Source organism: Lissotriton vulgaris, chromosome 3_1 (genome assembly GCF_964263255.1).
Source record: "Lissotriton vulgaris chromosome 3_1, aLisVul1.2, whole genome shotgun sequence".
In the NCBI taxonomy this organism is placed as follows: Eukaryota; Metazoa; Chordata; class Amphibia; order Caudata; family Salamandridae; genus Lissotriton; species Lissotriton vulgaris.
The window spans coordinates 1527251780-1527395958 of NC_141689.1; positions in this window are offsets into that span (position 1 = coordinate 1527251780).

Sequence of the window (144179 nt, forward strand, 5' to 3'; positions counted from 1 at the left end):
GGAACAGACGCAAGGTGAGAGTCTGCCACAATTAGACAGAAAGAGAAGTACCAGCGAAGGTAGAAGTAATGTGGCGGACGAGTGGAACCAATGGTCCAGACCTGTAGAAAGGAGCACCCCTTTGGCAGCATCGGCAGACTCATCCAGAGAACAGGGAGGTTTGAGAGGACCGATGCATCTGAGAGGACCACGGCCAAGGTCGATTAGGGAATTGAGGCCAGATTTGAGAACCTGGGAGACGATCGTGGGTACCCAGAGCGACAGGTCAAGGGATGGTTATGGCCATAGAGACCAGGACAGTAGGGGGGTGTCTCACTGTACGTCTAATGGAAGCGGACATGAATGGGACCGTGGGGGGGGGGGAAATAGGGGAGCGTCCCCCCCTGCATCTACAGATAGAAGACAAGACTGGGACCGTGAAAGATGGGAGCAAGGAAGTGTTCCCCATAACACACCCGAGGAAGACAGACGAGTGAGTCAGGAATGTAAGGGGAGAGACTCGAGCGAAACCTCTAGTCAAGGCACATTGAGGGCAGCAATAAAAGCAAGGAGAATAGATGTGCTGAGACTTAAATCAGAGGTGGAGGAGATAGTGGAAGGTACAATACCTCTGGAAAGAATAGAACGATGTTACTCGCAGAGCTAGGACAGCTCACGAGAAGCTAACTGAACTAGCGAACAAATACTCAGTGGATCTGACCAGGACAAAGGCATTGCAGGGTGGCCATAGGCTGCAGTACTCAGATCAAGATCTAGACGAGAAGAGAGTGATCGGATTAAAAACCCACATCAGAGAATTAATAGTGGGAATCCGAACATGGGTCCAACTGGACAAATGGGAGGAAAGGTGGTCAAAAAAGAAGAGTGTTAGGCGGAGCACTATAGAGACATCTCCAGGAGCGGGGCTGATGCATGCAGAAGCATACCCCTTGAGGGATGTAGCTCACGGAGGATATGTGCATGTACCCTGGAGCAGGGGAGATTTGGCTGCCTTTACGAACACATTTCCTAAATTAAGAGAGAGCCCAGTAGAATGGTACAAGCAGGTAGAGAGGTTTGTCAAGATCTCGAAGGTACTGTGGGTTGATTTGAACACGTTGTTTGACATTGTGGTTCTGGGAGACCTGCGAGTAGCATGTAAAGTCAGCGTTGAATGGCCCACAGAGGAGCCAGAACGAGATGCACTCACGAATGGACCCTCACCTAGGGTGATGATAAAGTACGAACAGGCGATTACGTGGTTAAAGACTAAGGTACCACCACAGGATATAGATTGGGTGAAAATAGATCGAACTAGACAAGAACCGAAAGAGTTCATGAGTACTATGAGAGATTATTGCAGATATTCAAGCAGTGCAGCGGATTGGATGTGATGGATCCAAAGGACATGGGACAGTTTGTGTCCAAGTTTGTTCTGGGACTGAGACCCGATATCTGTCTCATAATACAACAACATTTGATTTGTTGGCAGAACAAGCCCCTGGACGAGATCCTGAGGTATGCCAGGTACTGCAGTGATGAGATAGACTCTAAGACTAAGAAGCTCAAGGATAAGCTGATGCTAGTCCAGATGCAACCGGGAGGACAGGGTCAGTCTGGAAATGGAACATTAGGGAGGAAATTGGGCGGTAAGAAAAGGGACAGTGAGGATGGTCCAAGGCCAAGGGTAGACCTGGCGACTCTGAAAAAGACAAATAAGTGTCATCAATGTCATGAGATCGGGCATTGCAGACGCGAGTGTCCCCATAACCCGGAAAATCAGGTACAGGAGGAGGAAGAGGAGAGTCAGGCCCCTCAAGTACCGAGGACAACAGTAGTTAAGTTCAAGGCGGCGAAAGGGGGGACTTCTGCTCCTAGAGCTCCAGTTCCCCAGCCACCGAAGATTGCGGCAGGGAACAGGGTTTACCAGCAGATGCCTCTCCTGGTAGACGGAGACGAGTACTCTCATTTTGACCCAGTGACAGGACGGTGCTGAGTGAAGAGGAAAATTGTTCCTTAGGAGCAGTACTAGAGATGGACCAGAGGGGACCCTTTGTAGAAGCTGATGTAGCCGGACACCCCACTACCTTTCTGGTGGATACGGGTGCTACTCGTTCTACTGTACGGTCTGCAGTGGTTCCTAACTTGCCCCTTTCCGGACAGACTATCCAAGTTGTAGGGGTCACAAATAGGAGGATGACAAACCCACTGACTGAGCCAGTCCCGGTAAAAATAGGGAATTTCAGAGACTACCAATTGGTGGTATGCGATTCTAGTCCTGTGTGTCTGCTAGGAAGGGATCTATTATGTAAACTTAATTGCACCATCTATTGTACACCTAAGGGAGTAGAGTTAGAGACAAATGATGATGATGCTGCCTTTAAGGTTGCAAACACCCATGTGTGCATAGAACTGTATCCTGCACTAACGGTGGAAGAACTCCCCTGGGATTTGAGAGAGGCAGTCAGACAGGAAGTTTGGGACTTTACAGGAGAAGAGATTGGATTGATCAAAGGAGTGGAGCCAGTTAAGATCCAAGTGAGACCTAATGCAGAGTTTCCAAGAACACCCCAATATAAGTTGACTCCAGAAACAATTGCGGGAATAAAACCTGTGATTGAATCCATGATTAGACAGGGAATTCTGAAGGAAGTAATGGGCAGTCCTTGTAACTCTCCGATCATGGGCTTGCAGAAGCCTAGCGGGAAGTTCAGGATTTACGAAAAGTGAATGACATAGTTGTTCCATGGTGTCCAGTGGTACCGAATCCATCAGTGATATTGTTTCAGATTCCAGCACAGGCTGAGTGGTCCACAGTGATTGACTTGTGTCAAGCATTCTACTCAATACCATTACATGAGGAGAGCCAATTTCTTTTCGCTTTTAAGCTGGAAGATCGTGTGTTAACATGGTGTCGTATCCCTCAAGGGTATACAGAGAGCCCATCGATCTTTAACCAATTGTTGAAAAGGAATCTTGAGAGTCTAGTACTGCCCCAGAACTCGGTTCTCGTGCAGTACATAGACGACCTCCTTGTTGCGTCAGAGACAGAAGATGCCTGTAGAATAGACACCATCGCTTTGTTGAACCATCTGGCAGAAAATGGTCACAAGGTATCTCCCAGCAAGCTACAGTACTGTCTGTCTGAAGTCCAGTATCTGGGACACAGAATAGAAAAGGGTAAACGGAAGGTATCTCCAGATAGGATAGAGGCCATAATGAAAATGATGGTGCCCTCGACACAGAGAGAGGTTAGAATGTTCTTGGGAATGGTTGGCTACTGTCGCCAGTGGATTGCTAACTTTTCCCTGAAGGCGAAGCCCTTGCAGAAACTGACTCTCAAGGACGTAAGTGATCCGGTACCATGGGACACAGACTGCATGATGGCTTTCCTTGAGTTGCGAGAGGACTTATGTCATGCTCCGGCTCTGGGAATGCCTGATTACAACAAGTTGTTTTCATTGTTCTGCTGCGAGCGAGAGGGTTGCGCGTTGGCAGTTTTAACCCAAGATCATGGAGGTGTCCATAGACCAGTTGCTTATTTCTCGGCTACCTTAGACCCAGTAGCCGCAGCGTTGCCCGGATGTCTCAAATCCGTTGCTGCAACAGGTGTCAGCATTGAGAGATGTGAAAGCATTGTGATGGGACATCCATTGGTGGTACATGTTCCACATTCAGTAGAACTGTTAATGACCAGGACCAAAACGCAGCACTTGACCAACAATAGGCTCACACGCTACAAGCAGGTTATACTTACCGCGGAGAATGTGACCCTTAAGAGGTGCTCGGTTTTGAACCCTGCTACGTTAATGCCATTGCCAAATGTCTTAGATGATGATTGTGAAGACCATGATTGCCTTGAGGTGACTGAACTGTGCACCAAACCTAGACCAGACATTGTTGATGAACCATTGGAAGACCCTGATGAAATTTTCTTTGTTGATGCTCATGCATAAGAGACAGTGCTGGACAGTTAAGAGCGGCTTTTGCCGTTTGCACGATTCATGGGATAATCGAAGCTGCCTGCCAAGAAGGAGTACACTCCGCCCAGGTGGCTGAGATAATTGCGTTGACGCGTGCCTGTTTGGCAGCCAACAAAATTTGAGTCACCATATACACCGACAGCCGATATGGGTTTGGTGTGGTTCATGACTTCGGTCAGTTGTGGTCTCAAAGGGGTTACATGACATTGTCAGGTTCCCCTATCAGGAATGGAGAATTTGTCAGGTTACTGCTGAGGCTCTGCAGGGCCCAGCAGAAATCGCTGTGGTGAAATGTACAGCTCACAGCAAAGGTGCTGATTTTGTGTCCTTGGGTAATCATTATGCTGATGAAGTTGCACGCTACTGTGCAGAACAGGGTTACTCATTCACTGACCAAGTTATCGAAGGGACGCAGGGAGGGACCGAGCTAAACATGATACTTGAAGTGGCTGATACCTGGGACGAATTGAGAAAGATGCAGGAACAAGCGTCAGACTTTGAGAAAAGAGTGTGGGTGACCTCTGGTTGTATCAAAGGGGAACTGGACTTGTGGATTTCAGCTGATGGGAGAGCTGTGTTGCCGAATGAACTAGTGAGCCCGATGGCTCGACAGATACATGGTCCTGTGCACTTGGGAAGGGATGAAATGATGCGAGTGTTCAGGCAGACTTGGTACAATCCCAAGTTTCGAACGGCTGCGGAAGCAGTATGTCAGAGGTGTGTTACATGTCAACAAATGAATGTTGGGAAAAGGACGCCTGTCACACTGAGCCACGTTGGAAGGTCTGGTGGGCCTTTCAATACGATGCAACTGGATTTCATTGAGATGCCGAGGTGTAATCGCCTTAGATATGTCTTGGTCATTGTATGTGTGTTTTCCAGGTGGGTTGAGGCATACCCAACTCGTAGGTGCGATACACTCACAGTAGCAAAATTATTGTTGAGGGAGTTAGTGCCTAGGTTCGGGGTCCCGACCTCTTTGGAATCGGACAGGGGGACGCATTTTAACAGTGAAGTTGTGAAAATGCTCTGCTCTGCACTGAACATTGACCAGAGACTGCATTGTAGCTATCGACCAGAGGCGTCTGGCATAGTAGAGCAAATAAATGGAACACTCAAGGCTCGAATGGCGAAAGTATGCTCATCCACGTCCCTGAAATGGCCAGATGCTTTACAGTTGGTACTCATGAGCTTACGTAGTACACCAGACAGAAGGACAGGACTCTCACCCCATGAGGTGTTGATGGGAAGAGCTATGAGATTGCCGTCCGTCCCTTCGGCAGCCTTGTTAAATATCACAGATGATCTGATTCTTGACTACTGCAAGGGACTATCTGATGTCATCCATTCTGCGTCTCTTCAGGTGCAGACTGCTGAAATCCCGGCTTCTAGAGACCTTTGTCACGACCTGTGTCCAGGTGACTGGGTCCTGGTGCGGAAGCACGTGAGGAAGAGCTGCTTGGATGTGCGCTGGCGAGGCCCATTTCAAGTTATCCTGGTGACGAACACTGCCGTGAAGTGTGGTGGATTGGCGAACTGGATACATGCTTCTCACACCCGAAGAGTTCCAGCACCCCTGGAAGAAACAGCTCCTCTCGTTGATGAAAATCCAGCTGTGGAGGAAGATCCACTAGAGGGGACAAGTCAAGCTGTGGGGTTGTCTGAAGAGGCTGGTAATTCATCCGACCGAGCCGAAGGAGATCACAGTGACAGTGACACGGAATCCGCCTCGAATGGGGAAGCTGCTGTGAAGGCGATCTCAACCCTGAAAAAGCTGAAGGCAGTGATGAGCAGGTTGTGCCAACGAGAAGCAGAGGAGAGAACAGCACAGAGGCAAGTTGGCCTGAGAGGCGAAGAAGGCTGAATGCAAGGCTGACCTCTGAAAGAGATCTTGCACCTGTATCCGAAGAATCAGACCCGGAAGGGGAAAACAAGGAGTCAGAGGAAAAAGGTCCGAGGAGATCAAGGAGGGTGAGAGTACCTTGTCGAAGATACGCCACTCCGGAGTGGACCTACCCTTTGACAAATGCCAGGTGTACTGAGGTCCCGGAGGGTGAGGTCAGTGCTTGTGACCAGTACGACCCCCAACATTAAGCTGGAAGTGATACCATTGGTACCTGGACTGGAAATTGAAGATATACTGATGATCACGATTCCTAATCCCCCTTTCCTAAGCAAGATAAATGATTTAATCCTGAATAGACTGATCTTTCCTACATTTGGTCCTGAAATACCTGCTTATGAATCAATAGTCCTTCGAATTGAACTCTTGGATTATGTGCTATGTGCAGTTGGAGAAAATGTCATCATTGATCAGTGGAGACTTTGTAAATAGCTGCTGAATTTTCTTAGTGCCGAGTGGAAGAAGACGAAATTTAGGGACATCCTTTAGAGGACGGAGAAGGGTCAGGGTTACCTGAATGCGGATGGAAATGAAGAAATGAAAGGGGACTTCTGCTTCTAGGTGTGGTTTGATTCGCAAGGTCAAGATAAAGACTTTGTGTTGCTGCTAGAAACGAATCACACTGTTTGAGACCATGGAGGCTGGGAACCCGACCCGTAGAGCAAAATGCATTATAGGCACACTCATAGGATTAGTGATATTCTTTATATTTCTAGTAGTTTTAGTTTCTTATTTAGCACCACAAAGGCAGGAAGCGGAGGTCGAGGGAACTCCTACACCTAACACTCCTAGCCAAAAAGAGGTCAACATAGGAGCCGAGAAAGCTTTGCTAGCAGAAGAAAGCCGTAGATTACATGCAGATTTGTCTAAAGGAAACTTTGGAAAGAATGCATATGCCAAGTTGTTGTATGAGTACATTGATGCGATGGATGCGAAAGATTGTTATGTGTGTATGCAGTTGCCTGCTTCAGTAGACGAGGGTATTTGATACCATCACCTGCCATTGACATATGGTATTTCATGTAGTTTGCTGCTTAGCATATTTTATGGGCGTAATCATTTTGAATATTTCTTTTCGAATTATGATGCTGTGCTTCCAGAAGTCCCCAATTATAAATACTTGAACAAGTGGGATTATTATAAGTCAGAGGATAGACTTAGATACTTTTTCATTCCAACACGAGAAATAGATACCTCATATGCTCATCGACACCACTTGACTTGCTCATTGGCAGAGGAGAGAAGAAGTTCATAGAACAAGTAGAAGATAGGTATCAAAAACAGAAGCAGTTGCAGGCATCAGGGCAAGGTAAAGTAGATTGGATGGATGAAGAGAAGTTGCATAAGACAAGGGGAAGCTATGGTCCGATAGCATTGAACGAGGTACAGAAAGGGAAGTTGTGCCTGCACAGACCAAAGACGTATTATGAAAATGTGTATGTGGGCCAGACAACTTGTGAACACACTTTCACATTAGAATATTACACCAAGGATTTCCTGAAGAGTGTGGTTCAAGTGATCCCTACGGTGTACTTTGTGGGAAAAATGCGTACGTGAGGTTGCCGGATAAGTGGTACGGGACATGTTACCCGGCGATTATTTTTCCTAAAATATACCACACTGAAGACTTTGCTCTGGTGGAAGGTGGACACTTGACGAGGGTAAAGCGAGGAGAGAGTGCTGGTGCAATAGTGGGGGATGTGTTTGGAGCTGCAATACCAATGTTGGGAGTGATCTTGAATGACGTAAAGATACAGCGGTTGGCAACTGTGGTGGATGAGTTGTCAATGAGTACAGCTAAGTCATTGGTGTTGATTGAGGGTGAGATGCTGTCGATAAGGACAATGGTTTTGCAGAACCGTCTTGCTCTAGACGTCCTTCTGGCGAAAGAGGGCGGAGTCTGTAAACTTTTCAAGGTCCAGGAATGTTGCACGTATATTCCAGATAATTCCAAAGATCTGAAGAAATATATACGTAACATTACTGCAATTCATTATGAAATTGAGGATTTTACACAAGAGAACGCATGGGAAACAGTCGGCAAGGGATTTGGAAATGTTGGAAACTGGTTTGCAAGCCTAGGAAGAAGTTTTCTTGGATACATACTGAAACCCCTTATCATCATAGTGGCCTGTGTGATCGGATTGTGGTGTTTGCTGAGACTGTATAAATGGTATAATTCAAATAGGCTGACAAGGTCGATGAGAGTACAAGAGCAGAGAATGGAGAACTTGCAAGACAATCAATATCGAAGTCTAAGGGCGTTGGAGATGCTCAAGCGAGGGAAACTTGCAACAAGTGCTGTGTAGCTCGGTCCCTACCCTAAGGAATGTTGGGTTGGTGGTGATGACACAGGTCATCAAAGGGGGGACTGAGAGAGCGCAAAACTGAGTTAGAAATTGTAGGGGTGCACCATATTCATGAGTAATCAGCACCCGCATATATAAAGGATTATAATCATGTTTAAATGTGATGTAGGGCTATGAAAATAATGTGCCAGTAGTTTCATAGAGTAACGTAGAGTGTTTTGAAAGTACTAATGCCATGTCAATCTAGAAATATTGTTTGTAGTGAAGTATTAATCCAATTAAAGATGGTCAATAAGTCACTAGTGTATTAAGATGTTTTACTAGAAGTTCATTATTGTATTCATATAACGAGATAGAAGTGTTTAAGTTAGAAATGTGTTTAGCAAATGTATTTTTCTATAATAATGAAGGCCTAATGAACGGAAATGTTTTGTTCATGTTAAGATGTGATACCCCGAAAACGTGCAGAGGCCCAGGTGGAGAGAAAGATTGTGTAGGCCGGACTGGGAATGTTGCACTAGACATTAAATCATGTAAATGTCTTTCCTAGAAGGTTGCTTTAGAAAATTAATTGCAAGTAGCATGGAACTGTGAACCGATTTATGTGCGTTCTTTTGCAGGTGCAAGGTTAACTAGAGATTGTAGAAAGAGGGCCCATTGTGTATGAAAGTTAGGATGGTAGTCCCAGACATGGAGGAGTGGCTGTGGAATTTAGGGAAGCAACTTCAAGAGAAGAAGACTCTGGGACCCAAGGACGTTTTTCAACGAACAAGGATGAAGATGTCGTAATGGAATTTTCTGAAAGTTAATACCTTTGAGATGGGCGTACCTTAGGGCGTGTCGTCCATATTGTGGGGTTTTGTATTAGGGACAGCTCCCCGAAGGAGAGCAGAGTAGATGCGCATGAGGGCCAAGAAAGAGGTTGGTCAGGCAGAGAGCTTTGCTATGCAAGATGGGTTCTTAGGCTAAGTCCGAACAAGTGGTGTGCTTCCTTGGAAGTCACCACGGCTGACACCTTTGAGAAAAGGGAACTTTGTTAAGTAGGGATGTCACTTAGTATAGTGTAGGGACAGACTAATCTGGATTTATTCTTTCCTTTCCCGATGCCTATCAAAACACAGGTTATAGCAATTCTTGTTAGCCTGATGATTTTGGAACTAATGTTGGTATTGTTTCTTAGTCAATTAAGACTTTTTCGTAGGATTATGTTTGCATTAGTGCCTGTCTATCTTTTGAATCTCTTACTGAGGTGTTTATATACACAACTGTTTTTGGCTTTATAATAAATCTTCAAACTCGACTTTATGTCAGTGGTTCTTTGGGGTAAGCAATGGGGATTGTTCGAATTGATGCTACTCTGTTAAAATAGATTGCCTTCTACACTCTATGACAGGTAAGAAGGTCTAGTCGACCTGTGACGGCATTATAGAAAATGCTGTTCTGATTCTAGAACAAATCCCGACTTTTCCAGGTCAGTTTGGTGCTCCTGGTCATTTCTCTCCTGCCCTCTCTTCTCCGAGTCTGTGTCCCTACCCTATTCCTCCTGCTGTCCGTGATCCAATGCACCAAACATGCCAACATTTTGCACTTGGTTAGAGGGAGATTTTGAAGAAGAACTGGGGAATTGATTTTCCCCATTGACTTACATTGAAAAAGAGGATAATTAGGGCAGGAGACAAATAAAATAAAGACTGATTGGGCATAAAAGTACTGGGAGTCTCCTGCCTGAATCGGGTCTGTAGTCATGTATGGTTGTACTGCTTGCTACTGGCTCTTCTTCTGCCCTCAATGGTCTTTTATATTGCCACAGTCTCCCTTGCCTGTACTGCATGGTTGGTTTTTTGCCCCTGCCCCCCTTTTTCCTGCCCTCCATGGTCCATTGTGCTGCCACTGCCTCTCCTGCCTGCACAGCGTGGTCAACTTGTGGCCTCTGCACCCTCCTCCATGACAGAGTCTAATTCCCATAGGAAATGTCTTTAGTACTCAACATCTAAAATGAGGACACATTTTCTGAGTTCTCAAATAGCAACAAAGCACTTTTAAATAATGTGTTATCTTTATTTTTTATATTCAGTTCATCACTTAAGGGAGATGATATAGCATTACAGCCAGAGCTGCAGGCTTTTCAACTGGGGAACCAGGTTAGAGATTCGGCGTCAACTAGACATCCTGTAATTCTGGACAAATCACTTAATCTCCCCCATGACTAAAACCAAAATAAATGTGTCCTTATGTAATGTAACGGATGCTCATGTAAAGCACTCCTATATATTTGGTTCAAGTGTGTGCTATTTAAAACTGCAAAAAATAATTAAAAATTAAGTGTTTTGCCTACTTCTGTCTTTGAGCTACACTTTGGCTACATTTTGGTGATATTTGTGCTATATTTGGGCTCTTTTTTCTCCAGTGGCCATCTGGGGAGACTTATTTGTTATGCAGCTTCCTAATTTCATAATTTACTGCAGTATCTTCAGTAAAAAATGCTTTCAGTTTTCAACTTTGATTTCATCAAGATGGCATTCATATGTGCCACACCTTTGGCATAAATTCAGAAAGTTAGCACTCAAGTTGCTCATTAGAACACTAGTAAAATTACTGATCACCAGGGAGTTAACTGCCAGTCTGCTACTGGTGCTGAAAGTGCATGTTTCAGTCTCCATGTTTTGAAGGTGCATGTTTTAGTCTGCATGTCAGAATGTTTTCATAAATTAGAAGAGGAAGATATTTGAGAACTCACAGGCAGAAATCAGCAAGTCAGACTCCCGCCCTACCTCTCAGAACCAACCAAGACCAAATGTGGAGTACCCCAGGGATCTTCCCCTGCCCCACCTCTTCAACATCTACATGGCCCCCGCACACTACCTTTGTCTGAAACCACGGGGTCAACATCAACGCCTATGCCGACGACACCCAGCTCATCTTCTCCCTCACCAATGAACACATCACTAGGCACAACTTCCAAGAACGGATGAAAGCCTTCATCACCTGGAGGAAGGACAGCTGCCCAAAACAGCTCAGAGAAAACAGAAGTCCACATCCTTGGCTCCACCCCCCTCTGCATGGAATGACTCCTGGTGGCCCTTCCCCTCTGGAAAAGCCCTATACTGCTCCAATTCAGGAGAGACCGCAAGACCTGGCTCTTCAGATGACCCCAGCACCCTATGGAGCTGCCACCCAGCACCTTGAGACTCTCTCGTGTGAGTAGCTGCACTTTACAAGCCCCAGATTGATTGATTGATTGATTGGTTTAAAATGTGTCCAAATATTTTTTTTCTACAGCACTAACTATCATTTCTGTACTGAAGCTCCTCATTTTGTTCCTTTCTTAATTAAATGTTTAAAGTTTTACTAGTTTGATTTAATCAAAATGGCTTCAGGTGTGCCATACTTTTGCCATGAGTAATACCGTTAGCGCTCTAGTTGTTCTTTAGACCACTCTGGGAGGCTGCAGTAGAACACAAGGGAATTAGGCGTGGGCGGAGAGCTCCGCTCCACCCGTGGAGTGTGCGGAGATTTGCCTACTCCGTGTTCCGCGGAGAACGTGGAGTAGGCAAATCGCTGCACACTCCGCAGCGGAGCGGAGTTGAACAGCCCCTGCCTCCATCTCCCCTATTAAGAATAATTAGAAATACATTTAAAAGGTAAAAGAAAAAAAACTTACCCAGACTGCAGCGTCCCTGGGCTGCCGTCCTCTTTGTCACGTCTCAGGGTGAGCTGCGCATGCGCTGGCTTAATTCTTAATAGGGGTGGTGGAAGCGGGTGGCGGAACGGAGTTCCACAGAGTTTGTTCCCAACTCTGTGGACCTCAGCATAGTCCCACTCTGCTAGCTCAACCCAGGGTTAAAGGGAATCAACTGTCAGACTTCATTTTCATATGGCTGAGAAACATAGTTTGATTTTATAGAAAATATGCTCTAATTTTAGCTTCTGGAGCAACTTCCATAACTTCTATGGGAAAATCATGAGAAAACAGTTTTCTCCCAAGCATGATACTTGAAATCAGAGCAGAAGGCTTTTCCACAGGGTAAAATCATCTTAGAGCACAACACAATTCCTAAAATTGGTATGGTACCATCAACAAATGATTTATATTGTAACTAAAATCTGTTAGCAACCTTACTACATTCTTTTTGTGACCCCCAAAACCTGCTATTCACCACAATGCATTTCAATTGGGTGCTATTATGCATATTGCTCCCAAGATGGCTGCCAACACTTCCTGGTCAAATTTCAGTATGGTTTCAATAGGCTGTTGGGGTCCTAGATATCTATATTTTTAAAACTTAAATAACCTGAAACTACTGAATGGATTTACACAAAATTACAAAAAGAACACTTTCTGGAACAACACCTACCTTTCTGGCAAATTTGGTGTAATTCAGTTCAGTGGTTCGGGCAGTAGTCATGTTAAATAAATAAACAATCTCAATAGACTTAACATGGGTAACTTTTAGCACAGCAGCTGAACTGAAAAGGGGAAGTTATGTGAAAATGTTGTGAAGATTCGTCAAGCGGCGCCAAAGTTATTGGCAAAACAAAAAACACTATTCCTACCCACAAGCAACCGCTTTTCCTATGGGAACTTTGGTTCTAACTATAATTACCTACTGGCAACCACCAGTAGATAATATATATTGCAAACACAAGGAGTTGATAGACAGAGCGCTGAAACTTTTCACACACTCACCCCCAGTTACACATCTGGATTTAATCCATCATCCTTCTTTAGCTCACTTGGCCACCCCAGTTAAGACCCAGCCATATGCAAATCAGTCTTGACCCTGTTCCTCTTGGGAACAATCAGCCTGAACTGCCAAACCAGGTCTTCCCTGGACCGGAAACAAGCATCCCAGGACTGGTTTTGGGGTTTCACCCTCATCAGCCAGGCTAGCTTGAATCCAGTGGCAAAGTGAGCAAGGGACCCACGTCTAGGCATACCCTGCCAACTTAGAGAAAACTAAGCAAACACAAGGAGATGATGGACAGAGCCCTGAAACTTTGCAGACACTCACCCTCAGAAACTCAGTTAGGGAGCTAATAAATTAATCCATAATCCACTTGAACACATAGTAACTACAGACAGCGACTTTAAGGTTAGTTTGATTTAATACAAAGTCAAAAACAACTGAACATAGAGACACCTCAATACGAGGGAACACAAATACATTGGAAACAGCATTAAGCCAAATCTGCGTATCCAATTTAGATGATGCAACATGAACACTACAATTAGTTCAAGAAGTAGAATGCAGACGATCATAAAGCATGAATCCAGTTTTCCCTGCATCGAGGGTTGGTGAATAAAAGCATTAATCTAGTCCTATACTGACTCTAAAGTGACATCCCTACTTAAGCATTGTCAGGAAGAAGGATAAAAGGTGACAGCATGTGGAGTCTTCCTTAGAAGACTATCCACCATCAATGAATGAGTCATGTAGCATAAGACCATCGAGACATAACTCGCTCTAAGTTGCTCTCTTTCCAAAGGCCAATGAAAAAGTGGGCGCTTTCCCTAATCCCAACACATTGTTCATAGTTGACATTTTCAAGATCCATTGCGCGTCACACCATCTATTTGGATACGATCCTGAAGGTATTTTTACCTGGGAGGACAGCATTCTTTTCTTGCTACATTTGGTCCTTGGTACCCAGTCCTTCTCTTAGGTGAAGCACAAATAAATTCCTTTATCAATTCAAGCCACACGATTGTAACTTCTACTCTCCTTGCCTGACCACTAAAACAAAGACATTATTCTAGCTACCAACAGCACTTCCTTCACCTGCAACACAAAACGTGAGACAGAACAAATTCCAAAGCACACATGAAATTCAACCTGTTAATTCTAAAGCAAGAGTTTCCAGGGAACTGTATTTCAGGCCTATGAAATTCAGCCAACAAAAGAAAGCATAATATGAGCTTTACTAAATTGCATAGGAATTGAGTCACTTAAGATGAATACATCTACCAACATATAGAACGTCACAATTAATAAACACATTTAGTACATGAATACTTGTCAGTTGCACAACACGAGATCCTCACTTTAATGGTTTCTGCTAGATACACTCACTTTCTACATTGATTCTCTGTGTTACCTTTCAATGGCCTAGAATACATCATGTTTCAGGTTAATACATTACAAATTCTAACGCATCATATTACTGCAACAAAGGATTATATGAGGCTACACTCAACACGTGATTATAATTCACCTCTACAAATAAAATATGATTTCCGTGACAGTACAGGGGAACCTCGTTGCTCCCCCACTGCCCCGGGGACCGCCACTTCCCCAGGGACTGATGTATACAAATACGGGGGCCCATCCCGCCCCCGCTGTCCCAGGACCTGCCACCTCCCCGGGGCACATACATTAAATATAATTTTTGTTAAATAATGTGGGTGAGACGCTACGGCCTCCCCTACAGCCCCGGGGACTGCCACCTTCACTGGGCTAAGATTAAAAATAATGTGTGGAGGCTTCCATCCCCCATGCAGCCCCGTGGACCACCACATCCCCGGGGCACAAATACAATAATGAATGGGGTCCATTGCCGGACCCCCAGCCCCGGGGACCACCATCTCCCTGGGGCTTACTTAACAAAGGAGGGGGGCCAAGAGGCCCCCCTCATGGAGCCCTTCATGGCCCTGGTGACCGTCACAACCCAGGGCTGGCTGCAGCAATGTCCCAGGGTGCAAACCTCCAGGACATTGCAGTTTGCTATGGCTTGGCAGGAGCACCACCCCTGCCAAGGAAACACAAACTTGCTCTGCTTTCAGCAAGCTAGAGCATAAAATGCTCTCACTTGCTAAAAGCAGAGCATGTCTGTTTCCCTTCCTGCTGTGAAGTGACCATTGACACAGACATCGCTCCTGTCCCTCAGGCTTAGTGGTCGCTCCCCAGTGTCCCCTCGTGACACTCAGTATCGTTGTGCTGCTTTTGCTCTTTAAAACTGCCTACTTTCAATTGCCTGCTGTGTGCCTGCTTGCAGAGTTGATCTATTTGCACTTTAATTAATTATATCAGCCGCTTTCACTGTTTGTGCGCGTTTTGACTAGCGCGACGCTGTGCTCCCCCCTCCGCCTCCATTTTGTTGTTATTGTGATCCCTGGAGCCCGCCCCGCCTCCCAGCTGAGCCGCCCTCCCACTGACCATATCAGCGCTCCAGTACCTGAGAGCGCCGTGACTCGCTCCTGTCCCTCAGACTGAGTGGTCGCTCCCCAGTGTCCCCTCGTGACACTCGGTATCGTTGTGCTGCTTTTGCTCTTTAAAACTGCCTACTTTCAATTGCCTGCTGTGTGCCTGCTTGCCGAGTTGATCTATTTGCACTTTAATTAATTATATCAGCCGCTTTCACTGTTTGTGCGCGTTATGACTAGCGCGACGCTGTGCTCCCCCCTCCGCCTCCATTTTGTTGTTATTGTGATCCCTGGAGCCCGCCCCGCCTCCCAGCTGAGCCGCCCTCCCACTGACCATATCAGCGCTCCAGTACCTGAGAGCGCCGTGACTCGCTCCTGTCCCTCAGGCTGAGTGGTCGCTCCCCAGTGTCCCCTCGTGACACTCGGTATCGTTGTGCTGCTTTAGCTCTTTAAAACTGCCTACTTTCAATTGCCTGCTGTGTGCCTGCTTGCCGAGTTGATCTATTTGCACTTTAATTAATTATATCAGCCGCTTTCACTGTTTGTGCGCGTTTTGACTAGCGCGACGCTGTGCTCCCCCCTCCGCCTCCATTTTGTTGTTATTGTGATCCCTGGAGCCCGCTCCGCCTCCCAGCTGAGCCGCCCTCCCACTGACCATATCAGCGCTCCAGTACCTGAGAGCGCCGTGACTCGCTCCTGTCCCTCAGGCTGAGTGGTCGCTCCCCAGTGTCCCCTCGTGACACTCGGTATCGTTGTGCTGCTTTAGCTCTTTAAAACTGCCTACTTTCAATTGCCTGCTGTGTGCCTGCTTGCCGAGTTGATCTATTTGCACTTTAATTAATTATATCAGCCGCTTTCACTGTTTGTGCGCGTTTTGACTAGCGCGACGCTGTGCTCCCCCCTCCGCCTCCATTTTGTTGTTATTGTGATCCCTGGAGCCCGCCCCGCCTCCCAGCTGAGCCGCCCTCGCCCCTCCCCCTCCACTATCCATATATGACAGGAGTTCCCGCGCGCAGCGTTTACGCGCAGCGACCGTGCCCAATCCGCGCCGAAGGTGCGCCAAAGGTAAGCCCGTCTACGCCCGTCCGCGCCTGGACCACGCCCAGCGCCAGACCCCCTGGCCCCCGTCCCTCCCAGCCCTCCCGCATTACCTACGATGCCGCCACCCTCCTAGCTCTTAACCCCGGTCGCGCCCCCAACTGCGTCCAAGCCGCTCCTAGACACACCCATGGACCTTCCTCCTGCTACTCCTGCAAATTCATCGGCACCGACAACATCTTCGCTACAACCACACCACAGATTCCCGACCCCAACCACCTACAGTGCATCCTTCTCAACACCCGCTAGGTCCACAGACACGCCATTGACCTATGGAATCTACTAGACACCATCTCGCCGGACGTCGCCTTCCTAACAGAAACATGGATGAACGCTTCCTCCGCCCCAGACATCACCATTGCCATCCCTGAAGACTATAAGATCACACGCAAGGACCGTACCGGCCACACAGGAGGAGGAATCGCTATCGTCCATAAGAAATCCATCCGCATCTCAACCAGCTCAGACGCCAACCTCGCCAACTCTGAACACCTTCACTTCCAGATCCACATCGACCCCAAGACCACACTCAGAGGCACCCTCCTCTACAGACCACCAGGACCCCGCGCAAAATTTAGTGAAGACATCACGGACTTCATCACTCCTCACGCGCTCCCCTCCAAAGACTACATCCTTCTGGGAGACCTCAACTTTCACCTTGAAAAGATCAACGACCGCAACACCACCACCCTCTTGGACAACCTCGCCAACCTTGGACTTAAACAACTGGTCACTTCCCCCACCCACATCGCAGGTCACACACTCGACCCCATCTTCACCTCCAGCAATCATGTCTCCTTCAGCCACACTACAGATCTCCTCTGGACTGACCACAGCTGCGTTCACTTCACCTACAACAAGCCAAAACCCATCAACCACCTCCAACCAACTCTGCAAAGAAACTGGAACAAAATCACCACCGACCAGATCTCCTCATCGCTCCTTCTAAACACCCCAGCCCACTCTTCTAACCCAGACCAAGCCGCCGCCAACTTCACCCTATGGTTATCCAACACCGCCGACACCTTAGCACCATTGAAAAAACGTCAAAGCAAACCTGGCAACAAGAAGGCCTCATGGTTCAACGATGATCTTAAGAAGTCCAAGAAACACTGCCGCTCCCTTGAAAAGGCCTGGAAAAAAGACCCAACCACTAGCACCAAGGACGCCTTCAAAAACGCCACCCGCACTCACCACCAACTTATCCGAAAGGCCAAGAAAACAGCATTCAAGAATCGACTTGACAACAACGCCAACAACAGCAAGGAACTTTTCAACATCGTCAAGGAATTTTCCAATCCCTCGGCCAACTCCAACGACATCACCCCCTCTCAAGCCCTCTGCGACTCCCTAGCCTCATTCTTCCACAACAAGATTGCAGACATCCACAACAGCTTCGACAACCAACCCGGAGACCAACCCACCCAACCATTTGCTGAACACTCTCCCCCCGAGAACACCCTTAATGACTGGAACCCAATCTCCACTGAAGACACCATCCGCCTGATGAACTCCATCCACTCAGGATCCCCCACAGACCCATGTCCTCACCACATCTTCAACAAAGCAGACTCCGTCATAGCACCGCACCTCCGAGACGTCATCAACTGCTCCTTCAACTCCGCCACCTTCCCGGAAAACTGGAAACACGCGGAACTCACCGCCCTTCTGAAAAAACCCACAGCGGACCCCACCGAACTCAAAAATTACCGCCCCATTTCGCTCCTTCCATTCCCGGACAAAGTCATCGAGAAAGCTGTCAACAACCAACTCGCCGCTTTCCTCGAAGCCAACAAATCCCTCGACTCCTCACAATCTGGCTTCCGAGCAAAACACAGCACTGAGACCGCCCTCATCGCAGCAACAGACGACATTCGAACTCCACTGGACAATGGAGACACAGTCGCCCTCATCCTCCTCGACCTCTCTGCAGCTTTCGACACAGTCTGCCACAGCACCCTTTTACAGCGCCTCAGTAACATCGGAATACAAGGAAAAGCACTTGAATGGATCACCTCGTTCCTCACCGGAAGAACCCAGAGAGTCCGCCTTCCACCATTCATGTCCGAGGCCACTGAAGTCATCTGTGGCGTACCCCAAGGGTCCTCACTCAGCCCCACCCTCTTCAACGTATACATGAGCCCCCTCGCGGCCATCGCCCGCCAACACAACCTCAACATCATCTCTTACGCGGATGACACTCAACTAATCCTTTCTCTCACCAATGACCCCAGCACCGCCAAAACTAACCTACACGAAGGAATGAAAGAAGTTGCCGAATGGATGAAACACAGCCGTCTGAAACTGAACTCAGATAAAACAGAAGTCCTCATCTTAGGTACATCCCCCTCTGCATGGGATGACTCTTGGTGGCCGGAAGCCCTTGGAAAAGCACCCATCCCGACAGACCACGCACGGAACCTAGGCGTCATCCTGGATTCCTCACTCTCAATGAACAGACAAGTCAGCGCCGTATCCTCATCCTGCTTCAACATTCTTCGCATGCTCAAAAAAACATTTCGCTGGATCCCCACCGAAACCAGGAAAACTGTCACCCATGCTCTGGTCACGAGCCGACTGGACTACGGAAACACACTCTACGCAGGTACCACCGCTAAACTCCAGAAGAAACTCCAACAAATCCAAAACGCCTCAGCCAGGATCATATTAGACATCCCACGCAACGAACACATCTCTGGTCACCTGAAAGACCTCCACTGGCTACCCGTCAATAAGAGAATCACTTTCCGACTACTAACCCACGCACACAAATCACTCTACGACATCGGACCAGAATGCCTCAACTCTCGACTGTCCTTCTACACCCCCTCCCGCCAACTACGTTCTTCCAGCCAAGCCCTCGCCACTGTACCTCGCATCAACAAGACCACCATGGGAGGCAGATCCTTCTCATACCTGGCTGCCAGAACATGGAACTCACTCCCCACTTACCTTCGCCTTACCCAGAACCACCTAGCATTCAGAAAGCAACTTAAAACATGGATATTTGACAAGTAATCCTCCTCCCCTTCTTAAGCGCCTTGAGACCCTCTGGGTATGTAGTGCGCTATATAAATTATTTGACTTGACTTGACTTGACTTGCTTTGGGATCCACTGAGTTGCATGATAGCAGCTCCCTGGGTCTCAAAGCAATGCCAGCTCCCACAGGAGGTAGGGAGCTGGCAAGGATCACGGGGGCATCAGGTTCCCCCACTGTCCCCAAAGTCGAAAATGTGGGTGCCTTGGGTGGGACCTGGGCATCCACACTACAGGCCAGGCCACGGGGATGGGGTACCAGTAGCTGAAATCAGCCCAGGAGGGGGGGGGGCGCTTGGTCCCCCCTCTCATGTTTTATTGATAATTATTTTACAAAATGGGCCCCCTCTTCCTTAAAAAAAAAGAAATTCAAATAATGCAAAAAGGAAGGACCGGGCCCCCGGGGAATCGGGGCCCTCAGGGCCAAAATCAGTCTGGGATGGGACCACGATTCCCCCCTCCCTTTTTTAAAGAAAAATAATTAATAAAAGGGGCAGGCTCTGGGCATGGGGTACCCGGGGTGCAAAACAGCCTAGGGAAGGGGGGCCATGAGACCCCCCCTTTCCTAAAAAATTTAAACAAAAAGCTGGCAACTCTTGGTTGGCCCCACCCCCTTTCTCCATCACTGCAAACGCGCCTTCTGACGCGCTGCTGGTTAGGGGATGAAGTCCCCTTCGCTGCTGAGGGTCCTTAGGGGCCAACAAGGCCTCCTGTGACCTCCGGTAAGCCCCACACAGTGGGATTAGTGAGAGGTGGTCAGAGGCCACGCCCCTTTCTCCACCACTCTGGAAACGTGCCTCTTGGTGCACTGCTGGTAGAGGATGAGCCCATTTGCCCCCTGAGGGCCGCAGGACTAAAGTGGACTTCTTCCCATCACCAGAAGTGCACCAGGAGGTGTATTTGCTGAGTTGTGGAGAAAGGGGGCGTGGCCTCTGTTGACCTTTCAGCTATCCAGCTGTGTGGGCCTTACTGGAGCTAACAGGAGGGTTAGTTGGCCCCCAAGGACCTTTAAAGAGCCATGGGGGCTTCATCCACCAACTAGTAGTGCCCCAGGGGGCATGTTTGCAGAGGGGTGGAAAAAGGGGGGATGGCCCTCACAAACCTCTCAGCAAACCCACCTTGTGGGATTTTCTGGAGGTAAAAGGAAGGGTAGTTGCCCCCCAGGACCATCAATAGCCACGGGGACTTCATCCCCTTCTAGCAGTGCACCAGAAGGTGTGTTTGCTCCTATCAGGTCTCAACAATCCTGATGTATGGGACTTACTGGTGGTAATAGGAGGGGTAGTTGACCCCCAAGGTCGTCCTTGGGGGCCAACTACCTTTGCTGTTATCTCCAATAAGTCCCACACAGTGGGATTGCTAAGAGATCTTCAGAGGCCACACCCCCTGTGTTCACCACTCTGCTAATGTGGCTCGTGGTGCACTACAGGTTGGGGTATGAAGTCCAATTTATTCTTGAGGGACCTTGGGGGCCAAGAAGCCTGTCTGGTACCTCCTGTAAGTCCTACTCAGCGGGATTCCTGGGAGCTGGTCTGATGCCCGGCCCCCTTTCTACGTCACTTTGCAAATGCACCAACTAGTTAAAAAACATAGAAATTCACAGAAAAAGCAAAGGTTACAGGGACTATAGTTATGAATTAGCATTTAAAAACCTAAGAATGTCGCGTTCTAATCTAGGACCCTGATCGATACTGTGACCGTATGCCCCAATACGGCTATAAATCCATTTATTCCCTATATTGGCATAACCGATCAGATGCAATATTCAGAAACTCATCTCTGGCCTCACACGAACAGAGCCACATTTCAGAATTGCTTCCTCTGCCACTTCCTTTGTAGCTAATTAGTGCAATGACATAGCAGAAGTTACTATCTAAGATTCCTAGATTAACACTCTGAGTTCTTCAACAAGATAAAAACTCAGCAACCTGGGAAAGCCCCGCTTGCTATGTTTTGATTAGTAATAGAACTCTAATGTGCACTGATAGACGGTCACTTCCTAGTGACATCTTTATTGATGTCTTATGTCCAAAAACTTACGTCAAACAAGGCACCTTTCAGGTATAAATATTACCAACGTAACGCTGAAGCTGCTGAAGTTGCTGCTGTTATGCTGATGATACCATCACTGCTATCACTACTGCTATCACTGCTAACGAGCGAACGATGGTGTGGTGAACTTAGGAGCTGAACAGCCGTCCCCCTGCAAGAGCCCAGCAGATGCAAGCTGCCCGCGGACGCTGCCCCTCCACCTCCTCGACGCGCTGAGAGAGACGCTGTCTTTTCTCCTGCAGAGAAATCCAGCTCCAGCGTTTCCAGCCTACTCTTGCGAGTGACTGGGATATCGAGTTCCCTGAAGGAGATACCAGACCTCCAGCATTCTATCCCAGAGGTATGGTGTTGACTAAACCCTTAGAGAGAATTCTTGAAGCAAACCTTGGCAAAACCAACTTAACTAAAGCTACTTACTTACTCCCCTCCCAAGTATTAGGCTTAGGTCAGGTACACTGGGGTAGGCGTAGTTAGAAGCACCAGTTGAGTATTTTAGCCTAATGTATATATGAATGTATATATGTTTTATTCATTTTAAACCATTGTATGGCTAAGAAACCATATCAATGCTTTTACAGTATTATTTTGCAATACTCATCTTACTGTACGTACTTTTTATAATAACAAGTCTTGCAATTGTGGCAATTCATTTCTCTTGTACGAGAAGAAAGACTGTTCAATAAATGTTACCCTTTATTGAAAACGCCCGTCTCTCTATTCTCTACATATTGTGAAAGTAATCTGCACAACTACTGACTGAGTAAAATAACTGTCTATTGTTCACACGACTCTAGAGATTGACTCTTATCTGAGGAGCAAAGTTGTCATGTTGCACGGTTGTTGGAAAACTGAATCCCTTCTTGTCTGTACCAGGGAAGCTGATCACTTCCTATTCAGTCACGAAAGTTTCCAGTGACCTCTGAGCTAGTTGGTAACAAACCCAATTAAGTTTAGCATAGTCAGTAGAGGCCTGGAAGATCCGCACTTCTACGTTGATACTACTGTTTATGTTATTCCAATGTGAAGGGCCTATTGGGAAAATAGGAACTACACTCCATGGCGCCCAAACGTTTGGTAAGGCGATAAACTAACCCAAGACGTTAGAGTAACTCAGTCGTGCATTTTTCACACAGACCCCTTTCTCCCGTAAATACTCCAATAGACGTATGGAGTGGGTGAAAGGTTAAAATCCGCCCGAACTTAGTAGGAAGAGATTCCTATGTAAAGCTCTGGTTTATTCAACGTTGAAGGATACAGTGTTCCAAAATATTGTGCACCTAATCTTTGTCTCCTTGGAGACCTGCTCTGCAAACCTTGCATTTATACAATGCCAGGAGAAAACGGAACCACTGGGGGTGCAGTAAATGCGACTCAGCAGGGTCCCGACAGGACTACTGAACCGGGTGCAATAATCATCCCGGCACATTTAAGAAAATCTATAACGTTAAAACTTATAGAAAATGGACTGACCACACAAGGTGGCACAGTCGTCTTCGTGATAGAGGCACACGAATATCGGCAGACAGAGGTATTCTATTCATGGATAAAATTTCCAGCGGCAAACGCCGCAACACACGAGTTCCACTACTATACAGTAGAGGATCCACCGGAAGAGTACGCTCCTTTCGAGGAGACTGAAATCCCATTTAAATACCAAGAACACTTACTTTGGTTTAATGGCGCCCTAAAACACAATGATCATATTACCAGGCTCGGTCCACTAGGTAGACCAGGAGCAACCTGGCCGGTTCTAGCCAGCCACATACCACATCCGGACATTAATAAAATGTCAAGTGAAGAACTCTTAGTTAACATAAGAGAATTAACAAAAGCAGATAGAGAGTTTGTAAAATTATTTATGAAAAATAATTCAAACACTCCTAAAAAGAGCTGGGATGGAAATAAACAATCCACTCCCAAGGAAAAAGTTTTCCAGTCCAGAGGAAGGTCTCCTCGACGGAGGGAAGGAACTCCGACTCGAGAACACCAGTCTGCCCAGAGGGAGCCCTCTGAGAAAAGATATAACCTTAGAAATAGGGATAATTTGAAGAAGCCTGATAGATATCAAAGTATTGATACACGTCCCTCTCGATCTTTTTCGCAGAAATCGGAAAGAAGAGGACGGTCAGACCCAGGAGAGCACACCAAGTCCAAAGACAAGGAACCTGCTCAGAGTAAAAAATCTCAATTTCCGAAAAAGAAGGTAGCCAGTATTAGAGTAATCAACCATGCCGAGAATACCGAGGACACAGTTGAAAAACGGGGAGTGGGCACAGACAATGTTAGACAGTGCAGCAGAAATCAGTATAGCCGGCAAGATCTTGATGAGTCATCTGGAGACAGTGGACACGAATGAATACATTCAGGTTGAAACTGCCGAAACCAGACTTAGCGAGCCCCATAAGATATACGAAATAGCATTGCGTATAGAGGGTGATAAGACTAGGAAAATAAGGGGTCTATTTTGGGATAAACTCTCAAAAGGCTATGATATTCTGTTAGCTGAAAAAGATTGGCCCCCAGAGTTTGTCAGGGAGTGCCCTCGTGGCGAAGAAATGATTATGCCTGCCTTCTCGAATCACATTCCGATTCACAAAAAATATACTTATGCTAGGAAATGGGCAGTAGCCCAGGCACCGGCATTATATAGAAATCATGTAGGATGGGATGAGGACTCTCCTCCCCACAAAATCCAGTTAAAAGGTGAACCAACTGCACAAAGGCAGTATCCCATTAAAGCAAGAAGCTAAAAAACAAGTCAGGGAGATTTTAGATCAACTTGAATACCAGGGGGTGATTGAAACATGCACCTCTCAAATGAACAATCCTTTGTTTCCTGTCTCCAAACCAGACAATTCATATCGTCTAGTTTTGGACTACAGACACCTTAATGCATGTTGCAAAACATTTGCAGTACAAAATTCGCATAGTGCTGCACTAATGAACAACATAGTTAGGAAAAAATATAAAACGACATAGGACATATCTAATGGTTTCTTTTGTCAAAACATAGCACCAGAAAGCAGATATTTGACCGCTTTCTCCGTAATGGGGTCCTAGAAAAATTTCTGTAGGCTCCCACAGGGGTTCAAGAACAGCCCAGGACTATTCTCAGCTAGAGTAACAGAGTTACTACAAATATATGATGATGAGGCATTGTCTTACGTAGATGATATCTATCTCACAGACGACGATTTGGAGACTCACTAGAAAAGAGTGAACACCATTATACTTGGGTTCGCAGCAGAGGGTTACAAATTCAACTTTGAAAAGTCCTGAATTGCCCATCTGACAGTATTATTTTTAGGATACGAATTATCAAGTGAAGGAAAAAGCCTAGCGGACAACTTCTTAGAGAAGTGCGCTGTACTCCAAGCTCCAAAAACGCTGAAGAATTTACAATCGATTCTAGGTTTTCTGAATTTCGGTAGAAATTACATTCTAAATTACGCAGAGAGGGTTAAACCTCTCTACGAACTAATCAAACCTGATTTTAAACAAATCAATTGGACTCAAAAGCACACAGAAATTTTGAGATCATTGCAAACAGACATGTTAGCAAAAACAAAATTTGATACACGTGACAACACACTCAATCTTGTAATCCGAGTCATCCCAGGAAGATGCGGATTCACGTATCTGACCTCTAATGAGGGAGAAAAGGTACCAATTTCAATTAAATCTCATTTGTACACACAAGCAGAAAAAACATTCAGTCACACAGAAAATACTGTGAAAGCAGTGCAAATTGCATTAGCAAATGAACGAGAACTAGCACATGGTAAAAGGATTAATATCCTCACAGCGGAATCCGCCTTCGAGGCGCTATTCAGCCCAGTAAACCTGCCTACAGTGTCACTGGATCCGAAATGGATACAGTATGTAGATTCTCTAGGAGCGGAAGATGTGAAATACTATTTTGCCCCGCAATTCGAAGAGCTGAATGATTTAGAATATGAAGAAGAATATCCTCTGCCAATCGAACTTCTGACTCTCCCACAGTACGCCTGTATAATCTATACAGATAGATTTGTACAGCATTTCAACGTAGAGAACAAATCCTACGATGCAGCCTGTGCGATCGTTAAAGGTTGTTGGCTGTGCGGTAAATTCAGACAGAAAATAACAAAAACTGAATCAGTAAGAAACTGTTCGGCTCAGCGAGCTGAAATCAGATCTTTAAAGATGGCGCTTGAAAATGCAGAACATGAATTCCGGACACTAATCGTGTGCGATTCTCATTTTTGCGTCAACTCTTACAATAATAAGTTGCAGAGCTGGATTGAAAACGATTACAAAGATGACACAGGTGCCACAATAAAGCATAAATTGCTCTGGAAACAAGTAGCTCTTTTTCAGAAAGAACTACAAAAGACTCATGTGATACACGCACAGAGTCTTCAACGTGATGACGTTCGCGTTGCAGGGAATTCATTGGCTAATACAGCCACAGCGGAAGCAACTAAACCGGCTTCCGTAGCCACAAAAAAGCGTGCAGAAAAATACATAGACGAGGAAACCATGCTGGCAGTCAAAACGTCCGTAAAAGGCGACTGTGCAGCACTACCCGTGAACTATCCACTCAATTATGCATACGTAATCGATGCAAACTCCGTTCCTTTTGCTCGAATCCCTGGAGTGGGGGATAGGGTCATTCCAAACAGGGACCGGAGGGGCTTCCTCACACAGGAAGCACATATGGGGTTGGGTCTGAGACACCAAAGAATCAGGGACTCTCTGAGAGAATTAGAATCAGAGTACTGGTGGCCGGAAATGAGTGAAGGTATTCATGAGTTTGCAAAAAACTGTGAAGACTGCAACAGAGATCGCAGTGAAGAACCGGCCAGTGTAGTGTCAGAAGCCCTAATACAAAGCATTAGGCAATCTATCCGCGCTATCAAAAAAGAGAAACGCGTCCCATTGTACATCATTAAGGCTAAACACACTTAAAAAATGTGGCCCTCAGCGCTCGGCTGACGCCAGAACGGTTATAAAAGATCTGCGAGTCTTTATCGGCACATACGCAATTGCCATGTTCCATTCTGACCAGGGTCCTGCTTTTAGCTCTCGAGCTTATAAGGAGGCCATGGCCAGCATGGGAGTTGGGTTGCGGTATTCTTGTCCGTCACACCCCGAAGGGAACAGTGTGGTAGAAAGAAAAAACCGGGACATAAAGCGATCTATAACAGCGAAGGTATTAGGTTCGGGTGCTGGGTGGGTCAAACATTTAATAAGTTTCCAAATCAGTCTTAATAATTTGCCAAGAAATTCTCTACAAGGTTTCAGCCCATACGAACTATTGTTCGGAACTAGAATGCGAGTTCAGGACCTAGATAGTCAGGTATCAGTGGTACAAGATAGGAAAACAGACTTTGACATCAAAGATCGTTTGGCTGTTTTACAGGACTTGAATGAAACAAGAAAATCCTTAAGCAACATAAAGTTAAAGCAACAGCCAGCTACCACTGACGAGCCACCACAAGCAACAGCCCCAGCAAGGCCTGTCTGGATTCCACAGATTGGGGATCTAGTCAGAGAAAAAATAGCGGTGAAGAAGGAATTTGGGCCTTCTTACAGAAAAGCAGTACCTGTCTTAGCTATCAACGGAACAAGATCAGTAGTACTACCGCCCCTTGCTGGTAAAAAGGAGAACAGAGTTGTATCAATCGACCTGGTAAAACCACAAGCATGTGGCCTTTAATCAACAGTAGGCCCAGTGGACTCCCAAGAAACAACAGAATACCCAAACTTGCAACAATCCAAGAGGTTCAAACTGAAAGACTAATCACATTCGATCAGCCTGCAGTGCACAGAGAGGGACTATGCAATAATGCCATGGAACTCGTGCCTCTTGAGACACAGATTGAAGCAGTTCGTCAAGAAACACCAGTCTACAATGATGTGGCATCTGAATGTGCTACCGAAAGACAGATTGAAAGAACAATCCCAACAATTGACAGAACTGCCTCTGGTTATTTCATCAACTTCGACAACTTTTCCGAGGATCAAAGCAACCCCGAAGTGATGCCAGAAATAAAAAAGACTTTTTAAAGAAAAAACAACAGAACTCTTTCATCAACTAAAGGAAATTTACCTAATTTCTCCATGGTTAGAGTTCTGGTTTGGTCTAGGTATATTTTTCCTCCTGCTTTGGCTCATCATGATACTTTGTTTGGGAAAATTCATTGAGGGAAAATATAGTACAATGGACACAGCAAGTCAGAACATCAACGTAGTCCTCAAACCACACAGATCGTCCCACGTGAAGAAAAGAGAACTCTCACAGCCATTCCAATACCCGGTGGGGTAGTATGGGAGAAAACTGACTATGAGATCTATGGTCCGGTCGAGATCCTGAAGTATCCTCATCAACTGAAGGTTTCCTTAAGTGACTTTGTAAAACCTAGTACATTCTCTGATGATTGGGACTTTGACAGTATTAATAATATGATGTCTGATTTAGTAATGTCAGCTAGATTCACAGAACATGATTATTTACAAGGTTCGTCTAGTTATGAACAGATGTTCTGTTTTACACATTATGGCAATCATTATTTGCATAAATCTGCACAGCCTAGAAATGTTTTTAAGTATAATCAATGGGAACATTGTGCTACACCACCTAAAAGCAGTTCTAAAACATTCTTTGAGAAATTCAAGTACTTCTCAGGGTTTAACACCAGTGATGCAGAAACGTTTTATTACAAATTGTTAGATAAAACAGGATTGAAAACAATGCTGAAAACACTAAATTGATATATTCAGAAGCATTTTATGAAAAAATGATGACATTTGGTTTTGATTATTGGAAAAATAACATTGAAACAAAAATCATCTGGGGTACGAAAGATTGGCAGGTACAAGGCCTAGAAGCATTATTCAGAACCTGCATGATACCAGAACAAATGATGTTTTTAAATGACACAATTCATCAAACATCCTGTCTTGGCCTAGCTAAGATCAAAGACCTAAACAAACCGTCTATTCCAAAGCCAATACCTGAAAATGCAACAACAGATATTGAGATAGACGTAACTAAAATTTTACATTTAAACAGAACACATCCTGATTGGAAAAAGTGGTTAATCTGGCCTACTGACACAAACAACTGTCAAGATAGATTCCTGAATAAAACACAGGGGTTAAAAATGACCAGACAAGACCCTAGATACTCCCAGAGACAACATCCAGGGATAGTAACAACATACAGTGTAGGGAAACTCTGCCTCGAATGGCTAGGATCATCCACACTGGCTGAAATTAAGCAACACTTGTCTTTACTTAAAGATGGTGCTGATTTGCGCGATTTTATTATGGGACCACGCAAACAGCGTCAAAAGCGTTTCATAGCGACCAGTATCTATGCGGTATACAACGAGGCTTGGAAAGTCACACAAATTGAAACAGCAGAAAAAATACGAGAAATTGATCGTATTCATTTGGAAAAATCACTTTCTGTAGTGGACAATGGGTTAATGACTCTGTCCTCCAGAATATATTCGTTGGACAACATTGTATCATCTGCCTTTGACATAATAGACAGAGACTTGCTAATGTTACAGCATGGCCAGTCGCAATTACGTTCTATTGTACAATTAGGCTGGACGCTGCAAAATCTTCGTTCAGGCTATGTGCCTTGGCGTTTAATCAACACAACGTCATTATTTTCCATGTTTAACCTTACTGATAAACAAATCAGCTTGGCACAGAAAAGAGCAGACTATACAATCCTGAGCATCGAAAAACTTGAGAGATTACCTTTGACAATGTCAGAAAGTCCTGTCATTGAATGGATAATACACGGGATTATCACAATTCCGATAACAACTTTCCGATTTAAAAAGTGCCTTGAATACATACCTACTGGCCAGTATGAACGATTGGGTAAAGGATACGTTAAGTCAACATGGAAATTACCATACACACATACATGCTATAGTGACAGCGACAAAAATGTATTTCTTAGTGGTGAAAACTGTAAACGTTCACTAAGCGGTATACTTTTGTGCCAGGGTATTAATTTACACGGAGCCTGTGAAGGTAATTCTAACAACCTTTCATGCCACCAGCTTGTCACACCTGCAACGCAGATAGAGCCTTTCTTTATGCAACTCGCGAATGGGAGTTACATTCTAAGAACGGATCACAGATGTTGTGGCCTTTTGCCAGGGAAAGCCTATCTCGTAAGCGTAACTTCCATGGTCAAATGCTGTATGCAAGCATTGTTTCCGAGCGGCCCTGGAGACATAGAGACTCCCATCTGGCCTCGTCTGCATTTCTCTTCTATACAAATTGATACTTTAAGCAAAATGAAGTCTGTGCTTTTGCAGACAACAGTGCCCATCACGTCATCAAAAGAGACGTATGATCTCCTAGTTGCAAGGACAGCTACGGAGGTTCATGACCTTTTATCAACAAATTGCCCCGTGCATTTCGTAGAAATGCTTAGCCAACTCCTTAACATGTCTAGTGCCACAGGCATCCCAGGCATATTTAAGACGATTTTTACGGGACTGCTAACACCATTCAAAGCAATATTGGGAATCATTCCTAATTTTGTCCATTCAGTCTTTGGCGGCATACCCCTATTTTTGGGACTTGTAGCAGGCATTTTGTTTTTAACCCTCCTGCTCCGATATGGCAAGCCAAAGCTCAGACATGACTCCTACATGGATGGAAGAAACAATCCTAGCAATTCGCTACCGGGACAGAATAACTAGAGTCCTTGGATTGGCCAGGCTGAGAGATCTAAACATGACCTGGTTCCTTTCATTCAGACCGATATGGCAAAACTGCATCTTACCTGTACTACGATGTATGCTATGCGGAGATGAGTGCGTGTTGGACATCTGTCTTGCACTTCCATCAGCAGTACCAATGGATATCGATACTTTGCTCAGTCCGATAACGGCTCACGCATTGTGTTGTCCCCAGCGGCTACCAATCCTGATGACAGCATTCGTTGAGACTCCTGTACTACGACTAGGTGGTAACAGTGGAGTGAGTGACAAAAGCAACATCACCCAGGTACGACCTTCTGTGAGCATTGCTGATCCAGACTTTGATGACAGCAATCATTCTCACACCTACCAAGTTACAGCACTATCGAAGTTGGTCGAACTGTCACCTGATTTTGTAGACCAATTCTTTGAGAGCCTGTCTGATATGATGTTCTCACCCGAACAGAAACAATAACTTTAGAGAAACATTCCAACACACAGCGTTCCCATGAACTCTGAATTCGGCCTTCAGTTTTGAACAACAAAAACTGCTAAAAGCGTTGGAACTCCCCCGTTCTGCAAGAATTCTTTTGAATTGAACACATTTTAATATTCACCTTTTTTGGCACGAAAATTCTTTGCTTAAAGTAGACCTATTCATAAAGAACAGAAGCTTCTACTTCTATTTTTTAAATCTAGAGACATAATAACTTTACACCAGCCTCTAGCACATTTTACTGCAATGCATTTATATGTGATGAAATTATCTTGTCTTTTCTTTTCTGTATTCAGAGATATTTCATGTGTAATTCTTTTTGCATAATCATTCATTGATTACATATGCTATGATTTTTTAATGATTTCTATGCTTCAAAAACGTACAGTACCTATATTTTCACGTATTACAAATACGCCTATTTCAAATGCATATATGTATTTTGGGGTGGGCAATGTTACACATGCATCTTATTGCTCTAGTTTTAGTAATTTGATGGACATGAATTCGTGGAGTGGGTGTCGCGTTTAATCTAGGACCCTGATCGATACTGTGACCTTATGCCCCTATACAGCTATAAATCCATTTATTCCCTATATTGGCATAACCAATCAAATGCAATATTCAGAAACTCGTCTCTGGCCTCACACGAACAGAGCCACATTTCACAATCGCTTCCTCTGCCACTTCCTTTGCAGCTAATTAGTGCAATGACATAGCAGAAGTTACTATCTAAGATTCCTAGATTAACACTCTGAGTTCTTCAACAAGATAAAAACTCAGCAACCTGGGAAAGCCCCGCATGCTATGTTTTGATTAGTAATAGAACTCTAATGAGCACTGATAGACGATCACTTCCTAGTGACATCTTTATTGACATCTTATGTCCAAAAACTTACGTCAAACAAGGCACCTTTCAGGTATAAATATTACCAACGTTGCCTTAAGCAAACGCTGAAGCTGCTGAAGTTGCTGCTGTTATGCTGATGATACCATCGCTGCTATCACTACTGCTATCACTGCTAACGAGCGAACGATGGTGTGGTGAACTTATGAGTTGAACAGCTGTCCCCCTGCAAGAGCCCAGCAGATGCAAGCTGCCCGCGGACGCTGCCCCTCCTCCTCCTCGACGCGCTGAGAGAGACGCTGTCTTTTCTCCTGCAGAGAAATCCAGCTCCAGCGTTTCCAGCCTACTCTTGCGAGTGACTGGGATATCGAGTTCCCTGAAGGAGATACCAGACCTCCAGCATTCTATCCCAGAGGTATGGTGTTGACTAAACCCTTAGAGAGAATTCTTGAAGCAAACCTTGGCAAAACCAACTTAACTAAAGCTACTTACTTAATCCCCTCCCAAGTATTAGGCTTAGGTCAGGTACACTGGGGTAGGCGTAGTTAGAAGCACCAGTTGAGTATTTTAGCCTAATGTATATATGAATGTATATATGTTTTATTAATTTTAAACCATTGTATGGCTAAGAAACCATATCAACGATTTAACAGTATTATTTCGCAATACTCATCTTACTGTACGTACTTTTTATAATAACAAGTCTTGCAATTGTGGCAATTCATTTCTCTTGTACGAGAAGAAAGACTGTTCAAAAAATGTTACCCTTTATTGAAAACGCCCATCTCTCTATTCTCTACATATTGTGAAAGTAATCTGCACAACAACTGACTGAGTAAAATAACTGTCTATTGTTCACAAGACTCTAGAGATTGACTCTTATCTGAGGAGCAAAGTTGTCATGTTGCACGGTTGTTGGAAAACTGAATCCCTTCTTGTCTGGATCAGGGAAGCTGATCACTTCCTATTCAGTCAAGAAAGTTTCCAGTGACCTCTGAGCTAGTTGGTAACAAACCCAATTAAGTTTAGCATAGTCAGTAGAGGCCTGGAAGATCCGCACTTCTACGTCGATACTACTGTTTATGTTATTCCAATGCGCAGGGCCTATTGGGAAAATAGGAACTACACTACAAGAAATTCACTGAAAAAAACCAAAGGTTACAGGAATGTTATAGTTAGGAAATGAAAATTTAAAAAACCTTGGAAATTCACTGAAAAAAAACAAAGGTTACGGAGGTGTTATAGTTAGGCTCTGGTTTCACTCGTACAAAACCAGAGAAATTCAGCAGTTATAGTTAGCTGAGCTAATTATAACTTGTGGCCCCGCAATGCATTTCTTATAACCTCACATGTTACATAACTCATGACATGGTCAGTGACATCACTGATGGCATCTCAAATGGCATCATTGATGACATCATCCACAGAATCTTTGACACACCCACTCACACCCCAATATACACTTTCATACACCCACTCCAGTTTCTACAATACCATTCTCAAAAGCATTGACAAACCCATACCAGTACTTACACATCCAATCACTGATTCATAGGTCTACACACACATCCACTCAGTCACCCATACAGCCACTCAAACACCGACTCACTCACTGATACAGCCACTAATATAGCCACTCAAACACCCATACAGCCACTTATACACTGTCAGTCAACCACACCTACTCACTCACCCATAGAGTTAATTGCACAGCCACTTCCTAACCTTTTCCTTTTAACACACACCCACTCACTTATTCATACAGATACCAACACATACTCACTCACCTATACAGTCACTGACACAACCACACACTCACTCTTATAGTCACTCTCGCAATCACTTACACATACAGCCACTCATATACTCCAACACTCACCTATACTTCCTTTCAGATATGCAGTTAAGCACCCATATACCACTGACACATTCACTTACCACACAGCCATACACACACTCACTCACCCATATAGCCCTTCACAGATGCACTCACTAACCCATAGAGCCACTGACTCGCACACTAACTCTTCCATGCAGGCAGTCACACACACCCTCACCCATCCACACAGACACTCATACGGCCATACAGGTACTTGGACAACCAATCAATCACCCATTGAGCCACTCACCTACCCACTCACCAACCCATACGCCACTTAGACTCCCACTGACAGACTGATACAGACATTCGCACAACCTAGTTAATCACCCATACATTCATTGAGATACCTAATCACTCACTTATACAGACAGCCAGGCACCCACTGAATTATTCATTCAGGCACTCATACACCCACTGATTCACCAATATGCCTTGGTATATATATTTAACACTCAGAAACTTTTTTTAAACACACAGTCAATGGATGATGTCATCCGTGATGTCATTTGGCATGTCATCAGTGATTTCATCAGTGATGTCACTGACTATGTCATGAGTGGTGTAATATGTCAGGTCAGGATCTTAACTATAACTGCTGAATTTCTCTGGTTTTGTATGAGAGAAACCTAAGCCTATTTATAACATCCCAGTGACCTTTGTTTTTTTTCAGTGAATTATATATATGTATATATAATTATCCCCCCATAGTCACCCCTGATCCCTAAATCAATGTTTATCCCTGCTGAGTTGTAAAAGCGACTTGCTACCACTATCCTTTATCTATTCCTGGGCCCTAAAAACTCCTTACTTTCACTATTCTCTACCCATTCATGAGCCCTAAAATGTATTTACTGCTACTAATCAATATCATCCCTTCACCCTACAAACTAATTTTTGAAATGGTCCAACACCAATCCCTATTCCCTAAAAATAAATCAGTAACTCAACGCAATACTCATCCCTGAGCTCTACAATCTAATTCATAAACAATCTGTGTGCCCTAAACATTAATTAGTAACCTGGGGCAATAGCCATACCAAATTCCTGAAAACTAATCAGTACACCATTGCAATGACCATCCTGGTAGCCTAAAAACTCATTAGTAACCAAATGCAATACCCATAATGGTGATTTAAAACTTAATCATTAACCCTAAAAACAAATCAGTAACCTGGTGCAACATCCATTCCTGAATTCTAAAAGCTAATCAATAACCTGGTACAAAACCCATCCCTGTGCCATAAACACTAATCATTAAATTGGCGAAATACTCATCCTGGTGCCCTAACAACTAATCACTAACCCGGGGCAAAACCCATCCCTGCACCCTAAAAAGTAATTAGCAACCTGATTCAACAACTACACACTTGCTCTAAAAACCAATTGTTAACCCGGTTGAAACTCCATTCCTACACCCTAAAATAATACTTAATAACCTGTTGCAAAATGCATCATTGCACCCGATAAACTAATCAGTAACCTGGAGCAACACTCATCTGTACCCGCAAAAAAAACCAGTAACCTGATGTAAAACCTATCTCTGCAATACCCGCACCGCCATCCTAAAAACAAATCCGGTGCAATACCCACCCCTGAACCCTTAAAATGAAAGATTAAAACACTTCAAACACCTATCAATCAGCCAATAGAATTCCATCCCTGATGAGGAGATAGGGAATTGAGATTACAAAAATTGCAATCATATTACATTATTGAATTGGATACAAATGTGCCTAATGGTTTAAATATTGATGACACAATGGATATACATCTGCAGCCTTATTATATTTAAGAGATACTATATTGCAGTTGATAATTTTCTGACATATCTGTGACACATTGTCTTTATGTACATGGATCTTAAAGAGATATTTTCTGAAATGTCTTATTCTGTGAGGAATCTGATGAAGCAATTGTTTTTAGATTTCTATTGATGTACACATATTTATTTTATTTCAGATCTTGATTGATGTAAATCAATATTTTATGAAGATGATTGAGGTTACAACATTGTGCAATATTTTGTAGAGAATATGTGATACTAGTAATAAAGATATTTTATTCTTCAGTAAGAGAATTGAGCCCTCTTGGGCATAACCTGATGATTTGAAGATTCATATATTGTTAAAAATGTGATTGAAATGCACTCTAGTGCCAGAAAAGCATACAATGATGACTTGTACATGATTTGCATGAGACCAAATGAAATATGTGACACGTGTTTTTCAACTTTTTTAATTGAAGATAAGAAAATATATACAATTATATTTTGCCCACAATGTATAGTGTAGTTCCTATATCCCTGATAAGCTCTTCGCATTGGAATAATATACACTATAGTTTTGACATAGGACTGAGGTCAGTATGTCTCACAAGTAATTAAACTTAATTACTTGTGTGTGTCAGCTAACTCAGAGGTCACTGGAAACTTCTTGAATTAACAAGAAGGGATTAGTTTCTGACAACTGCATAAACATGACAACTTTGTTTCCCTTAGAATCGGAACAATCTCTTCAGAGTCGTGGAAACAATAGATAACCGTTTCACTCAGTCAATTGTGCATGCTTCGTTTCTACAGAGTTGCACAGAAATAGATAGACGGGCGTTTCAATAAAAAGGGTTTATTGAACAGTCTTATTTCTCATGCAAGAGATATGAACCTCTACAATCGTAAGACAGAATGAGAAGTATAATACGTACAGTGTTAGCAGTAGGATTAAATAATATTGCAATAGCATGGTCTGTAGCTATGACATATATCCATAAAAATAGTGAGTAGTGTGATAGTGTTATCACATAGGGCGCACTCCTTTAACATGAAACACAATGGTTTCTTAGGCCTTCTTGAAGAAATATGTTCATTGATCACAATCAAACATTTGATGTTGATGACATTCTTTCTTTATTCAATCATTTGATGTTCATCAATTCAAAGATTTCGAAGATTCATTATAATCATGAATTCATAAATTACTTTTCGATGTACCCAATGCATTTCGGGTTATCCAACTAACCCTTCATCAGGGGTCTGGGAAAGAAACATACAGGGCCTTAGTATTCAGAACATAACATAAGAATAATATATTCCTTCTATTTGCCAACAATCAATCTTGTTGAAAACAATACAGTCTTTATGTTTTGCGTTCTTAGTTAATTTGGTCATATAATGCAAGGCCATACAATTGCTATTGATGAAATGCATACCCAAAATGTTTGTCTGATTAACTTATCACGTATTGCCTCTGTTACAAAAATAGGACAAGTTTGAAAATGTGCGGGACAAACATATGCAGAAAAAACGAACTTAAGGAGGGATCTATATGTTCACAATTTTATCCTAGCAGGAATTGTTGTATTGAACCCAATACATGCTAATATCAATACGATGATATCCTCATGTGAGCGTCTAGCACTTGAATCAGAATCTGCCTATTAGCAATGTTATCACTGCAAGAATTGTTGTATTGAGCCCAGAAAATACTAAAATTAATGTGGAGAAAACTCCAAGTGAGCATCTAGTTGGTTATGCCAGTAAAGTGAAAAGTGCTAACTTTAAAAACGCTATGAAAGGTAAAGCCCACGCGGGGAAAGCTTACTTTTTGAAACGTGTAGAAGATTTCCAGGATCAGTTTCGGCTGGTTTATCAAGAAGCCAATCACAGTGCTTCTTCTAGGTAGCATTGCGTGTCACGTGTTATAGTGACGTATAGAGTGTATCGAAGCCCTGTACATCTTTAAACCATATGTACTGGTAGTGTTGCGCTTTTCATTTTAAACACATAATGGGCTGTATAAAACTAAATATAAAAAATAAAATAAATTGAAAATAGAACGCGCTCACTCGATGTAGATGTGTTGCCGCGTAACTCACAAAACTAACGGACGCGTTCTGATTGGTTAATGCTGTTTGTGCTCCGGTCACGTGGTGTCATGTGTTACCGGTCGGTGGAATAATAAAGATTGCTATCATTTGTAAACAATGTCCCTTGTATCTGGGGATCATGAGACTAAATGTAATGTGATATGTTATAATGTAAATACATTCTCTACATAAATGTAATCCTATATGTGAAGCATAAAAAATGCAAAAGGAGAAACAATATTGAAGAGAATTGTGAATGCAATGTAAAATCAATATGGCATCAATAAGCAAACTAATTAAAGGAGCATCAATAATAATACCAAGATAATGGCGTATCATAAGTATTGTTCATCGTTACATTTAAGAAGTCCGACAGTTTATGAAGAATGGTATCAATTAATATATATTCATAAAAATACATACATAAATAACACAGGCTAAAATACTCATTGGGTGCTTCTAAAACAATCCTACTCTAATGTACCAAACCTAAGTGTAGTACGAAGGAAGAAGTAGGTGCTGTTCAGCTATAGTTTAGTTTAGCTATGGTTTAGTTTAACTATAGTTGCCAAGAGTCCCTCTAGGTTCTAGTCTGCTCCTTACCTTAAAATGAGAGAGGTTGGAATCTCTTTTCCGGGTCTCGATCTCTAACACCCTGCAAGGGGAGTCAGAAACACTGGAGCTGGATTCTCGGCGAGGAGGATGGTAGCATCTGGTCAGTGCATCAGTTGGGGACTGGACTTCCTTTCGAACTTGCCTTGGCGAACCACGTCGTGCAAGTAGGCAGTCGAAATGTGGACCGAACCGTGATTTGCCATGGCAAGTGAAGCCATATTTATACCTTGAAGGTATTTAGGAATGCCAGTATTGCCGTAAAAGCTGGGCATAAGAACGTCATGAATGAACCCCTAAGGAATAGATGTTCATGCATAATATATGAGTTCTTGGAGAAATCAATATCCAAGCAAGGGGAAGTCCTAAAGGCTTAAGAGTCTGGTTTTCCAAGAACTCATTGTGACGTAGATGAACGGATGCAAGTAGCCATGCCTGTATTTGGTTAGCATGAACAATGCCTAAATAAGGGCTGGATTTCTATGCCTAAATAAGGGCAATGTGAATTGTACCTATATAAGAGCTTGAATCGGGTAATTCATACGGAATCTAAATCGACTTTCGTATGTACGACGTTTCTAAATCCTAAACATGTTAAACATATCTAAAACATAGCTTTGCATGATTTGCTAAAACATGTCAAAAAAATATTTTTTAAAAATGCATTAAAAGTGTTGCTCCAACCATTAGAGCAATGCTTCATTCTAAGCATATGTAGACGTTTTGAATGCTACATGAATGAATCATAAACATATATACATGATGAAATGGCTCATAAATACAGAAGAAAAAGGGCAGAAACCATTTAATTTCAGATTACATAATCATGTTGGTGTGGATGTCATATATTGCCTCTGGAAGTATTCAAAGAATTCTTGTTCTCTATGAATAGTTCTACAATAAGCAGATTACTTTTGGCAAAAAATAAAAAAATACAAATTTGAAAAAAAAAATTGATCATAGGAAAAAGTTCCAAAGTTAGTCCCTTGTTTTTTTTAAATGAAGGTCAAATTCAAAGTCTCTCAGAACACTGTGTGCTAAAATCAAAAGTCAGTGTTAGGGCTTAGAGAAAACATGAAATCTTCTATGTCTGTAGACAAAAAGTCATCTACCATTGTAGGTGAAAGTTGGATTACCTCGTTTAGAAGACTAACTGCATATAGATGAGAAGCATTGCCTTCAGCATTGGTCGCATCAGCAATGTTCGTATCGGATGTTACCTGCGTGCCTGTTGTTTCCTCTCATACCTCAGCAGTAGCAATTTGCATCTGTGAGATCTCAATGAATGCCGTCATCAGGATTGGTAGCCGCTGGGGACAACACAGAGCATGGGCCGATACCGGGTCCAGCAGAGTATCGATATCTGTAGGCATGACTGATGGGCTTGTTAGACAGATGTCTAGCACACATTCTTCACCACAATGCAGGCTGCGTGGAACAGGTAAGATGCAATATTGCCAGATTGGTCTGAATGACAGAAACCATGTGGTATTTAATTCTCGTAGATGAGGTAAACCTAGAATTTGGACGATGCGCTCACAACACTTCATCTCCAATAGAGCTCTCTCTATGGTGCTTGGAGTGGCGCTGGTTATTTGGCTTGCCATATCGTAGCAGTAGGAGCAAAAATAGGATCCCTGCAACGAGTCCAAAAAGTAGCGGCAGTCCGTCAAACACAGAGTGCACGAAGTTTGGAAATATTCCGAGGACTGCTTGAAAAGGTGCTAACAGTCCTGAAAACAAGTTCTTAAATAGATGTACAATACCGCTCGTATCAGACATGTTTAAGATATGTTCCAACATTTCTGAGAAAAGTATAGGGCAGTTTGTATTCAAAAGAGCATGTATCTCAGCTGAAGTCTTTGCGACTTGTAGATCATAGGTTTCTTTGGCCGAGGTCAGTGGTACAGTTTTTTTTTAAAGAATGGCTTTCAATCTGCTTAGAGTATCAATTGGTATAGAAGAGATGTTCAGTGAAGGCCATAAAGGCGACTCCCTGACTGTCTTGGTTTGTGGAAACAATAGTTGCATATAGCAAGTGACCCTGGATGAAACAGTCACTAGACATGGAATACCTGGCAACCTGCCACAGCAGCTGTGATCATTCAACATTAGGTAACTCCAATTAGAAAGTAGTCCAAAAATTGGAGTAATCACTGCAGCTGGTGACCCTTTGCAGGTGACAGGATAAGTTTGTAGTGGAACCATTGCAGGCCTCGTGTAAATTAATACCCTCACAAAGAAGAGAACCGCTTAGTGCTTTTTCACAGTTAGAACCGCTAAGAAACACTTCACATCCCCCACTCCAACATCTGTGTGTGTATGGTAAATCCCAGGATGTCTTGATGTATTCTTTACGCAACCTTTCATATTTGCCTGTTGTGATGTGTTTTAGGCAATACTGAAAATGGAAAATTGTAACAGGCAGAGTAATTTTACCATATATGATCCACTCAGTTGCTGGTTTTTCTGCCACTATGAAAGGTAATTTTACCAGTTTTTCAATGCTCAGCACCATATAATCGGCTCCTCTTCGTACCAGTTTGATCTGTTTATCATTGAGATCGAATTCTGAAAACAGTAACGTAGTGTTGATTAAACGCCAAGCCACATAGCCGCACGCAAGTTTTGTAGCATCCAGCCTAATAGCATGATAGAACGTAATTGAGACTGACCACGTTGCAACATGACCAAGTCTTGTTCCATGATGTCTATGGCAGAAGATACAATGCTGTCCAATGAGTATATCCTGGACGACAAAGGGGCATATCACCAACAACCGGCGATAATTATCGCTAAGCACACTTAACGCTAGGATAATTATCGCCGCTATTGCTTGTTTTTATTGCAGAGATATCGCGGTATCAGCGATGCTTATCTCCAGGGAGATAAAAACAACTGAGTTAGCTGCCAAATGTGCAATTTTCGCTGGGATTCCAGCGATAATCTCATAACGTTTGGCGCTACGTTGGTGATAGGACAGGGCATACTTAGCCATGATATCCACCTTCCATTGGATGCCATGGCTAAGCCAGATGAAAAGCAGGCATAAGGAAAGTAGCGATAACCGAGGTTAGTGCTACTTTTCTTATCGCTCTGCAGGTTAGAGTGAGGCTTTATAATAGGAGAAATGTCGTTTAGCGACATTTCTCCCGTTATTCTCGGGAGGAATGCCCACTTCGCATCTTATTAGAGATGCAGAGCTGGACATTAAGGGAAAGGGCGCTGAGGAAAGGATTCACGCGATAGAGTGACCTTGCTAATAGGGAGATACAATTATCGCTGCTTTCCGTCCAAAAACGGCAGCTAAAGCTGCGATAATTGTCTTGCTGATATGCCCCATAGTCGTTAACCCATTGTCTACTACAGAGAGAGATTTCTCTAAATGAATACGATCAATTTCTCATATTCGTTCTGCAGTCTCTGCTTGGGTAATCTTCCATACTTCATTATAAGCAGCATAGATACCGCCATATATAAAACGTTTTTGATGCGGTTTTCTTGGTCCTAGCAAGAATTCCCTAAGGTCTGCGCCATCTTTAAGTAAAGATAATTGTTGTTTTGCATCCTCAAGTGTAGCTCTCTGTAGCCAATCAAGGCATAGTTTCCCAACACTGTATGTTGTTACTACCCCAGGATGCTGTCTTTGAACATATCTTGGGTCTGGCCTTTTGATGGTAAAACCCTGTGTTTTGTTCGGAAATCGATCTTGACAGTTGTTTGTGTCTGTGGGCCAGAGCAACCATTTTTTCCATTCTGAATCTGATCTGTTGTGATGCAAAATATTATGTATGTCAACCTCCCCCCGTGTAGTGCTATTACTTGCAGGTATAGGTTTGGTCGGTGTGTTCATGTCTTTGATCTTGGCTAACCCAAGGCAAGACGTTTGTTGGACAGGGTCAGTCAAAAACATAATTTGCTCAGGGATAATACAGACTCTAAACAAAGCTTCTACACCCTGCACATGCCAAACTTTTGTACCCCAGACAGTTTTTGCCTTAATATTGTCTTTCCAAAAGTCGAAACCCTGTCTAGAGAGTTGAGCAATAAAGGCTGCAGAATAAATTTGTTTTGTATTGGTTAACATATTTAATTGCATAAGTTTTTGAGCTACCCTTTGAAAGTGTAGGACAATGTTCCCATTAGTTATACATATATACATTTCTAGGCATTGCAGATTTGTGCAAGAAAGGATGACAATAATGGTTATAACAATACATTTATTTATAGTCTGATGAACCCTCTAAATATTCATGATTTGTGAAAACTGCTGACATTTCTAGATCAGACATCATGTTATTAACAGTCTCGAAGTCCCAATGATCAGAAAAGGTACTAGAGGTAATAAAGTCACTTAAGGAAATCTTGAATAAGTGTGGAATCTTCAACAGCTCCGACGGGCCAAAAATGTCATATTCAGTTATGTCCCAAACTATACCATCCGGTATAGGAACGGCTATGATGTTTACTGCTGACAAGTCTCTTTGTTCACGATGGGCTGGAGAAGTAAGTTCACTTTTTTTCTTGCTATGTCCATTTGAATATATCTTCCATTTATCAGCATACCCAGAGTTATTACCAGAGCTAACCAAAGTAGAAAGAAGAATATTCCCAAAAAAATCCAGAGTTCAATCCATGGTGAAAATAGATGTCATTTTCAGAAGATGAAAAAAGTCTGTTGCTTGTTCTTTGAAAGTTCTTTGTGCTGGCGTCGTTTCAGGTTCACTGGGATCCTCAGAAAACATATCAAAGTTAATGAAATAGCCAGAGGCAGTTCTGTCAATGGTTGGATTTGCATTCGGATTTGTTGAAATCGCTAGAACCACTTGATCACTTATTACTTCATTGTAGACAGGTGAATCAGGACAAACTGTTATTTGGGTTTCAAGAGGAACGAATTCCATAGCTTTATTGCATAGTCCTTCTTTTCTCACCGTAGAATCTTCAAAGGTGATGAGTCTCTCAGTTTGAACCTCTTGGATTGTAGCTAGAGGAGTGCGTCTGCTAAATTGTCGGAGTCCACTTGGCCTACTGCTTAGTATCGGCCACATAGTGTGGTTTGATCAGGTCGATGGACACAAATCTATTCTCCTTTTTACCAGTAAGAGGCGGCAGTAAAACTGTTCTTGATCCGTGGATTGCTAGGACAGGTACTGGTTGTCTGTAAGAAGGCCCAAATTCCTTCTTGTCCGCAATCTTTTCTCTGACTGGATCACCAAGCTTTGGGATCCAGACAGGCCTTTCTGGGATGGTTGGTTTTCCCCAGTGGTGGTTGGCTTCAGGAACACGTTGCTTTGTTTCGATCTTAGTTCATTTAAGTCCTGTAAAACAGACAAACGATCTTTGATATAAAAAATTTTATTTTCCACCACTGTTCCATGACAATCAAGATCCGGTACCAAAATTTCTGTCCCAAATAGGACCTCATATGGAGTGACACCCCCTAGAAAACTTCTTGGCAAATTGTTTAGACTACGTTGGACCCCATAAAGATGTTTGACCCACCCATCACCCGGACCTAATACCCGAGCTGTTATAGACTGCTTTATGTCCTGGTTTTTTCTTTCTACAACAGAATTTCCCTCAGGATGGAATGCAGAAGAATACCGCAATTCAACGCCCAAACTGGCCATGGCCTCTTTGTAAGCTCGAGAGCTAAAAGCAGAGCCCTGGTCAGAGTGTAGTGTGCCCATTGCGTATGTGCCGATAAAGACTTGCAAATCTTTTATAACAGTTCGAGCGTCAGCCAAGCACTGAGGCTACATCCAAAGGAACCTTGAACACGAATCCACTGCGACTATGATATATTTATAGTTACCATCCCTTTGTAAGGGACCACAGTGGTCCAGGTAAACACAAGCTAATGGTTTATCTGAAATTAACAGAGCGTCTGCGCAGGACGGTTCACAGTAGAGACTTTCATCTTTTGGCATATTTCACAGTCCAAGACATAGTTTCTGGTCTATTTCCAAATGCCGGGCCACCAGTATCGTTGCTTTAATATCGACACTGTGTCGGAAACACCTGCATGAGCAGAGGCGAGCCCTTTATGTGCTCTTAGGAATAGTCCTAATCTATGTTCCATGTTTGGAATTACCCTATCCCCCTCCAGGGATTCGAGCAAACGGAACATTGTTTGCATTATTTGTATATGAGTATTTGAATCAAAACTTTGTAGGTAACGCTGCACCGTCGCCTTTGCTTGAAGCATTGACAGCCAGTATTATTTCACTGTCTATTATTGTTTTTGAATGAGTGATTGCAGCTACGGAAGCCGTTTGCACAGCCCCCTTCGAGGCTTCATCAGCCAATGAATTCCCTTCAACGTGAACGCCATCACGTTGATGACTTAGCGTGTGTATCACGTTAGTGTTTTGTAGTCCGTTTCGCAACTGAACTACTTGTTCCCAAAGCGTTTTGTGCTTGATTGTGCCACCTTTTACATCTTTGAAACCATTATGAAGCCAATTCTGTAAACATTCATTGTAAGATTGAACACAGTAAAAAGAATCGCACACTATGAGTGTGGGGAATTCGCGATCCGTATTTTCAAGTGCCATTTTGAATGCTTGAAGTTCAGCTCGCTGAGTTGTAAAATCTCCTAGAGATTGCGTTTTTGTGACCATAAGTCTAAATTTGCCATCACGCATACGACCTTTAACGATTGCACATGCAGCACTATAAACTTGTTTACCTCCCCTCCGTAGCGGGTTGTGCTGATCCGTCAGTATAAATTATACATTCAAACTGGTCTAGAGGTAGAATTTTAGTAGGCAGAGGACATTCGTATTCATATTGCAGGAATGCTTGTATTTTCAAATAAGGATCAAAAACGTATTCAACATCAGTTGCAGCAAGAGAATTAACCCATTGTATCCATCTTGGATGTAAAGCTTTTGCATTCGGAATGCTAGCTTTTATAACTGCCTCTAAGGCTGGTACAGGAGTTATGACCATAATGCGTTTCCCCTGTACTAAGGCTCGTTCCTTTGCTACAGCGGTTTGAACTGCTGTCGGAATTTTTTCTGTAGATGTAAATTTCATTTCTGCTTGTGTATACAAATGTGATTTGCATGCAATTGGTACTTTTTCACCTTCATTAAAAGTTAAGTAGGTGAATCCGCATTGACCCGGAATGATTCAGATCACTCAGTTGCATACGTTTACACGTGTTTGTAAATGTTTTGTTGCTAACATGTCTGTTTGCAGCGAACACAAAATTTCTGTGAGTTCTTTTGTCCAATGTGTGATTTTAAAATCAGGTTTGATTAATTCGTAGAGGTTTAACCCTTTCTGCGTAGTTTAGAATGTAAGTTCTTCCAAAATTCAGGAAACCTAGAATCGACTGTAAGTTTTTCAGCATCTTTGGAGGTTGGAGCAGCGCACACTTTTCTAAAAGTTGGCTGCCAGGCTTTTACCTTCAATTGAAAGTTCATATCCTAGATAAAGGATATTTAGATGGGCAATTCTTGATTTTTTTTTAAGTTAATTTATACACTTCAGAGGCGAAGCCCAGTATGGTGTTCACCCTGTTCAAGTGCCTGTTCAGGTCATCATCTGTCAGATAGATATCATCGACATATGAGAATGCCTCGTCATCATACGTTTGTAGTAACTTTGTTACTCTCGCTGAGAATAACCCCAGGCTATTCTTGAATCCTTGAGGGAGACAACAGAATTGACGCTGTGTCCCCAAATACCTGCTTTCAGGTGCAATGTTTTGACAAAAGAAACCATTTGAAATGTCTAATGTGGTTTTATTTTTTTTCACGCACAATGTTATTCATTAATGCTGTCCTGTGTGCATTTTGCACTGCAAATGTTTTACAACAAGAGTTTAGGGGTCTATAATCCAAAACTAGACGATATGTATTGTCTGGTTTGGAAACAGGAAACAAAGGGTTGTTCATTGATGAGGGGCAAGTTTCAATCACCCCTTGGTATTCAAGTTGATCTAAGATCTCCCTGACCCGTTTTTTAACTTCTTGCTTAATTGTATACTGCCTTTGGGCAGTTGGTTGATTTTTAACTGGACTGTGTGGTGAGGTGAGTCCTCATCCCATCCTACATGATTTTTAGGTCTCGCCTTAGCGAAAGCTCGCGAAAGCGCGCTCTCGCTTGCGAGGACTATAGCTGTCGGCTCAGCCGACAATGAGGGGAGACAGGAGCTGGCCACGCGCCCAGCATCGTCAATGGGAGAGGGAGAGACGCGCATGGGATTGGGTCGTGCGGGTGAGTCAGTGTCGGAGCTGCTAATGTGCACGCTCACGGCGACGTCTCCGCCGCGCGCCACAGCCCCATGCATGCGTGGCCAGCTCTTGTTCCGTTTGTCTCTACTTCTATTTCTTTCCCCTCTCGCTCCGTCTGCCTGCCTCCGTCTCCACTATCACTCACGTTTTCTTTCTCTCGTTACCTGTCATTATTATTCTCTAAAAGTCTCTGCCTATCCAAATACCCCAGTATATTTTCGAATTGCAATTGTTTGTTTAATAATTTCATACTGTTTGTATGGCATTTCATGTATCCACACATTTTTAACAAGCCAGAGTGATCGAAAAGTGCGCATGTTAAATACAACTGCATACGAGTTAATGTGTTAAACTTGCTAGATTCTTGGCTGGTCTGAGCAATCAGTGCTTTGATAAGGGCGTTCACGTGCCTTTAGAATAGCCAGTTGATGGGTGGTGCTGTCCTCGTTCTCTGTTACACTCATCCTCTTCATCAATGCGATGGGGGCTTTGTGTACCTGAAGAGGACCCCTTTGTGCCACTAAGTTCTGATCAGAAGCACCATGCTCCACCCTTTTTCCTCACTCTCATCCCTATCAGTTTCATAATCAATTCTTCCCTATCACTTTGATGCTACTAGAACCGATCTCACTATAGGTCAAGGTGGGGCAAGAAATGGCCAGTACCAGCCCAAGATCACACCAATATAAGCTGGAGCAGCCAAGATGCAGCAGCAGAGGAGCTGCTGCAAACTTCTCAGGTGCTCTTCCACCTCCTGCACCCGCTCGAGAGGGGGCAACCCCCAGATTCCCAGCCCCACCTGAACAGCCAGCATCCAGCTTGCACGATACCGAAGAAGGCACTCGCCGTGATGGCTTGCTACCTCTGCGCACTAAGAGCGGTCTGCAAAAGCACTGCTGTCACCCAGGGAGACCGAGCCGAGGCTCCAGAGCGGCGAGCGGGCTTCGCTCTGTTGCTGTGGGAGTGAGCAGGCTGCGGGGGGAGAGGTCCTGCCCGCTGCCCAGCTGTGCTGCTGCTAGCCGTTGCTGGCCACTGCCGCACAGGCCATGTGTGCACTGGAGGCCTCAGCCGTTGCGCTCCTCCTCTGGGGGTGATGGGTGGCGAGGCGGGCTCCCCACCGGGGGCTGTAGAAGTAGCCGGGAGCTGCAGGCACGAGCCAGAGGTGGGGTGGGGTGTGACACCCTGTGGTGGAGTGGCGGGGGAACAGAAGACGGAATTCCGTAGTCAGGGTCTACCTAAGTGGCTAAGGCGTTAATCTTGCTTCTGAACATTTGGTTAATTAATACTTGAAACTCCCACGGGCCACAAAACACTCTTTCCAAAGTACCTAGGCGCTTTACAAACGGTGCTGCAGAGCTACGCTCGCATAAAAGACAGAGCACTCATTCTATCGACCTCCGAAGGATGAAATGCAGAGGAGACCTCAGTGGGATTTGGACCTCAAACAGCGCGGATGTTTACAGCCACAGTGGCATCTCTGGAAGTGATTTCTAGGGGCTTGGGGACAGGGAAAGGAGATGCACCTGGCCACAAATATGATTGGTGGAGCCACCTATGATGTGCAATCGTGAAGGGTGTTTGTGCATGTGTGTGTGTGTGTGTACGCACATATGTACTCACGCACATACAAAGTTATAGTAATCGCACTCACAAAACATTGCAATGTATCTCCTCGCGGGGGGCTCTCACTGCGCCCCCTCTTCTTCCTGAGTGACTCATTAGGGTCCGGAATGTGACAGCTCCTTTGTGCATCTCTGATGGCGGAGGAGTAATCCGCTCCCAGCTCATGGGATGTAATACTGTCAATGGCCCTTCGCAGAGAGCAAACTACAAACCGGAATGTGGTTGCACACTTCGAGAATAGTTAGGCTGTTCCGTAACAAAATGGCAACCACATGACAGTGGAAGGATGAAAGGCTGTAACAGCCCGGCCAACATTAGGACCCGTGACCTGTATTGTACGAAGCTCCTAGACGACTTAACTCACTGTCATGCTAAGATAAAGACCAGCAGGAAGGAATCTAGGAACCGGCACGTGCGAGTCACCATACTACTTTTCAATACCCACGGATATTTTATTAATACTTGAAACTCCCACGGGCCACGAAACAATCTTTCCAAAGTGCCTAGGTGCTGTACAAACTGTGCTGCAGAGCACTCGTTTTATCGACCTCCGAAGGATGAAAGGCGCAGCTGTTTACAGCCACAGTGGTATCTCTAGAAGTGATTTCTAGGGGTTTGGGGACAAGGGAAGGAGATGCAACTGGCCACAAATATAGTTGGTGGAGCCACCTATGATGGGCAATCGTGAAGGGTGTTTGTGCACATGTGTGTGTGTACACATATCTGTACTCACGCACATACAAAGTTATAGTAATCGCACTCACAAAACACTGTCAGTTACAGACTCGTGCATTTCCTCAGTCACTGATTTACAGTGAGAGGTACTTGGACAACATGGGAAAGAACAGATTTAAATTGTTTTTCACCATTACTTGATGCTAAAACACCGAGTGCCTGCTAAAGTGCACAGCCTTTCATAGCAACATTTGCATTCTGCAGCTTGTGCTCCATGCAGGTATCAGTGAAAGTTTATATGACTGTTGCCTACTCAGGCTGACGAAACGGCCCTGGAAGCAACAGGAGCACACACTGAGAGTGAGCCAAGATCAGCAGACAAAGACATGTTCAAATCCACACTGAGCTGCGACCAGCAGCAAATCCGGAAGACCAAGCGCACAGCCTCCCCAAGGCCGCAACAACAGGAGCAAAAGCAAAAACAAGCTTTTGCAATGCAATAGGTCTCGCAGTTACCCGAGTTTAAGCTAATGACATTGTAAATGACAATGCCTTTTATATATGTTTTTAAAACAAAAACAAAAATAAAAGGCATTGTTATTTGCAATGTCAATAGCTCAAACTCGCATAAATGCGAGACCTATTGCATTGCAAATGCTTGTTGTATAATGCTGGGGCTTGGGCGACTACCCATTTCCTGACATAAGTATATTTTAAATGTACTGGAACATGGTTGGAGATGGCTGGCATAATGTTGTCTTCGCCATGTGGGCATTCCCTGACAAATTCAGGAGGCCAGTCCTGTTCTGCTAGAAGTATATCATAAACCTTTGAAAGTCGCTCCCAAAAGAGTGCTTTCACTTTTCTTGGTATGTCTCCCTCCATCCTGAGTGTTATTTCATATAACCTTTGCAGAGAACTAACCCTGGTGTCTGCAGTCTCAACTTGAATGTCTTCATTCAGGTCCACTGTCTCCAAAAGTCCCTTCAGGTTCTGGAGAGCTACTGTTACTTCTGCTGCGTTGTCTAACATTGTCTGAACCCATTCTCCGTTCTTGAGCTGTGTTCTCAGAATCCTCGGCATGTCTGATCTTCAGACCTGCTACTTTCTTCTTGGAGAATTGAGGTTTTGTTTTGTTTTTCTGAATGTGTTGATCGTATTTGGACTTCACGCGTTCTTCTTTTTGATCTGACCGTCCTCTTCTTTCGGATGTCTGTGATGATATCTGAAAGGTACGAGAGGAATGTGTATCAATATCTTGATACCTGTAAGGTTTTCTCAAATTATCCCTATTCCTGAGGTTATACCTCCTTTCAGAGGGTTACTTTTGAGGAGACCTACCCCGGGTTTGAGAATCTTTCTCTTTTGGATGTTTGTTATTTTCCCACTTCTTTTTAGAAGAGGTAGGAGTGTCTTTAGTGAAGGCCTTTCAAGGACTTTCAGACAGTTGTAGTTTAACTGTACAATTCTATTAATCTTTGGATATTCTAAGTAATTAATCGTCCGACATTGCTTCAATGTCAGGTGTATAGCTGTTGCTCCTGGTCTACCTATCTGACCGAGCCTGGTAATGTGATTTAAATGTTTTAGGGCGCCTTTAAACCAGAGATTATGCACCTGGTATGTGAGTGGAATGTCAATATCCTCGAACTGAATATATTCCTCAGGTGGTTCATTTTCTTTGTAGAAGTGAAACATGTGTGTTACTGGATTTGATTCTGGGAATATTATCCATGAATACAATACCTCTGTCTGGTGATATTCATGTGCCTCTATCACAAAAACTGCTCTACCACCTCTTGGTGTTAGGCCATGTTTTTATACATTTTAGAGTGATGGCTCTCCTTAAATTTGGAGGAATGATTATTGCATTCTCATCGGTTTAATTAAAACCTGTATAGTTTAAAGCTACTTCGGCTTGGTCAGCCGTTGCCCCACCAGTTTCGGTGTTATTGTCGTTATTAGACATTGTTTAATGAAAGTTGCAGAGCACGTTTCAAGGGAACAAAGTTAAGGTACACAATATTTTGGAACACTGTGTCCTTCAACGTTGAACAAACTAACAAGCTAATACATAGGATTTTTGTCCTACTCAGCTATGGCGGAAATTATCCCTAGCAAAAACAAAAAACACATACTGGGGGTCTATAACTGGGCCTAGTGTGCTCCAGACGACCAAACGAACACTGCTAACCAAGTCAGTGGGCGTTGCTGAGGCTATAAAACATTTAGCTTGCTCATAAAGTGCCAAACAGAGCAAACCGTATAATGGGATTCACTTCAAATGTAGAATAGACCCATACAGAGAAGAATTGGATGTCCATCAACGTCAGATGTAGATCATATATTCTCATTTGGTCATCCAGATAGGATTGGTATGTCCCATGATCATTGGGACGGATCCATAACCTAAGCTTGTCTGGGTCTCATCTCCAAATACAGTGAAGACCATATGAGCAAAAGATCGTGATGGAGTCCGGTGCAGTGCAAAATAATAAAGTGTGGTGATATTAAAAAAGGATAGGAGATCAATACAAAACTTTAATATAACTTGATCACTCCCTTAATAAAATCAAGAACAGTGCAAAGATGCAGTCTAACCATATACCTGCATATAATCGGCCAACATGTTTCAGCCTAAGGGGAACCAAATCCCGCGGCTTTCTTCAGGGCCACAGTCCTTAACGTTTGCTACTGCGTGTCAAGAATGTGAAAAAATAACTAAATCAATCAAAGGATACAACTGTGTTGTGATAAGTTTCTTTCAATCCTCTGTAACAACCAGTGTCGATTTTATCTGTTCACAAAAAACAGAAATATTTAAATGAATCCCAAAATTAAGAATGCTTGTTGCTCACCTTCCCATACTAAGGTGACTGCAATTTAATAGCTACTATGTACTAACCTGCATTGTACAGGGAGCAAACCTCACCTCTCCTGGAACCTTGCTCAGGATAATATGAGGCCCCCCTCTAGAAAAGGTAAAGAAAGGGGTAAAGGAGAAGCTTTAGGCTAACGTAACCTAGTCTACCTCCTAACTACCTTCACTGATACCCTTGCAATCCTTACACCTCTTCGAGCATAAAACCATTCTCTAACTGTGAGATAAACAAGCCCTATCTCCATAACAGTCCAAAAGAACCATCTCCGGCTGTTCACTGCTTATTCAGGACTTAAAATGTACTGTGCCTGATTAACCTATTGACAGAGATATATTAGATAAGGGGGTAATCAGAAGACCCTCTCTATAGATTTTTAGTAATCAAATCACCTCTAATATATGGTTACTCATGTTATTAGCAGTAACTGAAAAAAGGGAAGGAAGAGCGCTCTTGCCTCATCTGTCCGTCGTTGCCTCGTAGCTTCCAACTGAGCTCAGAGGGAGGCAACGAGGGCAGGATTCTGGCCGCTTAAGAGGGTATTTGCGGGGGAGGAGCCTACCTCGAAGTATTCACTTTCCTTTAAAAACGTGAACTAAAATGTAAATAGGTTGCATACCTTGTTAAAAGTAACGCTGTTTACGACTCCCTCGGTCGCGCTGCTGTAACTCACACAGATCCGATCTATTTCCGTTGCCGGATCCGTCTGAGCACACTCTCTCGCGAGAGCAACACGGCAAACTACAAATACGCGTCATTACGCGAACAATTGTAGTTCGTAAGCCGTATACCAGCATAGCGCTCGAAAACGCTTGAAAACGAGCATGGAAAGGATGGAAAATAGACGAATTCAATTACTTCATCATGTTAATTATGCTCTAAGAATCTAATGTATGCTTAATGGATACGGTAGATGTCCCATTGTAACAGATAATGGCCCGTATGCCTTCAGATAATATCGTTCACTCAGGAAAAGAGCGTAGTCCTTATTCACACGGGACAGGAAAATATTCTCTCGAATCCTAACAATGTCAGGGGCAAATACAGCCTCTGGCTCGTGGTGAAGCTATATCAGTAATACTATCTGGACAACCCAGTCATGATGGAGTGTAATGGTGTATGTAACACTATCAAAAGGTGAAAGTGCAGTCCTGTATGAAAAAGGACAAGGGGTGTTTAAATTACTTAGTAGAGTGCAAAACACCGTGGGAAGTATCAGCCATCACGTGGAATAAATTATGTCAGTTGTGAAGTACTCTTTCGTCTAACACAAGGAGGACTAGCCTTCCGGGAGGGAGAAGAATATAGGAGAAAATAACCCTTTTATTTCAAGGCTGTCCAAGGTATTTCATCATTTAATCCACAAATATCAGTGGTCAATCTGTAGATCCATTTTTGTTCTTTGAGAAAAAGAAACCTGGAAATGTCAGCAACATGTGGTGCAGCATAAGGTTTTTCTAAAACTGTCCAGGTGAAGTCGGTTTCCTGGTGATTACACTCCAGGAAATGTTTGAACAATTTTAATACAGTTTTTTACACCTAAACACACCTTTGTGCTCGAGTATTCTGGTGCGTACCTTCCTGGTGGTCATCCCAACATAGTTCTTCTTGCAATGGCATGTAAGGAGGTAAATTCAGTTTGAGCAATTACAGTTAGTGAACTGTTTTTGCACCCACAGACGGCTAGTGCCTATGTCCACCTCGAGGGAACATGCAGTCTGGAGGCACGCTGAGCAAGCACCACAGGGATGGTGCCCTGTTATAGCTGGGAGATCCCATAGAGTGCCAATGGATCTGTTAGATGTGTCTTTAGTTCGCGTATGGACCAATTTGTCACGGAGGTTAGTTGATCTCTTGAAGGCGAAAAGCGGAGGCTCAATTTTATTGTTGCCAGCATTCAAGATCTTCCAATGTCGCCTGACTATTTGTTGTATAATGTTAGACTTGGTGTTAAAAGTGCTAACAAAGGTAATGCGTTCTGATGGTGGTTTGGTCATCGGAGGATCTAATAAGCTCGAGCGATTGTTGTTGGAGGCCCGTTTCAGAGAACGTTTGATTAATTTCTTTAGATACTGTCTCTCTGATAGTTGGCGACATAACTCAGTGGCTTCACCCTGGGTAGGTCTCTAAATATTTTCCCTCTGACCCTTCTTCCCCGTTGTGTTTAGGATATTATCCCTACCCACTCCAGATGTCTTATGGAGTTTTATGAGTAGGGATCGCTGAGAAAAGCATGACTGAGTTACTTCAGTATCTAACGTCAAATTAGTGCCTTACCAAACTGTTGGGCGCCATGCAGTGTAGTTCCTATATCCCTGATAGGCTCTGCCCATTGGAATAATATACACTATAGTTTTGACATTGGACTGAGGTCAGTATGTCTCTATCGAGTACATTAAACTTAATTACTTGTGCGTGCCAGCTAACTTAGAGGTCACTAGAAACTTCTCGAATGAACAAGAAGGGATTAGTTTCTGACAATTGCATAAACATGACAACTTTGTTTCCCTTAGAATCATCGGAACAATCTCTTCAGAGTCGTGGAAACAATAGATAACCGTTTCACTCAGTCAATCGTGCATGCTTCGTTTCTACAGAGTTGACAGAAATAGATAGACTGCGTTTCAATAAAAAGGGTTTATTGAACAGTCTTATTTCTCATGCAAGAGGTATGAGCTGCTACAATCGTAAGACAGAATGCGAAGTATAATACGTACAGCCTTAGCAGTAGGATTAAATAATACTGCAATAGCATGGTCTGTAGCAATGACATATATACATAAAAATACATACATAAATAACCCAGGCTAAAATAATCATCTGGTGCTTCTGAAATAATCCTACCCCAGTGTACCTAACCTAAGTGTAGTACGAGGGAAAAAGTAGGTGCTGTTCAGCTATAGTTTAGTTTAGCTATAGTTTAGTTTAACTATAGTTGCCAAGAGTCCCTCTAGGTTCTAGTTTGCTCCATACCTTAGAATGAGAGGTTGGAATCTCCTTCCCCGGTCTCGATCTCTAACACCCCACAAGGGGAGTCAGAAACACTGGAGCTGGATTCTCGGCGAGGAGGATGGCAGCATCTGGTTTGTGTGTCAATTGGGGACAGGACTTCCTTCCGAACTTGCCGTGGTGAACCGAGTCAAGCAAGTAGGCAGTCGAACCGTGGACCGAACCATGATTTGCCATGGCAAGTGAAGGCATATTTATACCTTGAAGGTGTTTAGGAATGCCAGTATTGACGTAAAAGTCGAGCATAAGAATGTCATGAATGAACATGCCTGTATTTGGTTAGCATGAGCAATGCCTAAATAAGGGCTGGATTTCTATGCCTAAATAAGGGCAATGTGAATTGTACCTATATAAGGGCATGAATTGGGAAATTCATACGGAATCTAAATCGACAAAGGGCTCTACTGATAAGATGTTGCAAACGAATCTATGACAGAATTTCGACAGACTGAATTTCGACCTACACAAATATCGGCGTGATTATATCGATAGCAAAAATATCGACGCCCTATGTACAACATGGTAAGTACCAAAATATCGAGAAAAAAATATCGATGTTAAAAATATTGTTGTTAAATATATCGATTTTTTTTTTAAATAACATAAAAAATACTGTAAATAATAGTTATTAATTACTTAAACATATTTAAATATATATAATAATGGTTAAAAAAAAAATAATACATATTTAATTTTAAAAATAATAATTAAAAATCATATATAATATATAATTACTTAACAATAATTACTATTCCCACTCCAGTGGGTGCAACAGTAGGGAAAACTGACCCTGAACCCTAAAAATACCCCTTTACCCAAAAACCTAAAACTGACCCTGAACCCTAAAAATACCCCTTTACCCAAAAACTAAAAACTGACCCTGAACCCTAAAAATACCCCTTTACCCAAAAACTGAAAACTGACCCTGAACCCTTAAAAAACCCCTTTACCAACAAACTGAAAACTGACCCTGAACCCAAAAAATACACCTTTACCCAAGACCTGAAAACTGACCCTGAACCCTTAAAAATCTCTTTACCCACAAACTGAAAACTGACCCTGAACCCTAAAAATACCCCTTTCCCAAAAACTAAAAACTGACCCTGAACCCTTAAAAAAACCCTTTACCAACAAACTGAAAACTGACCCTGAACCCAAAAAATACACCTTTACCCAAGAACTGAAAACTGACCCTGAACCCTTAAAAATCTCTTTACCCACAAACTGAAAACTGACCCTGAACCCTAAAAATACCCCTTTCCCAAAAACTAAAAACTGACCCTGAACCCTTAAAAAAACCCTTTACCAACAAACTGAAAACTGACCCTGAACCCAAAAAATACACCTTTACCCAAAAACCCAAAACTGACCCTGAACCCTAAAAATAATCATTTACCCAAAATAAATTAATATTACAATTAAATTACTTCCCACCCTATTCCCCTATAAACCCACAACCTGCTCCAGCGGTAAAAGATATAATTTAGTTAAAAATATAGATAAATTACCAATTAATTATTCTATTAATCAATTAAAATAAATCATTGCCAATTAATATTCCATACCAAAATAAAGTAATCATTAAAAAATAATTTTTTCATTACAAATAAATTACTTCCCACCCTATTCCCCTACAAACCCACAACCCGCTCCAGTAGTAAAACATATAATTTACTTAAAAAATACATAAATTAGCAATTAATTAATCAATTAATCAATTAAAATAATTAATTGGCAATTAATATTGAAATGCAAAATAAATTAATCATTTAAAAAAATTATTTAATTACAAATAAATTACTTCCCACCCTATTCCCCTAAAAACCCACAACCCGCTCCAGTAGTAAAACATATAATTTACTTAAATAAATACATAAATTAGCAATTAATTAATCAATTAATCAATTAAAATAATTAATTGCCAATTACTATTGAATAGCAAAATAAATTAATCATTAAAATATTTAATTACAAATAAATTACTTCCCACCCTATTCCCCTATAAACCCACAACCCGCTCTGGTAGTAAAACATATTATTTACTTTTATATATTTTTTTTTTATAAAAACATATTAAACACATATTATAACAATTAATTTAAATACTTAACTAATATTTCTAACACATATTAGTAAATCGAAATTACTTACATCGATATATATGCTATCGATATAAGTAATGTCGATATTACTTACATCGATATATATGCTATCGATATAAGTAATTTCGATATTACTTACCTTAGAATCGATATTCTGGACATCGATATTCTGTCCCATCGATATTACCAACTCGATATTAATGTAAGTCGAAATAACAAAATCGATATTTTGACTGACTACCGATGCAAACCAGGCCTGAATTGAGAAAGATTTAGTTTGAAAGTAATGCATATTTAGACACAATAGCTAATTAGCTGAACTCCAATCGGGCTTCAGCACCTGCTAAATACAACTTTTAATCATGCAGCATCTAACGGTTTAACCATCAACCTAGACAAGTCAAAAATTATACTTTTAAACCCAAAAAAGAACACAACCGGGTTTCACTGGAACCTGGCAGGTGCACCCATGGAAGTCGTGGCAGAATACAAGTATCTAGGGGTGACACTTGACGAGAAAGGTACTTTCAAACCACAAAAAGAAGCCATAAAACTGAGAGGAAACTCCCAAGCAGTGGCTCTAAAATCTCTGAAACTTAAAACTGCCGGGGTAAGCTTTTACCCCTATTACAAGTTCTACAAGCAAAGTTAATCTCAGCTATCACTTACGAAAGCGAGTGCCTCGGGTGAAAAGATGAGGATACTTTGGAACAAACTGTGGTGAGATCAGCAAGAATAATCTTCAGCCTACCAAATTATGTCTCTCCCGCACTAATCAGGCTGGAGCTTGGTCTACAGTCGCAAAAAGTAGCTTGAAACGCCACGTATGTGAAATGCTGGTTTAGGATCAGAGCTCTCTGAATTCCCATCTATGGAGAGAGATAAAGTCAAGCAAAGCCTGCACCTCAAGAGATTACCTGAGTGCATCCATAAATCACCTAGGCCTGAAGGAGCTCTGGGCAACAATGGGAACGCAGAACAGCTTCAAGTCTTTGGTAAATAAGACAGCAAAAAGGCTGTCAGTACTAGAGGACAAAGAAGCGCTCAGGGGAAGGTCTCACGGTTTGTGTGTGCTGCAAAGTCATACAAACCCCGGCCCACAAAATTATCTAAGTGCTGGCTTTAGCAGGAGACTAAAAGATTTAGATTGGGAATCCTTCCTGTCCTGCTGCACCTTCCACCATAGAAGCAATCCTCAGAAATTATTAAGTGCCGCCTTTACTGGAAAGCAGAAGAGAGCATCACGCATCTACTATGCATCTGCGTGGACTGGACTCAGAACGACGCCTGTTTTTTAAATCAATCTTTAACATCAAGAGGATAAGAACCTGCAGGCAAGCAGTGAAGGCTTGCTTTGGAGGAGGAGACATACAGCTGGCATGCCGGTTCGTACAATTCATAGGGGCAGTAGAGGAGAAAATTAAGAAATCCGGCACACCATAAACAGCTCCAATCAAGGGCTCACCATTCCCTGGATTTGGCATTCTTTCACTGGGAAAACGCCTGACACAAAAAGCTTTCCTCTCACCACATTGAGAACTATTGGGCACTCGAAAGGCCACGGAGCTGTTGCCTCTCGATTATAAAAATTAACCATAAGCCAGATAAACGATATTATTAATTTTGCTACTTTTTAATATAAATGTTTAACTCATAAACTCTATTAACTCGTGTTTTTATATTACATGTTGGGGGCTAAGGAACGACCAAAGCTCATTAGATCATTAGATATTCTGTCGGAGCAAGGCACAAGCCAGCTGAAAAGGAAACGCTGGGCTAGGCCAAACCTTCCCATATCTCTTTTTTTTCTCTTTTTTTGTTGCTTGCCTTAGTTAAGGATGAAATTGTAGTGTACTTTTTTTATAAACTTTCGCCTCGAGCAATTCCTTTTGTAAAGGTTTTTATTAACTTACACAATAAATTACCTACTTACTTACTAGACACAATATTAGGGAGTTGGGAGCTAAAGTATGACGGCATGTATCTAATGTGATTTTGCTATGATGATCACCATTGATGTAACTGTAACAATATCTGCATGGTTACTAAAATGATGGAGGGTCCACAGGTGCCTGCTGTGCCAGTACATCAGTAGACTTGCTCCCCTATCAGCATCCTTTGATTTTGCGTGTCTGTCCATGGTGCAGCAGGTACAGTCATGCAAAGTTACCCCCCACGCCACTGAGGCTTGCTCTAGCAGAGGCTTTCGCAGCCTTGATGGTGCCTTAGGTTGCAGTCCTCTTCTTGCCGTCCAGCTAGGCTGGTGCCTACTGTGGAGCAGTTCCTGCCCCTTCCTGTGCCCACTGTGTGCCTCAGTCACAGACCCACAGACCTGGGGGTGTGGGGAGGCAGTGCGCCTCTCGGGCAGATTGAGCTCTCCAGCCCTTAAGCAAGTGTTGAGCCGTCATCAGGGTCCCACGTCATGGGACGTGGTCTGCAAGTCGCACTCCTCCACAGTGAGCCACCCCGCTCGTTCTCCCACCTGACTGTGCAGGGTCGCCATCTTCTCTGCAGTGTGGGAGGGCCTGATTCAGCAAGACCTCCTCTCTGTTGCTTCTGTACATTTTGGTACTCCTGGTGTCTCTGCCTACCAGGTGCCTGTTGGGCCAATGCTACTGGGGCTGGGGTAGGGTCCTGCCACCACTCTCTTATACCTGCCACATGGCCCAGAGCTGCTCTCAGAAGTAGCTGCAGCAGGCTTCCAAGGTCATCCCTACCTGTAGGTTTTGGCCCCTAGTGTGCACGCCGTTCCTGCCCAGCCTGAACAGATAGTTTGAGCCACATCAGATTTCGGTGCCAGCTGGGCTCAGGCTACAAGGAGCAATGCTCGTCCCGCCACGACCACCAGTTATACTTGGCTGATGAGCCCTAATGAGAGGCAAAACCGGTCCTGGGTTGAATGTTTCCTGGTTCAGGGAGGAGCTTGCCTGGCAGTTTAGGCTGGACTGTTTCCATTGGAGCAAGGTGAAAGCTGATTTGCATATGGCTGGGTCCAAATTTAGGTAGCATGGAGGGCGAAGAATGATGGATTAGGATGTGGCCCCAAGCGATTGCCAGTGGCTGAGATTAATCCAAGCATTCCACCCATCACCTTGTTATTGTTGCTTCTTCCTTAATTACTTTGCAGCTCTTTCGTTTCTTCTTATTTTCTTATCCTTAGTAGATTTACCAGGGCCTCGAAAGATTATGGTGTTCCAACATTTTTTCTGCTTTGTATAATCCAACCTTATTACTATTCGTAGGGTACCTCGGGTATGACTAAGCCTGGCAAGGTGGTGATGCTTTTCTCAGACTCAACTCCTAAAGCAGCCGTAAAAAAAGCTTTTGTCATCCATGAGCCCTCAGTAGATCTATATATTGGTGTGGATGCAGGGAATTCTATCCTCAATCGCCCTTGGCCACCATTTCGGGTTATCCCTCCTCAATGAACTCATCTGTGAGGCTATGGGAACTAGCACAAGGGGTATGCTCTCACTCTCCAGTATACAAATATTTAGGTTCTTGATGCCCTGAGAGGACCATTGACAATTAGCGGATTATTCTCTGTATTTTACGGATTCCTGACCTTGAAATTCTGCTCTTCTTGGAATGATTTATGAACGTATTCTTGATGTGTTTTTACTATTACATAGAGAAGTGTTGTTTTAATAATGAAAGAATATGAGATATGGCATGAAATGTAAACAGAAGAATGGAATGCCACTCTAGTGAAGGACGTTTGTGATATCAATGATCCAATACAACATGTTATCCCTAAATCACCCTAACACAGTAATATATTTGTTCTGAATTTTATAATCGAAGAAATTAACACTGCGCCTCTATGTACTTTTCACTTTATTATTTTTACCAATCTAATGTACTTTTATATATTTTTCGATTGTAATGATTTTTATTAATTGACAATACAAAGGAAGTGTGCTGTTCGATGGGCTACCACACTTGGGTAGGGACACTTAATGATGTAAAAGAGAAAGGTGTGTCCTCCTGATCTTGAAACTTGGGCATTGGTTCAATGGAGCCAGGAGGCTTGGCTCGAACACTGTTAACTCTTTCTGAAATCTTCTGTAGTGGTGCAGCTTGTTGGCGTACTATCCTTCCTGAGCGTGCTCTCCACCAAATGTTACAATGTTCCATAATGAGGGGGCAATGTGGTATAGGAGAGCCAGGCATTTGACCCCCAGATCTTACTTTATTAAACATGGAGGTGTGATTGAGCGCCATTACTGGACTTCAAAAGGAAATTGATTTTGGCAACATAAATTGGACAAGCCCGTCAGTCAATTATGAGTTCATGGTAGAATTTCAGGTGGATGGTGAGGGTCACATCAGATGAGTTTGCTTCTCCTTACCAGCTCTCTGCAGTTGTTCCTGTAGGTAAAAAATACATTAGTCTAGGTAGCCTTCTAATTGCATGTTGCACCACCTCATCCTCGCTGGCTCCTCCTTTTGCCCTTCCTAGTGATATTGCACCTTTGATGCTCCACTTCATCATGAGTGGACTTGTCCCTGGAGACCTTCCCTTCAGTGCCTTTTATGGGGAACGTCGAACGGAAAATTTGTCTAAGTAATTCCAGGTGGGGCTACTATTTGCTTGGTGTCTTCCATGTGTAGAAGACATCCCCATCTTGCACTATATGGATGGTGTAGCTAAGGCATTGCTGTGTGAGTCTTCCTCACAGTTGAACCTTTCTTTCATAACTCTGGCATGGGTTTTCCTTATCTCTTCATTGTTTCCAGTGGGTCATATTTTGCTCACTCTGTTCTACCTGTATTTCGCGATGGTCATTCACGGGATCCTGCCAGTAGGTTTTCTGGAAACACATGCAAGTTCAGCAGAGTGCATACCACCCTAGACCGATACCTGTCCAAGGATGCTGTAGGCTAATAGGCAGACATGTGTTCAGCAACTTCCGTTACCCTGCATTGCTCTATGGGAACGTCAGGATTAAACACTTGCACAAACACACCGGGGATGGTATTTTGTGTGAGGCAGGCCACTACAAAACAACTGCAGTGGGAAAACCTCCCCACTGACCATACCCCACTATAGCCTAGTGACAGTCTGCTGGAAATTAAAAGTCCCTCAGACTTTCATAGTTGGGAGGGATCAGATTAGGGTTACATGTCTTCCTGATGTGTAGAACCATAAATCTGTAAAACCTTGTCCACAACTTCAGAAAAAATGTTAACTGACTGACAGAGATGTCCTTAGATAATTGCAGTTTTGGCACGCCATGCCAGTCCACATTATGGACAAAGCAGAGGTCCTAACAGCTCTCCATTGGAACATACAGTATTGCCTGAAGTTTTGTCCTAGAAACCACCTCACTGATCTACACATCACTAACTAGTTACACTATTACAATATTAGACCACCAGAGAATTAAATGGATGTAGGACATGGGGCATTGGATGACCAGGATGGGAGGAGGGCCTGAAACCCCTGGAGAGTAGCCATAATAGCAGGTTGATCCAGAATAAGAGTCTACATACTGTATATTATACCTGGACTCAATTGCTTACATTTGCTAGAATAAATTACGTTTTACGTGTTAGAAACTGTAGGCAGGTGGATACCTTCTGCCATATCATATGTCCGTTCTAGAGCGGGCTATGCAAAACTCTTGCGAAGACCATAGACGTACGTTACAACATCGTAATGAGGAGACAAAAAGGTTAGCACACAGGGGGGCATATTCTCAATGAACTATCGCTGAGTTATCGGCACTTTATTTCAGCCAAAGTCGCAATAAATTTATCTCCCAATTCACAAGCTGGTGCTAACAGCCCATAACACCAGTTTACCTGCGATAGCAGCCGCTAAAAACATCACCACAGATGACCCCTGCAACCAATGCTAATGAGATGCAGAGTAGGCGTTCCAGTGCCAAAAGCAGCAACAACACCACTCCACATTATTCTCAACTACCAGACAGATCGGCAATAAGATCACAAAACCTGCGATAAGCACGTTAGCAGCAGAAAATAAACACCTGCTCTGACCTGGTGTAAAGTCGGACTCCAGTCTGCACCAGAAAAGGGAGCCCAGAGCCACATCTGAAGAGCAGCAGATGCCATGGAGCCACTGATCATGCAGGCCAGACATCCAAGAGGGCCAAAAACACCCACCGCCACCACCCCTAGGACCACCCCGACCCCACTGGACCCCCACCCCCCCCCTCCAGACCTACACTGAGGCAGCGCAAACAAAGACAGCAACCTCAGAAAATGCACCAACCTCACAGACCCAACACCAGAGAATGTCATTGCCCACTACAGGCCCAAAGGGACAACCATCCTCCGCATCCTGACCACCATTGCCCACAGGCTGATGGTACTAACACAGCAGACAACCAACATCCCACCTCGGACAAAGCTGCTGGCCGTGCTGCACGTGTTGACCTCTGGTACCCTCCAACCAACATCCGCCTGAGTCAGAGGAGTCTCACAGCCAGCCCAATACAAGTTTCTCACAACAGTCGTGGATGACATCATCAGCTTGGCGCCTCACTATTTATACTTCCCCCACACTACGCAGGAACAGCTGGAGACCAAGCAAGGCGTCTACGCCATAGCTGGCTTCCCGCACGTGTTGGGGGCAATTGACTGTACACATGTCCTACTTGTGCCCCCTGGCAACACTGCACACAATAACTGCAACAAAAAGCACACGTATTCCATCAATGTGCAGGCAATAGTGGACCACCGGGGAATCTCCACCAACGTCGATGCCAACAACCCAACCAGTGTGCATGATTCCTACAGCTTCCAACAGTCCATCATCAACCAGCGCTACCAGGATGGCACCTAAGGAAATGCACTGCTCATTGGCAAGTACCAAATGAACTCACCACACACCTCAACTCCACAATCATGCAACTCACAATACTGGGAATGCACATGTTACAAACCCACATACAACATGCCAAACACTATGCCCACCCACCAGACACGATAGCACAACTTACTGTGGGAACCTGGGCCAACCATGTACATAAGCCATCAACGGCATGGCACCTCAGCCACACAATAGCAGAGTGTGGGAAGAGGTGGGGACCAGGCATGTACGAAGGAGGCTAGTGACCCATGAATGAGAATAGACACAATGCAAAGTGTGGGGTGGATGTGATGGCCAGACTGCAGTATGCAGACCACACACATATCCATGTCGACATACACTGCTGGTGTTTGGAGTATAGAGGACAGTGGACACAACCATGTCACCCCCGCCAGTGGGGAAGCTCGCGGAAATGTAGCTTGTTACATCCCCCGTATGCGTGAGCGGAGTGGGCTGGCCCGGCGTACGCCAGGCCAGCGTAGCGGTGTGAATAAAAAGCACTTAACTCTAGGTTGGTTCTCTTCCGGAATGCCCAATGTCTCTGTCAGGGCGCGCCTCTCACCCCGCCACGAGGCCTACACCGTTGTCGTGAGCGGTGTTGCCTGCGAGTATGTGCACCTTCTGCACCCTGGACCTCTGGCCCCTGTGCTGTCTTGCCTGCCCCTGCGTACCCAGACCTCACTGCTCACCTGCCAACAACGGCGTGTGTCAAAGAGGGCCTACCACGTGCCTGTGCAAGCTCCAAGCCTGAGGCCCATGACCTTGGCAGCCTCCTCCGACCATCACGGCCTCGGCGACACAGGTCTGCAGTACTCTTTTCCCATTGGTGTACTCCACCGGCATACACAGCGGACAAGTAGGTCACACATTTGGAACTATGTCTTGATTGCACAATGGCCAAGGACATATTTCATGGCAGAGTTTATATCACTATACTCCCTTCGATCAGGTGCCACAAACTCTGTGTATAGCATTCCAACCACACATGTCTGTGGTCCCTTGCTGACCACTGGCTTCGGTCTACACTGTGGTCCAGTAAGTCACACATTTCGAACTGAGTCTTGATTTCCCAATGGCAGAGGTCATATCAGTGCACGCAAGGAAAGGCGTAAGAGGAAGACGCGTTTCAGTCCTGAATAAAATAGGATCATCGTTACGAAGGTGATCGAACACTACCAACAACTGCCCTGGTGTCACTCACTCTGTGGATCGCAAGCCAATGTCACGTGGCTGTGAGCCACTGGAGGCCACTGCCTCTGGCCCACACTGTGGTCGAGTAGGTCACACATTAGAAACTGAGCCTTGATTTATTTATGGATGACTTGATATAATTGTACATGCCTCATCGCAGACTGCATCCCCTCTCAACCCCAGTACTACTAAGTCTGTTCCCCAACATTTATGGACACTCTCTGGTTGAACTTTGGTGGCGTCTGATTCTATTGACTATGGGTTGTCTTCATCTTCATGTAGCTGATACCGACGTGCTGGTAATAACGAGGCTGTAGCATTCTACTTCTCAATTTGCCGCTTCCGGATGGCTTCTGCCCTCTGTATCATGCCCTGCAGGACACCTTCCACTGTCCTAGCAATCCTCTACCACATTCACCTCGGACATCGATGAGGACCCGCTCAGTCCGCGTGGCCCTACCTCAGTGCACTGCAAGTCACCATTCCATGGAGGTGCGCCTTTGCCAGCCGCAGTGCATCCGGGGGCACTAATTCTGTGCAGCTTTAGACAGGGGCCTTGTCTTCTCAGATATTGGATGGCCTCTGATACGATGGCTCATCAACGCCTTGTGTCTGCGGCCCTGTGCTGTCCGCTGCCTCCGGCCTCAACTGCGGTCCACCAGGGCTCACACATCAAATTGAGTCCTGACTGGGCCAGACGTCGCATCACCGCAGGAGGCACATGCCACCACCACCAGGACCACCTCCAACTGCCAACTGCCAGAGTGAAACAGTCGTACTGGCAGACCGACGGAGTTGCTCATACCTGTTGTCGATGCCATCATCTGCCTGATACCCTGCTTAGCACTCCAGGTGCCACTGACTCAGTGCACCGCATCCCATGGACCTTTACTGATTGAGTTTTGTGCTGTGGAGAGGTTACGCAGCAATATCACCTCAGGCAGTGTGGGTGACCTGGGACGATGATGAGGAAGATGATACAGGTGTAACACACCCCACTGAAGCTGCATCAGGTATATCCCAAAGGGACACAATTACAGACATTTTCTTCACATGAGCACGCTCAGCTTTAGTGCCCCAAACTCACTGCACTGCAACTCACAGACACTGACCGAGCATTGACCGAGGTGGTGCAACCACCAGTTCATCAGAATCCCCTTGGTCATCTAGTGGACTCTCAAAGTCATGATTCAGGGGACAGAGGTGTTGCCATCTTCTTCCGATGGCATCTCTTCAGTCTGGGCGAGGTGGAATCGTTTGGACCAGGTGGCATTGCAGGTAGACATTTCTAAACATCTAGTAGCAGTTATCATGGTCCCAGGAACTCTGGTGATGTGCCTGGGTCGCAGCTGAAAAGGGAGCTGAAATCTGGTTCCAGGATGCTGGTTTTTAGTCAGTACTGAGTACCCTAGCTAGAAAAGGTTGGTCAGGCTCTCCGGCAGGGTGACGCCCTTTGGTTCTGGGAGCTTGTCTGGAGCTAGCCCAACCGGGGGTGGTACCAGTTCAGCCCACTGAGGGTAGGGTGGGATGGCGCCCCCTTCTCTTTGCCTGAAACAAAGGAAACTGGGCTTGACTCCTGTGGTGTTCAACCTGTAGCTCCACGAGGCAGGGAAACCATACTTTGGCTCTGAGCCTGTTCTTGATCTTAACCATCCCTTGGTGCGACCGGTGAGCCAGATCTATAACTCGTCGCATCAGGGACGAGGGTATGATCAACGTCGGCCCTCGTAAAAGACATCCTTCTGAGGTGACAGTCAGCTCCTTGTGTATGTGGTACAGCGACATTAGAGTTTACCTTGCAGTCTCTGTACAGTTCTTCAGGCCTTCCCATACACCTGCCCTTGTTGCAGTGATGTCCACCTTGAAGCAAGTTGTTGGCTCGTTTGGCAGTGATGATGTCTGCCAGGGATACGGGAAGCAGTAAGATTTTATTCCTCTGATTCAGCAGCTTCTTCCACTTCTTGTTCCGTGGCCAGGTGTGTGTGTGTGTGTGTTTGTGGATAGGAAGTCTGTCGGATTGTGGACTCTGGGCTTGAATACAACTGACAGTTGGTATCCTGCATCTGAAAGATCTCCTTCTCGATCCGCAGGGTGGCTTACAGGCTAAACCTTTAAACAGCAGTCTCAGCGACTTATGGTCTGTATTCTCTGTGAACGGTTGGCCTTAAAGGTGTAGGTGGAAATGATTGAAACCCCCAGTGAATGGTGATCGTCTACTTTTCTACCATTGCTCTGTGGGTGTCAATGCTCGGCTGGCAAATGCAATGGGGGCCCACTCTCCACAGGGGTGCCTTTGCGAGACCACCTGTCCCAAACCAGTAGGTCTGGCGTCAACTGACAACTTGGAAGTAGCCTCAAAGTAGGCTAGTGTGGTGTGTTCCGAAAATGCTTGTTTGGTGGCCTGGAATGCCTCCTCTTGCTGCTGGCCCCATTGCCAGGGTGACGCTGCCTTTGTAAGTGTGGGAAGTGGCTCAGTAAGGGTGGTGAGGTTCTTCATGAACTGGCAACAGTATGGGCCCGATTCACAGAACTAACTTAAGACAAAATCCTAAACTTACTACCATTTTGGTATTCACAGAAGGCATTTAGGAGTCCTAAAGTTAGGACTCCTAACTTCCGTGAATACCGAAATGAGTAAGTGCCTTCTGTGAATACCAAAATGAGTAAGTGCCTTCTGTGAATACCAAAATGGTAGTAAGTTTAGGATTTGGTCTTAAGTTAGTTCTGTGAATCAGGCCCCCTAACTTTACTACTACTAAATTGCGAAAAATCCTAATTTTAAGACTTTCGGTATTCACAGAAGGCATTTAGGAGTCCTAAAGTTAGGACTCCTAACCTCTGTGAATACCAAAATGAGTAAGTGCCTTCTCTGAATACCAAAATGAGTAAGTGCCTTCTGTGAATACCAAAATGGTAGTAAGTTTAGGATTTTGTCTTCAGTTAGTTCTGTGAATCAGGCCCCCTAACTTCACTACTACTAAATTGCGAAAAATCCTAATTTTAAGACTTTCGGTATTCACAGAAGGCATTTAGGAGTCCTAAAGTTAGGACTCCTAACTTCTGTGAATACCAAAATGAGTAAGTGCCTTCTGTGAATACCAAAATGAGTAAGTGCCTTCTGTGAATACCAAAATGGTAGTAAGTTTAGGATTTTGTCTTAAGTTAGTTCTGTGAATCAGGCCCTATGTCACCATCTCCAGGAAGCACCTGACACCAGTTACTGTGGTGGGTGCAGGTGATGACTGCATGTCACTGACCTTTGCTGGTCTGGCGTGATTCCTTTTGCAGCAAACGTATAGCCAAAAAACATACTTCTTCTATGAGGAATTCCCACTTCTCCCACTGAAGGATGAGTTTGCTGTCCTGTAGCCAGATAAAGACAGCTCGTAGGCATTGGAGGTGTCCCTCCAGAGTGGTGGCATGGATCAGAATTCATTGTTGACATTCAGGATGCCCTGAAGGCCGGCTAGCACCCCTCTGATGATGTCCTGAAACACCTCTGCCACACTGAAGATGCCAAAATGTAGGCACCTGTACCTTCTGAGCCCCACGTGGGTGGAGAAAGTGGTGATGGTTCAGGACTCCGGTACTAGCAGGATCTTCAGGTACCCCGTCCTCAGATCCATATTGGAGCACCATCAAATCTGGACAGCTCCCCCACAATATCATTGAACATTGGGGTCAGGTGTCTCTCTCTCTCCCTCTTTCGGTATGTGTTTGAGAGGCAAATGTCAACGCAGATCATCACCTCTTCAGGTCGTTTTGGTTTCTTAGCCACCACTACTGGTGAGACCCATTGTGTTGGGCTGTCAACCCACTTGATGATGTCTGTGACCTCTAGTTCTTCAGCTCTGTCTCCACCTTTTATTGTAAGTGAAATGCCATGCGGCGATGGTGCAGAGCAACCGGTTGCACTGTGGGCTCCATGTGTAGCCAGACTGTCTGACCTTTAAGACATCCAATTCCCTCAAACAGCTCATTGAATTTTCCAGCCAGGCTGTCCACCACACTGGTGTGCACGCTGAATTCAAAATGGACTAGTCTGAGGCATTCAGCGGTGGGACAGCTTACTACCATGTTGGCTCCACTCATTGTGGTGGAAACTATGGTTCTCATGAACTTATCTCACTGATGTGTGTGGGTGGCACAGAAGGCCCCTGAGGGGCTAGGCAATGGGTGGCACTAAATCCGTAAACTTTGGAGGACGTGGAGCAGAGGGGCACCAGTTGGGGCATTGACTTGTGCATGGTTAGCAGCATGCTGTTAATGGAGGCTTCGGTATTAGTGAGCACTATGACTGGTGGCCCTCGATGGTGATTTGACAGCAGGGGCTGTCTGCCTCTCCAGTACAGCCAGGTCAACTGCATGGATCACGTGGACTCCCCTTTCGGCAAGGTCGTCATCCATATCATCGTCCTCTGGTGGTGTAATTACTACTTGGTTGACTGTCTTAGCCTGGGAATGTCAGGGTATGGGGGCGGATTGGCATATTTTCACATAGTAGTTGAGCTTACCACACACCAAGCACTTTCTCCCTTTGGCTGGGCAGTCTCTGGCGTACTGGGTGCTGCCGCTGCACCATCGACAGGAGTGTACCAGGCATAGTGTTGGTAGGGCATGTTTACTTTGAGGTGAGGGACGCTTGAGTCGCCTGGTGAAAGGCTCCATTTTGATTGACCGCTGGAGAGTCACTTCCAGGTGCGCTGCTCGAGACTTTGAGAGCTCTATGGACCTGCCCTTCATGAGGATGTCTGCCATTGGCATCTGGGGTACCTGTAATATATGTTCTCATAGTTTTGCTGATATACATCCCCACATAAACTATGCTCTAATTTCATCCGGTAGCATGCACGTGCTGGCTAGCTCGCACAAATGGGCATAAAATGAATCGACTGACTTCTCCAGTAGAAATCGTTCATAATCGGGGTTTGCTTGAGGCATGAAGTGCATCATGAGGGCAGCCTTAACAGTGCTGTAAGTGAATGGTGGGACTTCCTCCACCATGGTCTTGGTGAGCTTATGAATTGCTTCTCTACCCAGGTGTAACAGCATTGTCGTTCAGCCTCTAGGTCTGCCACCATGAACTAGTTCTCGAGTCGTTCCACCCATAAGGCCCACTTGGCTGCTTGAGAGTAGGGGTGGCCGGAGATGATGAAAGGCTCCAGGGCTGCAACAGACACCACGTCTGCAGGTGTTGACTGCCCGGGAAGACTTTTGGTCACAAAGAGTGGGGAGCAGGAATCTTCACAGGGTCTGTCGCGGCTGCGGCGGCTAACAATTGGCACTGACCTGTGGCTGGTGGATCACAGATGAGGGCCAGGAGAGGCCTTCCCGGCTGTAGAGTCACAAGGCAGCAGGCTGTACATCTGGGGCACTGCGCATGATATGTTTGTGCTGTAGGCTGAGGAGCTGGAATGAGGGACCAGGCAGTGGGACCTTCGTGGAGACTGGCCGCCAGTGAAACTTCCAGGGCACACAGGAGGTGAGGGATGTTTGGGCATGGCCTCAATGTGGCAGTCTATTCACTTCCATGGCAAGGACCAGATGCAAGGCTCAGGAGCAGAGTCGGAAGAGGGACAGGGTGGGGCTTCCCGACTGCGCCTGGAAGGCGAGTCGGCCATGTGGATGGGTCACCCATTGCTCAGGAGTAGACACGAGGACAAGTATAGCATCTGGGCACGTGGGTCCCGCCTCCTTGTTGCCAATGTAGTGTTTTCACAGGTGTAGAACCTGACACCAGCTTATGGGAGGAAGACATCGTGTTGCGCAAGGTCGCTGGAAGAAATCACGAGGGATACCTGTATGGTGGCTCCCGGAATCCCTGCTCCACCCCGCTATTATACTTTTATACCCAGGGTCACCTGACCGCAGGGTAAAACCATTGGCACATGGGGTGCCAGGGGTGAGATGGGTTTCTCCACCCCCTCACTACATCCCAACATTACAGCGTAGGAGCACTGAAAAAAGTATTAAGAAGCAAAGGCCTGTCCAAGAAATTCTAGAATGTGTAGGCCTCTGATCTAGATTTCATGGCCCTTTGTAAGACTCCAGTTATTTCTACTGATTATTCAGTCCCCCTCATTCCATCCAATTTCGTCTCCACAAACATGGTATCGAATCCGAAGCGAGGATGTCAGTAAGATTGCATACCTTTTTACAAATGGTAAAAATAGTTGTTTCCTTACAAGTTCATTTATGCGAAATGCCAGATATTGTTGTTGTCCTCCCAGAGCTCTTGCCTGTGTGTACTGACCAATATTTCTGTTAATGTGAAGATGTAAATTAAAAGCAACACAATTATTTTATTTAAAAATGATGTCATAGCATTCTTAATATGAAGTTGTCTGCTTCTGTAGCTAGCCGGTTCTCCAGTGGTGATCCAACATAGGCTGGAGAACAAGGGCTTGGTACTGACCACAGCTCCCCTCTTCTTCACAGGATGTCTCCCTCTATACTCCACATAGGGTGTAGCCAGCCTCATGCCCCTGCTTTCCTATAATTAGGGAAGCGACTCGGACAGCAGCCAGCACTATCATCAGCTCCTCAGGCTTCAGTCCCAGCTTCCTGCTCCACACATAGGTGCTGTGGGCCTTCTTGCCTAGTTAGGAGGCTCAGAGGAGCAGATACCTAAGGCATAACTGTAGTTTCTGGTGTGTAATGATGTCTACATAGATCCAAATCGTTAAGGAATTTGGTTACAAATGTGCTATCATGTGTGGAAATGTAGAAAAGTGCCATCAAAAGCCAGACCACTGATGGCATAGATGTTATCATTGTGATCAAACTATTTGAGTGATATTTAAGGTGATATGACCATGTAAACCAATACAGTGTACGATTAGATGGGAAATACACAATTTATATGTTATGCACTGGGTGCTATTTGAAAACCAATGAGAAAGAGGACAGAACTTTAATTATATCATGACATTAACTTGCACTATGCTACCTAAAAAGAACAACACAGATTGCTCTTGGATTTTGTTTGCTGATTAAGCTATAAATGTATACCAATACTACTACACTTATGCAAACAGTATGTACATTTAGTTGCGAAATTGGCGTGAGATATGACAATGCACTTTGGATATAAAAATCACAAACTAATGTCAGAATTAAAGTTGGAACTGCAAATTTTAACAGTAATAAGGAACCAAAACGTATTGCAACACCAACGGGAGGAATTTATCTAAAAAAGTTAGTTAGATATTTGAGTTTGTTTTGGACTTTAACTACAACTCATAGTTGAGGAAGCACCATATTTATCTGCACCTTGCTGGGTGATAAATAAGGAGCAGGCTGAGGACAAATTTGCATATAGCTGGGTCCAAAGTGAGGTGACATACAGAGGAAAAGAAAGATGGGTTGGAGTGCCTTCACAAACTATTGCCAGTGTTTACATTTATTGTAAGTAGGCTACCTTCACCTTTTGTGTGTTTTATTGACCGCCCTTAGTGGGATGGGTATGGATAGATATTTGTATTTATTTTATATTTATTAACGTTTTGTATGGCGAGAACATGACCCAGGCGGGTATCAGAGCGCTTTACATACGAGTTGTGGAAGACATAGGTAGATAGCTGTGGGAGAAAAGTAGAGAACTATACATCAGGTACACATGACATATTAGCGGGCGACACTGAGGCCGTAGCAACTGCCAGGTAGGAGATTAATCGGCTAAACAAGATAGGAGACAAAAGGTAATACCAGAGAAGGTATGATTGTAGGTTTTAATTTTTTTTTAATTTCTTCGGCTTGAGCAGCAATGTGCTGTTGCCCCTTGAGGGCCGGGAGCCACCCAATAGTTCAAGATTATTTGCCAGGTAAAGAGGAGTGTTGAAGTGTAGTGCTTTATGGGTCATACATGCAATTTTTAGTTTCAAATGTGTTTTATTGACAAGTTGTAGAGGCAGTAGGCATATACAGCGGACGGGACAGACAAGCATGTCTTCCCTGAGATTGAAAAGCAAAGCGGGGTACATATGCCAAGGAGATAATACGATATCATAGATGCAAGTGTCAGGCATTGCAAGAAGACGGGATAATAAAAATAACAATAACCAAAACCCCCCTCCCAACTCGGTCCCGGTACCCCCTCCCCCACCCCAACCAGTGTGCCATTTGGTAGCAGAAAATCGATAAGCGGGCCAGTGAGGATTAGTGCGAGTGGCCGAGAAGTCACCGAGAGTCATGTGTGGTGTCAGTGAGGCGTAGAACCCTAAGATATTTAGGACATGTGACTTCATTGAATTCTTTGGACAGGAGGGACAACAGTGGAAGCCACGTTATTTAAAATGCATCGGTGGAGTTGGTAAGTGTGGCCTGTATGCTTTCCATCCCAAGGGTGAACCAAAGCTTGTGTAGCCAGCCCGTGTGTGTGGGTTTAGTCGTCGAGCCCCACAATGATAGGATATGTTGCGTGGCTGCCTGTATGGTGATCCCCATTTGACGACCCCCGTAGTGATTTCAAAGGGAAGGTTAAGGCATTGGGGAGTCCCAGTAAAGCATAAGCAGGGAATCTTGGGAGTTCAGTCTCAAAGGTAGAATCAATGTCATTCAGCACCATCTCCCAGTAGCTCCGAATTTCTTGACAGTCCCAAAGGAGATGGGTTAGAGTGCCTCGTTCCTCGCAGCCCCTCCAGCAAAGCTCGCTGCGCGATGGATTCCCTTTGTGAAGCCGGACCTGAGTGAGGTGCCAGTACATAGCCAGTTTCACTGCCGTTTCCCTTGCCGCTGTATTACGTGTGGTGTGCGAAGCCCTATAGTATACGTAGTGCCATTCTTTAGCTGTTAGTGTCCTCCCAGTGCCTCTGACCTGGTGTTTTATCTGGAGTGTGTGGTGGTGTGAGCATTTTGTAAATTTCTGAAATGAGGTGTTTATCTGTGTCTTTGGTTAGTAACCATTTTTCAAAGGTCGTCATTGGGCGACCCACCATGGCGGCGGTGGCTGGGTCAGTGAGCCAATGTCTAAGTTGGAAGTATTCGAAAAGGTGAGGATTCTCTATTTCATTTCCTTGTTTGATGTCTGCGAGAGGAAGAAATCCTCGTAGGTCGAAAAGGTCGCCGGCAGAGCGACGCGCAGTACCTCGCTATTGTGAGAATGAGCCTGTGTCATTGCCCTGAGGGAATTCTGGGTTATCTAGTATGGGGGTGAATGGGGAGGGAAAAGTTGTCAAACCTCTCTTGAGAGCAACCCTATCCCATACCTGTAAAGTTGTGCGAGTAATAGGTGACTTTAATAAGTATCGTGGTCGAAGTTGCCTGGCGAGGAATGGAATCCTCCAGAGCGGAGTCTGCGCCATGGCTCTATCCTGGAAGAGCCATCTCTTCTCCGACTCCGGCCTATACCACTCCACTAGGTAGCGGAGTTGAGAGGCATGGAAGTACTGCAGCAGGTTGGGGACTGCAAGGCCTCCTTCGTCCATGCTTTTGTACACCAATTGTTTATGGACACGTGCGCGTTTCCCCTCCCAGATGAAGTGATGGAGAGCGGCCTGCAGATCTGTTAGGGTGCCCGCCGGGGGCGTGATCGGGATGGTCTGGAAGAGATAGAGGATCATAGGAAGAACTGACATTTTCACCGCCGCCACCCTTCCTAGTAAAGAGAGCGGCTGTTTTGACCAGCGCGCCAGATCCATCCGGGTCTGGGTAGCGAGGACTTTGTAGTTGGTTGATACTGTCGATTCTGTTGAGGAGGTGAGGGTAATCCCTAGGTACGGGACTTGGGCGGCCAGCTGAAGACCGCTCCCTTGTCCAATGGCAGAGTCGTAAGACTGTGTATTTTTGCCCAGCGGCAATATCAGAGATTTACCTTTGTTAATGCGGAATCCCGAGACGAAGACGAATGAGTCAAGTTCCTCCCTGAAGACGGGTATGGAGCGGTCAGGGTGGTCAAGGGCAACTATCACATCATCTGCATATAGACTAATCGTGTGAGGTTCGTGTCCGAAGGTGATACCCTTAATTTCGGGATTATCCCGGACCTTCTGCGCTAGGGGCTCTATATACAGGGCGAATAGAAGGGGGAAAAGGGGACACCCTTGTCAAGTGCCGTGCTGAATTTCAAATGGGTCTGATCGTAAGCTATCCAGCCGGACCTTAGCCTGGGGGTAATGGTAGCAACATGCTATCCAAGAGCAGAAGCGGTCGCCCAGTTCGAAACGCCTCAGGACCCGTTGTAAGTATGTCCAGTCCACGCGGTCGAACGCCTTCTCCGCATCAATGGCAAGCAGTGCGGAGTCTGAGGCTTGAAAATGCGATTTGTCAATTAGATGGAGTACCCTTTTAGTGTTGTCGCTGCATTGACGGTTGGGCACAAAACCTGATTGGTCTGGTTCCAAAATCCCGGGAAGGCAGGGGCCAAGGCGTGCGGCAAGAATGCCGGTAAAAAGCTTTAAGTCAAGGTTCAATAGTGAAATAGGGCGGAAAGCAGAGCAGTGTGTGGGTTTTTTACGGGGTTTTGGCAATACCACTACCTCCGCGGCCAACATGTCCGAGGGGATAGCGCCTGGGCCCTCGAAAGAATTGAAGAGGCGGGTGAGCACTGGAGCTACCAGACGGCTGAAGGTCTTATAGATTCCCGCCGAGAATCCGTCAGGTCCCGGGGACTTGAGCGTGCGCAGACGGGATATGGCTGCCAGTACTTCGTCCTGGAGGATGGGGGCATCCAGGGCGTCTGCGTTTGCCTTGGAGAACTCAGTGACGGCCGTCGTATTCAAGTATGCATCTATTTCTGCAGGAGATGTCTCTTCTGCCCCGTATAAAGAGGCATAGTAAGATCGGAATGCTTCGGCCACCTGGATATCTTCCGTGAGAACTGCTCCGGTGTTGTCTGTGAAATCGGTAATCTTAGAGCGTTGGGTCTTGGCCTTCAGGGCACTGGCTAGTAAACGGCCAGTTCTATTACCCCCGACATAATAGGTATGTCGAAGGCGGAGAGCTGCGAATTCCGCCCTGTCGGTGTCCAGGCTGGCTAGTTGGGCCCTAGCCGCTTTTAATTGCCTCCAAACACGTGGGGCGCAAGTGCGACTGGGGACCCTTTCCAATTCCGCAATGCGCGCTGTGAGGTCATCTCTTTTAGTTTGGCGATCTTTGGCCTCAGCCGCTGCTATGGCAATCAATTCGCCACGGACGACCGATTTCAGGGCCCCCCAAAGAGCCGTCATGGAGATTCCCGGCGTGTCGTTAGTGGCAAGATAGTCAGTAACGCAATCGCTAATTCTTTTAATGACCTCTGGTCGTTGCAATAAGGTTTCGCGCAGGCGCCACGAGCCTCGGGGACGAGGGGCCACGTGTAGCCTGAGCGACAGTTCTACTGCGTCATGCTCGGAAATGGCTGCAGGTATTATGCTAACATCCTCAAGAGTTTTGAGCAGCTCCGAGGAGCCTAGGAAATGATCCAGCCTAGCGTATGTGCGATGCACATGCGAGTAAAAGGTGAACTGCGACGCAGTTGGGTGTTTAGTCCTCCAGAGGTATAGCAATCCCCTATCTTTTAGCCACTCAAGTCCAGTCAACGAGACCGCACCTGTCCCTCCATAGCGGTGCCCTGACCTATCGGCATGTGTGTCCATAATGATGTTGAAATCCCCACCTAAGAGTAAGGGTGAGTGTGAGGGTTGAAGCGCCTCTGAGACTGCGCCTTTCAGAAAGGCCTCCTGTCCTGTGTTCGGGGCATAAAGGGAGCCAACTGTGAGATGTGCGTCTCTTAGCTGAAATGTGTGCGCTAACAGGCGGCCCTTAATCTCCCCCACCTTGTTTCCCACCCGTCCCCGAAAGTGTTTGGAAATTAGGATCGCCACCCCGGCATTTTTCGTGGGGAGGGAGGAAAAGAGTTGCTGTGGGAAGGCGTGGGAGCGCATTCTATGCCAGTCTTTTTGCAAGAGGTGGGTCTCCGGTAATAAACAGATATCGGCCCCCGAGTTTTCCAGGTAGGAGATAATAGCTCTTCTCTTAACGGGGTTATTCAACCCTTTCACATTGAGGGTCAATATTCTTAGGATGGTATCAGTCATGGCCAATTGAGCATGTGGCGTAGCTCAGAGTCATCGTCATGTGCATGTGGTGCATCGGTGCATCAGAACGCAAACAGTAACCCCCCCTGTGACCTCGCAGACCCCTCCCGACCTCCCGCGGTACATAGTCGTCATGAATCGTAACTGGCACAGGAATGACATGTCGAATCTGCATTCGACAGATCCCTTCTGGCACACTGGTTCCCGCCCTCAAACCCTCCCGCAACCCCAACCCCCCCCCAAACAATCCAACAATCAAACTGTATGCTCAGGTTAAAAGTAGTTTGTTCTGGAGCTAAAGAACTACCCCCCTGCTCCCATCTCCCCCCTCCCAACCCCCAAACCAAGGAAATGCATAGTCCCAGTCCTGTTAGTCCGCACAGGGCTGTGGTAGTGTGTTCTGAAAGGGTCATATCCGACGGCGGCCTCTCCGGCCCCCCCACCCGACCCCTTACCGCCGCAAGGGCAGAGTGTGTGCTATAGGTAACCTCCCATGTAAAGGAAGCATTCACTCAGTGGTAGAAGTTTCTTTGGCCACCTCTGCCACCGCTGTTGCGCATTCCTGTGAGATGACAGAGGCGTCTTGTTTAAGGCGGTGTGACGGGGATCGTCTATAACTCACTGTATGCCAGCCCCCCTTAGACGGCCCTTGTGATTCTCTCGACATAGGCTCATCATCTTCCTGGTGGAGTCCCAGGAGGGTGCAAGTGTCTTTGAGCGATCGCAATTGATGTAATCGTCCATTCCATTTTAATATTAGCCGAAACGGGTGTCCCCACGAGTAGGGGATCTCTTTTTGTCGTAGGAAGTCCGTTGCTCGCTTGAATTCCTTTCTTTTTTGCAGAGTGATGGTGGAGAGGTCATGGTATAGGGCAATAGGATGACCCTGAAACTGAAGGGGCTGGGCTCGCCGAGCCTCTCAGAGAATCCGCTCTTTTAACGGAAAGTCAGGGAGGAAAGCCAGGATGTCTGGTGGCGGGGCCGGGGCTCGTCGAGGCAGCCCAACTCTTTGCGCCCTGTCGATGCGAATGGCGAAGTCCGCGGGTTCCCCCAATACGCTCCTGAACAGGGCTTGAAGGTACCCTGTAATATCAGTCCCCTCTTCCTTTTGAGGGACCCCCCGTACCCATATGTTGTTTCGACGGGAACGGTTTTCAAGGTCCTCCGCATGGGCTTGGAGATCGAGCTGTTGGTCTGTGAGGCGCAGGACCTCTTGTTGGAGCTGCGCAATTTCCTCGCTTATGGTCTGGTCAGCCTCTTCAACAGCGACCCCACATTCTCCGAGACCCTCCACATCGCGCCGGAGCTCTCGGACTTCACCCGCCACTTCCAGTCCTCCCTGAGCGAATTAAATAATTTCTCTAGAAAGGATCTGGTGATGGGCACTTGGTCATCTGTCGGTTTTGGCAGGGATTTCACGGTCACCGGGGACGGTGGGTCCTTGCTGGGTTTGGGCTGGGACTTAGCCAATAGTTCCGGGAGCGTCTGGGGACCTTTCTTCCCCCTCTGTCCCGCCATGGTGTGGGCAGTTTCAGAGACAAGTAGGTGGTGGGTTTTGGGGCTCGTGGTAGATGCAGGAGGACGGCAGTGTAACTTTTGGGGGCAAATTTCACCAGCGCAGTCCGGGTCACCCCCCACGACACCCGGGGTCAGGACAGCAGATGCCGCCGGTCGCCCTCCTGCCGGCCAAGAGGGTAGTGAGGTCGGCCCCTTTGTCAAGGTCTGCAGCTTCGGTGGCGTGGGGCCATCGGAAAACACGGGCTTTCCGCGTTAAAGACTACATTTCCCGGCATGCCATGCATACGTCACGCAACAACGTGAGATGCGCGCGCAGACCGGGAAATAAAGGACTGCTGTAAGCGGCGGGGAAACGTCGATAATTCGATTCTGTGGAGGCGTTTTTGGTTCTTGAGCAAGCTGCGGTAGGATTCCTGACTTGTTTTCCCAAGTCCTACGTGTTTGTGAGTACCTTGTTCTGTTTGGGGTGCGAGGCGTTGGTACCACCGATCCCAACAGCGCACCCTGCCTGCTGTCTCGTCTTGGTGGTTTCTCTCGGCTGAGAGGAACACAGGTATCAAACATTCAGTGGAAATACCAGAGGGTTTGTTTGGGCAACTCCGGCCACAGGGATAGAGACCCTTGTGTATGTGGCAACACCCTGCGATAACTGCTTTTGCCCAAAGATTGTATATACCAGTTACTTTATGGCAAAGAGGAGAAGAGTGGTGCGATAGGACTCATACGTGTGAGTGTAACACAGAGCCTCGCAGTCCAGCTAAACGGAGCCTGAGCATACAGAACTATTGTGTGTTCATGTTAAACAGGGGGAAGTAAACCATTGTGTGAAGTAATTACAAAGTACTAACACGAAGGATCTTACACGCCTGTATTCTCTTTGTGGATTCTTTCTATATGCAGGGTTCATTATTATTTACTTATCTCGTTTATTCAGGAGACATGAGGGGTATTGCAGTATTGGAACAGCGAAGTACCCATACTAAGAGAGTTGATGCATTGATGCATAGTAAATGGTATGTGTAATACACCCTCACATGCGAGAGTCTGGAATTGTTTCTACTTATCAGAGGACCTTGAATGTGTATTGTTTTATATTCACAGTTGGGTATAGTTCCTGATACCTCCTCAAGCAACTGTCTCCATTGGATTTGGTCTGTTGTATTTTCCTTTACAGGCATAGCCTACTCACATTTGGGGTTTTCTTGTAAGGGACATAAGGAAGGTGACACTTATAGGTTAAGGGAGGTGGGGTGTTCTAATTCCCTGTTATTTGTCATTTCAGATCTCCCTCCCCGCTGTTCCCTTCCTTTCCCGCGACGTCTGAATTGTCTCGGTTGTCTGTATCATTGCATTCGGACTCTGAGGCAGTTCGGAGGGGGCGGGTATTGGACTCTCAGCACTGCCCCGAAGAAGACGGAAAGCAGAGCCTGATAGAATTATCGGCCCAAGAATTTTGCCTCTTCTTGGCAGTGCTGAGATTCCGCCATGACTACCTTAGAAGATGTTTTGGCTGCTTTGGCCTTAGTTCAAGTGGAGCTGGCAGCTTCCAATAGAGAGGTAGCTGCCTCAAGGGCTGAGAATGCACAATTACGAGCCAGGGTAGATAGATTACCCACTACTACTGCAGCACAGGAGGGGGCAACGAGTGGCTCGTCCCCTACTACCTCCGTGGTGGTTGAGATGCCTGCACAAATCCCTCTAGCTCCTCCTGAACGATTCTACGGGGATAACAAAAAAGTACAAGTATTTATGACGCAGGTCCAGTTGCACTTCATGTGTAAGCCTAAGATGTTTTCCACGCACCAAGCGAGGGTTGCTTTCCTTATCTCATATCTAGGGGGGGAAGCAGCACAGTGGGCGGTTCTGATAGTTAGAAGGGACGACCCACTCTTATATCACTGGGATAATTTCAGGGAGGAATTTCAAAAAACCTTTGATAGGAGAGCGGAAACCTTCACGGCAGATAGGGAGTTGTTAAAACTGAAACAGGGAGATGCTGATCTGGTTACCTATTTAAACAATTTCAGACGACTAGTGGCTGAAACGGATTGGCCTGAAGCCAAGAGATCAGCCTTATTCTATCAAGGCTTTAGTGAAGAAATGAAAGATGTTCTGGCCCACATAGACCCCCAACCCCGTACATGCTCTGCCCTGATAGAACTCGCCCTACGCCTGGACCATCGAATGAAGGAAAGGAAAGGGGAACATAAGAAGAAAGAAACGAGCCGTTATGCCATACGAACAGGCGAATATTGGAGACAAAACGGTTACATCCCCTGAGCCTATGGATATAGGAGCAGTGCGAGCCTCCTTGACCGCCAGTGAAAGGGAACATAGACGTAAACAAGGGCTATGTTTATACTGTGGGAAAAAAGGACATTTTCTATGTGAATGCCCAGTGAAACCCAAAGCTAACAGGTTTCGGGGAGGACAAAACCTTGCAGGAATCAATGATAAGGAGACGGAAAACTCCAAAGCTTGAAGGCAAACGAAGGGAGGCACTCAAGCACACATATCATCCCTTCCCTTACCCCAAAAGCGGAATATGAGAGGAAGCACCTCTTTTTGGACATGACTATTTTGATTGATGAGGTGAGAAAAGACATTCGAGCAATGGTTGATTCACGTGCGACTGGATGTTTCATGGATATCACCGAGGCCCGTCGATTGGGAGTGCAGCTAGTTCCCAAAGAAAGTCCCGAAACGGTCTACGCGGTTGATGGGAACGAACTACAAGCGGGACCCATCACATACCATACTCTGGAGTATGAGGTTACTCATGATCACACCCACCATGAACACCTGGAGTTCAACATTATCGAAGCACCGCAATATGGGATCATATTAGGGCTTCCGTGGTTACAAAAACACGATCCTGAGATAAGATGGACCACAAAGACGATTCAGTTTCTTTCTCCCTATTGCTTGGAGCACTGTCTTTCGGGGGTCTGGAGCCCGGCACAAACATTGTCTTCTTTGCATACAATAGCCACAGCCGCAGAAAAGGAAGTGTCTCTTCCCCAGTGTTACGCTGAGTATGAAGCAGTATTCAGTGATAAGGAGGCTGAGGTTCTTCCTCCACATCGATCGTATGACTGCCGCATCGACCTCATACCTGGCTCTGAAATTCCCAATGGGAGAATTTATGCTCTTACCATACCCGAAAACGAGACATTGCAAGCCTATCTAGATAAGTATCTGGCTCTTGGATACATCAGACCTTCTCGATCCCCTGCAGCATCCCCGTTGTTTTTTATACCGAAGGCCAATGGTGAAAAGAGATGCTGCATCGACTACAGAGCGTTGAATTCCATCACCGTAAAAAATCAGTATCCACTACCCTTGATCCCAGTGTTACTGGAACTGGTCCGTGCCGCGCGCATGTACTCCAAGCTAGATTTGCGTGGTGCATATCACCTTGTTCGTATTAGACGGGGTGATGAGTGGAAGACGGCATTTAAGATGCGGTACGGGCTTTATGAATATCGGGTCATGCCCTTTGGGCTCTGTAATGCCCCGGCCGCATTTCAATTCTTCTTAAATGAAGTGCTTCGCGAATATTTGGACCATCATGTTGTTGTTTATATTGACGACATCCTCATGTATTCAAATTCAACCGAGGAACACGTAACGCATGTGAAATCAGTGTTGCACGCGCTACCGAAGCATCATCTATTCTGCAAAATCACCAAGTGTGAATTTCATGTGACAACGGTGGAATTTCTTGGGGTAATGCTTACTCCGTCGGGGCAGGTAATGGCTGAGAGAAAGGTGCAGGCCATTGTGGGGTGGCCTCGTCCAAACAACGTCAAAGATATCCAGAGCCTGTTGGGGTTTGCCAACTTTTACAGAAGGTTTATATCCGGGTTCTCTGGAATGGTTTCACCACTCACTCGGCTCACGAGAAAAAACGTACTGTTTGTGTGGGATGACGAAGCACAAACCGCTTTTGACAAGCTAAAGAACGCTTTCTCCACCGCACCGGTATTAACACATGCCAATCCCAACATCCCTTTCATTGTCGAGGCAGATGCGTCTGAAATAGCACTGGGGGCTGTGCTATCACAAAAAGATGTCTCTACTGGAACGCTCCATCCTATAGCCTGCATGTCACGCAAGCTCAGTCCCGCGGAAATTAACTATACGATCGCGGAAAAGGAGCTGTTGGCCATTCGAGATGCCTTCGTGGAATGGAGACACTGGCTGATGGGAGCTAAGCACCTGGTCACGGTCTACACTGACCATCAAAATTTGCAGTTTCTACGGGCCGCCAGACATTTGTCTCCCCGACAACTCTGATGGATGATGTTTTTTGAGGAGTTCTGCTTTGTGGTTACATTCCGGCCTGGTTCTAACAATAGAAAGGCGGACGCGCTAACACGAAGAGAAAATCTCCTGCTTCCCACAGAGAAACCCATCCGATCCATCGTAGAACCAGCCAACGTCATAGGAGCAACTCAAACCAGTGATTTTCTGTTGGGGGTCAGGAGAGGAGCTCAGACCTGTGTTTGGCGCACATGACTTAGACACCATCCGGAATGGAAGATAAAAGATGGCATACCGATGAGAGGAAAGCAGGTCTTAATACCCTCGATTAATTTACGTAAAACAGTGTTTTCCTGGTGCCACGAAGTCCCAAGTGCCGGACACATGGGTTTTATCAAAACGCTGGAGAAAACCCAGAGACTATTCTGGTGGCCTTCCATCAGACCTGATTTAAGCCGTTGGGTGGCAGAATGTGTCACCTGCAATCGGATGAAAACGGACAGACAAAAGCCTCAGGGATTACTGCAACCTCTGCCCACTCCAGAGCATCCATGGGAGAGGTTTTCAGTAGACTTCATAGTGGGACTTCCGAAAGACCAAGGCAAAACCGCCATTGTAGTGGTTGTGGATTTCTTGACCAAAATGGGCCATTTCATCGCTTGCACGCAGGTGCCCACTGCGGGCCAATTAGCTCATTTACTCCTTGTGAACATAGTACGACTACACGGCCTTCCCAGGGACATTGTATCTGACCGAGGGGCCCAATTCACTGCCCGTTTTTGGAAAACTTGGTGTGCTGCATTGCGCATAACGTCTTCGGTGTCCACCAGTTTCCACCCGCAATCAGATGGGCAAACGGAGAGATTGAACCAACCTCTGAAACAATATCTCCGCTGTGATGTGCAGGAAAGTAGTGACTCTTGGGTAAACTGGTTGTGGGTGGCGGAAGTAGCCTATAACAGCACGCAACACGCATCCACTCAACACTCACCATTCTTTTGCTCCTATGGGCATCACCCTAGATTCACCCCTATGCTTTTGCCGAGTGACAATGTGAAGCTGCCAGAGGTGAGGGACAGATTGTTGCGGCTACGCAAAGTGCTTTGGGATACGTGCAAGAATCTGGCACAGGCCAAGGCAAGATACAAACTCCAAGCAGACAAGCATCGGAGACCCAATCCAGTGTATAGAAAGGGGGACTTGGTGTGGTTGTCCACCAAACATATCAGGTTCAGGAGACATAGCGTGTTCAATCCCCGGTTTATTGGGCCTTACCGAGTTTTGGGACACGTAAATCCGGTGGCTGTTCGGCTGCGGTTACCTGCGCAGTTGTGCAATCATCCTGTCTTCCACGTTTCCCTCTTGAAGCCCTCCAGGTGTCCTGTTAATAGGGCTCCTTTGCCTATCTGGGTGCAGCAGGATAGTGAGTATGAGGTGAGACGGATCCTGGACTCTAGATGGGTAAGGGGTCGTCTACAGTATTTGCTCTCCTGGAAGGGGTATGGACCGGAGGAGGATTCCTGGGAGCCTGGAGGGGCTGTTCGGGCTCCCCGGTTGGTGGCCCAGTTTCACCGATTGTTTCCGGATAAGCCGCGGGCGGGGTCAGCCCCCCTTGTGAAGGGGGATGTACTGTCAAGGTCTGCAGCTTCGGTGGCGTGGGGCCATCGGAAAACACGGGCTTTCCGCGTTAAAGACTACATTTCCCGGCATGCCGTGCATACGTCACGCAACAACGTGAGATGCGCGCGCAGACCGGGAAATAAAGGGCTGCTGTAAGCGGCGGGAAAACGCCAATAATTCGATTCTGTGGAGGCGTTCTTGGTTCTTGAGCAAGCCGCGGTAAGATTCCTGACTTGTTTTCCCAAGTCCTACGTGTTCGTGAGTACCTTGTTCTGTTTGGGGTGCGAGGCGTTGGTACCACCGATCCCAACAGCGCACCCTGCCTGCTGTCTCGTCTTGGTGGTTTCTCTCGGCTGAGAGGAACACAGGTATCAGACATTCAGTGGAAATACCAGAGGGTTTGTTTGGGCAACTCCGGCCACAGGGATAGAGACCCTTGTGTATGTGGCAACACCCTGCGATAACTGCTTTTGCCCAAAGATTGTATATACCAGTTACTTTATGGCAAAGAGGAGAAGAGTGGTGCGATAGGACTCATACGTGTGAGTGTAACACAGAGCCTTGCAGTCCAGCTAAATGGAGCCTGAGCATACAGAACTATTGTGTGTTCATGTTAAACAGGGGGAAGTAAACCATTGTGTTAAGTAATTACAAAGTACTAACACGAAGGATCTTACACGCCTGTATTCTCTTTGTGGATTCTTTCTATATGCAGGGTTCATTATTATTTACTTATCTCATTTATTCAGGAGACATGAGGGGTATTGCAGTATTGGAACAGTGAAGTACCCATACTAAGGGAGTTGATGCATAGTAAATGGTATGTGTAATACACCCTCACATACGAGAGTCTGGAATTGTTTCTACTTATCAGAGGACCTTGAATGTGTATTGTTTTATATTCACAGTTGGGTATAGTTCCTGATACCTCCTCAAGCAACTGTCTCCATTGGATTTGGTCCATTGTATTTTCCTTTACAGGTATAGCCTACTCACATTTGGGGTTTTCTTGTAAGGGACATAAGGAAGGTGACACTTATAGGTTAAGGGAGGTGGGGTGTTCTAATTCCCTGTTATTTGTCATTTCAGATCTCCCTCCCCGCTGTTCCCTTCCTTTCCCGCGACGTCTGAACTGTCTCGGTTGTCTGTATCATTGCATTCGGACTCTGAGGCAGTTCGGAGGGGGCGGGTATTGGACTCTCAGCACTGCCCCGAAGAAGACGGCAAGCAGAGCCTGATACCCTTCTCAGGCAACCATAATTCCCTTTGCTGGTGCACTATGCAGTATTGTGCATTAGGGGCTTGTGAATTGCGGCCCCCAATGTCCCAGTTCAATGTGCCCGGATTATCCTCCCATGCGGCGCAGCTTCGGCCTCTTTAGCCAATCCCACGCCGGGGGCTCGATGGTGCCCCCCGAGCCTCCTCCGGTGCCCACCTCCGCTCTCCTCACCTCTGCGTTCACTGTATTGGGAGCGGTCCGCTGTCCGATTCCAGCACCCCAGCGTCGCTCCGCTCCCTCTCTGAGTGTGCACTAGGGCTGTGGGCTGCAAGGCCTCGTTGGCGCCACCTCTGCCGGTCACGTTGGGGCCACACCGGACCGTTTGAGGCTTTCAAAATCCCAAATTGCTGTGGGGGGGGTTGCGTCATGCAGTCCGCCGTTGGTAGGGCCCGCTCTGGCTGCGCAGGGTCGCTCCGACCGGCCACACCAAGGAGCGCAACTGTCTGAGAGGTAGGCCCGGAGCCGGGGCCTCGGTTTTCGCGGCCTCCGGCCGAGTCCTTCTTCATCACCGGCCGGGTCGCTGGGATGGGGATATGTCGCTTCCTGTCCCCGCAGCTCTGGCGGTAGCGGCGGAAGGTGCAGACCAGATCGCTCCGCTTTTAGTGGTGCAGGTTTGCCCTGTCCGTCTCAGAGACTCCGGAGCAGCAGCGCTTGAGCCGTTCAGGTCCCCGGCGCGGCCTCCATTACAGACCACGGAGTAGCGTCTTCTCCCGTCCGGGTTTCCCGACAAAGCACGCAGGCTGATAGCTTCACTCCCGGGATACCGCAGCAGTGTAGCACTTTCCTTTATGCTGTACCTCGCTTTTTAGGGGGATATTAGGCAAAATTTGTGGCTTTTAGGCGGGATCGGGCAGGGAGCTTCGGAGACCTGCGTCCGATCACGCCGCCATCTTGGACACGCCCCATACATGCAATTTTTAACTGGATTCTGACTCAAACGGAAGCCAGTTGAGTGATTTCAGGTGCGGAGGGATGTGGTTGGCTTTCTTGGAACCAGTGATGAGCCTAGTCGCAGCATTCAGAGATGCTCTGAGGGGGGCTAAACTGAGTTTTGGTAGCCCGCATAGAGTAGCACTACCGTATTCTAGTCTAGAGATGACTATTGCTTGCACTTCAGATTTGAAGTCATCTTGTGGAAGGTAGGTTTTGAGTTTTTTTAGGATGCTCAGTTGGAAGTTTGCTCCTTTGGTAGATGTTCTGATGTGATTTTGCATGTGTAGGTTCGGATCTAGCACAATTCCCAGTGATTTCATGGAATAAGTGATGTGTGAGGTGCAGTTGAGGGTGGAAATGTTTTTTTTTAGATATTTCTCATCAATGGGGGTTTGCCTAGTGGGTGAAATGAGGAGAAATTCCGTTTTAAGGGCGTTTAGTTTGAGGTGGTTGGAGGTTAGCCAATTTAGGGTTTTGTGCAGGGTTCCGTTGAGAGACTTGATATCTTCAGGGGAAGAGATTTTTTATGTACAGTTGGGTGTCATCCGCATACATGTGATATTGGATGTTAGATGCTTTGTGGATTACAGTAAGTGGATCAATGAAAAGGTTGAAGAGCGTGGGGGAAAGCGAGGACCTTTGGGGAACACTCAGTGTGCAGGGACTGGAGTTGGATAGAGCTTGATTGGTTTTGACTCTCTTTTCTGTTGTTGAGAAAAGAGGCAAACCCTTTTAGTACAGTGCCTGACAGCCCCATCGTACATTCCAAAAGATTAAGTAGGTTGTCATGTTTGACAGTGTCAAATGCAGATGAGAGGTCAAGTAGTGTTAGTACGCAAGATCCATTCTGGTCAAGCAAAGTGAGAGCATTGTCCACTATATGAGTTATGGCCGTATCAGTGCTGTGGCAGGGACAGAAGCCCGATTGGAATTGGTCAAGATGTTGGGATTGCTCAATGTGTTCGTGCAGTTGTTCATGTACACATTTCTCAAAGAGTTTTGCCAGGGTAGGGATGTTTGTGATTGGTTGATAGTTATTCAGGTCTTCAGGGTCCGCTGTGGGTTTTTTGAGAATAGGGAGAACTAGGCCCGCCTTCAGGTTGTCAGGTATATCACCTTGAAGAAGAGAAGCATTGATGATCTTGGACCAGAGCGGGACTAGTGATCCTATCATTTCTTTAAAGAAGTTGGGGGAGGAGATCATTGAAGTGATTTGAAGGTTTCAGGGTCGAGAGAATGCTGAAGATGGCAGTGTTGTTGGGGGTTATGAATTGACTCCAAGAGGCATTGATTTTAGGGGAGAGACAGGGCGGCATAAGAGGCGGCAAGGGTAAGGAGGAGTCAGGAGAGGGTGAGAGATTGATAATGGCAGACTTTAGATCTGATTCGATCTTACTCGCTTTTTCAATAAAGAAGTCAGCTACGGCATCGCAGTTTGGCTGAGGGCAGGAGATGAGAGGAGATTGGATAGGAGTGTTATTGGATTGTAACTTAATAACTTAACAGCCTTTTTGGGCTGTCATGTTGGAATTTGATGTAGGTTGCTTTCACTATTCTGATGAGTTTGTTGTATCTACTCCTTTTTAGTCTTAGAGTTTTTAGTCGACCATTGGATGGAGCGGATCTCCAAGCACGTCCAGCTAATCTCAGGCTGCATCTGTCAGCATTTAGGCTGTCATTGAACGATGGTTTGGAGTCTTGGATGGATTTTCTTTTCAGTTGAAGGGGGGCAGTTGCATTCAGGGCAGACAACATGGAGTTGTTATAGTGCTCAGTGAGGAAATGGACGTCGATCATGTTTGCTGGCGGCGTTAGGGAGATATTGCAGCAAGATATGAGCTCATCTACATTTGTATTTTGGAGCGTTCTTTTCCAATTATGTTGTTTTAGTGGTTGTGATCTTTTGGAGTTCCAACTTTCTAGGATAAGATTGGTGATGATTAGATCAAGGATCGAGCCTAAGTTGTGCGTGGGACTGTCGCAGAATTGAGTCAGGGAGAGGTCAGTTAAAAAGTTTTTGACAGAATGGGGGTTGGGAGCACACTGCCTCACAGTCCCAGCACAGTTCTCCCCTTTGCATCCTGGTAAATGCAGTACACAGTTGAAACTTACTTCAAAATTAGCTGGAGTTTTTCACCAAAGTTATTGCTGTATATCTCTAGACACGTGTTTCTGAGACTGTTAACCGCCTGATCATGCGGGTCATTCCAATGGAAATTGAAGTCACAAAGGAAGATCAGGGGGCAGTGTCGGTGTCAGGCCACCAGGCCATTCAGTAAAATCTATTTGCACCTTGCTATGCAGAAAACTCTGTAATAGAAAAGGTGGTTGTATTGAGAGTCACTCTTGGAACCAGCTTTGGCACAATAAGAATTCCAAGATGGCAGCCTATCTTCCAATCTTATCTGCGGTCTAGTTGTTGTCTCCCCAAACTCTTGGAACCTTGGTGAAGCGCACGCTGCCAGAAGATTGTGCACTTCACTGAGGCTTTTCCTCGGATCGGTACCTACCTGAAGTGTTCCGTGTTATTCGTGTGAAGCCTCCAGTTCCAGCGACCGTAAGTTGCGTTCAGTTTCCCCAACTCATCCTAGTGCCCGTCGGGTCTAGGTTTCCCTCTCATGTGTCCTGACTTCGAGCCTGCGCTCTTCAACACCTCAGTAAGAAATTCTTGTGGGAGTCGCCAGTCAGTCAGACTCCTCCCCTAATATTTCTCTGTGTTTCCAGTCATTGGAGTGTGAAATAACCACAGACAAATAGCAGTATCGTCAAGAAGAGAAGAACTTTCCTTCAGCTAAGTTTTCTGAGTTTTAAAACAAAATGTCATGAGTCTAATGATTTAAAAAGGAGATTTATGGATGCAGATTGAAGACGCTCGTTATTAATTGTATATATGTAAATATAACCAAGACATACCTTGTGATAACAATTCTGTAATTCATAAAAGAGAAAGAAAAGACAGTTACTACATGGACTAAGGAATAAACATCTTCTAAAAGAGTTAGTTGAGTATAAACACAATACAAATAAGAAGGAAGTTGTTATTCAAAAGAAAGAAAAATAAGAAGTTAACTTTCAGAAACTTGGGTAGGTTTCTTTCCTTAAGAAATGTTTCGAAAATATAGATCTAAAAAAGAGATTAGTAATAATAGAAATAATACAATGTGTTTAGTTCCTACAAAGTAACCCAGCCTGAACGTTCTACAGGACCAGCCAGTGTATAAAATCTGTGCAAGAATACAATTACAAGAATTAGAAGGGAAGCTCAGTATTCAGGAAATTGGGTAGGTAGAAAGCATTTTGAGTTAAAAGAAAAGTAGAACAGAGTAGAGGTAGAATAGGGTTGTAATAATTCTTGTGTGCTTAGATTCCTTAGGTTTCCTCTAATACAACTCTACCGGAAACAGACCAGAACTAGAGGAAGAAATTGGAAGCCTGAATTCCTGGAAAGCCTTTTCTTTATTTGTTATTTTTTCCAATTCCCCCTTCCTCCATAGAAGTCTTTTGGAGACTAGATTTAGTATCGGTCTCCGGAGTATTCCTGGAGGGAGTTGAGAAAAAAGAGCAACTTCTGTTCCTGTGCAAGTTCAGATGAGAAGGTACACCACCTTGACAGAGTGAAATGCCCACGTTTTAAAACGTGCACCCAAGCTGAAGCAATTAATTTGCAAACATTAGGGGCGGTCCTAGAAGCAATTCAAAAGGAGCAAGTTGCCGTTAGAGAAGAAAATCAAAATTTAAGGCAGGAGATAATAAGTTCTGGAAAAGAAACGGCAGCGTTAGCTTCACAAATGGGACAACAATGTAGTTCAGAAAAGGAAACATTAGGCTCTTCCACTGAAAGTTCAAATAGATTAACTACGCAAGTGGTGCACTGGTGTTATACTGTTAGCCCCTCCAGAGCGTTTTAGTGGGGATCTATAAAAGGCGCAGGTTTTCCTCACCCAATGCTCATTACATTTTATGTGCCGTCCTTCAATTTTTACTGATGCGCAATCCAGGGTGGTGTTCATCTTATCGTAACTAAGTGGTGATGCAGCATCGTGGTCAATGCCACTAGTAGCTCCGGATGACGCAATATTGCGTGACTATGAAGAGTTTAAACAAGAATTTCTTTGTATATTCGACCGACGGAGAATCACCCAAGCAGTAGATAACAAATTACTTGAGTTATGGCAACGAAACAGAGACCTCGTAGCTTATTTGGCACAGTTAAAAAAAACTGGTGGTGGAGACAAATAGGCCGGAGAGTAAAAGAGCATCCGTTTTTTATCGAGCCTAAAGGACGAGTTGAAGGATATTCTAGCTCAGATTCCAAATTTTCCCACAGAAATCTCGGCACTTGTGGATCTGGTTTTAGAGATTGATTTTTGTCAGGGCGAAAGAAGAGAAGAACGGAGAAGAGAGTTCAAACCAACTGTGCCAAGATTTGATAGAGCAGGAATTGAGAACAGCAAAACTACAGAAGGGTAATTAGGCATAGAACCCATGCTTATAGGAACAATAAGAGGCCCACTGACTACAGAGGAGAAGGATAAAAGAAAAGCTAACAATCTGTGCTTGTACTGCAGATCAAGTGGCTACTTCGTGAGAGGTTGTCCGAAGAAACCTAAAACCGCCTGCAAGTCAAAGCAAAACTTGCAGCACCACAAGTAGGGGGAGTTGGACCGGTGGATGCTTATCAGGAAACAACTTCAAATGAACATTGAGTGACAAATACCTTACAGTCATCATCACCGCACATGATACTGTCCATAACAATACAATTTCGACAAGTAACCCTGACTGAACTTTCGGGGATGATAGACTTGGGAGCCACCGGAAATTTTGTAGACTTAAAATTTGCAGTAAAGGTGGGATTGAGAACCAAACAAAAATCCAAAAGTGAACCTGTGCGAGCTGTAGATGGGACAAATCTCTTGTCTGGACCCATTGTGAGCCATTCAGAACAAGTGAAAATTATTTATTTGGAGGGACATAGAGAAGTAATCCAATTTAATTTAATTGATGCACCTCAGTTCCAACTCATTTTGGGGTTACCATGCCTCACTGAGCATAACCCAACCATCGACTAGAGCGCCCGGACCATAGTGATGAACTCAGATTATTGCCAAGGAAATTGTTTTGGAGGAGCAGGAGGTTTCAGAAGATCTAATCCTGTGAATTCATTGTGTACAACAGAAGTTACCGTGTGTATAATCAATTCTAAGAAAATACCTCCTGAATATCAGGATTTTGAAGATATATTCACCGAGAAAGAAGCGGAACAATTGCCACCTCATTGTGTTTATGACTGCAAGATATAGTTAGAACCGGGATCCAACATGCCCTGCAGTCGGGTCTACGCATTGACTGAAAAAGAATATTAGCACCTGAAGGAACATTTGGAAAAATTACCTGGCAAGCGGTTTTATCCGACCTTCCCAGTCACTGTGTCATTGCCTCTGTTCCTCGTGCCTAAAAAGGAAGGAGATCTGAGAACCTATATTGATTATTGCGCAATCAACATAATCACAAAGAAGAATTGATATCCTCTACCTCTCATTTCCGTCCTATTAGACCAGGTCAAGGGAGCACAAATGTACACCAAACTTGATTTACGAGGAACGTACCATCTAATCAGAGTGCGAGAAGGCGATGAGTGGAGGATGGCTTTCAGAACTAGATTTGACCAGTTTGAGTATCAGGTGATGCCATATGGGCTTTATATTGCGCCGGCCGCCTTTCAACGTTTTATAAATGATGTCCTCAGCGAATTCATCGATCAATGTGTAATCATATATATTGACGTAATTCTGATTTATTCAGTCAACAAGAAGGAACATCAAGAGCAGGTGCGGAATTTACTGCAAAAACTCAGAGAAAATAAGTTGTTTGTAAAACTGGAAAAATGTGCTTTCAACATTTCTCAAGTGGAGTTTTTGGGTTTCATTCTCTCCCCAACGGGAATAAACATGATTGAACCAAAAATTCAAGCAGTGATAGACTGGAAGTCCCCCTCAAGTGTAAAAGAGGTTCAAAGCTTTATAGGCTTTGCAAACTTCTACAGAAGGTTTATTTGTGAATTTTAATGAAAGATACATCCTCTTATAAGGTTACTGAAGAAAGGAATTCCTTTCCAATGGACAGAAGAAGCAGAAGAAGGTTTCAAGGCCTTGAAAAGAAATTTTAGTCTGCTCCTATCCTGTTGCATGTGGATCCTTCAGAACCATTTTATGTAGAGACAGATGCCTCAGATCAAGCCATTGGAGGAGTACTATCTCAAAGGCATAAAGAAACTGGACCACTCCATACAGTCGCCTAGAAAGCTAACCAGTGCCGAGCTGAACTACACAATAACTGAAAAGGAGTTGTTAGCCATCAAGGATGCCTTTAAGGAATGGTGACACTATCTCATGGAGGCAAGACATAGAGTCACAGTTTTCACCGACCACCGTAATCTGAAGGTTTAAAAATCAGCAAGGACCTTAATCCCACAACAACTCAGATGATCACTGTATTTTGCTGACTATGATTTTGTACTCACTTACAGACTAGGGGCTCAAAATGGAAAGGCAGATGCCTTGTCCCGACTGGACACTGAAAATCGAAAAGGTCAGATGGAAACTCAAAGAATAACCCCAGAACAAAAGATTATAGGTGCATTCACATACAATGATATGAAGGAACAAGTAACTCGAGCCTTAAGCCCAGATAAAATGCAGGTATAGGCCAAACAAGAGTCTGGAAGAGAGATTTTAAGCCAATTTCCCTTCCATAAAGGAGCCTTGTATCTACCAACCAAGGAACGACAAGACCAAGCAATGCACGAGTGTCTTGATAATCCTCTGGCAGGACATAAAAGAGAATTAAAAACTGAAGATCTTGTGAAAAGAGGTTACTGGTGGCCACAAATAAACAAAGAAATAGAAAAATAGGTCAAAACCTGTGAAATCTGTGCTCAGGAAAAATCAGGGGCAGAGCATCAACCCAAGTGACACCTGTCTCTGCTACAATCTTGGCCATTTTAGTCTTTAGGATGCCATTGTACACCTCCAGTAGACCTGCTGGTTGGGGATGGTTAGCTGCATGAAATTTTTGTTTTATACCCAGTGCTGAACAGACATACTCCATCATTTGAGCCGTAAAGTGTGTCCCATTGTAACTCCAGACCAAACGGGGCAAACCAACTAGTGGGAAGTATTCTTTCAATAGTATTTTGGCGGTAGTGATAGCGGTGCAGTCTTTGACAGGGTAGGCCTCCACCCATCGGCTGAAGGTACAGACCACTACCAGGACGTATTTTAAACTGTTACATCTGTCCATCTGGATATACTCCATCTGGAGGGATTCGAAAGGAAAGGTAGGGGGAGAGAATCCTCCTCCAGGGGTTACTGCGCCTTGTCACGGGTTGTACATAAGGCAAATCATGCATGTTTTGACCATCCTCTCAGCATATGCTGGTATCTTTGAGTTATACCAGGTGGGTTCCAGCAGCTTGCATATCCATTTCGCACTAATATGAGCAGGGCCATGGGCCATCGTGACTACCGTTGGGACATGACTGTCGGGCAACATCCATTGCCTCTCCATAGTGATACGGGCCCAACAATCATCTATTTCCTTTACCGCTAAATGCTCTGTCCACATCCTCAGCTCCTCAGGGGTAGCATGGGACTGAATATCTATCACACTCTGTACTGTATCTTCAACCATGCCCCTCTCTGCCACCCACCTGGCGGGACCTCCCACATGCATTCATTCCTTTTTCTTAAGAGCTGGCTGTCTGGCTGTCTGGTCAGCCAGGGCATTGCCTTTTCCAGCATCCTCTGTCACTTTCTTATGCGCTTTACATTGTATAATAGCTACCTTTCTGGGAAATTTCAGGGAGTCTCATAATCATTGAATTAGGGGGGCATGTTCAATTTTTGTCCCATGTTAGGTAAGGTAATTCCTTTCTTTCCATAGTCTCCCAAAGTTGTGAACCACCCCAAAGGCATACTGGCTGTCTGTGTAGATATTAACCGTTATTCTTTTGCTTAACTCACAGGCTCTAGTGAGGGCCACTAATTCTGTAGCCTGAGCAGAGCACTGCAGAATCTGAGCTGTTTCTACTACTTCCTCCAATGTCGTGAGGGCGTAGGCGGCTGATGTGTTACCATCTGGCCCCACGAGACATGATCCGTCCACATACAGTGTACCTTCTGGGTCTGCTATCGGGGTATCCTGTAAGTCAACCCGTCCCTTTGTTTCCTCTTCTGTCCTCAATATACAGTCATACGGATCTAAACGAGCATCCTGAGTATCCAGAGGGAGTCATGTGACCGAATTCAGTACAGTGCATCTCTTAATGTTAATGTTGCCGGAAAAGAGTGTCAATTCATATCCTGTGAGTCGTGCGCTAGTGAGGTACTGTGTCTTGGTGTTATTACGGAGGGTATCCACAGAATGGGGATCCATCAGAGTCAAGGGGGAGTACATTACGAGTGCGGCCGCAGCTGTTGCCCGTAGGCATCCTGGGAGACCCCTCACAACAGAATCTAAGGTAGCTGAAAAATAGGCACATGCCAATGGTGACCTCCGAATATCTGGGTCAAGACAGCGCATGCACAGCCGTCTGTCTCATGTACAAAAAGAAAAAATTGTTTGTTATAATCAGGAGTACAGAGGACTGGAGCAGTACACAGAGCTCTTTTTAAATCCTGGAAGGCCTGCGTGTGCTCTCTAGTCCATGGAAAGGAACTGTCTGATATGTCTTTAGTGGTGAAGGCAAGAAGAGGTTTGACCATGGCCGAAAAATTAGAAATCCACTGTCTGCAGTATGAGGTTAGACCTATGAAGGCTCGCACCTGCTTTTCTGTCTGTGGGGCCGCCATAGCATTGATAACGGCTACAGGATCAGCGGTGAGCTGCCTTCCCTCCTTCGAGTGGAGATTACCTAAATAGGTCACCTTCTCTTGACAAAACTAAAGCTTTTTTTAAAGAGACCTTGTGGTTATGGAGGGCAAGGTGGCGTAACAAACAGAGAGTAGCCTCTTTACATGTCGGGCGTAATTTGCAGTAATGAGGAGGTCATCAACATACTGCAGCAGTGTGGAATTATCAGGGAGTTCCAAGGAATCTAGTTGACTTTTGAGAGCTTGACTATAGATACTGGGGCTCTCGGTGAAGCCTTGAGGGGCGCGGCAAAATCTAAAGCTCCGCCCACTAAGGGAGAAACCAAACAAATGTCTGCTGTCAGGTTGTATAGGAATGCTGAAAAAGGCATTCTTCAGGTCTATGACAGAAAAGTGTGTGGCGTCAGAAGGGACCATCGTCAAGAGGGCTGTAATGTCGGGGACAACAGGGTATTGGGAGATCGTTATTTTGTTAAGCGCTCTCAGGTCAATCACAAATCTGTATATTTTAGGGGAGAGAGCATCTTCGTTGGTCTTTATAAGAACCGGAATAATGGGACTGTTACAGATATTACAACGTGTCTCCTCCACTACTCCCTTGTCCATCAATTCAGATATTATTGTTAAAAGGGCCGCTTCTCCTTCCGCGGGCAGTCAATACTGTCGAAGGCGGGGAAGGATGGCGCCGGGTTGAATACGTACCACATGAGGGGGTATATTGAGACTGCCAACATCAGTGTCTGATGATGCCCAGAGGGAGGGAGGTAAAGACTGCAACTCTGGTGGGAGGACCAGACAGATACATATAGGAGGCTGTGGTGGGGGAAATTGTTAGGGATACACCTGGGGACTACATGATATGGTCGCATACAGAGCTTTCAGTAAATCCAGGCCTAATAAGTTTTCATTGCAACCTGTAGTGAGGACCAAAGGAGCGTCAACATGTGCGTGGCCAATATCGAGAGGGAGGGGTTCAGAGACAGGGCTGGTCATGGGTGTTCCTGCGAAACCCACGGAGACATTCATGTTGCCAGAAAGGGGTGCCTCAGGGACTGACAAACGTACAATAGAAGACCTGGTGGCCCCAGTATCCAGAAGAAAATTCTGATTGTTCCCCACGACTGACATTTGAACATACGGGCCCCTTTGATCCACTGGAATTTGCACTCTAGTAATACCCCTTTCCTGGCTGTCCTATGCTTGATAGAACCCTGTCTCATCAACTTCATCATAATCATCATTGTAATAAGTGTGTGTTGCTTCGTATCCATCAAACCTTTTAGCCGGGCATTGCCGTACAGGGGCGTCAACCCTGGATCTATGCTCTTTGTCCTGTGGACGGGGCGGGCCATCGTCCCTAGTCGGCCTCCCCTCCCTAGGAGCGCGAGGCCGCGTCTTCCCTGTTCGGATGTTTTCAGCTAATACGGGACACTCATCTATCCAATGGCCGTACCCTTTACAATAAGCACACTGATCAGTTTGGAGGCCCCCCGTGTATTGAGGGCCTGAGGGGGTAGACTGGCGAGCCTTCGGAGGGGGTTGGGGCTGTGGTCTTAAATTCCAGCGGGCATCGGGACCTCGGGAGGGTAAGCCTGCTGCAGAAGTACTTTAGTCTTAAGATCCCTAGCCTTCTTACTTTCCTTTTCTCTGTCTTCATTCTCTCTATTCTCGTGATACTGTGCCTTAGCCAAGATAGAAGTCATAGTCTGGGCAGACCATGTACTCTCAACCTTCTTGAGGCTGGCGGAAATCTCAGGAAGCAAGTTGCTGACAAACTTATCGACAAATACTGGGCTAGAGCCTGGGATCCGGGGGTCCAAGCTACTATGTCCCTTGTATTCTGTTTCAAAACGAGTAAAGAAGTCAGCCACACTTTCATCTTTTCATTGCCTACAGGCATTTATCTTATCCCAGTTAATGACTGTTTCTGGCAAAAATGTTTTCATAAGCGTTATTATTTTACCGGGCAAAGTCAGGATGGCAACTTCTGGTTTAGTCCCTCCTGCCCTTGCGTCTTCCATAGCTTCCAGATTAGCCCATTTACCTCCCAGCTCTACTTCATGGTCAGTATGTCGAATTTTATCCCAAATTTCAGTAGGAACAACCGTACCAAAGAGCAAGTCGATGTCTTCAAGAATAAGTGTACCAGCAGATATTATCTGGCCTAATTCTTTCTAAAAGGCAGCCGGATTTTTTTCGAGGATCTGGTAACTGCCCTTCAACTGCATTACCTCTGACCTTTTCCAAGGACATGAACCCATAGCCTGCGCCAGTGTGCTTCGACAGCCCCTCTGCCATTATTTTGGGCATCGGTGAGTGCGTTAACAAAGACAGAGGTCGCCTCTCTCATTGGCATAGCTGTCTCTACGGAGGGTTTGGGGAAGGCGGTCATATCACGGTAAGCTATCCAGACATAGCACCAAACATCCCCTCTCCCTGCACATCGCCTTTTTTTATTTGTGACCTGAGGTTCACTAATCTGGCGGGTATCTGCAGAAATGAATTCTCCAATCTCTGCATAACCAAGGTACACATGTATTCAGCCCAGGTGGTCTGTCCCATAACCGTCCACTGGGAAAAGGTGGACAATACTTCTTTAAATGGGTAAATATTAAATATTCCCGCTATTTATCCAACATTCACACTGTTGCTTTTGCAGGTCATCTTCTCGAAGGGACGAAAAGCTGACTGCAGAGCGCAAGGAAGCCAGTCTGGGATAATTGAATAATCTATATAAATTCTGCTTAACCGTAGACCACGGGGAAGAAGAGAAGGGGCAGGCAGGGGTAAGCTTGCAGGGATTGGGCGGATGGGGACTCGTGGTCATTCCCGTGGCAAGGACAGGGGTAGTGTGCACAGTCGGAGTCATAGGCGTCAAAATAAGGGGGGTCGGTGTGACGGGGGAACAGTAGGAGGGGCAGTGGGGACAGGAGTGTGCAGCATGGCTGGTGCAGCTGCATGCGGGGCAGGGGGTGTCAGTGCAGGGTGCATGAGGGCATAAGCAGGAGGACTTTCCAGCATGGTATCGAGCAGGGAATCGCCCTCTTCTCCCCCTTCCATAAATCCTTTTCCTTTCTCTTCCCATGGGCCGGGTAGCACTTCTGCACCCACGCCCTATGTTCCCTATCGGCTATCTCTACAGATTTTTCCATTCGGTCCTGTAAGTGCTCCCAAGCATGGTCAGCCATTGACATCCGCTCCCGCTTCCTTTCTAGTGCCTTTTCCCTCTTTGCTTTCTGCTCAATTTCCTTCCTCCACAACCTGACAGACTCAAACATTGAGGGGCAAATCTTCTGTTTTAATACCTGTTCCTCTAGATTTGCCAGAACCTGCGGGTCAAAAGACCCATAAAGGGGCCATTGTAATTCTGAGTCACTTCGTAGAGTGTATTTGGTCCAAAAAGGGGGAAACATTATAGCAGAAGGACCATGTTTAGTATACATGGTGTGACCAGGGGTCCCCTCTGGAGGAAGCGGACAGGCCGCCTCCAGCTGGGAGCCCTGTGCACACATACAACAACATAATTTCTTAAACTTACTACTAGCTGGCGGGTTTGTAAACAGATAACAGACAACAGCGGGTTTTTTAAAACTCACCTCGCTGGCTTGGCTTTTGCAAAAGTCAATAACAGCAGAATCATACAGACTCGTGGGTGATCAGCCCACCCTTACCTGACAGGGGTAGTTCTCTTCTGCAGACGCAGGGCTGTGTCCTGCTCCAGAAATCACTTTGTTAGAGGACTCCAGTGAGGACGCAGTCATGTGGCCGAGACCGGGTGGGGAGGATCAGCTGGCGAGTCGTTCAGCTACCGGACTGCAAGAATCCCTCGGGTAGGGTACCTCTCGTCGGAGTCTCTCTATGCACCTCCTCACATCCACCGGGCCTGCCCTTCGTGCTCGTGGAGTCCCTATTCGGGCGCCATTTGAAGAACCGTTTTTACCCACTTACTGGGTCTCGGCGGCGGGGGAACCGCCCAAGTCTTCCATACCCTCCTTATATAGAAAAAGAAGACACAGGAGCCTTCGTCTGCACGAGGAACCACGTTTTATTTGAATAGCCTGGGCTATGGAACAGAGTCCCAAGCTCGTCGGAGACAAGACAGAGGAGGCTGCTGCTTTACTCCGCAGCTCACAGGTCTTATATACACATTTCCCACCTTAAGAAACCAGTTTGGGTGGGGGCCTGGCGTCCCCGAGTCAATATGCAGTTACACCATTCTTTGTTCAGGCAGGACGGGGGCTGCAACAGATGGCACAAAGATTACGGACAGGTCCTGCAAAACAGGATATGTACGTGAGAGAACAGACATATCTTGAAAAACAGGATATGTGAAAGAAGCAAGTTCTGGGATGGTGGCGTGACCAAGTCTTGCGAAACAGGATGGATGTGTGTAGGAGTTCAGTCCGAGGGTGGTGAGGTCAATTCTTTGTTCCCCTTTTTGAAACTGGATCAACCACAAGGAGCAAGAAGGGCAGGGTGATCGTGACAGTTAGAATTTCATCAGACATCAGCAGAAACAACCAGGAGGGTCGTGCAGAGGTGTTTGACATGAAATGGCAATGCAAAAATAATGGAGTCCTGACACAAAATAAATGCCGACAAGAAGGACACTTTTCCTCATACTCATGGATTGTCTTCCCAGAAGCAAATCCATTAACACATGTGTTCCATTTCTACAAGGTAGAGGAACCTCCAGCGGAATACACTCCTTTTGAGGATATTGAAATTCCATTAACATACCAAGAGCATGCGCTCTGGTTTAAAGGCGCCCTACAACATCAAAATCACATTACCAGGCTCGGTCCACTAGGTAGACCAGGAGCAACATGGCCGGTACTAGCCATCTATACACCACACCCTGCCATTGAACGAATGACAGGTCCAGAACTATTAGTTCAACTCAAACAATTATGTAAAATACATAGACAATTGGTTCAATATGTCATGCGGACTCTAACAGTCCAACCTCCTATAAGGATTCCACAACAAACCCCTCACCAGGGGAACACAAATAAAATTACACCACAGACTATACAATCAGTCATTGGTAAATTACCCGCAAAACATTAACAAATTCCATTCTGGATAGCTCAGAAAATCACTCAAATAGAGGCAGTATTTCCTGTCAGTACACCTCATGAGAAACACAGAATTTTAACAATCTGTTTACCAATGGGGATCGCACCACACTTGGAGGACTGCAACACTTGGGGTACAGTCTTTGCTGCAATCTACACAAAAGCTCATGGTGTTCCGTCAATGGCGGTAATACCAGACGTCCTGAAACAGATTCAAAATGAATACGGGGCAGAGCCTGCTTTAAATCTGGGTATGAAGTTACTTAAAGATTTCAAACAGGTCTCAGCTATACTATTAGCTAATATTAAAGGTGAAGCAGCATCCGTGGTGATCCGCCAAAAATTAAAAGAACTTGATGTAACTGAGCAACCATATGAACTGGCCAGAATAATAGAAAAATCCTATGAAGAACTAGGTAGAGATAGTTTGGGTGGGAAACCAGTTAAGTACCAACGAACAGAAAGTCCTGAAAAGTTCTTTATTAAAAACACTCTCACTACTCCTAAAAAGAAGTGGGAAAATACTAGACAGACACTTCCTAAAGAGGAGCGTTCTCAATCCAGAGGTAGGTCTCCCCAAAAGGAGCCCTCTGAAAAGAGGTATAACCTCAGGAATAGGGATAATTTGAGAAAACCTGATAGATATCAAGATACTGATACACGTTCCTCTCGTACCTTTCAGACTTCCTCACAGAAATCGGAAAGAAGAGGACGGTCAGAACACAAGGAAGAACGCATGAAGTCCAAAGACGATCAGCGCGTTCCAAAAAATAGGAAAACCCAATTCACCAAGAAGAAGGTAGCAGGTCTTAAAATCAGACATGCCGAGGATCTTGAGGACACAACTCAAGAACGGGGAGTGGGCCTAGACAATGCTGGACAGCGCTGCAGAAGTTACCATAGCTCGCAAGATCCTGAAGGATCATCTGGAGACAGTGGACTTGAATGAGAACATTCAAGTTGAAGCTGCAGATACCAGGGTTAGTGTACCCCATAAGTTATATGAAGTAACACTCCGGATGGAGGAGGACATAACTAGGAAAATAAGAGCTCTCTTTTGGGAGAAGCTCTCTAAGGGTTATTACATTCTTCTAGCAGATAAAGACTGGCCACCTAAATTTGTTAGGGAGTGCCCACATGGCGAAGACATCATTATGCCAGCCTTCTCTAATCATATCTCAATTCACTTAAAATACACCTATGCCAGAAAATGAGCAGTAGCCCAGGCTCCAGCATTATTTAAAAATCATGTAGGATAGGATGAGGATTCTCCTCACCATAAAATCCAGTTAAAAACTCAACCTACTGCACAGAGGCAGTATCCAGTTAAGCAAGAACCTAAAAAACAGGTCAGGGAGATCCTAGATCAACTTGAATACCAAGGGGTGATTGAAACATGATCCTCGCCCATGAACAATCCTTTGTTTCCTGTCTCCAAACCAGACAATACATATCGTCTAGTTTTGGACTACAGACATTTAAACTCTTGTTGCAAAACCTTTGCAGTACAAAATGCACACAGTGCAGCACTGATGAATAACATCATGCGCAAAAAATATAAAACTACATTAGATATTTCTAACGGTTTCTTCTGTTAAAATATCGCCCCATGAAAGCATGTATTTGACCGCTTTTTCAATTATAGGGACACAGCGTCACTTTTGACATTTCCCTGAGGGATTCAAGAATAGTCCAGGGTTATTTTCAGCCAGAGTAACAGAGTTACTTCAAACGTACGATGATGAGGCATTATCTTATGACGATGATATCTATCTAACAGATGATGACTTGGAGAGGCACTGGAACAGAGTGAACACCATAATACTTGGTTTCGCATCTGAAGGGTACAAATTCAACTTTCAAAAATCAAGAATTGCCCACCTCAACGTCCTATTCTTAGAATATGAACTTTCAAGTGTAGGCAAAAGCCTGGCAGCAAACTTTTTAGAGAAATGGCGCTGCTCCAACCTCCAAAAACGCTGAAAAACTTACAGTCAATTTTGGGTTTCCTAAATTTCGGAAGAACTTCCATTCTAAATTACGCAGAAAGGGTTAAACCTCTCTACGAATAAATCAAACCTGATTTTAAACCAACTAATTGGAGTCAAAAACACACAGACATTTTGCATTCAGTGCAAACAGACATGTTAGCAACATCACATTCACAGACACGCGTAAACATACACAACCTTGTAATCCGAATCATCCCAGGGAGATGCGGATTCACGTATTTAACCTTCAATGAAGGTGAAAAAGTACCAATTGCTTACAAATTACACTTGTACACACAAGCTGAAATGAAATTCACTTCAACAGAAAAAATTCTGACAGCGGTTCAAACTGCAGTAGCAAAAGAGAGAGCTCTCACACAGGGTAAACGCATAATGGTTGTTACTCCTGTACCTGCCTTAACGCAGTGACAAAAGCAAGCATTCCAAATGCAAAGACTTTACATCCGAGATGGATACAATGGGTTTATTCTCTTGCTGCAACAGACGTTGAATACGTTTTTGACCCCTGTTTGAAAACACAAGAATTTTTACAATATGAACAAAAATGTCCTCTGCTCACTGAGATTCTGCCTCTGGAACAGTACGAATGTATAATTTATACACACGGATCAGCACAGCCCGCAATTGGGGGTAAACAAGCATATAGTGCTGCATGCGTGATTGTTAAAGGTCGCTGGCGTGATGGTAAATTCAGACTTATGGTCACAAAAACACAATCTCTCTGGGACTATACAGCTCAGCGAGCTGAACTACAGGCTCTCAAGATGGCGCTTGAAAATACCGATCGCGAATTCCCCACACTCATAGTGTGCGATTCGCATTACTGCGTCCAATCTTACAATGAATACTTGCATAACTGGGTTCAAAATGGTTTCAAAGATGCAAAAGGTGGCACAATCAAGCATAAATTGCTTTGGGAACAAGTAGTTCAATTACAGAAAGAACTACAAAAGAATCACGTGATCCATACACTGAGTCATCAGCGAGATGGCGTTCACGTTGAAGGGAATTCATTGGCTGATGAAGCCGCGAAGGCAGCTGTGCAAACAGCTTCCATAGCTGCAATTACTCGTTCAAAAATAAAAATAGGCAGCGAAATAATGCAGGCTGTCGCTGCTTCCAATAAAGACAGCGGTAAAACATTACCAAAAGGCTTTCCACTCAAGTACTCATATATAACTGATGTAAATAATGTTCCTTTTGCTCAAATCCCTGGAGCGGCGGCTAGAGTAATTCCAAACATGGAACACAGATTAGGACCAATCTTAGCAGCACATGAAGGGCTTGCCTCTGCACATGCAGGTGTCTCCGCCACAGTATCATTATTAAAAGAAAGATACTGGTAGCCGCGCATGAGGAAACAAACCAGAAACTATGTTTTGGAATGTGAAATCTGCCAGAAAATGTAAGTTTCAACAGTGAAACGCCCGGCGCAGATGCCCTTTCTAATTTCAGATAAACCATTAACAGGTGTTTACCTGGACCACTGTGGTCCCTTACAGAGGGATGGCAACTATAAATATATCATGGTCGCAGTGGATTCCTGATCAAGATTCATTTGGATGTGGCCTCAGCGCTCGGCTGACGCTCGAACTGTTATAAAAAAATTGCGAGTCTTTATCGGCACATACGCAATCGGCATGCTACATTCTGACCAGGGTCCTGCGTTTAGCTCTCGAGCTTACAAGGAGGCCATGGCCAATCTGGGCGTTGCATTGTGGTACTCAAGTCCATTCGATCCTGAGGGAAAGTCGGTAGTGGAAAGAAAAACTGGGACATAAAGCAATCTATAAAAGCTAGGGTATTAGGCTTGGGTGACGGGTGGGTCAAACATCTAATAAGTGTCCAACATAGTTTAAACAATCTGCCAAGAAATTCTCTGCGTGGAATCACTCCGCATGAAATTAGTTTTGGTACTAGAATGATTGTCGAAGACCTCGATCGTCATACTTCATGGGTAGAACAAAAACCCTTTGATATCAAAGACCGTTTGGCTGTTTTGCAGGACTTAAATGGAACAAGAAGTAGTCTAAGCAACACAATACAGAAGCCAACGACCACTGAAGGAGAACCACCCATCCTAGCAAGGCCTGTCTGGATTACAAAGATTGGGGATCTAGTCAGAGAAATGATCGCGGACAAGAAGGAACTTAGGCCTTCTTACAGGAAACCAGTACCTGTGTTAGCAATCCATGGATCAAGAACAGTGTTACTGCTGCCCCTTGCTCCAGCGATTTCAGGCAATCCGGATGCAATACAAACAATTGACAGAACTGCCTCTGGCTATTTTATCAACTTTGATACGTTTTTTCAGGATCCCAGTGAGCCCGCCAGCAAATAAAACTTTTAAAGACCGAGTAACAGAACTTTTTTAGCAACTGTCTGGTTTCACCATGGGTTGAATTTTGGATTGTGTTAGGGGTACTTTTTCTCCTACTTTGGCTCATTCTTGTTTTAAGTTTGGGAAAGCTGATAGATGGAAAATATTGTAAAATGAACACAGCAAGTAAGATACATCAACTTGCTCCTGAAGCCACACAAATCATCTCATCGTGTTCAAAGAGACCTCTCATCAGTGAACACCACAGCCGTTCCTATACCTGGTGGTATAGCATGGGACAGAACTGATTATAATATTTATGGTCCGGCCGAGCTGTTGAAGATTCCACACCAATTTAAGGTTTCCTTGAGTGACTTTGTTTCACCCAGCACATTTTCTGATGATTGGGACTTTGAGACTGTTAATAATATAATGTCAGATTTAGAGATGTCTGCAAAATGTACAAACCATGAATATTTAGAAGGTTCATCAGATTATGAACAAATGTATTGTTACAATCACTATGGTCACCATTACCTGCACAAATCTGCAAACCCTAGAAATATATATACTTACATTCAATGGAACATTGTCCAATGCCACCAAAGTGTAGCTCAAAAACATTCTATGAAAAATGTCCATACTTCTCAGGTTTCAATACCACAAATCCAGAAACATTTTATTTTGAAAATGTTAATAGGACAGGAATGAAAAGTATGTTAACAAATACGAAACAAATTCATTCAGCAGCCTTTTATACCCAGCTGTCCTCGTTAGGTTTCGACTTCTGGAGTGACAACATAGAAACAAAAACTGTCTGGGGCTCAAAAGACTGGCAAGTACAGGGAATAGAAGCTTTATTTCGAGCCTATATTATTCCTGAACAAATAATGTTTTTAAATGACACTATTCAACAGACATCCTGCCTTGGCCTGGCCAAGATAAAAGATTTAAACAAACCGTCCATACCTGTGCCTACAGGTGTTAGTAAAAACACTTCAGAGGAAGGGGTCGACATAAAAATGATTTTGCTTAGAAACAGAACTGATCCTGATTGGAAAAAATGGTTAATCTGGCCCACAGACACAAATAACTGTCAAGATAGATTCCTGAACAAAACTAAAGGGTTTACAATAACTAGGCCAGATCCAAGATATGTCCAGAGACAATATCCAGGGATAGTAACAACATATAGTGTAGGAAAACTGTGCCTTTAGTGGCTACAAAAATCTACACTTACAGAGGTTAAACAACACTTAACTTTACTTAAAGATGGCGTTGATTTGAGAGACTTCTTACTAGGGCCTCATAAACCACGTCATAAACGTTTCATATACACCGGTACTTATGCTGCTTATAATGACGCATGGAAAGTCACGCAAATGGAAACTGCAGAACGAATACGAGAAATTGATCGTATTAATTTAGAGAAAGCTCTCTCTGTAGTTGATAATAAGTTAACAACACTGTCATCCAGAATTTATTCTTTGGACAGCATTGTATCCTCTGCCATAGACATAATGGAACAGGACTTGCTCATGTTACAACATGGACAGTCTCAATTACGTTCTATAATACTGCTAGGCTGGACGTTACAAAATCTTCGTTCAGGCTATGTGCCTTGGCGTCTAATCAACACCACGTCATTGTTTACTGGATTTAACCTTACAGATAAACAAATCTCTTTGGCACAAAGGGGAGCAGACTATACGGTGCTGAGCATAGAAAAACTGGAAAGATTACCATTGACTGTTTCTGAGAAACGAGCCATAGAATGGATAATACATGGCACCATTACATTGCCAGTGACGATTTTCCAGTTTCAGTATTGCTTGAAACACATACCAGCAGACCTGTATGAAAGGTCTGGTTAAGAATACATTAAGTCAACCTGGGAATTACCATACACACACAAATGTTGGAGTGGGGGAAAAGAAGTATTTCTTAGTGGTACGCAATGTAACAGCGCACTAAGCGGTACACTTTTATGTCAGGGTATTAATGTACACGGAGCCTGTGATGGTTCTTCGACCAACTTATCCTCCCACCTGCAGGGTTCCCCGGCAGCAGTGATAGATCCAATTTTTAGGCAGCTTTCCAATGGGAGCTACATAATGTTCAATGATCACAGCTATTGTGGAATGATGCCAGGAATTGCCTATCTCGTAAGTGTGTCAGCTAGGGTCACATGTTGTATGCAAGTATTGTATCCTAAAGTAAAGACAGATGGGGAGTCGCCGCTATGGCCTTCACTGAACATCTCTTCTATTTGAATTGATACTTTAAGCAGAATGAAAGGCATTCTTTTACAAAAAACTGTGCCACTGACCTCATTCAAAGAGACGTATGATCTGCAAGTTGCAAGGTCCTCTGCGGAGATACATGCCTTATTATCAACAAACTGCCCCATACATTTCGCAGAAATGTTAGGTCGTATCTGAAACATGTCTGATACCAGTGGTATTATTCATGTATTTAAGACGATTTTTTTCGGGACTGTTAGCACCTTTTGAAGCAGTCCTCAGCATGTTTCCAAACTTCGTGCACTCGGTGTTTGGCGGACTGCCTCTCGTTTTGGGACTCGCAGCAGGAATTTTATTTTTGCTACTTCTGCTTCGATATGGCAAGCCAATCCACCAACGACGCCCAGATTACCATCGAGAACACTCTCCTGGCAATGAATCAACTGTACTTTTAAGGTAACAATCCATTGAGCTCAATGCTAAAGTGTGTCTAGACTTGAGTTGCCTTCAGCAACTCCTGTACCTATTGTGCTCACCAACTTTCTTGCTTTCTTGCAAAGTAATTACATGAGGGTTCTCATATCTAGTAAAGTATATTTTTATGCCTGTTGGTTCTAAAAATAAAACAACTATATCTTTGGATATAAAAACCATTGGCCTGGAGTTCAGTCTTTGAGTGTGTGAAATCCTTTGCTGAATGAGTGTGTACAACAAATGCTTTGCACTGCCCTCTGGTCCTGCCTTACTGCTTGACCAAGCTACAACTTTTGAAAGTAAGGTCAGTCCTGACTTCACCCTCTGTTATACCTTTGGGGTTGGTGGACTCTATACACACTGTACTTCCTTATTGTCCAGTATATATAGAGCCACTTTCTCACATTGGTGGCAGTGGTGGGATACAAACTTGCATTTGTTGGACTACTTGGTTATCATCAGATCACACAACAGAACTCATCAATTGCCTTTAGAATTCTGAAATTGATCTTTTCCAAAAATACTAAAAGTCTGGTAGGGCCTTGCTTAAGTCCCATTAGAATTTGTGAAAAAGAAACGTCACTATAAGCTAGGGTAGAGGGTTAGAACTGTCAGGTTAGAATGTCTCAAAAGAACCCAGCTGTTAGTGAAGATAATGTGGACCTGTTGGAGGAACTCGACCTCACACCGTACTTGCACTTGGACTTCAAAGAATTGAGGGCCCTGTGCAACGTTAAAAAAATAGTTGTAGGTCTGCATCCAACCAAACAAGGGCTCCAGGAGCTCCTGGCTGAGTATGCAAAGGACCACTCCTCTGAGCAGGGTGACACCCAGCCAGAGGAAGAAGGGGTGGAAGAGGAGGAGGATAATGGTCCCCCCACCATTCCTAGGGAGGAAAGGCTCTCTGTACCCTTAACTCCAAGTGACAACCTCTGGGAGCCTGAGAACCACACAGGTGGACTGGGCCCCAGAGAACACATTGGGGAGAGCCCCAATGAAGAGGACAACTTCTTAGCAAAGTTGGCCAAGAGATTAGACCTAGAGACCAGGCTCCTGGCTCTAGAAAAAGAAAGGAAAGAGATGGGCTTAGCCCCCATCTCTGGTGGCAGCAATACCAATAATAAGGATAAAGAGCAATTTTATGATCCTAAAATCCCCAAAGGGATTGTCCCGAAATTTGAGGAAGGTGATGATATCACTCAGTGGTTCACAGCCTTTGAGAGGGCTTGTGATATCGGACGATTAAAGAAACCTCTCTGGGGGACACTTCTGTGGGAACTGTTCTCTGGTAACTGCAGAGAAAGGCTTCTGACCCTCTCTGGGCCAGATGCAGGGTCTAATGACCTCATTAGGAAAACTCTGATTGAGGGATTTGGACTCACCACTGAGGAGTACAGAATTAGGTTCAGGGGGGCTACAAAACCCAGGCCCAATCCTGCATAGATTTTGTAGACTACTCAGTAAAGACACTGGGTAGTTGGTTAACTGGACACAATGTGCATGATTTTACTGGACTTTATAATTTGTTTATGAAGGAACACATTCTGAGTAATTGCACAAATAAAAAGTTGCAGCAGCATTTGGTAGACCTGAGTCTAATTTCTCCCCAAGAATTGAGAAAGAAGGCAGACCACTGGGTCAAGACTAGGGTGACAAGGACAGCCATTGGGGGTGACCAAAAGAAGGTGGTCACTAAACCTCCCAGGGGAAAGGAGGTGAGAATTCCCCAGATAAAAAGTCTGAGTCTTGCAGAGGGCCCCAAAAACCTGTACAGGTGAGTGGGTCCCAAACTATTCCCTATTTATCTCAGCCCTATAGGGGAAGAAACTTTGATCCTAACAAGGCCTATTGTAACAACTGTAAAAAGTTGGGACATTTAATGGTAGACAGAAACTGCCCCTACAATAAAGCCCCTAAGGTACTCAACACAGCTCCTCCAGGGACTGTAAATCTACAGCTGGGATCAGAGGAGTGCCCAGAGCAAATCTGGGAATACACTCAAGCTAGAATAGTCTCCTTGGGGAAAATGGAGGTTGCCAATGTAGCTGGTTGGCCACCCAACTGTAACACGTATCTGCAATACCCTTCCATTAATGGAACTAGAGTAGAAGCCCTGGGGAATACAGGTGCCAGCATCACTATGGTAAAGGAAAAGCTGGTTTCCCCAGAGCAATGCAAAAACCACAGTTGATGGACAGAATGCCCAGAGCAATACCTGGTTGGGAAGACTTACTCAGTCACCAATGCTGACAGCATTACCACCCAACGCCCTCTGGCTATGGTGACATTAGGGTGGGGGGAGGTTACTGGCCTGAAACTGGTAGTGGTCTCTCCACAATTGCCAACTGACTGTCTGCTTGGAAATGACCTGGAAACCTCAGCCTGGGCTGAGGTTGAGCAAGAAACCCATGCAGCCATGCTGGGTATCCCTAGACTGGTGTGTGTGCAAACCAGAGCACAGAGCAAACATAAGGGTGAACAAGTAGGTTTAGAGCCTGAAAGTATGGCCCAACCAACCAAGAGAAAAAGCAAGGAGACTGGGAAACCAGCTTCTACACAGCAAGCCTCTCAGGACCCCTCTCCTCAGGGAGAGGACTTGGAAACCCTAGAAGGAACTGAGCCCATGGAGCTTGAGCCTTACCAGGCTGGACTCCTGGGCCCAGGGGGGCCCACTAGGGAAGAGCTGTGCCAGGGTCAGCAAGACTGCCCCACTCTTGAAAGCCTGAGGCAGCAAGCTGCTGCAGAAGCAAAGGGAGATGTCAGTGGTACCCCCAGAGCTTATTGGGAAGAGGGATTACTGTATGCTGAGGCAAGAACCCCCAATCCTGGAGCTACCAGGAGGGTGGTAGTGCCACAGAAGTACAGGGAGTTCCTCCTAACTTTACCTCATGGCATCCCCCTAGCTGGACACCTGGGGCAAACCAAAACTTGGGAAAGGCTAGTTAGCCACTTCTACTGGCCCCAGATGAACCAAAAAGTGAAGGAGTTTGTGAGCTCCTGTGTTACCTGTCAGGCCAGTGGCAAGACAGGTGTCAAACCAAAGCCCCCCCTGATACCACTGCCAGTGGTGGGGGTACCCTTTGAAAGGGTAGGTGTGGACATTGTGGGTCCACTTGAGTCTCCCACAGCATCAGGGAACAAATTCATTCTAGTAGTAGTGGATCAAGCTACTAGGTACCCTGAAGCAATTCCCCTTAGGGTTACTACAGCTCCTGCAGCAGCCATGGCCCTCCTGGGTGTCTTCACCAGGGTAGGGTTACCTAAGGAGATGGTTTCAGACAGAGGTACCAACTTCATGTCTGCTTACCTGAAACAAATGCAGAAGGAGTGTGGGGTGCAGTACAAGGTCACTACCCCATACCACCCTCAAACCAATGGTCTTGTGGAGAGGTTCAACAAGACATTGAAAGGTATGATCATGGGACTCCCTGAAAAACTCAAAAGGAGATGGGATGTCCTGTTGCCATGCCTGCTTTTCGCTTATAGGGAAGTGCCACAGAAGGGAGTGGGTTTTCACTCTTTGAACTTCTGTTTGGCCATCCTGTAAGGGGACCACTTTGTCTGGTGAAAGAGGGTTGGGAGAGGCCTCTCCAAGAACCCAAACAAGACATTGTGGACTATGTGCTTGGCCTAAAGCCAGAATGGCCGAGTACATGGACAAGGCATCCAAGAATCTTGAGGCCAGTCAGGAGCTGCAGAAGCACTTGTATGACCAAAAAGCTGCCATGGTTGAATTTTAACCTGGACAACAGGTGTGGGTTTTGAAGCGAGTGGCACCAAGGGCTCTCCAAGACAGATGGAGTGGCCCTTACCCTATCCTGGAGAAAAAGAGTGAGGTCACTTACTTAGTGGACCTGGGCACCAGCAGGACCCCCAAAAGAGTTATCCATGTGAACCGCCTGAAACTCTACAAGGACAGGGCTGACCTCACCATGCTGATGGTGACTGATGAGGAACAGGAAGCAGAGAGTGAACCTCTCCCTGATCTCCTCTCTTCCAGCCCAACAGATGGGTCAGTGGATGGAGTGGTCTTTTCAGACACCCTCTCTCCCCAACAACAGACTGACTGCAAGCAAGTCTTGCAACAGTTTGCTAGCATCTTTTCCTTGACCCCTGGTCTGACCAGCTGGTGTACCCATGATGTGGACACTGGTGACAGTAACCCTGTCAAAAACAAAACCTATCGACAATCAGACCAAGTCAAGGAATGCATCAAAGCTGAAGTCAGCAAGATGCTGGAGCTAGGGGTGATTGAACCCTCTGAGAGCCCCTGGGCTAGCCCAGTGGTTCTGGTCCCCAAACCTCATCAACAGGGTGGAAAGAGAGAGATGAGGTTCTGTGTGGACTAAAGAGGGCTCAACTCTGTCACTAAGACAGATGCTCACCCCATTCCAAGAGCAGATGACTTGATAGACAAGCTAGGGGCAGCCAAATTCCTCAGCACCTTTGACTTAACTGCAGGGTACTGGCAGATTGGCGTGACCCCAGGAGCCAAAGGAAAGACAGCATTCTCCACCCCTGATGGGCACTATCAGTTCACTGTAATGCCTTTTGGGTTAAAGAATGCCCCTGCCACCTTCCAGAGGTTGGTGAACCAAGTCCTGACTGGATTGGAGTCCTTTAGTGCAGCTTATCTTGGTGATATTGCTGTCTTTAGCTCCACCTGGCAGGATCACCTGATCCACCTTGGGAAGGTTCTACAAACCCTGCAATCTGCAGGACTGACTATCAAGACATTCAAATGCCAGATAGGGCAGGGCACTGTGGTGTACTTGGGCCACCTTGTTGGTGGAGGCCAGGTCCAACCCTTACAGCCCAAGATCCAGAGCATCCTGGACTGGGCAGCTCCAGCCACCCAGACCCAAGTCAGGGCATTCCTTGGCTTAACTGGGTACTACAGAAAGTTTGTGAAGGGATATGGGTCCATTGTGACTCCCCTCACAGAACTCACATCCAACAAAATGCCCAAGAAAGTGAACTGGACTGTTAGCTGCCAAAAGACCGTTGACACCCTGAAAGAAGCAATGTGCTCAGCACCCATTCTAAAAGCACCAGACTACTCCAAGCAGTTCATAGTGCAGACTGATTCCTCAGAGCTGGGGATAGGAGTGGTCCTCTCCCAGATCAATGAGGAAGGCCAAGACCAACCTGTTGCTTTTATAAGCAGGAGGCTACTCCCCAGAGAGCAGAGTTGGAGTGCCATTGAGAGGGACGCCTTTGCTGTGGTTTGGTCCCTGAAGAAGTTGAGGCCCTACTTGTTTGGAACTCACTTCCTGGTTCAGACCTCTCAGATGGCTAATGCAGATGAAAGGGGAAATCAAAAACTACTGAGATGGTCCATCTCCCTACAAGGTATGGACTTTGAAGTGGAACACCAACCAGGGACTGCCCATGCCAATGCAGATGGACTTTCCAGGTTCTTCCACTTAGACAATGAAGACTCCCTAGGGCAGGGGGGGAGTTAGAGGGCGCACAAGCAGAATGGCCGCCTTGAGGTGAGGCTCCCGCTGCCTGGAGCAATAATCCTTCATAAATCCTGTACAAACAGTCTGCCTACTGGAAACCACAAAATATATGGATTCCTAATCCTATTCCCCAGACTCGGTGCAAGTTTGAGGCTAATCACATGCACCTAAACTGAGAGACGCGACCAAATCATCTCCCCCGGGAAGCGCGCTGGAGCGCCAGAGTGCGTGCAGAGCGGCGCCCAGTGGCAGGAGAGCCCGCGGCTTGCCATGAGGCAGGTAGGCCCGGGCGGCTGACGGCGAACTACAAGGCATCGGCGATTGGCGTCTGACACAGCAAAGTGTGCGCTACTGGGGCACGAGAACAGCAGGTTCCCTAAGACAAGACCTGCTACTGGGTGTGATATTGAATGGTGAGTCCTACCACACAGAACCCACGACAGGCCAAAACCGGTGAAAGACGGAGAACGCGCTACGGGACCCGCACACAACGCTGCGTCCGCCCCTGAGTTGCAACCCACTGGTGACGGAGTCGCCTTGACCGCAGAAGCACTACGACGCGCCGTCGTGGTCCCGCCAGCTAGGAATTGAGGCAGAGTGTGGTAAGTCGCTGCAAGAGCGACTGCCCTATCAGCGATATTGCCCGCACATGGCAGCTATCTCGGCTGTGGGGACTCCTGCGGTGCCACGTGGCGAGAGAGAAGGCACACTGTGATGAACCCCATACTGGGCACAGAGACTGACTGGTGATTTGCGGGCCGGACGCTGCTAAGATCATTGCTCCTCAGTGGCTTGATAGTGCATACGAGTGTGTGCTTTTTTCTCCTGATCACTAAGCCTGCATACCTTTGGACAAGTATTGCGATTATACCTGAGTGGTGGGCGGCTGGCTAGAAGGTGCAGGAATACATAGGAGGCAGCTATTTACAAGGTTGGAAGACCCGGCATGCAGCCCGTGGCCAGAGGCAGGTGGACCCCCTTGGTGATTGACCCAGGTGTTTGCGGAAGCGAGACAGTGACATAGCCTAACTACAGACGCCATGGGGAAGCTGGATAATCACCAACCGAAACTAAGCTTTGAGGCATCCAAAAAGGGACCCAAGCCAGGCTCCTCGATGGCTGTATCCCATGGCGCGGACACGGCGAATAGAGGGGAGACGTCTGCAGATCGTGATCTGCGACAAATCCTACAGGAAATGAGGCAGGGGTTTGCCACTGTAGTGGATAAAGTGGACCGAATGTCCTCCAGAATGGACGCACCAGTGCACAAGGTTGATCTCAATGAGGAAAGGTTGACAGAGGCTGAAAGACGCATCTCAGACTCAGACGATACCACGGCTAGTCATGCAACGAGGCTGGCACGGATGGACAACATACTTCGGACAACCGCGGCAAAAAATGAAGATTTAGACGCCCGTAGTAGACAAAACAACATACGCGTAGTCAATATCCCGGAATCTACAAACACGGGGTGCATGGGGGACTATATTGAAAAACTTTTACAGTCCGCGATTGGAGCTGAGGCCTTCTCTGCGCAATTCATAGTTGAGCGTGCTCACAGATCATTGGGCCCACAACCGAAGCCTGGCCAGCCACCTAGGCCGATTATTGCGCGCTTGCTAAACTATCGTGACCGCGATGTGGCCTTACGGGCTGCACGCATGAAACAGAAATTGGTATACGATGGTGTGACGTTTTCGATCTACCCGGATTTCAATCCGCTAGTCCAAGAAGAGCGTCACAAATTTCTGGAGGTGAAAAAGAAACTACGCGCAGCGCAGATTGACTATGTGCTGCTATATCCAGCAAGGCTGCGTGTCACACACCAGGGCAAACAACGGTTTTTCACCAACCCGCAAAATGTGGAGGACTACCTACGGCAATGGAAGCGTGCACAACGTGGAGCAGATGATCGAGATGCGGAACAGAATGACAATCCTCAAGAAGAGGGCGATAATGAATGACCTTTCATAGACAAGCTTGTGAGTTTTATAATATCCACGGACGGACAGCGGGTCACTGGTGACCTGTAAGGAAGCGAAGAGACTGGGGACACTCCATATCATACAGGATGTAGAGAACGGTGGTGTTCCAGTGGTAACGTATTCCAGGCCCCACTGCCCCTCCTTGACTAGAGCCCAGTGATTGTACAGTTTCCAGGGCTTGGGAGGGACGGTGGCCGTGTGACTGTCTGAGGCGTTTTCCCTATTGGTGATCCTCCATGTTGAATTATATCATGGGAGTAGTGCTGTTTTTGTTGTTGAGCGTGATGGGTGGGGGGTTGGGAGAATCATCTGGCATGTTGGGATTGCTTCAGTGGGTGGGGGTAGGTAGGGAGGGAGAATGGGGAGAAAGATGCCTTTTTTCTGACGGTAGGCGGGGAGGGGTCGGGGTGGGTGCGGGAGGGGTGGGACACAGTTGGTAGTCCTTGGTGGGATGCGTCGGCAAGGACACATGGGCAGGTGCCGGCATGGGTGGATAGTTGGGGGGGCCTCAGCAGGGGAGGGGGGAAGGGGAGTGTTACAAGTTAAATTGTTGGTGTTAAACCCACGATTCACACAATGGAGCAGCGTTGGAGATGGGTGGCTGGTGATATCATGCCCAACCTCGTGGTTGTATGATGCATGCATGATGTGTTTTTCTGATGGGTGATACTGTCACACATAATTGTACGATTTTATCATGGAATATCAGAGGACTTAAGGACCCTCAAAAATGCAGACAGGTCTTGGCTTATTCAGACAGGCATAACGTAAGCGTGGTGCTTTTGCAGGGGTTGTATGATGTTACAACAAATTCCGTTGCAACGCATGCCTTTACCACGCATGCGTTACAACGGAATTCCTTTCCCACGCATCTCCTTTACCACGAAAATGCCTTTAACACGCACATTTTTACAACGTTTTTCGTTGTGAAACTATGCATGTTATAGGAATTTTTATGTTAAAGGATATCTCCTATCACTGTAAATTAACCCTTATATTTTTCCCCTGTGAAACCACCCCCTCATTCCTCCTTACCTCTCCACGTCCTCTTCTTTCCAATCCCTTCCGATGTGACGTTTCACGTCGTTTAGAGGAAACGGATATGTCTTTCGGTTTCCTCTAACGACGCGGATTGCCTCCACATTTCTTCATCTTTCTGAATCAGATGAGTTCTTTTGGGGGGGACCCCCCAACCCCCCTTTATTTAACCCAAGTTTTTTTTGGGTGGTGGGGGGAGACCCCCCAAGCACCCCCCCCTTTTTTTGTTTCCTTTTGCACACATGCCTTTACTGCGTATCTCGTAGTAAAGGTATGCGTGGTAAAGGCTTTTCGTGTGACCACGCATGCGTTGTAAAGCATGCATGGTTATGGTTACTCGTGGAAACGGCCACGTTGTAGTGGCCGTTTCCCTTTGCAGGAGACTCATATGGCCCCACAGCCTAACCCCACCTTTGCCAGCAGATGGGCAGGAGTCAGGGCATTTTCTAATTCTTCTTCTTATGCTAGGGGAACTGCCATACTGATACGTTGTTCGGTCCCCTTCACACTGCTGGGGCAGCAGGTGGACAAGGCAGGACGCTATGTCATACTATGGGGGAGGCTGGGGGGTGATTCCATTACAATTGTCAATTGCTATGTGCCGAATACGGATGAACTTGGGTTCCTCATGCTACTATGGGGTAAGATACTAGGGTCCAGATGTAGGTGGCCATTTACCGGCCGGTAACGGCCGATTTCGTCCGTTACCGACCGGTAAATGGGTTTTTGGGATGTAGGGGGCCAATTTTACAGAATCGGTAAATTTACCGAATCGGTAAAATACCGAATCGGTATTTTTACCGATTCAGTAACTTCTAGGTGTAGATGGGACTCTTCTGAGTCCCAAAGGCCTTTCAGATTCGGTATTTTACCACCCAATCCGATTGGGTGGTAAAATACCGAATCCAGGTGTGCATGCACATGTGTGCATGCACACATATGCCATGTGACAGACAGACATGCCCTTAGGGAATGTCTGTGTGCCACATGGCACACTTGCCTGTGTTTGGGGTGCTAGAGGGTGTCAAAGTGACACCCCCTGCACCCTTGCTGGAATCGGTATTTACCGAATCTGTAAAAACCGATTCGGTAATGCCCATTGATTCCTATGGGCTTCAATGCTGTAATACATACACCCCCCCCCCTCTATTTTACCACTTCTTAAATATCGAATCGGTACAATTCGGTATTTAAGAAGTGGCAAAATAAGATTACCTACATCTAGGCCTAGATGCTGGGCCTCGACAGATCGTCTGGGGAGGCGACTTTAATGTGGCAATGGTGCTTTCCATGGATAGGACTGACGGCCAGGCACATTATCACCCTAGGATGCGAGAGGCACTGAGGGGCATTATAGAAGAGGGAGGCCTTGTGGACAGTTGGAGATACATACACCCCACACTCCAGGAGGGTACACACTTCACATTTTACACGGGTACGTGGGCGAGACTGGATTATTGTTTTTTAACAAGTGAATTAGCACTGGGGATTGTTGAGGCTCGACATCTTGCTAGAACCCAGTCGGATCATTGTCCTGTCTTGGTCACGCTGAATATAATCGGCTATGATCGCCCTAAGCGTACATGGTGACTTCAACCCACGGCTTTGCTAGACACAGTGTTCCGCAAGGCGTTAAGGGAGGATATAGAGGATTTTGTCCCCCGTAATAAGAACTCGGTAGACAGTGTTGAGACAATTTGGGAGGCCTTTAAGGTCACAGTTTGAGGGTGGTGTATGACCAAAAGCTTTGGGGTACTCCGGGATATTCAACACTTTATCTAAATTGGAAAGGGAGCTGCAAGCGCTGGAGAGACAAATGGTGGGGCGGGATGGTGGGGCAGCACATCAACATTTTCGCATTAAACTGACCGAATACGAAGGGGAGGCGCAGCGCTAAGCAAAATTTCAAAGCAAATACTGGGTCGCCCGCAAATACAGTGAGGGGGAACGACCAGGGAAGGCACTGGCTGAGGTTGTGCGGATTGAAAGGGGCACCAATGCCATCTTGGAGATTGTTGATCAAGAGGGCAAGACCTGTAGAGACAGCGACCGGATACTAAAGAATTTCCATGTGCACTATGCGCACTTATACACCACGCAATCCACCGGGGAGGTCGATTTAGATGGTTTTCTGGGAGAGCTGGCGCTATGTGGGTTGCGCGATGTGCATAGAACCTTCCTAAGTGCTTCGTTCGAGATGGATGAAATCAAGGAGGCCATAATGTCGCTGGGGAATGGAAAAGCGCCGGGATCAGACAGCATTCAGGCTGAATTCTATAAATGCTATCTTGACATCATGGCGCCGGTGCTGAAAGAGGTCTTTGAAGAATCTCTGGAGATGGGGATTTTGCCCCGATCCATGCGTGAGGTGGTGATCACATCCCTATTGAAGCCAGGAAAGGATCCTATACGGTATGATTTGTACAGGCCCCTGTCTATAAATAATTGTGACGCAAAAATTTTGGCTAAAGTTTTAGCCACGAGGCTGTCCCTTCTAATGACTAAAATCATACTTCCTGATTAATCGGGCTTTATCCCGACGAGAGCGACGTCTGGTGTTCTCCCGCATACAGACGGTAGCACCGGAGTTTCCCCAAGCTGTGGTTTTTTGGGAAACTTCCAAGGCGTTTGACTCCATAGAGTGGAGCTATCTTTTCACCGTCTTACATAAAATGGGGTTTCCAGCTATATTTATAGCATGGGTGCAGCTACTGTATACGGAGCCCATGGCAAAGGTGCTTGTGAATGGGCACCTCTTCGATGCACTCAAGATCACTAGCGGTACCCGGCAGGGTTGTCCCCTCTCTTCCCTACTGTTCGCCATTGCGATTGAGCCGCTGGCATGTCGTATACAACAGCTCCATCAGGAGAGTGCTTTCCGATGCTTTCAGCGCCAGATGTCTATTTTCCTATATGCTGACGATGTCACTCTATATGTCGTAGAGCCTGAAAATAAGTTGAAAGCATTGTTGAGAGAATTCATTGCGTTTGGCAGACTATCCAGAGTTGCAATTAACTGGGGGAAATCACAGTTCTTTCCACTGACCTCAGCGGTGCGGGAGTTCCCATTGGACTTCCCTTTGGAATAGTGCAACAGCGATTTGCGCTATTTGGGGATCCAGATCTCCAAAGACAGGGAAGAGACCTTGAGACTTAATTATGGGACAGCCATAACAAAATTGACAGACACTATTACGAGATGGATCGCACTGCCTTTATCCTTGGCTGGCAGAGTCTCCCTTATCAAAATGGTCATTTTGCCACGTTTTTTATATTATTTCCTCAACATACCTTACCATTCCGGTGCTTTCTTTTTTAAGACTTTGAAATCGGAATTGATTAGGCTGGTGTGGGGAGGGAGACAGTCAAGGCTCAAATGGGCGGTTTTAACACAACCATATAGTAAGGGTGGGTTTGACGTCCCGGATTTTGAGGCATACTACATTAGTGCACAGGCCCACTACCTGTATCACTGGGTGAAACCCACTCGATATATGCCCCAGATCGCGGTCGAAGACTGGATAGCACACCCTATTCCGTTGAACACCGTTGTATATTGACCCCCGGCGGTGTTGGATACTCCCCCAACCACAGTGTCCTGCACAATAGACGCTTGGCAGAGGTTGCTGCGTAGAGTTCAGGCACCCCTACCTTATGCACCATGCATGCCGCTTACCTATCATCCAGGAGTAGTGCTGTTACAGGAGGCTGGATTCCAGAGGATGTGTCGTGCTTTACACATAACATCTTGGGGGGATCTGTTAGTTGCAAACGAATTTCGTACTTGTGATTGCTTTTTTGGTGAATACACCCCTAGCCCCCTGGAGGTTTTTTACTACATAAGATTGAGAGAAAGCATGAGAGTTCTTCTTCCAGACTGCCCGGGGGACCGGGCTGCGTTGCACCCCTAAATGTTGTAGTGTGCAGCAGTGATGGTGCACACATGGTGTCGCGTATATATGAAAGCCTCCGCACACAAACGCCTGAAATCACTAACACGGCAAGGGGACACTGGAACGAAGATTTAGGTAGTGACATAACTGATAAACAGTGGGAGTATTGCTGTAGTATCACCGGGTGCATGACAGCCAGTTGCCGCTTTAAAATCATCCATTATAAATATCTACATAGAATATGTTATACCCCGATGCGGAAATATAGATTTCGATTAGCTGACACTGATTGTTGTGAACGCTGTGGGCAACCAGGTGCCGGCTTCTTGCACTTAGCATGGGAATGTCCACAGGTGGCACAGTACTGGGAGCATGTGCAAGGCGCATTAGAGCGAATGTTAGACATGTGTGTTCCTACAGATCCCTTGGTGTTTTTGCTGGGGTACACTGCACAGATACCAAAAACTAACCGCAAATTTGTGGATGTGGCATTATTGTTAGCAAATATGAGGCTTGCCTGTAGATGGGGGAGAGGACGCGCTCCTAAATTCAAAGAGTGGGTTCACGATATGGTAGATTGTCAAGACCAGAGCAAAATACATGCGGAGACTCAACCCTTGTACTCTAGACCTAAGGACATATGGGGACACCTACAGGCTTACCTGTTGCAACAGGAAGAAGCGTCGGAGGAGACCGATAGTCCAGAGGCGCAAGGTCTGAATGGAATGGATGAGAGCAGCGAGACTGAGTAGTGATTCATAGAGGGACTGTGCATTGTACTGTTCCATGGCTATGTGCGGAAAGTCTAACTCAGGACCCTCTTTTTATAGTTTACACTGTGCGGGGAATAGGGCTTGGACCATGACGCTGGTGAGGGTTGGGGGGCCTTCTATATGCAATGCAAATTATGATAGTTGATTGTGTTTTAATGACTGTATTACTGAATCCACTGACTGTATTGAGTATACACCACAATGCATTGATTTAATGGCTGTACCACACTGATGCATGTTCTAAATTGTGAAATTGTGTGATGTTCTACAAAAAATACCAAAAATAAAGGTTTTAAAAAAAGAAAAAGACTCCCTAGGGCAAGGTTAGTCTCATCACCTTTCGTTTGGGTGGGGGGGGGGGGGGGGGGGGTTGTGTGAGAAAGTGCCATCTTTCTTGCCTTGGTATGCCCCCACTTTTTTCTGAACTGCTGATGTGCTTTGACTGAGTGTGTCTTGGGTTCCTGCCAACCAGGTACCCAGGGCCTGTGTTCCTTCCCTAAAACTGTGCTGAAACTAAAAACCCAATTGGCATCTCTTGCCACCTGTCAGCCCCTAGTAAATGGTACCCTAGGTACCTAGGGCATGGTGACCAGAGAAGACCCCTGAGGGCTGCAACACTTGTTGTGCCACCCTCAGGGGCCCTGGCACCCACACACTGCCTATGCAGGCTGAGTGCCTAAGTACAGAACTAAACCAAGAGCCGACATGGCACACATCCCTATTTGCCATGCCCACAGAACCCACTGCCCTAGCATACTTCAGCCAGCCCTCTAGCTGGGTGCCCTATGCCAGAGGTGTGGGCACAGGTGCATGATCTCTGTGCCCCTACAGTACCCAAGGCCATTCCTGGGCACTGTAAGTGCAGTGATGCCATTAAGAGTATATGGTGCTGGGAGGTTGTCATTACGAACTCCACAGCACCATAATGGCTACACTGAAGACTGACAAGTTTGGTACCAAACTTCTCAGCACATTAATCCCGCACTGATGCCAGTGTGGGATTTAATGTAAAATGCACCAGAGGGCATCTTAGTGATGCACTCTGAAATCCTAACCTACAATCCACATCTGGGCTGAGGGGCTGCAGAGGCTGCCATACAGCAGACATGTTGCTGGAGCCCTGGGTGGAGAGCCCCCCGCTCTCCTGGGCCTCCAACAATGCACATCCTGGGCGAGGTGCAAGGTCTCCTCCCCCAGGATGGGCAGGGGGAAGCTTCAAAGGCATGCCGCCTCTGTGAGCTTCTCCAGACCATTTGCTGTACCCAGCAACTGGCCCCCACCAGTTCTAACCCCCACTCTGGCGGGAAGACTGGCTGGAAAAACTACGTCAGGAAGGGGGGGTGCCAGCCTGTGCTTACCCCACCCCTCGGGTGGGGGAGACGAGGTGAAGCACGACCCCGGGCTCCGGCCATCTTGTAGATGGGGAGCCCTGCCCAATCCCAGCTAGGCTCCTGCCACCCTCCCACAGGAGAGGAGCAGGCTAGGGGGTGTACTCACCCCAGGACAGGGACCCATTGGTCCCTGTCCTTGCCCTACCTGTAACGCCCCCAAATTCAGTATTTAGGGGCTCCCTGAACCTTCCTTCCTCAGATCCCGATACAAAAAGAAGAAAGAAGATCAAGAAGAAGACCCGCCGTGCAGCTGCTAACAACAGGACAACAACAACTGACTTGTAATGTAGTGTATTTTGTAAAGCGCACAGCTGCCCCAATGGGGCGTCCCGGCGCTGTATAACGCTGTGGAACCCTTCCTGGCTCTCCCTGTGAGATGCCCCTCCTGGGCACCCCCAAGGTGAAGCCAGGCATCCCAGTATTGTAGGGGCCGTTGTGGAGATTAGAAAAGGGGGTGGTGATGAACAGAGTGTCTGAATTAAGCAGACCACTCTTACCCAGTCCAAAGATCAGGGCTCTATCCATCACTGTTATTTATCTCACTGCACCATCCCAGCTCAGGACCTGGCTATATGCAAATCAGTCTGTCCCTGGCCCAGTGCATCATGGGAACAGGGCAGACTAAACTACCAAGCCAATTCTTCACCAGAAAGGAGACAAGCTACCGGGGACCGGTTTCTGGCATTTCAGCCGTCTTCAGCCCGGCTTGCTTGAATCCTGATGGTGCAGTGAGAAAGGGACTCATGTCTGTGTATACCCTGCCACACCTATAGTGGCCAAAAACGATTCAGAAAAGGGGGTGGTGATGAACAGAGTGTCTGAATTAAGCAGACCACTCTTACCCAGTCCAAAGATCAGGGCTTGAACCATCACCGTTATTTATCTCACTGCACCATCCCAGCTCAGAACCTGGCTATATGCACTGGGCCAGGGACAGACTAATTTGCATGTAGCCAGGTTCTGAGCTGGGATGGTGCAGTGAGCTAAAAAACGGTGATGGATCAAGCCCTGATCTGTTGACTGGGTATGAATGTTCTGTTTCATTCAGATACTCTGTCCATCACCACCCCCTTTTCTGAATCGTTTTGTCCACCATAAGCGTGGAAGGGTATACTCAGATGTGAGTCCCTTCCTCATTGCACCATCAGGATTCAAGCAAGCCGGGCCGAAGACGGCTGTAATGCCAGAAACCGGTCCCCGGAAGCTTGTTTCCTTCCCAGTATAAGAATTGGCTTGGTAGTTTGGTCTGCCCTGTTCCCATGATGCACTGGGCCAGGGACAGACTAATTTGCATGTAGCCAGGTTCTGAGCTGGGATGGTGCAGTGAGCTAAAAAACGGTGATGGATCAAGCCCTGATCTGTTAACTGGGTATGAGTGTTCTATTTAATTCAGATACTCTGTCCATCACCACCCCCTTTTCTGAATCGTTGTGGAGATTAAGCAAGCTATTGCCCAGAGTTGCAGCGTGGGACCCATGATTAGAGTTGGCGCAGAGGCGAGAATTATCGAGTCCGCGGATATTGAGCCCAAGAACCTGCCGCGTCGGGACTTGAACCCTGGTCCCGGGCCTGATCTCTGCTTCAGAGTCTGCCTCTCTAACCAGTGAGCCACACTTCTCCACAGCCCTACCGGCCTGTCGATCCTGGAACCGGCTCCTGCCTAAATCCCGGCGACTCCTGCGGACAGCAACCTTGGGACACCTGGAGGACCTGCCTGCCTTGACCCTCTTAAAGACTGGGACTCCTATCAGCAGAGGCTCTGCTGCAACAACCCACCTGGTGCCAACCAGGAAGCTCCGGACCAGCCCACTCTGCACCCGCTGGGCCCAACCGAACCAAGACCACGAGGACGTCCCCCCAGCGACTGGGACCCGAAGTCCAGTGCCCAAAGACCCTCTTCGACGAACCAGCCGACACCTGCAGACTCAGAACCATGGACCACCCCAACCGCGACCAGGCGAGGGTAAGCTTTTCGGTTTCAGCTTAGACCCCAGGACTGAGTCTAGGATCTAGTCCTGGACCTACTAAAGTAATCTGTACTGTAATCAACTGTACTTTTAAGGTAACAATCCATGGAGCTCAATGCTAAAGTGTGTCTAGACTTGAGTTGCCTTCAGCAACTCCATTACCTATTGTGCTCACCAACTTTATTGCTTCCTTGCAAAGTAATTACATAAGAGTTCTCATATCTAGTAAAGTATATTTTTATGCCTGTTGGTTCTAAAAATAAAACAACTATATCTTTGGATATAAAAACCATTGGCCTGGAGTTCAGTCTTTGAGTGTGTGAAATCCTTTGCTGACTGAGTGTGTACAACAAATGCTTTGCACTGCCCTCTGGTACTGCCTTACTGCTCGACCAAGCTACCACTTTTGAGAGTAAGGTCAGTCCTAACTTTAACCTCTGTTATACCTTTGGGGTTGGTGGACTCTATACACACTGTACTTCCATATCGTCCAGTATATATAGAGCCACTTTCTCACAATGCCTTTATATAGGTATAATTCACATTACCCTTATACAGGCATAGATATCATACCCATATTTAGACATAGCCCATGCAGTCCTAATACAGGCATGGCTACTTCCACTAGTTCCAAAAAGCCACAACGATTTCTTGGAAAACTCGACTTCAGCAGTCAGGGACATCCCCTTTCTTGAATATTGATTTGTCCTAGAAATCATGGCATTTTCAAAGAACTACCGTTCTTTGGTGACATTATTATGTCCGACTTTACGTCAATCCAGGGACCTTCAAGGTATAAATATGCCTACAGACCTCCTTCATTCTAAACCAAGGTACGGAGCTGATTAGACCCTAGGAGAAATCTTGGATAGATTCTTGGCAAAGAAACTAAACCTATGCACTTACTTCTACCCTCATACTAGACTTAAGTTAGGTACATCGGGGTAGGCGTATTTTAGAAACACCAGTTGAGTACTTTTAGTCTTTGTTATTTATGTATGTATTTTATAGCTTAGAAACCATACCATGCTTTTACAGTGTTATTTTATAATACTCTTCTTGCTGTACGCATTATACTTTACAGCCAGTATTACGATTGTAGCAGTTCATTTCTTCTGCATGAGAAAGAAGACTGTTCAATAAATACTTTTATTGAAAACGCCCGTCTCTCTATTTCTCTGCACCTCTGGTGGAACGAAGCATGCACGATTGACTGAGTGAAATATCGATCATTGTTTCCACGACTCCGAAGATATGTTTTATCTTGGGGAAACAAAGGTGTCATGTTTATGCGGTTGTCAGAAACTAATCCCTTCTTGTGAATTCGAGAAAGTTTCTATTGACCTCTGAGCTAGCTTGCACTCACAATTAAGTCTTATATATTCGATAGAGACCTAGTCGACTTAAGTCCTACGTCACATCTATAGTATATATTATTACTTTTTAAAAAAATATATTTTTTTCAGTTTTGTCACAAGTTACACACAACCCCCCTCCCCCCTTGAGACCAGGAACCAAAATCTGTTACAATCATAAGTATAAGATATGTTATCATATGTTTTGTCACAGTACTACAAAAGAGACAGATAAGATAGAAATATAACACAATCATATGTATAAGATCTGTTATCATATGTTTTGTCACAGTACTACAACAGAGACAGAAAAAGTAGAAATATGACACAGGATAATGCTAAGTCCTATCAGTGATTTTGAATCCAGTTTAAGAGAGGCTCCCAGATTTTCATACCCCTTCTTCGTGCATTACATCCTTTGTTTTTATAGATAGCTCCCTCGAGGCTTCATGTCGCAAGTAATCTAGCCCTCCATTGCAAGAATGACGGTTGGATCGGATCAAACCATGACAACGCTATACACAGACGAAAAACGGCCATTGCCACAAAAATCAACCCATGTATATGTTTTGGTTGAGCACTGCTAGTTACACCCAACATAACCTCTTCAGTTGTAATATTCACCCTGTTCTGGGATATGTCAGATAGAAAACCAGAGACTTCCGCTAAAAGATTTACTAGTGCATTGCATGTGGCAAACATATGGCTAATATCAGCCTCAGGTAGTGCACAGCGTGGGCATGTAGTTCCTTTCCCCGTCCCCCATTTTGCTATTTTATATGGGGTGTAGTATAGTGAGAAGAAGGTTTTATAGAATTGTGCCTGTAGTTTGATAGATATCAAACAGGTGCGCGACAACTCATACCCATATGGGGACATTTCGGGGGATACCCCTAGTTTGGTCTGCCACGCTACCGCTTGTTTATCCATGTCATCTGGAAGTGAAGCAGTCAGTACTTCATATATTTCCCCGATTTTAGGGGTAGATTCTTTACAAAGATTTTCTACAGCTTGGCAAATTTGAAATTTGATCCAGCCTCCTCCTTTTTTTAATAAAAAATCTCTCAGCTGTAAGAATTTTAAAAAGTTCCTGTGAGTGATATCATACTTGGTACGCAGCTCGTCTTAAGTCCATTTGCCGTATAAAAGCACCCGAGCTGTCGCATCCCTGCCTCAATCCATCTCTCCATACAGGTGTCGTGAAAAATCCCTGGTAGGTCCGTATTTTTACTCACAGGGGTATAATAAGAGTACCGCCCCAGTCCCAGTAATTTCCTGACATTCCCCCAAACCTTGGCTACGCTGGATATAGTCTTAAACTTGACTTTCTTAAAGTAGCTATCGTTGACATGACGCCATAAGCACCCTTCACAGCCCTCCCCTAGAATGAGTTCTTGCGGAGTGGGTATGTTACTGCCGTTCGGCTCTTTAGATATAAGTATCACGCTATATCTTAATACAATGGCCCAGTAATATAGCTTAAAGTTGGGCATTGCCAATCCTCCTCTTTCTTTTGGAAGTGTAATCCATCTGAGGGCCCTACGAGGTCTCTTATAGCCCCAGATGAACCTGGAGAACATGGAGTCTATAGCTTTAAATAGTTGGAGAGAAAATTCTAAGCAAATTGCCCGGAAAAAATATAAAAATCTCAGATAGAAAAGCCTTTTAACTACGTTGCATCTACCACCTATAGTTAAGTTTAGATTATTCAATCAAACCAGTTCTCTTTTTGTACGGTGGATAAGTGGTTCCACATTCTCACTAACTATGTTCTCTATTCTAGTATTTATACTGACCCCAAGGTATATGGCCTTATCTGTTATTCTAGAATCACTCATCTTAATTTTATCATTAAGAAAATCTGTATTTTGCTGGAGTTTAGCTTATACCCGGAGACGGTACCGAATGTTTGGGCATCTTTTACAATCAAGCTTATAGCATTGATGGGATCACAAGTAACAGCAGCTATGTCGTCAGCATATGCTAGAGTTTTTGTGTCATGGTTGCGCACCCTAATAGGGGGAATTAGTAAATTATTTTCTAGCTTTCGTACAAATGTATCAATATAAATTAAAAATAAAAGAGGCGAACAGGGGTACCCCTGTCTTGTCCCCCTGGTAATGGCAAATCTTTCAGACAGAGCCCCATTAATCAATACACTTGCGCCTGGATTAACATACAACTTTTGTATTGCTTTTATGAATCTTTCGCTGATTCCATAGTTTGACATGGCGGCCCACAGAAATTTCCAGGAGACCCTATTGAACGCTTTCTCTGCATCGAGCAGAATAAGCGCCATAGGGTCCCCTGTTGTCCCAATGTAGTCAAAGAGAGAGAGAAATAACTCTTTGTACATGATCAATTGTAGATCTCCCAGGAATAAAACCATGTCGACGATCGGAGGCGATTTTGTGTATAATTGGCGCTAGTCGTGCGGCTAACAGTTTTGAATATATTTTTGAGTCCCCATTAATCAAGGTAATAGGTCGATATCATCCCATTTCCTGAGGATCTTTATTTTTCTTTGGAAAAACCACTATCTTGGCTTATGACCATGACCTAGGTGGATTCCCCCCTTGAAAGATATATATAAATAGTTCTAGCATGATAGCCCTGAGTTGGTGTGTGAACTTAACATAGAACTCTGTTGGGATCCCATCTATCCCTGCTGCTTTCCCACTAGCTAGGGTGCTCATAGAGAGTAAAATTTCCTCCCAGTGAAGGGGACTATCTAGTATGTTCTTATCGTCTGTTTCCAATAGATCTGTTATAATTGGGTCAATATACGTCTCAGGATTCATCTGCTCACTTTCTGTTTCATGATATAGTTTTTGATAGAGTCTCTGAAATGAATCTCTTATTTCAGAGGGTTCAGATCTCAAACCGAGTTCTGGGTCCTTAATTTCTTTCACTAGATTAATTGATGTTTCTTCTCGAGTCCGTACCGCTAACTGGTGTCCCACTTGTTCACTTAATTCATAGGTTTTCTTTCTACGGATGTAGCTTTGGCGACCGCCTTTTCAATTAATATCTCAGAAATATAATTTTTAGCGATTGCCATGCAACTCAGTTCATTATCTGTTACCCTTCCCTCCTGCTCCACTTTAATCAGATCTTTCTCAGCTCTGCGGAGGTTCTGTTCTAATATTTCCATCTTCTGTTTCCCTTCTTTATTGGACCTAAAAGAGAATTGCATTGTTTCACCTCTAACACCAGCCTTCAGGGTATCCCAGACCATACCAATTGTGGTGGAACCTAGATTGTCCGCTAAAAAGGCCGGAATCCAAATTCTCACGTGCTGGCAATATTTCTCATTCTTTAGTAATGCTCTTTCAAATGTTCATGTCCTTGTAATGGATTTATCTCCATCACATGTTAGACTTAATTCTAGTGGATTGTGATCCGAGAGAACTATTGGTAGTTTTTCAATTATACAAGTGGATTTTATAGAATAAGAAATACGCATATAATCTAACTGCATATGTCAGGAGTGTGGGTGAGAATAATACGTAAAACTGGGATCCCCATGGTGTTTTAGTACCCACCCATCAATCAGCCCATGTAACACACAAAGGTCTTTTAGTGCCTGGAAAACTTTCTGTTTTCTGCCCTGATATTTGAAATCCGGGTCGTGGACCAATCTCCTGGTAGATGTATGTTCAAATCCCCTCATACAATCAGAGGTAGGGGCCAATGTACTAATTCATTAGAGACTTTAGTCAATACATCTGGATCATCGCTAACATTGCCATAGATAGTGCACAGCGTCATCTTACTTCCCCCATTATTATAGCAACATTCAGTGATTGCGAATCATCCAAATTTATCCGCTAATGATCGAGTGAACTGTACCCCCCCTCTTGCGAATATGGCGACCCCCCTAGTTCGAACCCCCTGTGTTAAGGTTGTAATAAGTCGATATCCAAGTGTTTTAAGCAGATATTGTTGTGACCCCTCTATATGCGTCTCCTGAAGACATATAATATTCGCCCCTGTCAGCTGGAGTCCCACAGCTACTTTCTGTCTTTTTTTTATATCATTTAAACCACATATATTGATTGAAATTATTTTTAACTTAGCCATACTGGTATGTGCTTAATCAACAATTGACTTCTGTAGTGTTTTCTAAGCCAACGTATTTCCCTGTGACTTCTCTTTCCATATTTATACCATCCTATACCTTTTGAATACACCCAGTAGATACCCAGGACCCTGGTCTCCCCCACCCTTCAGCCCACCCCCCACTCACACCTTTTTTAAGGCTGCCAGGCTCAATCTTGAGCCTGTGTGATAGCGTCTGACCAACCTGACCCACTCTCCACATCCCCTCCTCCCCTGCATCCGTGAATCTTCCGTGAGTTGTCCCTGTCTGACCCTGGAACATTGCAACACCAGCTTCATTCCTCTTAATACGAAAACAACACAAAGAGGAAGGAGAAGAGAAAAAGAAAAAAAAAGAAAAAGAATAAACAAAAACTCTGAGCTAAAATTTCAATTACTGCAATAATAACCCATCTAGTCCAACTTGTCAGCAAACTACATGAGCATTGTCATTATCCGTTTCCCCCTGCAGTCCCTGCTTTCCCAGCAATGATTTCCTTCAGAGCCTGCTCCGCCTGTATTTCTGAGGTAAAAACATAATTTTGCCCTGCGATGTCACTTTCAGTTTGGCAGGGTTCTGAAGAAAAGTGGTGGCCCAAGCTTTCTGGAAGGGCGTGATCAGCTGCCGCAAGCACCATCGTCTCTCCACCGTGGCATGTGGAAAATCCGGTTTGGCAAAGAATGAAAAGTTTCCCCAATTCCGCTTTTTATTTGGCCTTGCAAGATCATATACTGCTTGCCTTAATAAAAAGTTGCCAAAGAAAACCAGGATTACTCTAGGGAAGGATTGGTCTCCACGGGGATTTCTTTGTCCCAGTCCCAGTGTGTTAGTTCAGGAAATGCATTTTTGAAAAGGTTGATGGTAAATGCACGGATATCGCTCCCCTCGCTATTCTCTGGGATACCAAGAATCCTCAGATTATTCCGGCGTTGACGATTTTCTGCCTCTTCCAGCTTCCACATGATGTCAGTCACTGCGCTTCCATGTGAGGTCACCTGAGTTTTCAAAGTATCCACTGTGTTCTCCAGTATTTCCGTCCGATTTTCCACCATGCTCCTTCTTTCAGCTATATCCGTGCAGGTTTTCCCAATTTTGCGCACCGACCCCTGGAGTATTTTCGCTGCCACTCGAGCAAGTCGATTCTCTGACTTGACTTCGCTCTGGAATACGTTTAGGGATAGCAAAATCATCGCCAGCATAGGTTCAGATGTCTGTCCTGGATTTTTATGACCGTCCAATTCTTCCTGAGATCTTTTATCACCGGTTGTTGCTCCCTGCCCCCTGTCAGGGCGAGTGTTTGAGTGTCTGAGTAATCCCATCTGAGTTCATGTTCATCCTCAGTGTCTATTCTCTGTTTATTCTTTCGCCCCTCTGAGGTCCTTTTTGATTTTCTTGGCTTTCTTTGGCTGTCTTGTTGACTACCGTTACTCGTTGAAGAGTCGTCGCATCCTTCATCACTGCTTCCACTATGTAGGTGCATACCCTCCGAGTCCCCCGACTCTTCATTTAAAGAAAGAAATTCTCAGTGGGATCTGGGGACATGTAGCCCAGCTCTACATTGTCGACGGGGGTATCCTGAGTTCTCCTGCTGGTCGATAGTGCCTAGGTCATTTAGCTCATTTTCCTCGTTCTGCAATGCGTTTCCAATCATATTATCTGCGATTAGAACCGTGGTCTCAGTATTTGAACCCCATGACTTCCGGGCTTCATTATTGTCCAAATTGTCCATATTGTCCATATTTCCATTGCTTTCCTCTTTGTTTTTAGGCATGTTTTCAGGAACCCCTCTTTGTTTTTGCACAGGGTCTCCCACACATATTGAGTCATTATTTAGATCTCTATTTGCTTTACTAGCAAAGAGGCTTGTAATTGCCGTTTGCTTTTTATCTTTTGTGGTAGAGAGGGCACTGACTGGGTTCGCTGAGGACATCTTAGCATTCTTGTTCCAAACGTTTTTTTTCTTACCGGTATTTGAGGTGACATCGCGCTGATCAGTGCTTGTTTTTACCTCCTTCCCCTCCTTTGCCTCCTTTGCCTCCTTTGCCTCTGGCCGTGACATCGGAGCTGGTACAGTGGAGCGCGATTTGATCCGTGCTCCACCTCGAGCTGCCATCGTGCTCCTCGTGCACGTTTCCGCGTTACTGGCGTCCTGCTCAGCATTACGGTTGCTATGCAACCACGGTCCTTTCTCGTCGGTTTTGCCCCAGCCGGGGATCGCTGTCAGAAGGAGCACCGGCAATATCCTGGATTGCGATGTCAGTGATACCGTGGAGAATCAGAGCCACCTTGCTCACCAATCTGGCCCCGATCGATTTCCCGCCAGTGACACCAGTGGTTCCAACGATTCCAGGTCCCAGGGTCAGGGCGCATTTCTCGGGTGGTACGCAAGGATCAGAGCGGAGTGTGGCAGTGAATTATCTGAGGTCTCACTCAGCCGCCATCTTGCCCATACTGCTAAGTTCCTATATTCCCAATAGGCTCTGCGCATTGGAATAATATATATATAGTATATATTATTCCAATGCGCAGAGCCTATTGGAAATATAGGAACTACACTACACCATAGCTGAGTAGGACGAAAAATCCTTTGTATTCGTTTTTGGTTTGTTCAGCGTTGAAGGATACAGTGTTCCAAAATATTGTGCATCTTATCTTTGTTTCCTTGAAACATGCTCTGCAGTTTTCATTAAACAAAAAATGTCCCTAAACAGAGATAACAATACCGAAACCGGTGGAGCTGCGGCTGATCCAGCCGATGCAGCTTTAAACTATACAAGTTTCCAAGAAACCGATGAGAATGCTATAATCATTCCTCCAAATTGAAGGAAAGCCATCCCTATAAAACTTATAAAACATGGCCTAACATCAAGAGGTGGTAGGGCAGTTTTTGTGATAGAGGCACATGAAAATTACCAGACAGAGGTATTCTATTCTTGGATGGTGTTCCCAGAAGCAAAACCAGTAACACATATGTTTCACTTCTACAAAGAAGATGAACCACCGGATAAGTATATTCCTTTCGAGGATATTGAAATTCCACTCACATACCAGGAGCATGAGCTCTGGTTTAAAGGCACCCTAAAACATTTCAATCACATTACCAGGCTCGGTCCACTAGGTAGACCAGGAGCAACATGGCCGATTTTAGCCGGCTATACACCACATCCTGACATTGAAGACATGTCAGACTTAGAGTTATTAGCTCAACTCAAAGAGTTAATCAAAATGTACAGACAATTGGTTCAATATGTCATGCGGACTCTTACAGTCCAACCTACAGTAGTTATTCCACAACAAACCTCTCACCAGGGGAATACACTAAAAATTACACCACAAACTTTACACTCAGTCATAGGTAAATTACCTACAAAACGTAAACAAATTCCATTCTGGATAGCTCAAAAAATTACTCAAATCGAAGCAGTATTTCCTAATACTAGGCCTCATGAGAAACACAGAATTTTAACAATCTGTTTACCAATGGGGATAACACCACATCTGGAGGACTGCACCACTTGGGGTACAGTCTTTGCTTTGCAGTCTTTGCTGCAATCTACACTAAAACATATGGTGTTCCGTCTATGGCGGTAACACTTGATGTCCTGAAACAGATTCAAAACGAATACGGGGCAGAGCCTGCTTTAAATTTAGGTATGAAACTACTGAAAGATTTCAAACAGGTCTCAGCAATAATATTAGCTAATATTAAAGGAGAAGCAGAATCATGGCGATCTGCCAGAAATTGAAGGAATTTGATGTAACGGAACAACCACAAGGACTAGCCAGAATAATTGAAAAATCCTATGAGGAATTAAGCAGAGACAGATTGGGTGGGAAACCAGTTAAACCACAACTGTCTGAAAGTCCTGAAAAGGTCTTTACAAAAAACACTCCTACATCTTCTAAAAAGAAGTGGGAAAATAGCAAACAAACTTCTAAAGAGAAGTGTTCTCAATCCAGAGGTAGGTCTCCTCAAAAGGAGCCCTCTGAAAGGAGGTATAAACTCAGGAATAGGGATAATTTAAGAAAACTTGATAGATATCAAGATACTGATACACGTTCCTCTCATATCTTTCAGACTTATTCACAGAAATCCGAAAGAAGAGGACGGTCAGAAAACAAAAAAGAACGCATGTAGTCTAAAGACGATCAACATGTTCAGAAAAACAAGAAACCTCAATTTACCAAAAAGAAGGTAGCAGGTCTGAAAATCTGGCATGCCGAGGATCTTGAAGACACACCTCAAGAACGGAGAATGGGCTCAGACAATGTTGCACAGCGCAGCAGAAGTCACAATAGCTCGCCAGAACCTGAAGGGTCTTCTGGAGACAGTGGACTTGAATGAAGACTTTCAAATTGAAACTGCAGATACCAGGGTTAGTTTTCCACATAGGTTATATGAAATAACACTATGGATGGAGGGAGACATGCCAAGAAAAGTGAAAGCACTCTTTTGGGAGAGACTTTCTAAAGGTTATGACATACTTCTAGCTGAAAAAGACTGACCACCACAATTTGTCAGGGAGTGCCCACATGGCAAAGACATCATTATGCCAGCCTTCTCTAACCATATTCCAATTCATTTAAAGTGGACATATGCCAGGAAACGGGCAGTCGCCCAAGCCCCAGCATTATACAAAAATCATCTAGGATGGGATGAGGACTCGCCTCACCATAAAATCCAACTAAAGACTCAACCAACTGCACAAAGGCAGTACCCAGTTAAGCAAGAAGCTAAAAAAACAGGCCAGGGGGATATTAGATCAACTTGAATACCAAGGGGTGATTGAAACATGCACCTCGTCAATGAACAATCCTTTGTTTCCTGTGTCCAAACCAGACAATACATATCCTCTAGTATTGGATTACAGACATCTAAATTCTTGTTGCAAAACATTTGCAGTGCAAAATGCACACAGAACAGTATTAATGAATAACATTGTGCGTAAAAAAAATGGTTTCTTTTGTCAAAACATTGCACCAGAAAGAAGGTATTTGACCGCTTTCTCAATTATGGGGACACAGCGTCACTTCTGTTGTCTCCCTCAAGGATTCAAGAATAGTCCGGGGTTATTCTCAGCAAGAGTAACTGAGTTGCTACAAATTTATGACGATGAAGCATTGTCATATGTGGATGACATCTATCTGACAGATGATGACTTGGTTAGGCACTTGAATAGGATGAACACCATTATACTTGGATTCGCCTCTGAGGGTTATAAATTCAATTTTAAAAAATCTAGAATTGCCCATTTAAATGTCCTTTTTCTAGGATCTAAACTTTCAAGTGAAGGCAAAAGCCTAGCACCAAACTTTCTAGAAAAGTGTGCACTGTTCCAACTTCCAAAAAGCTGAAAAACCTACAGTCAATTCTACGTCTCCTAAATTTCGGAAGAACTTACATTCTAAACTACGCAGAAAGGGTTAAACCTCTCTACGAATGAATAAAACCTGATTTTAAAACAGTAAATTGGACACAAAAACACACAGAAATGTTGTGTTCACTACAAAAAGACATGTTAGCAACTACACATTTGCAAACATGCGTAAACATACGCAACTTAGTGATCCAAATAATTCTGGGTCAAGGCAGAGTCACCTGCTAAAATGTTAATGAAGGTGAAAAAATACCAATAGCTTACAATTCACATTTGTATACAAAAGCAGAAATGAAATTCACTTCTACAGAAAACATTCCTACAGCTGTTCAAACCGCTGTAGCAAAAGAAAGAGCCCTAGCACAGGAGAAACACATTATGGTCGTAACACATGTACCTGCCTCAGAGGCAGTGACAAAAGCGAGCATTCAAATGCTAAAGCTTTACATCCGAGATGGATACAATGGGTTCATTCTCTTACTGCAACAGATGTTGAATACGTTTTTGATCCTTATTTGAAAACACAAGCATTTCTACAATACGAACAAAAATGTCCTCTGCCTACTGAAATTCTGCCTCTTGACCAGTATGAATGTATAATTTATACAGACGGATCAGCTCAACCCGCTACGGAGGGTAAACAAGCCTATAGTGTGGAGTGCGCGATCGTTAAAGGTCGCTGCCGCAATGGCAAATTTAGACCAATGGTCACTAAAACTCAATCTTTAGGAGATTGTACAGCTTAGAGAGCTGAACTACAAGCATATTCAAGATGGCACTTGAGAATACGGATCGCAAATTCTCCACACTCATAGTGTGCGATTCTTTCTAATGTGTTTAATCTTATCCATACTAACATAATAAAGAGAGAGCCCAAACCTTTGAGGCGGGTAATCTCAGGAACCACAGCACCAATCACAACACCCAATACAGCGTTGGAAAGGGCAGTTGCCGCAGAAGGACATAGGCTATGCAGACACCCACCATATACATTTAAAAGGTAAAAGAACCATGCCAGCAAAGTAGTCCCTTGTGGGCGTGTCTGCGTTTTGCTGTGGGCGTGTGCTGGGGGCGTGACAAACGCTGGGGGCGTGTGGTACGTTCCGCCCTTCATGTCATGTCTCATATCGTGTGCTAATCCCACCCTGCTCCCTTTAAATACCCCTGTACCCCATAATCATAACCCACCCTTACTCCTTAAAATACCCCAACACCCTTAAACACTAACCCATCTTAACCCTATAAATATACCCTGTACCCCAAAACCCAAACCTATCCCTAAACCCTAAAAATACCCCTGTACCCCAAAACCCAAACCTAGCCCTGAACCGTATAAATACCCCTGTACCTCAAAACCCAAACCTACCCCTGAACCCTAAAAATACCCCTGTACCCCAAAACACAAACCTAGCCCTGAACCCTAAAAATACCACTGTACCCCAAAACCCAAACCTACCCCTGAACCCTAAAATACCCCTGTACCCCAAAAACCAAACCTAGCTCTGAACCCTTAAAATACAACTGTACCCCAAAACCCAAACCTACCCCTGAACCCTAAAAGTACCCCTGTACCCCAAAACCCAAACCTAGCCCTGAACGCTAAAAATAACCCTGTACCCCAAAACTCAAACCCGCCCCTGAACCCTAAAATACCCCTGTACCCCAAACCCCAAACCTAGCCCTGAACGCTAAAAATACCCCTGTACCCCAAAACCCAAACCTAGCCCTGAACCCTTAAAATACCCCTGTACCCCAAAACCCAAACCTACCCCTGAACCCTACAAATACCCCTATACCCCAAAACCCAAACCTAGCCCTAAACCCTAAAAATGCCCCTGTTCCCCAAAACCCATACCTATGCCTCAATCCTAAAACTACCCCTGTACCCCACAACCCAAAACTATATCTGAAGCCTTAAAATACCCAAACACCCCAAAACATATACCTCAGTACCCCAAAACATATACCCCTATACCCATACTTACCTTATCCAAACATTTAAAAAAAACATGCTTTTACCATTCATGCATTTACAACGAATTTCGTTGTAAATGCATGCATGGTAAAAGCATATAAAATGTAATGCCATGCGTTATAATGGCATTGGGGAGTCATGGTACTTTCGTAATGAAAGTATGCGGAGTGATGGTATGCGGAAAGAAAGTGACGGAATAATGGGTGTTTCCCCTCCCCCGGTAAGTACATTGGTGGCACGGCGGCCAACATCTCCAGCAACTTACTCATATTGTTTCATCACCACCCATTTAAAAAAATGCACAGGTCTCTCTCATTGATGGCAAGCACCGACATACACTTTTAGACACACCTCCTGCTACAAGTTCTAGAATTGCGAACTTTAGAGCTGGGGCGCTACGTTCGAATCTCGGCATCAGCTCAACATCCTGTCATTCCAGGCAAATTGCTTTATCTACCCGTGCCTACCACAAATGAATGTGTTCTTCTGTAATGTAAATTGTGCTCATGCCATGTTGTTGAGTTCGCGCTATATAATATTGCAAGGAAAAATAAAGTAGGGAAACTCGAGTTCACACACTACTGAACGCACACTCTTAAGTGCATCAGTAGTGCACTATGAATCGGAGCGTTTCACAGGCTTGTCACAGATAGGAAATGCTATAAAAACGAAATCCTGCAAAACAATATACTACTGGCTAGTAGCAATTCATACCCGGACAACGACGGGACGGGCTGCTAGTAATGAATATTTACAGAATTGGTTACAAAACGGGTTCAAATATGCAAAAGGTGGCACAATTAAGCATAAAACGCTTTGGGAACAAGTAATTCAGTTACGAGAAGGACTACAAAACACTCACGTGATACATACGCTGAGTCATCAACGTGATGGTGTTCACATTGAAGGAAATTAATTGGCTGATGAAGCCGCGAAGGGGGCTGTGCAAACGGTTTCCGTAGCTGCAATCACTCGTTCAACCACGAAAATAGACAGTGAAATAATGCTGGCTGTCAATGCTTCAAGCAAAGACAGTGGTAAAACATTACCTAAAGGGTTTCCACACAAATATATAATTGATGCGAACAATGTTCCGTTTTCTCGTATCCCTGGAGTGGGGAATAGGGTAATTCCAAACATGGAACATAGATTAGGATTAATCCTAGCAGCACATGAAGGGCTTGCCTTTGCACATGCAGGTGTTTCCGCCACATTATCATTATTAAAACAGAGATATTGGTGGCCAAGCATGAGGAAACAGACCAGAAACTATGTCTTTGAATTTGAATTATGCCAAAAGATTAAAGTCTCTACTGTGAAACGTCCTGCGCAGACGCCCCTGTTAATTTCGGATAAACCATTAGCGTGTGTTTACCTGGACCACTGCGGTCCCTTACAAAGAGATGGTAACTAGAAATATATTATGGTCGCAGTGGATTCGTGTCCAAGGTTCCTTTGGATGTGGCCTCAGTGCTCGGTTGACGTTCGAACTGTTATAAAAGATTTGCGAGACTTTATCGGCACATACGCAATCGGCACGCTACATTCTGACCAGGGTCTTGCGTTAAGCTCTCGAGCTTACAAAGAGGCCATGGCCAATTTGGGCGTTGCATTGCGGTATTCTAGTCCATTCCATCCTGAGGGAAATTCGGTTGTGGAGAGAAAAAAACAGGACATAAAGCAATCTATAACAGCTAGGGTATTAGATTCGGGTGACGGGTGGGTAAAACATCTAATATGTGTCCAACGTAGTCTTAACAACTTGCCAAGAAGTTCTCTAGGGGGAATCACTCCATATGAGGTCCTTTCTGGGACCAGAATGTTGGTCGCGGACCTTGATTGTCAGACATCAGTGGTGGAACAAAAGCATTTTGATATCAAACATTGTTTGGCTGTTTTACAGGACTTAAATGAAGTAAGAATGAAACAAAGCAACGTGTTCCTGAAGTAAACCACCACTGAAGAAAAACCAACCGTCCCAGCAAGGTCTGTCTGGATCTCAAAGCTTGGTGATCTAGTCAGAGAGATGTTCGCGGACAAGAAGGAATTTGGGCATTCTTACAGACAACCAGTACCTGTCCTAGTAATCCACAGATCAAGAACAGTTTTACTGCTGCCCCTTGCTGGTAAAAAGGAGAACAGATTTGTGTACATTGACCTGATCAAACCACACTATGTGGCCGATACTAAACAGTAGGCCAAGTGGACTCTGTCCAAGTAGCAGACACACTCCCCTAGCTACTATTCAAGAGGTTCAAACGTGAGACTCATCACCTTTGAAGAATCTGCAGTGAGAAAAGAAGGACTATGCAACAAAGCCATGGACTTGTACCTCTTGAGACACAAGTAACAGTTGATTAAGAAACACCTGTCTACAACGAAGTAACAAGTTATCAAGTGGTTCCAGCGATTTCAACGATACCTGATGCAATCCCAATAATTGACAGAACTGCCTCTGGCTATTTCATTAACGTTGATACATTTTCTGAGGATCCCAGCGAACCTGAAACAACGCCAGCAAAAAGAACTTTCAAAGAACAAGCAACCAACCGTTTTCATCTCCTGGAAAAGACTTATCAGGTTTCACCATGGATTGAACTTTGGATTGTGTTGGGAACATTTTCTGTGTATGCTGATAAATGGAAGATATGTCAAAATGGACACAGCAACTAAAAACATCAACTTACTCTTCAAACCCCACAAATCATCTCATCATGAACAAAGAGACTTGTCAACAGTGAACATCACAGCCGTTCCTGTACCTGATGGTATAGCTTAGGACAAAACAGAATATGACATTTTTGGCCCGTCTGACCTGTTGAAGATTCAACACCAGTTCAAGATTTCATTAAGTGATTTTGTTTCATCTAGTACCTTTTCTGATGATTGGGACTTCGAGACTGGTGATAACATGATGTCAGACTTAAAAATGTCTGCAGTGTTCACTAATCATGAATATTTAGAAGGTTCTTGAGACTATGAAGAAATGTATTTATGTATAACCGATGGAAACATTGTCCTACGCCACCAAAGGGTAGCTCAAAAACATTTGCTAATAAGTTTCCGTACTTCTCGGGGTTCAATGTATCCAATCCAGAATAATTTTACTTTAGAAATGTAAACAAAACGGGACTTAAAAGTATGTTGACCAACACAAAACAGACTTATTCTACAGCCTTTTATGCCCAACTGTCTGGACTAGGTTTTCACTTTTGGAAAGACAACATTGAGACAAAAACTGTCTAGGGTACAAAAGATTGGCAAGTGCAGGGGTTAGAAGCTTTATTAAGAGCCTGTATAATACCTGAGCAAATTATGTTTTTGAATGACACTGTCCAACAGACGTTTTGCCTTGGGTTAGCTGAGATCAAAGACATGAACAATCCGTCCAAACCTACACCTACACCTGATAGAGAAGACACTTCAGAGGGGGAGGTTGACGCACATACTATTTTGCTTCACAACAGAACAGATCCAGATTGGAAAAAATGGTTGAGCTGGCCCACAGACACAAACAACTGTCAAGATAGATTCCTGAACAAAACACAGGGGGTTAAATACAATAGGCCAGACCCAAGATATGTTCAAAGACAGCATCCTGGAATAGTAACAACATACAGTGTAGGGAAGCTTTGCCTTGATTGGCTACAAAGATCTACACTTAGGAATGTAAAGCAATACTTATCTTTACTTAAAGATGGCGCAGACCTTAGGGAATTCTTGCTAGGACCAAGAAAAGCGCGTCAAAAACGTTTTATATATGCCGGTATATATGCTGCTTATAATGAAGCATGGAAGGTTACGCAAGGAGAGACTGCAGAACGAATACGAGAAATTGATCGTATTAATTTAGAGAAAACTCTCTCTGTAGTTGACAATGGGTTAATGAGTCTGTCATCCAGGATATATTCATTGAACAGCATAGTGTCTTCTGCCATAGACATCATGGAACAGGACTTAGTCATGTTGCAACATGGTCAGTCGCAATTACGTTCTATCATGCTATTAGGCTGGACGTTGCAAAACCTTCGTTCAGGCTATGTGCCTTGGCGTTTAATCAATACTACGTCACTGTTTTTAGAGTTCAATCTCATTTATAAACAGATCAAATTGGCATAAAGGGGAGCAGACTATATGGTGCTGAGCATTGAAAAACTGGAAAGATTGCCATTTACGGTACCAGAGAAACCAGCTACTGAATGGATAATACATGGAACAATCACTCTGCCTGTTACAATTTTCCATTTTCAGTATGCCTCAAACACATACCAGCAGGCACATATGAAAGGTTGGGTAAAGAATATATCAAGACATCCTGGGATTTACCATACACACACAGATGTTGGAGTGGGGGACGTGAAGTGTTTCTTAGCGGTAAAAAGTGTGAAAATGCACTAAGCGGTTCTCTCCTTTGTCAGGGTATTAATTTACGCGGGCCTGCGATGGTTCCTGTAACAACTTATCCTGTCACCTGCAAGGTTCACCAGCTGTAGTGATTGATTCAATATTTGGACAACTTTCAAATGGGAGTTACCTCATGTTGAACAATCACGGCTGCTGTGGCATGTTGCCAGGCTTACCATATCTAGTAACTGTGTCAGCCAGGGTCACTTGCTGTATGCAAGTATTGTTTCCTAAAACCATGACAGCCAGGGAGTTGCCGTTATGGTCTTCACTGAACATCTCTTCTATACGAGTTGATATTCTAAGCAGAATGAAAGTCATTCTTTTTAAAAAAAACTGTGCCACTGACCTCGGCCAAAGAGACCTATGATCTGCAAGTCGCAAGGACTTCTTCCGAGATGCATGCCCTTTTAACTACAAACTGCCCTATACATTTCTCAGAAATGTTATGTCGTATCTTAAACATGTCTGACACAAGCAGTATTGTACATCTATTTAAAAACATATGTTCCAGACTGTTAGCACCTTTTCAAGCAGTCCTCTGAATATTTCCAAACTTCGTGCATTCTGTGTTTGGCGGGCTGCCCCTCCTTTTGCGACTCGTTGCAGGGATACTATTTTTGCTCCTTCTGCTACAATATGGCAAGGCAAATCACCAGCGCCACTCCAAGCACCATAGAGAGATCTCTATTGGAGATGAAGTGTTGTGAGCGCATCGTCCAAATTTTGGGATTAACTCGTCTACGAGAATTAAATACCACATGGTTTCTGTCATTCAGACCAATCTGGCAAGATTGCATCTTACCTGTTCTACGCTGCCTGCTATGCGGAGAAGAATGCATGCTAGACATCTGTCTAACACTCTCATCAGTCATGCCAATGGATGTTGATACTTTGCTTGAACTGGTAACGGCCCATGCTCTGTGTTGTCCCCAGCGGCTACCAATTCTGATGACGGCATTCATTGGGATCTCACAGACACAAAATGCTGATGCTAAGGTACGAGACGAAACTTCATGCGTGCAGGTAACATCCGATACGAACATTGCTGTTGTGACCAATGCTGAAGGCGATGCTTCACATCTATGTGTGGTTAATCTTCTAAACGAGGTAATCCAACTATCACCTACAATGATAGACGATTATTTTACATACATAGAAGATTTCATGTTTTCTCCAAGCGCTAATACTGACTTTTGAATTTGACACACAGTGTTCTGAGAGGCTTTGAATTTGACCTTCAGTTTTTTAAAACAGAGAAATTTTTCCTATGATTAATTTATTTTTCCAAATGTATATTTTTCATTTTTTGGCACAAGTAATCTGCTTATAGTAGAACTATTCATAGAGAACAAGAATTCTTTGAATACTTCCAAGAGACAATATATGACCTTGTCCACAAACAGTTTTATGTAATCTGACATGAAATGGTTTCAGCCTTTTTTCTTCTGTATTTACGTGCCGTTTCATAAATGTATATTTTCGTGCTTCATTCATTTAGCATTCTAATGTAAATATATGCTTGGACTGAAACATTGCTTTAATGTGTACAGCACCTATGCATCTTTTATGTGTACAACAATGTTCTAAATGCACAATTTATGTATTTTTTTATTTTTTTAAAGAATTCTTTATTATTCATCAGCACAAGTCCATACAAAGTCATTTTGAGAATAACATCAACAAACATAGAGTATCTCTATCCACGATTACATTATGCATTTCACAGTGTACAACATACGTGACACAGCTATCCCATCATAACAGCATTATATCACAATGCAACAGATAATACCATTATTCAGCAGGTTTACAGTACCAACATTATTCAGTCTTATCTCTCGCCCGGCCTACTTGGTCCCCTCTCCGTTCATGGGCTATCTTCAGGGGTGGAGGTCGTTTGTGGAGGGTCGCATATATTCCCTCGGAATTCGTTCCACTTTCTCCATAGTCTGGACCCTTTTTTGGGACATCCCCTGTGTGTGTAGACTGCCCTACTGCCCTTTCAGCCACCATGGCGACGTCCATATCCCTTTCCCATTGTGGACATGTAGGTGAAACCCCCGAGCCCCAGTTTTTTGCTATGTTCCGCTTCGCAATTGTCGTCCCCAACGTGGCCCAGTTCTGTAATGCCAAGTTTAGATCAGTAGGCTGCCAGATATATTTAGGAGACAGCATCTGGGATCACAGGGAACTTCGCCCCCCCCCCCCCACCTCTGAGATCTCAGTCAGTATCCTTGCCCAGTAGAGTTGTATATCGGGACATTCCCATATTATATGATAAAACGTTCCTATCTGACCATAACCTCTGAGGCAGAGTGGATCAGGTGTGTGCCCAAGTTTATGTAATGTGGTGCGTGGGTAGTATACTCGGTGTAGCACTTTGAGTTGTATAAGTTTTAGTCGAGACGGGATCGCCCCCTTCCGGGCCGACGCTAACGCGTCCATCCAGTCCGAGTCTTCTATGTCTCCCAGCTCTGCCTGCCATTTTTCCTTTAATGCTATCATGGGGTCTGGTTGATTATTAACCAGCTTCCGATAGGTCTGTGAGGTGGCCTTCTTGTCCATGTAGTCTGTGAGGAGTCTGTCTTCCAGGGGTGAAGATTCTGTCAATTGGGTTCCCTTGGGGATCGCACACTGCAGTGTGTGCCTAATTTGGATATACCGATAGAGTTCTGTTTCTGCCATCCCGTACTTTTCTTGTAAGTCTGCAAAGGGCAGGATCTCTCCTTTCACCCATAGATCAGCCACCTTAGTAATGCCAATGAGGTCCCACTCAGTGGCGGCTGGTGACATTGGAAAGTGGTGGGGCGGAAACAGATATTCATATTGCACCGTAGCGAGCTTTGCGTAGCGAGCAAGCCCGAACCCCCTAAGGAGAGTTCGGGGGGAATTCCCCCCGAGAAAATTTTGAAAAAATTGTGGAAAAATGGTGCATTTCCAAGCAAATCTGAGAAAGCAGGAAGGTTAATAAAGCAATTGTGAAAGGGCAGGGATTACATTATTAATGAGCTGTCATATGACATACTAGGTAGCTGCTTATTCAGTATAGCAACAGAGCTTCATCACAGACTTCAAGATACAATGCTGAGAACCTCACAGATTGTTTTTATTTAAACTGCAAACAACAAAACAAACAACCTTTTTGATTTAAACTGCAAACAACAAAAGAACCAACTAAACAGGTCGCAAACTATCACCATTCAACAGTATGCAGTGACGAGATTCTTTACACAGTTACAGAGGCCATTATATAGTCTATTTTGGTGTTCTATAATCACATGAGTTGTTATACGAACACCACAACCCTTTATGATGTCACACCAGATTTAAA